This window comes from Leguminivora glycinivorella, chromosome 21 (genome assembly GCF_023078275.1).
Source record: "Leguminivora glycinivorella isolate SPB_JAAS2020 chromosome 21, LegGlyc_1.1, whole genome shotgun sequence".
Taxonomy (NCBI): domain Eukaryota; kingdom Metazoa; phylum Arthropoda; class Insecta; order Lepidoptera; family Tortricidae; genus Leguminivora; species Leguminivora glycinivorella.
Window position 1 is genome coordinate 3,909,292 of NC_062991.1, and position 113,641 is coordinate 4,022,932.

Sequence of the window (113,641 nt, forward strand, 5' to 3'; positions counted from 1 at the left end):
AAAGCTAGTGATGATATATTATGATCAACATCTTTTAAATTGTTGCTTTTTCCTTAGTAACGGAAATTGCTTGATTTATAGTTTATGGGCATTTACAGAATTTGGGACCCCCAATTAGCGTAAGTTTTGACGACAATTAAACATAAAATCTGCCTATAAAGTTACTTTTTTCATATTCTGAATGTAGATTATGTAATTACTTAACACAAAAAAAAAATATTTTTATAGAAATTTCATGCTTAATGATCGTCATAAAACTGACTAAGTTAATCTTATACTTTTAAACGAGCAATTTTTGTATATTTATTTATTTATTATACCGACGATCTCAGAAACCGCTCTAACGATTTCGCTGAAATTTGTTATGTGGGCGTTTTCGGGAGTGAAAAATCGATCTAGCGTAGCCTTAGATCCCGGAAAACGCGAATTTTCGAGTTTTCATGAGTTTTTCTTTCGCGTTAGTAAACGTAAAATATGGTCTTTAATTTCGGCGCGCGCGCATCGATTCCGCTTAGCTTCAGTCGTACGAGGTCGGTCTAATGTACGCAGATAGATCAAAGGTTTCAGGGTTTCGAATCCCGGCCAGAAATTAAGTTTTTGTTTTTTGTCTTTTTTTTTGTTTTTGTATTTATAAGAGTTTTTTTTTATCTAAAGACGTAACGCTGATTTGGGGGTCCCAAATTCTGAAAATGCCCTTATATACCTATTTTACAAGGCTTTGAGTGAGTTGTGATAACTAATTAAAATGATGATTTTTAATTAGCAATCACAGCTGACCAATTGAGATGTAACCCATCCCCAAAGAGGATCGAGTATTATAGAGAGTTACTGTCAAAGTAAAATGTGTAATCACAGTGCAAAGACAGCCATCTCTCGACACAAGCTCAAAACTTTTGAACCTCGGTTTTGACAATTTGGCTCATATTCTTAGCTTGATATGTGTTAGCGCCATCTAGGCGAGCGTTCCCCAAAGGTGTATCGCCATCTAGGTCACCGTATTTTTTTCTGTATGGTTTTGAGGTACGTTTTTTTCTTAGACTTTATCTGTCTACACGGAGTTACATTTGTCTTTTCCCATCCCTAAATACGTGAAGTGCAACGAAAGGTGAAAGGCGGCCAAGGTTGTGTTACAAGATACTGCGATTTAAAACGTCTTAGTTGTAATTAGTGGCGCCAAAACATTACGATACAAGAGCGTAAAAAAGGAAGTTCGAAACGAGTGGCGATAAATTAAAACACGACCGAAAGGAGTGTTTTAAATCGACACGAGTTACGAATTTCCTTTTCGCACGTGTATCGTACGACGTTTTTCAGTACAGATGGCCCTCCGAAGTTTCGACCTGACATATAATGAACCACTTCTCGCACTAGTGCGTAAAAAAAACACCATCTGTACTGAAATAGTATATTTACGATACAAGTGCGTAAAAAAGGAAGTTCGAAACGAGTGGCGATAAATTAAAACACGACCGAAGGGAGTGTTTTAAATCGACACGAGTTACGAATTTTCTTTTCGCTCGTGTACACGTGTATCGTACGACGTTTTTCAGTACAGATGAGCCTCCGAAGTTTCGAGCTGGCATATAATGAACCACTTCTCGCACTAGTGCGTAAAAAAAACACCATCTGTACTGAAAATTATTTATTTTTATCTTATGAATGAATGTAAAACTTTTTTTTTCTTGAAAAAAATTTGAGACTAACGAGACAGCATATTCGTTTCTGAGGCCCAATGACAGAGTATTTGTATACTAATGCACCTTATAGGTAATTGTTATTTAGGGGAGATACTCGATTTTTATTAGTTCTAGTGTCGGATAATTATGCAAAATGTACGCTATTGAAGTTTTGAAAATAAAATGACATCACCGTTAGGTGAAAATTTTAATGTTTGGGCAAAAACATTGATATTTTTTTTTGTTAGCCATTGTTATGTTTCTGTCATTTAATTTAAATAAAATTTGAGGGCTATTGCTATAGTAGTATCTAAGTGACATTTTTGAAGACACAAAGAAACAAAATTAATTGTTGATGACTTCAATTTAGCCATTCTAGATGACAGCGATTTTGACTGGCCCTTTGTTACAAATGTCATTTAAAAACATCTAACGTCTATGAAACTATAACGTTAATTTAACCCTAACACAATTTTAACCAACCAACCAACTTAGGCCTTGTTTGCTCTTAAGCTTAGTATTTGCAAACTTAGCTCGTTTTGATTCTATCGATAGTTCTATCGAGTCAATAATTTCATCGACACAGACATCCCTAGCAACCTGTCTCTCGTAGTAGCGTATACTGCGGCCCGCCGACCGGACTAGCCCCGGTACAGTTTTTTTTAATTCTATTTTTTAAGCGCGAGTTCAATAGCTTGTGTATAGACGCTAAAAAGCCGGTTTTCAGAGAACATAGTTTTAGTGAAAGGTTATGTGATGAAGTTGAACAGTTTTCATTTTTAATGAGGTGAGTTTTTTTAATTACTAGCTTTTTCCCGCGGCTTCGGCTAAAATTCGAAAATTGCGGAATAGGTACTCCATACAATTTTCCACCCCCCATTTCAGGGAAGATGGGGGTTAGAAAGAAATAAAAAGTAGCCTATGTCACTCTCTTCGTTTTGCCAAACGTCGTTTCGGACAAATAAACAGACACACACACTTTCCCATTTATAATATTAGTATTGATACATTTTGAGATTCTGTTTTTACTTCGAAACTAATGATATGAAATGCCCTGCCTACGATACCGTTTTTTTTTTATTTATTAAAATTAATTTTAAGTATAGAAAGCGCTCAGTATCGGAAAACCTTAGAACTTGTAACCTACCGGAAATCTAACGAAAAAACCCAAAAAAACTGTCGTAACTTTTGGCCCTTGAATATTAAAAATTAATGGAAATAATCTTTCATCAAACTTTGTCTTAAATTAATGTATGTAGGTATTTATGACTAGATAGGATTAGCACTTCACACTATGGTTGCCAATTCAAAACAGCATTTTCGTTTTTGGCATAAAAACCGTAACGCATAAAGTTTGGTTTTATACTTATCTCAAAATTTTTGAACCTTGTTTTGCAAGTCTTAAAAATTTATTCATTTACTTTAAAGAGTAAACTCAAAAAAATATATATTTTGGAGTTTACACCTTACACTATAATATTTATCTTATAAGTGCTGTTACCATATTTCTATTTGCTTGGCACATTTCAATTGGCATTTGGCACATTTCAAACGCTCGGCTGTTTACACAGGCAATGTTCTTAGAAATAATACAGTGTGTATCTCTTAAAACCTCGGGAATCTCTTAACGGTGGTTAGTATTGGAAATAAGAAATATACATAATTAGATATACTTAGAATTAAAATAAAATTTTAATGCATACAAAATAATTCGGCCGTTAACGCTCGTTGATAAGTACTTTTTCCCCTCACTACCTCGGAAACACGTGTTTTGTCCTGTAATACCCGCGTGTAAAAACGCATTTTATCCACTAGTGGGTAAAGTAATTAAACCTTGAATAAAGTCAAATTAACTGCTTTAAAATTGATAAAAGTATGTGAATCTGGTAATAAAGATGATTTACCACCTGTGGAACTACTGGAAGCAGTGATAAACGCATTTTTGGGGTTGTAGTTTCCTCGCTATAGTGAAGGGAAAAGTTTTGTGTTACACTCGGGTGCAAATGTATTTTACTTCTCGTGTGTTAAAAAATTCGCAAGTTCAGTATTCTATTCCTAATCCTAATCCTTTCGCTTGCTCGTTTTTCAATTCCACACTCGGCGTTAAAATACAACTTTGCCCCCTTGTATAACAAATAACTATTAAAAGCTCATATCGCAGCGTATGTCAAGTCATTAAATCTACTGTCATCGCATCCATGTTCAGAGTACATTACTGCTGAAAAATATAATTAAGGTGCGAAAATTTACACTAACTGAAAAACACCTCTTAATTAATGATAACACAAATTTTTATATCTGGTTTAATTTATTGCTCGTATAAAGATTACACACTGTATTAAAACCGGTTTAAGAATTAACGGTAAACAAATCATGGGAAAATATTTTCTACATTAAAATTCAGAAATATTAGCATACTCGTCGTGTTTAGCTAGTTACTTAAAGTTACTTAAAGTCTCATATTATATAGTTTAGACAAAGAGGATCGAGTTCTATAGTTAGTAGTATAGTTACTGTCGAAGTAAAATGTGTAATCACAGTGCTTAGACTGCCAACTCTTGACTAAGGCTTAAAACTTTTGAACCTCAATTTTGACAATTTGGTCCATATTGAGTTAGCTTGGTATGTAAAATGTCAAATATTAATATAAGCGACATCTAGCTGAACGTACCCGAATATGTAATGCCATCTAGGCCACCGTACCTTTTTCCTGTATGGTACTGAAGTACGTTTTTTTCTTAGACTTTATCTGTCTATACGGAGTCATATATGTCTTTGGTTTAGATAAGGGTAGGCAGACCACATGAAACTGCTCAGGCCCTAGCCGAATGGCATTTCTGTGACGCGAAACGCCACCGAAACGCCGCAGAAATGTAGTCTGGCTCTGTCGCGCCAATACGCAAGAGCGATAGAGATAGATAGTTACGAAAGAGATATTATCGTGAGCGTTTCGTGAGCGATTGTGCATTTGGCTACGCACACAGGTTGCCACCAGTGCCACTTTTAGCAATAACAATTTACTACATTTACTTATATATTGGTTTATACAGGATAGGGCCTGTAAAAAGCAAAAAATTAAACTGTAGGCTATATTCCTTAAGTATACTGGCTAAGTTTTGTTTAGCGACTTTTTAAAATGTTGTCTTTTAAAATTAAATACAAAAAGTACATTTTAAATTTGTAGAAATCTGTTCAGTAGATCACTTGCTAGTGCCAATGCCATTATTGCCTTATACAGGGTGTAAACCTAATAAGGGCGAACCTCTTAACGGTGGTGAGTATAGGACGAATAAAATGTAATTAGATAACTTTTACTTAAAATTGGAATATTTTTTCCATACAAATTATCCATACAAATTTAATTTGACAGGTCCATCGTAACCAACGTACATTGCAAATTTTTCACACTCCCACCTTAAACGCTTATACGTTGACAGTTGAATGGCATTGATTCTGTCATCGTAACCGATAGAGATAGATATCTACTAGCGCTTCGTTTCGTGAGCGTTTCGTGAGCGATTGTGCCATTCGGCTAGCCACCCTGGTTTCATTTATCGCCCTTATTACGTTTACGCGCTGTATAATTTTCGCTCCATGCAACCAGTAAGTAAACTCTAATTAGTCTCTGACATAGGTTATATTAAAAAAATAAATTAATTTACCGTGTTTTTTCTCTATGGTCCAGCTGGGATGCCCGCTCGCGCTTGGCTGAAGCGAGCTGTCATCCTGACGGTTGACGTCTGTCACTTCATAGCGTCTTCAACAGCATGGCCCTTGCCGAGACGTTATGTGTTTGTTTAGTACATAATACATGTTTTGTTGGAATGCAAAACATTCCTATTATGTACCTTGCCAAACACATAACGTCTCTTTAATGAAGACGTGTCTGATATCTGCTGGTTGAAAGAAAGAAACACCCATACGCTATGTGAATTCTCTATTAATATAAATGAGATGTACATAATACAAACAAAATAGATAAGCCTCTGTAATAGACCTATTAAGGCACCTGCCCATTAATAATTAACTGAGATCAATAATCAACTTAGGTAGTATTCGAGATCAGTAACATACATTAGCATCATAATTCTGTTTAATTATTGTGATGCTGTTAGCAATATGAATCTATATTACTATAAAAACAAATTTATAAAAAGCAAAATAAAACTTTCTTCTGACTTTTAACAACATAAGTAATAATGTATGTTTCTAACAAACATAAGAATGATTAACTATAATCAATTAAAAGATTCATGTACTTGTGAAGTTATTATGAAGCATATCAGTACCAGAATTATTTTCAGGCACTTGTGCAGATCTATAGTAATGATTTTTAAAAGTTTTGAAAGATCTCCAGTTGCCTCTTTCCAGGATCTCATCAACTGGTCTATTATCTAACCAACCCTTAGAGGCAACTGCAGATCTTACACTTCCAGGTGGTGCATCAATGCCAGCCTCCTTGAATATGGATCTGATCTAGCCTGCTATGTTAGTTTTATAGGACTGCTTAATGGTGCCAGTTACAGTTATAAATAACTCACAGGGATTATTAATGTGGATGATATAATGGAATGTCTCATCTCTCATAAAGTCAACAGTAGATTAATATGTCTAACCGGACAAATATTTTTCTTCGGGGTGCTTTGATAGGCACCAACCCGATTGTCTTTGGGTTGCTGTATCTGTCTTTGATTCAAACACTGGCCATAATACTATGCTATTATCTGATTCTATAAGGCTCTCATTTGACATTCTTAGCAAGGTTTATCATGAATCCTGCCAGATGCTAACAATAATATTAATGCAGTTCTTCTTGCTATGTCACATAATGAGAATTTTGCTCCTGTAGTCAATAACCGGTCATACAATAATTTTGTATCCCATATCGGTGATCTTTGAGTTATTGGTTTAGCAGAAAAAGTGGCCTTAAAATCTATTTAATTAGGAAACTCTTGGACAGCATTTCTGTTTTGGCACAATAGGTAGCAATAGTTATGTAATAAAATTGTATTGTAAGCTAAGCTAAGTTCTGGTCCATATGTAAGCCGGCTAGGAACCTAGCTACCTCATCTCCACTTGGGGATTTACATTTCACCTTGTCTTTACTACACCACTCCTTCCGTCTTCTCATTGCTGATTGCTGGAGCGTAAGTATTGAAGTATTCAAGGTGGATGATCTCAAATTCATACCACCCCCAATCCTCCAAGTCTGTATTTCCAGAAGCTCTATTTGAGGTGGGTGATACTGATATCCTGTGGTCCTGTCCAGTAGAACCCTGTGCAGGTTCGGTACCAAATAGGGTTTTTTCAGTGCTCGTGCCTGAAGATCTGGCATCCAATAACACTGAGTCCAAATTGGAGCTACTAGTATTAACATACCTTTAGTTTAGATGACAAAGCACCTGTGGAATTGAATTGGGATATGGAGAAATTCAAGCTAGTTGGAATTTCCAGGTACAACTGAATGCATTGCAGAACTCCGCTTGCTGATTTGAGTCTAGAGTTACATACCTTGGCACTATCTCTGTCTCTGCCGATGTACACACCACGATTTCTGGCACTCCCCGCTTCTTGAATATGGCTTCCGTAGCCTGTGGAAGTAAACGTCACTCCAGAAGTGGATTTGCACTTGATAATCGGTCTGCAATATTGTTGTACCTCCCGGGAGGTAACAAGCCGACAGTGAAACTTTCAGCTGGTCGGTCAGTGTCAGCAGTCTGGTTGTAAGAGTCAGTAGTGCTAGGGACCTCGTGCCCCCTTTTTTCTGATATAAGCAACGAGAGTCTGATAGTCTGTCTGGACTAATCTGTGAGCACCTCCGAGGTGGTCCATCTGACTCATCTGACTCCGTATTGCAGCACATACTGCATACATCTCCTTTACAAATAAGTGCCATAACTTCTGTTTCTTGTTCCACGTTCCTGACAGATGAATCCCATTTAACTGGGCTCCCCATCCCGCGTCCGCCGCGTCGTGGTTTAGAAATGAGTTATGTCCTTGCTCCGTAGGGGCATTGAAGCATAGTGCAGTGCAAAGCATCCTTTCACTAACGAAAGCTCGGCTAGGACACCTGTCGGGATTATTTCCTTTCGTCGAGGTCTGTTCTGACAGAACAGTCTGAGGTATCTCTGCATCCTTCTGCATTTCAGCTAACCCCTGTGCATAACTATTGGCAAAATTCAAATGGCCGAGAAGTCTGTTTTCTTGAAGACAACATCTGCCTCGCTTCACCAGACAAGCTCTCTTGTCCTGAATCTTTTGTACCTCTTTTTTTGTGATAAGGACTTTGTACTTTCTAGAATGTTCCAACACAAGGCCAATTAGACTTTGAGTAATTTATTTTCCAGCTGAGATGCTCGAGAAGAGTCACAACCTCCGTGGCTGGAGACTTCAACTCTGAACAGCTCTAGTTTGCTAACAGGTAGTCGTTGAGATATACTAGAACTCGAAGGCCTTTGCCCGCAAGACTTCCGCTGTCCAGCTTGAAAGGCTGCTAAGGATCGAAGTGCTGAGGAGAGGCCGAAGGCTAGTGAAGTTAGTTGAAGCAGTTCCCCGTTGTAAAATTTCTGCCACTAAAGCCTGAGATATCAGTCTGAGAACTCATTGGTTGAGATATACTGGTTCAGACCTCTCAGGTTAAAGATTGGTTGAACCCCACTGTCTGTCTTTTTTACCAAAGAACATCTTTGAGATGAAACCGGGGTTCTTGAAGGGTGGGCGTTCCAAAATCTTCAAACTTTTTACCTCCTCTATCACCTCGGTCATCTCTGGGGATACTCTTGTTGAGAATCATCACTGTTGATTTAGTATTGGAACTATTGGATATGTAAGTAGGGCTTTTGATTTGGAAGGAATCCTTCATCCCGCTATTGTTTTTAAAATAAATTGGTTTCCTCCATTATGCCTCCAATTGTCCTCAAACAATTTTAGACAACTATCTTGAAACAATTGATTGTTACTTCTTCTTGTTAGAATGAATGGTTTTATTGTGTCTGTAGCTCTGTTTTTTGTGTTTTCTGTCATGTTTGTTATTGTTATGTGTCTGAGAGCTTTGAGTTTCTGATTGGGTCCGCTGCTTCACATCTGAACTATTGTCATATTCTTTCACTTTTTCTGGTTGTTTATTTGTGTTAGCTGATGGTATCTTCTTTTCCTTAATATAATTTGGAGTATTTAGCCATACTTGTGTCCCTCCGAGAGACTGTATCAGCGGTGCCATTGCTTCTCTACTAAACAGATGTTCATTACTTGGCGGGAGATTCTTTAAGCTAGCTTTCAGGTTTGGATTTGTAACTTCATTCAGTATTCGGTTCCGCCTAATTTCTATACATTCTGTTCGTTTCCCAGCAATTATTTGTAATGTTGTTTCATAATTTTTGTATATCTCTGAACCTGATCCGAAAATTGAGGACACCTTTTCATACAAGGTTTCTGAATTTAGTTCTTGGCTGTTGGTACTCCAGTCAGCCAACTCCTGTAAGCTTCGTTTTAAGATACATCTATTGGTTAACTAACACCGCATTTGATAGTCCTGCTAGGACATTTTCTGTAGATGCCAAATAATCCTTGCCTTTATTAAAATGCATCAATTCTTCATTGATTCCTAGCTCCACAAATCCGGGTTTAGCTAACATCGTCTTTAAAGAATTCTTATATCGAACTGCCTGCCAGGCCGGAGAGTTGAACTTTTGCAATTTTTCTAAAGCTTTTAAGTTAACTGGATCTGCTGTCTGAACCACAGTCCCTTCTTTAATCTCCGTACTTATCTCTCCTATATCAATCGTTCTTTTGTTGAGGCGTGGCGGTACTAAAGACGATGAATCTTCGTCCCGTGATGGAACCTCGCCATCGACGCCATCAGTAGTCTGCGATTGTATTAGGTAGTTCGAAATGTAACTCACCTGACTAGTAAGCGTGTCGACCCTTGGGTCGTACATGACCTGTGGGAACTCTCCGCGAGTTTTCCGAGGTCGCTTGTTCGGAGGCGGCGTCTCACCCTCCGAGGATGAGGACGATCCGTCCGAGGATTCTGAGCTCAGGGAACAACGTTTGCCGTTCTGCGGGTCGGGTTCCGCACCCTTCCCGTCGTCTTTGGAGCTCATTTTCAGCTTTTTCGTTCACTTTTCTTGTTTTCACGGAAAAACGTGACTTACACTTTGGAGGGAAAACATACGCTATGAAGTGACAGACGTCAACCGTCAGGATGACAGCTCGCTTCAGCCAAGCGCGAGCGGGCATCCCAGCTGGACCATAGAGAAAAAACACGGTAACCATAGAGAAAGAGGTATGTTTTAAGTATTTTAAGGGATATAACATATGCGTTCTTCATTAAAGAGACGTTATGTGTTTGGCAAGGTACATAATGCTCAATGTTAATGTAATAGTAGGTCATACAGGGTGTAACATTAATGCCGGTGATCCATTTAAGAGCATAACCGGTATCGAATAGCGGTTACGAATACCACTTCCTTTTTTTAAAATAAACACCATGAAAATTAAAGGTACTATAGAAGGTAATGTATAAGCCGTAGGATTTATCTTCGGCAATTATGTTACATAGTGTATATCTAGTTTTAATATTTATAATCTCTTTCCAGATCTCGTAAGTTTAATTTTTGTTATAAATATGTACTGACGCGATCGCTTGGACAGGTCTCCACGGAAGACCAGCGGCAAGTTACCTGGTAGGTAACTTGACAAAATGCTGAGGGGAGACCTTTTCAGTGACGTTAATGTAATGCCTATTAATGTGCATCATAGACGTAAGGAATATTGTTAACGTCCTGAATAAAAATATTTTCTTTCTTTCTTTTCTTTCAAAAATAACTTGTATTTTGATTTTTATCACTCTTCAAAGTTTTTCCTAAGAGGTAATGTATTGCGAATTCTGTTAAGAGCCCGTCACGATGGGTAAAAATTCAGTATCTGTCAAATTACCCCATTTACACACACTAACGCACGTCACACTCACCAACATACTTTTCGCACACTACCGCAATTTACTGGAAGAGGTCAGTGACCTCAGTGAGAGGAACTTAAGACAGGTCTATAGTTTCACTGAAGATCAGTAATTGTAACGTTAAAATCCCATCAAAACCAAAAAAGGGAAATATGAGCCAAGTTCAATATTATATATGCCTTGGTTGTTGGCGTCAACGACAAAAGCAGTGAGATCTAAACGGGTGCCAAGTTCAATGGCAGTCCTCAAAATGTTTTATGACAATTGATGACATAAAATATCATTTCTTATAACTTTTATAATAGAATAGAATAGAATATAATTAATTTATTCGTTAACACACACACAAAATAAACGTTACAAATAATAAGACATAAACAAGAAGGAGATCCAACGAAATGGTCTAATCTTCCGATCAGACCATCCGGTGAAACAAATCAATCACGACAGGCACATAATATGTATGTCACAAATATCAATATAAGAGCCAAATTTAAGACGTTTATGTGAAATAGTTTTTGTTGTGAGGACGCCCATAGAGGCTCCAAATAGTTCGTGTAATATTACACACGATGTTGTCTGCCAGTTCGGTTACTTGAACTTGGCTTGACACGCTGCCGCGTGTTTAGATTGCGGATAGTGTCAATTTAGTGTTACCATCTCACACGAATTGACTCCGATTATTTTTCAAAATAAATTTGTGCAAACACCATATAAAATCAAAACAACTCTGGTGTAAAAACAGTGCTTCGTTTATTCTAATTATAAATGGTTAAACCCTTTTCCGAATGAATTAAAATAATTCACTGTTCCTGATCGGTTTAGCCATTATAACATCCGTTATAAATGCACTGAGACAAAGGTTGAGGTTATGTATGAACAGAGTTTGACAGTCAGTTTACATGTAAAATTGTTGCCATATATAGAATTCTTCATTAAAATAATAATTTTCAAAATTTAGTTAAAGTTGTCTGAATCTAAGGTTACGTGCCCCGTGTGCAAACACCATTTAAAAATTATATTGAACGTAAGAAGGTAAGTCATACAGAACAATTTTGTGATAGGATAATATATTATTACAATTAATAATTTCGCCATTTACGTAAATAATCGTTTATAGAATATAATTATAATGATTAGTTCTGTTAGTTTTTTCATACGCCACACTGAATGTCTCTTCGCGAAACAGAATGTTACACACACTGACACACTAAATAATGTGACCAGTATAATGAAAATAAAGTCCAACGAGTTAAAATTAATTTTAAAACTTTCATTTTAATAAAGTTTAGAAGACATAAAATACCTATATTTCTTATCATTGTATTAAAGTTAGATATATTTTTTTATTTTTCAACAATAATAAGTAGTAAACAACACAAAAAAAAACGATTTTAAACTGAGACTCTTTTAGACGTGACGATATTTATTTACCTTATTACTTTTGAATACATTCATAGCACTGGCAATCTTTTTATATCCGTATGTGATTTCCAGTGTCAAAAACAAATGTCATTGGAGCAAATTTGGCGACACGTCCGCTCCGAACGAGCCCGATCGGGCGTCTGACTCAATAGAATCTGTTCGCAGTTTTGACGTTTGTATGGAAAATTTACGAAAGTTTATATTCAACATTGATTTTATTCGTTCTCTTTGTAAGGAAAAATATGAAAAGGTAATAATTCTGTAGTCCAGTTATCTAGCTTATGAAATAACATTATTTTAAAACTAAAACACGGTCGTACATATTCAAATTTATGAAGATGCCGACAGGGGCCGACCGCATTTTAGTTACAACTTTAAGTAAGTATGTATCTAAAATTGGAAGTGTTTCCTGATTTGTATTACACACTATTTTGCATACACATACTTAAAGTTTATAATTATCAAGAAAGCCTTTTGTTTGCCTAAAAGGTTTTCGAAGTAATTGCCATTTGATTCGAAGTATTTTTAGACAAATATTGATGTCGTTTAACTTCCATTTACTGTATTTTAGTAGCATGATAACACACATGTAAACTACTGAATTTTTAGTTTAGGATATAAGTAATGCGACAGCATCAATTTTAGCAGCCTAAAGTATACAAAATTGAGCTCAGCTCACTCAGACGTGAGCACTATTTGCGGGTTTTCTTAAACTAGCGTCAGGAAAAAAATCATAATTAATTCAGGGAGTAACTTTTCCTTGATGTTAACTACTGATTTTGTAGATAAGAATACGCGCTGTTTAAAACAAGTGCTTTTCTTATCAATAAGTATATACTGAAACTAAAACCGGACGTAGAAAACTACCAATTTTACGATTTTCTACTTTTTGATATTGACGGCCTCTTAACACGTTCCCTGTGTAACCGACAACCAGCAATTGACTCCTCACGTGCATTTTTATTTTTTTGTAAATTAACTCGGAACTGTATTATATTGTTATATTTATACACAAATACATCTTTTATGACGACCGTTTTCCCTATTTTCCCATTTTTCCGAGTGACCCACATGTGATGCACACACGTATAGGCTTCTAAACTAGTGCCCACAATGTGATGCATGCACGTACTATCTCATTGCTGAGTGCATCACTCCTATATTTATATACATATTTTTAAGTAATTTGACGTTCTTTTTGTTTCTATATATGTGGCCTACGTTTGTTTAAGCCATTTTTTTGAAGGAAGAAAGTTTCACAAAAGTTTGATTGGTATATGAATATGCCTAGTCAATTGTCAGAAGTGTTTGGTAAGACGGATGATAATCATGAAATACTCTTCAAAACTAAATGCGATTAGTAATTTTTTTCCATATACCTACTTATGAATAAATATAGATAATTTTAGAGGGAGTGATAGAAAAGAACATGGACGATTGGGAGCAAATTGATGGTTCTAACATTTCTGGTGATAGGGCCTGTATCGTCCTTGGACTATTGATGACATAAAATACTTTATTAATCGTGATTATCTTGAAGATTCCAGAATGGAACAATTGGAGATTACGTGGCTTTGCAAAAACTTACTAAGACATAGCCTGAACCAGGTTTGCCGCCTCTAGTTCAAAATGCAAAATGTGTACTGCCAGTACCAAATTTGACGTCTGACAACCGACAATCTGGAGCTTTATATAGTTGAATCCTTGCATCACAGTTTACGAATTTATTTGATTAGTCTTTTGTTTTCAATATAACGTGACATTTATGCAAATAATTAATATTGTTTAGTTATTTAAAATAAAAAGATATTTTTTTATAAACAGCCATCACCTGGCAACATTATGAAAATGTCCTCCGGACGCACGTGTTTTCTGTCAAAGTTTTCGTACCCAATATGTGCACGCAAATAAAAAACATCTAGCTCACACGTGCAATTTTTGGCGATGCCTTATGTTCACGAGGGGTCGTGCATCACCCATGATGCATGCACGTATCATGTACACCCTAAAATGCTACACATATGATACATGCACAGGGAACGTGTTAAGTCTAAAGCGTGACAGATAACATCAATGACAACAATAATGGCGTGCATTGAAGCTAATATTTATTTTTTATGAAAAATTAAATAATTAAAGACTTCATAATTTTTAAAAGTCGCTGGACTAATGTTGGTCGGTTTATGGAGTATCAGCCTACAGTTAAATTTTTTTTTAATTCACAAAAAAAACTTATACCTACTTAATTAACAGTTTACAGGAATCCTCGCCAAACTGTAACGTTTGATGGCGAGAGGCGCTCATTGGTCTAAACATAGGTACTTAAATACAGTTTTGATATAAAACAAAAAAAAACCGGCCAAGAGCGTGTCGGGCCACGCTCAGTGTAGGGTTCCGTAGTTTTCCGTATTTTTCTCAAAAACTACTGAACCTATCAAGTTCAAAACAATTTTCCTAGAAAGTCTTTATAAAGTTCTACTTTTGTGATTTTTTTCATATTTTTTAAACATATGGTTCAAAAGTTAGACGGGGGGGACGCACTTTTTTTTCCTTTAGGAGCGATTATTTCCGAAAATATAAAATATTAATATTATCAAAAAACGATCTTAGTAAACCCTTCTTCATTTTTAAATACCTATCCAACAATATATCACACGTTGGGGTTAGAATGAAAAAAAATATCAGCCCCCACTTTACATGTAGGGGGGGTACCCTAATAAAACATTTTTTTCCATTTTTTATTTTTGCACTTAGTTGGCGTGATTGATATACTTATTGGTACCAAATTTCAGCTTTCTAGTGCTAACGCTTACTGAGATTATCCGCGGACGGACGGACGGACGGACGGACGGACGGACGGACGGACAGACAGACATGGCGAAACTATAAGGGTTCCTAGTTGACTACGGAACCTAAAAACGTAACTTAATACTAATTTAAACTCTTTTTTTTTAATTTGACTATCTTATCTTATCTTATCTTAAATCTGCGGGGGCCCTTACGGATACACTTCGACCCATCGGGATCTTTTGTGCAATTACCCCCTACGATCCTAAGATCCTTCAGCTATTCAGGAGCTTCTCGACCATTTCCACGTATCGGATGATGAGGCTCATGGGTAGCTCTCTGAAGTCCTTCGGTGCCAGGTAGCCTGCTCCGAAGTTGTTCATTCTTTGTCTGGCGAGGGCGTGACATTCACACATTAAATGTCTGACGGTCTCTTCCTTTTCGCCACACATGCGACAATCAGTGTTGTCGGCGTGTCCCGTCTTGGCCAAAATTCCTTTGACCCCGTAATGGCCTGTGAACACCCCCGTTATAATTTGGAGGTGTCTTTTGCCTAGCTTCCCTAGCTTTTTGCTCCATCCAGAGTCTACCCTCTGCATAAAGAGCTTTGAGTGCTTCAGACCAACCAGGGCATCCCACTCTTTTTGGTGACTAGCCTTTGTTTGGTCTTTCATAGCCGTTCTAATGGTTCCTTGTGAAAGGCCCACATAAGGTTCCGGACCTATGAAGTTGTCTTCAGATCCGGCCTTGGCAAGTTCATCAGCGTTTTCATTGCCAATGAAGCCTTCGTGCCCCGGTATCCATACCAGTTGCACCTTTTTTGCCTTCCAAGCTTGTTAAGAGCTTGGATGCCGTTTAATACCAGTCTAGAGGTAACTCTAGGCGATGCGAAGGCTTTGAGTGCCGCTTGACTGTCGCTGAGTATATAGATAGTCTTACCTTGGATTTGTCTAACTATATTCTCATGTACACAGGCAATTATTGCATATGTCTCGGCTTGGAAGACCGTGGCATAATTGCCCATGCTGATACTACCACTGTAGTCATTTGCATAAATGCCTGCGCCCGTACCAGATGCCATCTTGGACCCGTCTGTATACCAGATGATGGTGTTGTCATCAGGGGTGTGTGTCTCCAGACCCTCCTTCCATTCGGCTCTAGTATGGACTTTAGTTTTGAAGTTTTTGTGGAAGATGAATTTCGGTTGCATTTTGTCGCAGCCCATACTCATCACTAAATTATCTTAACTCCTGGTTGTCCTCTAATAGATAGGACTTACGTTTAGTTTTTAACATTGTTTTTGACATTTTTGGAGCCTGTCTTAAAATATAAATTTTATTATAAATTCTTGGCACTATACAGCGCTTAAACGTAATAAGGGCGATAAATGAAACCAGGCATATAATTCAATATTGTTATCATTAATTAAGAGGTGTTTTTGAGTTACTCTTAATTTTCACCCCATGGAGAATTTTTGAAAATTTTCCCAGCAGCAATGTACTGTAAACGTGGTTGCGATTACAATCAATGACAACTGTCAACGAGCGTTTAACGCGAGTGTGTTTTTGCATTACATTGCGGGCCGAATTAATTTGTAAGTATGGATAAAAAAATATTTCAATTTTAAGTAAAACTTATCTAATTCCATTTTTTATGTCCTATACTCACCACCGTTAAGACGTTCGCCCGTATTAGGTTTACATCCTGTATATGAGGACGTTCTTTCACCATACAAGTTTTTTTGTATTAATCGCTTCTCTTTTACACTTCCGATATTATACATATTTTTAACAGTTAATTTATACATATCTTTGTAGTAATACTCAATGGCTATTAGGTACTTTACCAGTTTGTCTATCGGTAATAACGTATTTTCTATTTGGTGTTATTTGCTTTTGTTATAGGCCCCATCCTGTATTTATACGGTTTAGTTTACGAATAATAGAGTCTCTCTACTTAGACACTACAAATTAAAGTATTTTCTGTGAAATATTTATCATAAAAAAAAACTTGTTAGAAAAAACAGCCTAATCACTTAATGCTAGTTAATCATCTATACTTTATTACAATGGTCAACGAAAATTATTAGATAATCGAGAAATGGTGTCAAGAACATCTGATTGTGTTCAGTGTTTGTCTTGTTAAGCGTGAGAATCTAGGTAGGTAGTCTGATAAGGCCTGAGTGGATGCTTGAAGCGGGGCGTTACGGCTCCGCTCAGCCACGACATTGGTCTAAGCGCGACAGCTGTGAGCGGCGGCCATACATTGGAGCGAGACACAGCGATGATTTCATTCGTACGTATGGCCGCCGCTCACCGCTGTCGCGCTGTCGTGGCTGAGCCGTTACCAATGTCGTGGCTGGGCCGTTAGGCGAGACGCGCAGCGGGGTGGGCGAGCGTGCGTCCATCCTACGCAGTGTACTCAGGACACTTGTATGAGGCATGAGCTAGGCTTGTGTCGTTCACAAACTATGAACTGTTAGGAATAAAATCCCATCAATGACCGAAATGAACTGAATCTTTCCGTGCCTGGGTCTTTGTTGTCTCATTTAGTTCAGTATAGGATCGGCGAACGCGAGCGGTTTGGAACGAGAACGAGTGTGTGACAGCGCCGAGCGAGAGCGAGAGCTACTTAGCAGAGCAACACAAAAACGTCAAGTTTTCATATTAAGCTTCGGTTACTTACAACCTTTCGGCCCGGAATGTCATTATCTGTGGACTATTCGTATCATTTTGACACTATTCGTACCCATTCGGTCTGATCTTTCCGACCGCAGTGGTCGCTGGTCTGGCTGAACTAAATGTGCAAAAGACCTAAAAGAGCGAACTAGTTCGTGGGAGCGATTGAACGAGATCGGAGCGCTCCGATCAACGAACGAAACGGCACAAGCCTAATGAGCTTCACTTTGTTTGAAATGGACGCCGCACGCTCTGTAGTCATTTCCTTATGCTATTAAATTCCGTTAGTAAACACTCAATTACTGGCATTTCGACGCCATTGACATTGTGCCAACTTTTAGTCCCACAATTCACCAAGCCAACCAACATACTCATATATCATTATGTAATCAACGGTCTATACAAACTGGTTATACAGTTCTAGAAGAAATAACAATGAAATATGCGGAAGATCTTTATATACATATCGATGATGTGTAGTCAAAGATCAAGTTGAACTGGTTAGTTTTGGGGCATTATGTTTAGGAGAGAATGATTTAGAACTATTCGCAGATGTTGGTCGTAGAGTTCCGGGGCGTACGTAGAGAATAGATAGATTGAAAACAATACGGAGTTTTGTAGAAGATAAATTGTGAGTAACTAACTAATAATTATAATATTAATGCACTCATTTCGCTCTCATCTTCACGTTCATCCTGTACACTCTCCAATGCATTTGAGTGCACTGAGAGAAATTTGCATTGTGAATTTAACAAGTTCGACTTGTTGCGGTTTATCCGTTTGAATCAGCCAAACGTATGTTTAAAACTAGACGTGTGCGCCGATTAAAAAATGATCGGCGGCGGCGTTTGCTAAAAAATCGGCGGCGGCGGCGTATTTTCGGCGTGAATTCGGCGTGACCTTGATTTCATGTTTCTTATATAAAAATCATTTATTTGTTATTATTCTTGAAAATTTGATCAATACAGGTATACTACGTACGTATACTTTTATATAAAATTTGAGTGAACACGGGATAGAAAAAATTCTTTCAAATATACCCAAATAGTTTTGCTGGCACAAAACCTTTTTTGATCAATGTTGGCTTCCATCAAAGGATTCCTTCTCTAAGTGATCATGAATCTACAACCATCTCTTTCTTTATGATGAGCTTAGTGATGATAATGAAATTAAAGAAGAACTTTGTGCCAAACGCGATCGTCGGCTATAGCTGCTGTATCAAACTCATTTGGAAATGCCTTTTGCTTATTTGGCCACCCTTTGACTTGCCCGCCGGTGCTCAAAGATGTGCCATGTAAACTAATTAACTAGAAATCGCTTGACATCCGTTGGCTCACTGGGTGGACGACATCCGGAAAATTGCGGGTCATAACTGGATAAGAATAGCTCAGGATCGGGACAAGTAGCGTACTAGAAAAGAGGCCTGTATTCAGCAGTGGGCGAAAAAAGGCTGATATGATGATGATGATGATAACGGACTTGTTTGTAGATCGGGTCACGCCAAAGCTGATTTTTATGAGGTTTTGGGTCTACGCCAGGGTAAGAAAGCTGAATTTACATCGGTGTCCTCTCAAAAGCATACAACTTCAGCAAAATTCCAATGATACCGTCGTTACCTGTGTCGAGGAAAAAAAGAGCTTTACACACTGAACTATACTGGAAACGAACGTCCGGCATATAGGTCTCGGCATTTTGAGTTGGACGCAGACAGTTTATTAGGAAATGCGGTTCTGTTTTTTGCGTTTTGTAACCACTGAATAATTTTCCATGTGCTATACGATACGTGTAGGACATGTTTGCACCTGATCGGTGGGCCAAAGTAGCAGCTGAATGGTTACCACAGCTTCGCCGGGGCAAAGGCAGACCAAAAATAGAGATATCACTCGGACGGCGGGAGCAGGCATCAAAACCGTGATGAGTGGACGAAGGAAGAGGAGGCATTTACCCAGCAGTGGGACGCATATTAGGCTACTTAAAAAAACGATTCTATCAAATGAAGTTTGACACTTGCCAGTGATTGGAACCACAGAGAATGGAATGAAAAGCTTCATTTCCTGCAGAACCAGATCAGCAACGAAATTAGGATCATGCAAATTAAAGCAAACCTGGGTTACCTGGGGGAGTAAGGCGCAAAAAACAATCGCCTCCTATTCAATCTGCTGATTTACAGTCTTACACACAGTGGCTATAAGCAATATGCCGACGCGGTGGGCACGTGGGTATTTTGGAACGGGCAATATTTTGAGGAGCCATGAAATCTAGAATGGATTACATGGTGATCGAGATGAAAAGATAACAGAAGATCCAACAGGGAAAGTTCCTGGCTCTCCAGATGTGGTAATCTCGTAGGTGCTGTAAACAATTATGTCAAGTCGTATGCCAGGTCAAAGTCGTCACGATCATAGGTCGTTTTTCGCATTTTTCTTAGTGTAAATACAGAATATTTTAATAAAAGTAAATTATATGTATTGGAAATAGTATAAAAAGTCCAAAAATTTAATCAAATACTAAGTTTGAGCAATTTACTAACCACCAAGGTCACGCCGATTTCACGCCGATTAATAATCGGCGGCGGCGGCGTGGCCAAAATTGCCGGCGGCGGCGGCGCGCCGGCGCGGCGCACACGTCTATTTAAAACAATATGTGTCAGGTTGTTTTTATAAAATCGACTTGTTGATTCAAATATATTGCCGATTCAAATGACAAGTAGCTTGTTGTTTGAACTAAAGAGCACGTAAGGTAACGGACCCAATCATGGACAGTTTAAGAAAAATTTTCGCCTCTTTTCGATATTTCACTGATAAATGTAAAAATTCTACCGCTAAGCGTGTTAAATCTTGAATGTCCTGTCCTTCTTTTACATTTCAAGCGTATTGCACAATAGATACTCCGATTGGTTTCTTCATAGTTAACAAATTAAAAATAGGTGTTTTTTCTCCAATTATGGACGGCAGTTCTCCAGTAATGGATCCCCCATTATGGACAGTGAAATAAGTTTAAAATTTTACTTTTAAAGCCAACTGATACTCAATGAGTCAATATTATATACCATAAATACAATTAGTTTGAGTTATTTTAACATAGGATTGTTTCTTGTAAATTTTGGTTTTGTAAATTGTTCCTTGTCCATCATAGGAGGTAGGTAGTTTTTCGGTTCCAGTAATGGACACTCGCAAAATAACGCCATTTCTTTATATCTTTGGAGCAACAAACTAGTATGTTTTATACCTTATCTCATGCTTAATGCAGTAAGTAAAACACATTCAAGTTTACACCTAGTATTATTTTTTTATTATTTTATACATGAACTCAACTCTCTTAGCAACATTACTAAGAATTCGTCTTGATATTTTTTTCAGTAACCTGATGAATTTTATCTTGTCGCCAAATCCTTCAGAAATAACCGAATTAATTGAAACTTCAAAATGAAACAGCTCTACAACTCTAGTTTATGGTACATAGCTGTCAGTTTTTAGAAACTAATTTTAGATACTTATTTTTAAGGATTTGTGTTTTTTTGTCCATAATGGCATCACCGTCCATTATGGGGTATTTCACCTTAGGCGCTATTTTAACCAAAAAACTTGTTGAACGAACATGAAAACTGGTTGTATTTTCTCTCAGTGTGAGTGTGTAACGTTACGCTAGTTGACGCGTGATTGTCGCTAGATGTCACTTAACTATGCCTATACAAATAACCCGCATTTACTGATGTATGGAGCTATGGAATTACAACTCTCCCCTTACTTATTGCTCAATGCTCATACCAACAAGAGGTTTTTGATCGTCGCAAGCCGAATCGGCGTCGATACGTTTGGGGAGGCCTTAACTGTGTAGACGCCGACAGAAATGCAGTTTAGCTCTGTCGCGCTAATACACAAGAGCGATAGAGATAGGTAGTCAGGAAACAGGTTCCGGTAGCCGAATGGCATTTCTGCGACGCGAAACGAAACGCCGCGAAAGGCAGCCTGGCTCTGTCGCGCCAATACGCACGAGAGATAGAGATAGATATCTACAAGCGTGTCGTTTCGTGTGCGTTTGTGCAATTCGCCGGTTAAGTACCCTTGTGGACGATGCGGTCACATCCACAGGAGCGTCTTCGATAACTCAATTAAGTTTGTAAGCTATGTAAAGAAAACAGATCGTTCGGAAAATATATATCTCTATTTAAGTTCAGGTTCACAATTTAGATCAAAATTACACTTTTATTCGCGTTCTGGCTCTAGGTCCGTCCACAATTTTAACTGGATCTTGGTTCTGATCTGGTTCACTTAACTGATAAACTGGTAAACTGATTGCTGGTAAACTGATTGCTGGTAAACTGATTGCTGGTAAACTGATGCAAATTTTCTAAATGTATGGGCTTTTATATGATCGCCACGCACAGTTTTAGCCAATCACAGGTCAAAGTAGCGTATAATCGCGGCTCTCGTTATGGTAAGACCTTGTGAGTCGAGCTGTTAAACCCTTGTCACAGTAACTATCGCGGTGGACTCGAGCGCTGTGATTGGCTAATATTATTTCGTAAAAATGCACGAGCTTCGATTACGTTTGTACTTTGATTAGATTTTAATCTAGGTTTCCTACTTCAGGCTAAGTCGTGCGGCTATATAACCATATGTTTTTAGGTGTATCTAGACACGCTCTATACGCTTGCAATAGTTCAAGCAAGTGCATGATTACGGTTTAGCTACAAAGTCTAGATTAATGAGCTAGATCTATCCAAAATGATAATGTGCTAGGCAAATTATCTCATCCTGCGGTTCGAGGAGAAGTGTGAGAGCTTAGATCTTACCTAAGTCATAACCATTACCTTTTTCCACAATGACACTCGTATGTACTTTCAGCCGCAGATCTAGGCTCGAAGTAGGTACGAGGGTCAAAGTTTTTCCCCAATTTATTTTGGAGAGAAATTTACCATGCGTTTACCTGTCTGGCTCACACACTTTCTCTCGCTCTAGCACGTAAATATAGACGAGCTGTAGGCAAGATCGCGCATCACTATTTGACATTCTGGCTACCGCAGCGGTCCGGTGAGGTCGTGCTTCCTGTGCGCTCTCGCTTGATTGTTGTTGTAGTTCTGAATTCTCTCAGATTTATTCTGAACTCGCGCTTTCTGCTCCCCCGAGTGGTAATTTATCGTAAATTACCGCTAGGATAGCACCGGTGTGTTAGTTCAGACTTTCACAAGTCCCCAGTAGACCCGCGCGTCTCGAGCCCCTCTGGAAATCCACGCTCGTAGTGGTCGCTCAGTTGAGATTCGTCAAAACTGAGTGGGCTTGACCCCGATTGCAACTACGGTTTCACCGGCTGTAATTGGGCCGATACCCGATAGTTAAGACTTTCGCAAGTCAGACCCGCGCGTCTCTGCCCGTTGAAAAGACCACGCTCGCAGTGGCCGTTTGTGGTGGATACTATAACAGTGCCAAACGAAGCCGCAAACGGGGTGGATACCACCACGAAGCCCGATCTAGCCAACCCAGTCCGACTCTCGTTCGTGTAGGCACACACATAAGATGACTGACACGGCGGACTCGCGGACCAACCCGACAACGACCGCAGGATCACAGTCCGGTTCCCCGGTAGGCTTAGTTTTAAGCAACCACGGCGACAATAGCACGGGTGTGCCTATTGAGATCGCAGAGATGAGGGCGCAGATGGCCGAGCTAAGGGCAAGCCTCGACCGGCAAGCGGCCGAGATAAGTACCCTGCGGTCCGAGAACGATCGCTTGCGTACGGCTCTCGGCAAGGTTGTCGACGGGACAAGCCCGGGCAAGGCCAAACGCCCCCCAACCTCTGCGGCCAAAATAGCGCCCACCCAGGCCCCTATGGCCACACCGGCAGGTACTTTGCCTGCCCCGGCCCCTCCGGCCCCCATGGACTCGTCTCTGCCGCCGCCGGCACGGACGGCTGCCATGCTGCCCCCCAAATCCCCGGCCCCTAAGGCCATCGCCCCAGCTCCCGCTGGCGCAGCTAGGAAACCCAGTAAGAAGGCAGCCGCGCCTGCCCCCAGCTCACCTCCGGCCCCTAAGGCCCAACCCTCCACGGTATCTAGCGCGAGGAAATCCCGTTCGCGCTCGCCGAAAGCGCGCGACGAGCGGGACTCCAAGCGCGACCGTGGCTTCTCCCGCTCCCCCTACACACCTGACCACGTACTGTCTGACCAGGAGACGATGGACCTCCTCTACTCTGCTGACGAAGACACGGACAACAACACTGACATGGAGTGGAGGGTACAACGCAGCCGGAAGGGAAAACGTGCGCGGCCAAAGTCTCCAGCGGATTCGTCACCGCGGTCGAAGACGCCCAGGACTCCCTCCGTCACAGCACCTTCTGTGCAGGCACCTTCTGTGCAGGCCCATCAGGCCCGTAGTGCCACTAAGGCAAATGGCGGAGGGTCTTTGGCCCCAGAGTTAGGTGCGGCGACCCCGTCGACTCCCGCCACCAAGGCGCCATCTGCGCCGGCCCCTCAGGCCCGTAGTGCCACTTCGGCAACAGGGGGCGGGTCTTCGGCACCAGGGGTCAGCCATAATAGGCTCGACTCCATGATTTTAGTGGATGTCCACAAATGGACCACTGCGCGTGCTCTGCACCTTCAGCGGGGCATTCCCGTGGATCACACTGAAATCATGACCGAGCCCTACTATGGTCTCAAGATTTGGATACAGGGATCCGACAACTACCGCGCCATGGCCACTCTCCTCGAAGAAATTGGCGCCGTATTCAATCGGCGTCAATACGACGAGGAGAAAGACCACAGGGCAATCATCAGGAATGTCCCAAAAAGCATCCCTGTTGATGAGGTCAAGACGGAGCTCCTCAGTAAGGGAATCAAAGTGAGGGAGGTGTGTCGCCTCCATCATAAGACTAGGGGCACATACGATATCGTATTGGTGAAAACCGACAATGACGCAGAATCCCGTAGGGCACTTCTTGCCATAAAAACAGTGTTAGGTATAACCGTTAGGATAGAACCTCCTAACAAGAGGAACTACGTCTCGCAGTGTCACAACTGCCAGAGGTACGGCCACAGCGCCCGTGGCTGTAACTCTCCCCCCCGGTGCGTTAAATGTGCCGGCGAACATCCGTCCCGCGAGTGCAAGCGCCCAAAAGGCTGCAAGGATAAGGAGGGTAGGCGGTGTTGCAACTGTTTGGAACGGAAGCTCCCCCATGGGCATACTGCCAACTTTGGGGGCTGCCCCTGCCGCCCAAAACGGAGCAACCCGCCTAATCAATCCGTCTCCAAGCAGTCAAAAGGTCGTAAGCATGGAGCAGGGCAGATGTCCCCCCGACCCACTAACACACAAGCCCAACAAGCCCCTCAGGCCGTAGGATTAGGCGTCCCACAAACTAGGCCACCGCCGCCTTCAGCGGCCGCAGGTTCTCGCCCGGTGCCCTCAGCGCCCTGGTCCCCAAGGGACCCCCGCCTTGCCAGGGGTAATCCCGCCAGTCAGGCAGCAGGCCGGTCTGCCATAGCACCCCTTCAGGTGTCGATCCGCGCATAGCGGCCCTCTCTCCCACGGAGATGAGGGATTTCTATGAGCGTATGGACTACACGTTAAACTACATTCTCGCCACTAGGTCTGGCAGTCAATTCGGTACTCACCAATATGAGTAGTACGGCCCTTAAGCTTAAACCGAATTCGCTTACCATTGGTATTTTTAATGCCAATGGACTAAGCCGAATGAAGGATGAGGTTACAAACTTCCTTCGCGATCATTCCGTCGATATTTTCTTAGTACAGGAGACTTTTTACAAACCGTTCATGAGAAGTTTTCGAGTCCCTGGTTTCACTCAGATTAGGAACGATAGGGTGGATAGGCCATTCGGGGGCACTTGCATTTTCTATAAACGTAGTTTACATTGCATAAGTCTCGACCCACCACCACTGACTAATATGGAAGTGTCGGTCTGCCGCATATCGATGGAAGGTCATCCCCCAATATCGATTGCGTCAACCTACCTTTCACCACAACGTGACTTACTCCAGACTGACCTTGATAGCCTCGCCTCCTTAGGTCCTTCGGTCATCGTGGCCGGAGACCTAAACTGTAAGCATATTGAATGGGGATGCGTAGCATCCAACCCCAACGGCACTCGACTTAACCGCCTTCTGATTGAAAGCCTCCCTTTCGATCTCCTCACTCCCCTTGAGCCTACTCACTTCCCCGGTAACGTAGAGCATCGACCAGACATACTCGACATAGCACTCCTAAAGAACGTAGGGCTGACCCTGCGTTCTATAGAAGTGATACACGAACTGACATCCGACCACAGGCCGGTCCTTTTGAGACTTGGGCCTCATCCCAATCATGCACCTCCTACCAGAACAGTAGTGGACTGGGATCAGGTAGCACAAGGTCTCCTCCAGACAGACTCCCCCATACTAGCTTCAATCCCTGACAACATAACAACAACCCAACAGACAGACGAAGCGATCGACCTATTCACCAACTACCTCAACGCCGTAAAAAGCGAAGCCTCAAGGGAGGTATCGGCTGAGGAAATCCAACGCCGGCCCCTGCCAAGAGAACTGAGAGAGTTGTTGACTAGGAAAAATCGTGCTCTCAAAACCTATTCGATGTGGCCTTCCCCCGAAAACCGTCAAATCCTGAGGGACTTGTCCAACGAGTCCAAACAGCGAATTGCCGAGTTTCGGGAGAACTCGTTCAGGGATCTGATGGGTGAGATCAAACCAGGGCACCAGGCATACTGGAAACTGGCGAGATCTCTCAAATCAGATGCTGTTTGGTCTACTCCCCCCTTGGATCGCCCGGATCACCCGACCCCTGCGTTCGAGGACGACGAGAAAGCCGAATGCCTTGCGAGTAGCTTAGAATCCCAATGTACGCCCAGCCTCCTGCCTGCCGATGAAGCTTTTGTCGAGAGGGTTAATTCTGAGGTAGACAGGAGATCGCGTCTCCCCGTAATTTCACCTTTCGTTCCGGTGTCGGTTGAGGAAGTCAGCACCCGCGTGAGGTATCTGCGCATACATAAGTCTCCGGGTGCGGATGGTATATCCAATCGCATGCTTAGATTGATGCCTGCGCACTTACTGCTCGTTTTGGTTGGCATCTTCAATGCCTGCCTGACCAACTGTCATTTTCCTGCCGCGTGGAAAAGGGCGACGGTCATCGGTATCGCGAAACCGGGTAAGCCCCGGACATCCGCGTCCTCCTACAGGCCGATTAGCTTACTTAGCTCCTTAGGGAAACTATATGAGCGAATCATCCTCACTAGAATCCTTAACTTCACGGGCACGAATTCAATCGTCATTGACGAACAGTTCGGGTTCCGGTCAGGGCATTCTTGTGTTCAGCAGGTGCACCGCCTCACGGAGCACGTCTTAGACGGTTTTTCACGGCTAAATGGGGTGAAGACTGGGGCGATCTTTCTGGACGTAGCAAAAGCCTTCGACAAAGTCTGGCACAACGGGCTAATATACAAGTTATACGAGCTCGGAATGCCAGATAGACTCGTACTCATAATACGAGATTTCCTTACGGACAGAAGCTTTTGCTACAGAATGGAGGGAACGCTCTCAGCCCCGCATCCCATTAGGGCAGGAGTCCCGCAAGGCTCCGTCCTCTCTCCGACGCTCTACTCGTTGTTCACTAACGACATCCCAAGGCACCCGATGGTGCAACTTGGTTTGTTTGCGGACGACACCGCGCTTTTCACGTCTCACGTTCGCTACGACCTTATCCAGAGATACCTCCAAGAGGCAATCTTCAACCTCGGTCGATGGTTTCGTCTTTGGCGTATCGAAGTCAATCCGGATAAGAGCGCAGCGATCATCTTCCATCCGACTAATACCGCCCCGATATCTAGGGTGCAAGAGGTACGGTTATTTGACCAGCCCATTCCGTGGGTGAACGAGGTCAAATACCTAGGCGTCACTCTCGATCGTAAGCTGACTTTCCGAAACCACATCCGTAGGGTACGGAACAGAGCGCTGTTCATATTAGGAAGGCTCGGGCCGATGCTAAACAAGTTCAGTAAAATGTCACTTAGAAATAAGCTGACCCTTTACAAGACTTGTGTGCGTCCAGTCATGACATACTCAAGTGTGGTGTTCTCACACGTGGGTATGCCAAGTCTCAAGCCGCTTCAGGTTATCCAAAATCGTTTCCTCCGCAGGGCGACTGGTGCCCCGTGGTACCAGACGAACCTCAGTTTGCACCGAGATGCGGGGCTTCCTCCCTTAGCGGTTACTTTAAGCAGACTTCGCGGCGTTATTTTGATAACGCTCCCCACCATAGCAATCCGTTAGTTAGGAAGGCTGCGGACTACGCTCCCACTCCTCCGCCCCCCCCCTCTGAAGTAACCCGTAACACATTTGTTAGGGGACGCTCGGTCCGTCGTCCCAGACACACAATCACGGATCCGGACGACGCAATCTCAGCGGACTTCGAAAGAAGGGCCGCTGAGCGTGCAGCGTCCGCCGCGGACACAACGCGTACACAAAGGCTTGCCCGCCGGCGGGGACGCCCACCACGCGACCACATCGACACATTCAGTCCCCTATCGACCCGGTACCGCCGTGTACCGGATAGCATCACTCCGGCTGCGGCCGGGCCTAGCTGAGTCTCTTACTGGAGTCTACTCAGCTGGGCTAGATAGAGAACCAGTATCAAAACTCACATTAGTACGATTCCCTCTACACACTCAGATTAAGTTGAGACCGCTCAACTGATCTGCGCTGGGGCGCATAACTCTTTAGGAGTATTCCAGCGTAGCAAAAAACATCGAGTGTGCGGCGGAAGGGTCCTGGATTTTCCCCCGGCTACCTTCCCCACACACGGCCCGACAGCTCCTACGGACAGCCAAGGAGCCCAAGTCAGGTTCAAAAAAAAAAAAAAAAAAAAAAAAAAAGCAAGATCGCGCTCATTTCTATTATGGCAGGGATATGGGAAGGTTCGTAAGGCTTATTTTCAATGAATGCTTCGATCGAGTATTAAAGTAAGTTACATCTTAAACCTAATACATAGTCTACCTAGATCTTAGGCTACCTACGTTGATCAAGATCTTTATTTTTAGCTATTACAACTTAAGTAAGGAATTAAATAGGATAACTTAGGGTCATCTAATGTTCGATCGTTAGGTACGTTCGGCCGGTGGGTCGGCTGTCGCCCACAACCCTGGTGCCGGAGCCGAATGGCATTTCTGCAACGTGAAACAAAAACGAAACGCCGCAAAAGGAAGTCTGGCTCTGTCGCGCCACTACCCACGAGCAATAGAGATAGATATCTACAAGCGTTTCGTTCCGTGAGCGTTCTGTGAGCGTTTGTGCCATTCCGCTACGCACACTGAACGCGACTGGTACCTACAGACTCTAGTGTACGGATTGTCGCACATAGAGTTCAGTTTTTATGGAATTATGAGTATATTTTTTATTTCACTACGTGCCCGTGGCCTACCATTGTATGTCACTACCGAAGCTTAGTTGATATCGTTTTTATATTATTAAAAAAATCTTGAATTTGTCCTTGATAAGGTAGGAAAATATTTGTGAGTGTGTTTAGTAAACCGTAGTCCCACTTTGTCGCTGACCATAAAGACGAGATTTTCTTGTGTCGTGTATCTTTATACGAATACTTAAACTGACAACGCGGCTTTATAAGTAGCAATCAACAAAGTGGGACGTTTTACTAAAAACATTCACATTTTAAGAGCTTACCAACGATAGTACATTACGATACACGTGCGGATAGAAAGAAGTTGGAAACGAGTGGTAAAGGGAGTGTTTTAAATCGACACGAGTTATAAATTTCCTCTTTATTTATTTATTTAAACTTTATTGCACAGTAAAAAAAATGTACAAAAGGCGAACTTAATGCCAGAAGGCATTCTCTACCAGCTAACCTTTGGGCCAAACAGAGATCTATAAGAGCTTAATAGGTGCAGGAAATGTCGCAATGACGAGAAATGGAATACCTACTAAATAACCATAAATGATTATATATATCATACAGCTTACTATTATATATATTAAAAAAATATACATACTTAAAATAATATAGATATCTACTTACAAATACACATAAATATACATACGTATACATATAACATAATATATACATAAATTAATATATATATCTGCCTTATAATTATTACGACTCTTAGTTATGAGACTCTTTGCACGTGTATCGTACGTTTTTCAGTACAGATGGCCCGCTAAAGTTTCGACCTGGGTGGCTAGCCGAATGGCACAATCGCTCACGAAACGCTCACGAAACGAAGCGCTAGTAGATATCTATCTCTATCGCGCTTGCGTATTGGCGCGACAGAGCCAGCGGCGTATCGCTTTCGTTTGGCGTCGGAGAAATGCCATTCGGCTACGGGGCCTGACAAGAAATGAACCACTTCGTACACTACTGCGGGCAAAAAGCACTACCTGTACTGGAAAAGTTTTTATTTAAACAATAATGACACGTCTGGCAGTGACATAGCTATCCGATATCCGATGCATATCGTGTTTAGAGCTAACTTGTGACGTGTATATTAATTGCATGTGACGTATATTGAATCAGACCGACAATATTTTTACAATCAATCAAATTGTGTGACCAAATTGAAGAATGTCTATCTATTTATTACAAGAAGCGTGTAAGTAGTTGTAATTAATCTTTATTAGAGGCGGGACTTTATAATTATTATTATGGTCAGAATAGCAAGCAACACTGGTATGTTACTATAGTTGTTGCTCTTACTTCATCATCATCCTCCTTGATCCATTCCGGCATTTGCCGCGGCTTATGGGAGCCCGGGGTCCGCTTTGACAACTAATCCCAAGATTTGGCGTAGGCACTAGTTTTACGAAAGCGACTGCCATCTGGCCCCGTAGCCGAATGGCATTTCTCCGACGCCAAACGAAAGCGATACGCCGCTGGCTCTGTCGCGCCAATACGCAAGCGCGATAGAGATAGATATCTACTAGCGCTTCGTTTCGTGAGCGTTTCGTGAGCGATTGTGCCATTCGGCTAGCCACCCTGACCTTCCAACCTAGGCCTTATTGGAATTATTCCGGTTTCCGCACGGTGTTGTCCTACGCCGAAAAGCGACTGGCAAGTTTAGTATCAAATGACATTTCGCACTTAAGTTCCGAAAAACATTGGTACGAGCCGGGGTTCGAACCCGCGACCTCCGGATTGAAAGTCGTACGCTCTTACCGCTAGGCCACTAGCGCTTTTGCGCGTTGTTGCTCTTACATAAATAAATAAAACAATTAATTATTCTTATCAGTGTGCGTAGTAGAATGCACGAACACTCACGAAACGCTCACGATAATATTTCTTTCGTAGCTATCTATCTCTATCGCTCTTGCGTATTGGCGCGACAGAGCCAGACTACACTTCTGCGGCGTTTCGGTGGCGTTTCGCGTCGCAGAAATGCCATTCGGCTATAAGGAGCCTGAGCAGATTTTTATTTAGTAAGTTCTTTTCCGTAAATTTCTCTAAATTTAGGTGAACTTTGGCGTACCATTACCACCATTTAAATTTAATTTAGTACCATTGAAATGGAATTCCTAAATGTAATGAAACAAAACACAATCAAAACACAAAACGGAATTCCACAGCGCATGTTTTTCTCGTAACTCGTAATTGCGTAGCCAAAATGATAATAGTTTACGCTAGGCGCCGATCAAAACGCAGTGTCTCTCCGTCCCTCTAATACGGAAGAGCGATAGAAATAGCTACCTATGTCGGCGGCCGATCGTAAAATCCGCCAAATCACGAGATTCCTAGGCATATCGTGAAACGGCGCCAAATCATGAAATGTCTAAAAGTTGCCCAGGGATATCATGATGTGCCTGATAAACAACACGGCAGATCGATTAAAGAAACGCATTCGTCGATATTCCTAGCTCTATATCGGGCACTTCGTAGAATAGTTTTTTTCTTGGCCTTTGGTGGCGCTAAGTATACAGCGAAAGGCTCCGTTCCAGAGCTCCTCCTCCTCTTGACTTGCGTTTCACCTGTGACAGATGTGGCAAAAGGTGTCGTGTTGCCATCGGACTACTGCCACCAAAGACGATGTACCGGCACCACACAATAAAATCACTCCAACAATCATCTGCTAAGATGTCGTGACCAATGATGTATGGAATTCACTCGCTGTATAGCTAAGTGCGTTTTCACATTATCCCATCCGATATCGGAGTCGGAACGATTTCAAAGGAAAAAATCAAAACACGGCTTCAATGTATGGGATATCGGTCCTACATCCGATATCGGATCGGATGATGTGAAAACGCACTAATGCTATTGTAAGCGTTAGTTCCTTTGGCTACGTACGCACTGTTATTGTTACATCATGTCACTTTCGTCGGTGAAAATATGGCCGCGGGCCAAACAGCAAACTTGACCTTATGTTATGACGGTCATTCGCCTTCACGGTTATCAAACACACTGAAGATACGGCCCGGATGTAGAATATAATAGAATATAACCTAACCAAAAAAAAATTGAAAAAACACAGTAGACCGATTTTCATGAAACATGGCTAAGAACACTCCAGCTTTCAGACAAAAAAAAAACTAAATCTAAATCGGTTCATCCTTTCGGGAGTTACGATGCCACAGACAGACACACACACAGACAGACAGAACAGACAGACAGACAGACTGACAGACAGACACATACAGACACAGACAGACAGACAGACAGACAGACAAACAAACAGACAGACCGACACGTCAGACTTTACCCCGTCCTTTTTGCGTCGGGGGTTAATATATTTTTTTTTAATACTACGTCGGTGGCAAACAAGTATACGGTCCGCTTGATGTAAAGCGGTCACCGTAACCTATGGACGCCTGCAACTCAAACAGTGTCACATGCGCGTTGCCACCCCATTAGAAACTTGTACACTCCCTTTTGCTGTGTTAAGTACAAAAGGAGTGTACAAGTTCCAAGGAGGGTTCGGGTTGCCGACGACTCAAAGGACAATAGACGGAACAAGTTAGTTCCGTAAGTCCTCCCGTCATCAGCACACCGCACCCTCGTTGAGCTCTAGCAGCCTTACTCACCGGCAGGAACACAACACTATGAGTAGGGTCTAGTGCTATTTGGCTGCGGTCTTCTGTAAGGCGGAGGTACTACCCCAGTTGGGCTCTGCTCTAGATTCGAGCGAGACGATATCCGCTGTGCTGTGCCCTACCACACAAAGTGGAATATCATTCGCTATGCCCTACCTCCTATTGGAATAGAATAAATAAATAAATATGTAATAAATAAATAAGTAAATATTATTGGACATTCTTACACAAATTGACTAAGTCCTACGGTAAGCTCAGGAAGTCTTGTGTTGCAGTGGCATTAGTCGTCGCACATAGCGAATTGGATATAAAAATAATAAATAAAATAAAAATATTTTTATTGCCATAACTACCAACACAAATACATGAGAAAAAATAGAAACAAATAGAAACAAAATGGATAAAACTTGAACAATGTAGCAAGAAATAAGAATAATAAAAAAAAAACCTAAAATTAACATTAACTACATCTTAAACTATATTTACAGTTATACATTTGGTAGGCTTAGGCAATGGGTACCCGTCTCAGCTTGTTGCCAGATATATACGTACATACACCCAGCGCTGGTTTTCAGATGGGCCCCTTTTCCTACGGGTCGGTCGTTCAGTATCGGGATGCATAGGACAGAACCCCGTATCTTCCCCGTCTATTGTGCGTGTGTGTGCGTACGTGCGTGCGTGCGTGCGTGCGTGCGTGCGTGTGTGTGTGTGTGTGTGTGTGTGTGTGTGTGTGTGTGTGTGTGTGTGTGTGTGTGTGTGTGTGTGTGTGTGTGTGTGTGTGTGTGTGTGTGTGTGTGTGTGTGTGTGTGTGTGTGTGTGCGCGCGTGTGTTTGCGAGCGTGCGTGCATGTGTGTGTATAAATATAGATATATTATGTATGTGTGTGTAAAGTAAAAATGGCATGTAAAGTTGGTACATATATAAATTGCGTATAGGTATATATAAATGTATAGGTATATATTACTTACTTAGTTCTTTAAGGGAGATTTCCTTTCTGTAATTTAAGTAAATGTGCTCTAACCAACTTCTTGAATTGCAGCAACGGCATAGGATTTCTTATTGGTGGTGGTAGATCATTCCATATTTTCGTTGCTGCGTATTTGAAACCTCCCCTAAAGAACTTTGTTTTGTGCTTAGGGATAAGCAAAGCGTACTGTCTGTGACTTCTTACTGGCTTGTTTGCATCGTTTACCCACTTCAGTTTCTCATAAAGATAAAGCGGTTTCCCCAACTCTAAGATTTTATGTAATGTACACGACAAATGGAGGTATCGTCTATTTTCCATCTTTAGGATGTTTTTGACATTTAAATATGGTGTAATATGTGCTCTCTTAGGGATATCGTAACAAAAACGTGTACAAGCGTTCTGAACTCTTTGTATGGACTTTTTTGTTTTTGCTAATAACCTAGGACCATAGACAGTGTCTGTATAGTTAAATGGGGATAGTACTAGAGATTCCACAAGGATTTCTCTTACTTTCTCGGACAGGTATTTCCTACAGCTGTATAAAGTTTTTAGACGAAAGAATGCATTCCGTATCTTGATATCAACATGATGTTCGAATCTTAATTCTCCATCCATAATAATAATATTGTTATTATTCTGTTAAATATTATTATTGTTATTCTGGGACACGTACTGAGAATCTTGACACGCGTTAGGTATCGTATAAATGTTTACAAATATGACCTTTATGAAACCGATTGATATACTTTAAGATGTATCAATTGTTTGTTGAATAACACATTTATCTAAACATTGACATGAGTAATCTGTTTGCGTTCGCACTTCCTATCTTTGTGTCACATGACGGCGGCTGTTCAAAAAGCGTGCACAAATCGTTTTCGCACGAGTTAGAAAGGGACAAAAGTAGCCTATATCACTCTCCATCCCTTCAACCATCTCCACTTAAAAAATCACGTCAATTCGTCGCTCCGTTTGGCCGTGAAAGACGGACAAACAAACAGATACACCAATTTATAATGATAAAGTATGGATTGTTTTTGTGTTAATTACATAAACTTTGATCGATACGACATTCAGAATACGATAAAAGTAAAAAATGGTCTGAAATGCTTCGAGAAAAGGATGGTACGGCCGTGCCTCTTTTTGCTCGACTTGGCGGGGGCACTGCCGTGCCCCCAGATTTTTAGACAGATTTTATGCTTAATGGTCGTCACAAAACTGACAGCAAGTTAATTTTTTTAGCAATTTACGCTAATCCCAAATTCTGAAAATGCCTTATTAGGCTCTCTATTGAGAGGCACTAAGCGTTTCGTTGTCATAGCGTAAGAAATCGTCACTACGGCTATGCCAGCTCTTTTTTGTGATATTTAAAACGGAAGAATTGATTTGACATCGTTACATTACTACTTAACTTGTGCAATTGTTTATTTACATGAACATGTTTACCTACATAATAACATAAAATTATAAATAGTTATTTGTTATACAAGGGGGCAAAGTTGTATTTTAACGCCGAGTATGGAATTGAAAAACGAGCAAGTGAAAGGATTCTATAGTTGAACCACGAGCGAAGCGAGTGGTTCGAGAATAGAATCCTGAACTTGCGAGTTTTTTAACATACGAGAAGTAAAATACATTTGCACCCGAGTGTAACACAAAACTTTTCCCCTCACTATAGCGAGGAAACTACAACGCAAAAAAATGCGTTTATCACTGCTTCCAGTAGTCCTACAGGTGGTAAATCATCTTTATTACTAGATTCACCTACTTTTATCAATTTTAAAGCAGTTAATTTGATTATATTCAAGGTCAAATTACTTTACCCACTAGTGGATAAAATGCGTTTTTACCCGCTGGTATTAAAGGACAAAACACGTGTTTCCGAGCTAGTGAGGGGAAAATACTATAAGATAACTAATAGAAATAGGTACATACAATAAAGAAAATACATTAACTAAACTAAACTATGTATTGTCTTAACTTGTGTTGAGATTTTGAGATTTGAAATTTAAAAAACTTATTTTACTTACTTAGGTACTTACTTTATTACTAAGCGCTGGTGGCCTAGCGGTAAGAGCGTGCGACTTTCGATCCGGGGTCGCTGGTTCGAACCCCGGCTCGTACCAATGGGTTTTTCGGAACTTATGTGCGAAATGTCATTTGATTTTACTTTTCGGTGAAGGAAAACATCGTGACTAATTCCAATAAGGCCTAGTTACACTGAGAGAAAATACAACCAGTTTTCATGTTCGTTCAACAAGTTTTTTGGTTAAAATAGCGCCTACGTGCTCTTTGGTCCAAACAACAAGCTACTTGTCATTTGAATCGGCAATATATTTGAATCAACAAGTCGATTTTATAAAAACAACCTGACACATATTGTTTTAAACATACGTTTGGCTGATTCAAACGGATAAACCGCAACAAGTCGAACTTGTTAAATTCACAATGCAAATTTCTCTCAGTGTACCTATCCGGTTGGAAGGTGAGATGGCAGTCGCTTTCGTAAAAACTAGCGCCTACGCCAGATCTTGGGATAAGTTGTCAAAGCGGGCCCCAGACTCCCATGAGCCGTGGCAAATGCCGGGATACCTCAAGGAGAATGGAGAAAGAGTTCAAAGTAGTCTGGTCATAAATTTACAGTCGTGTAGATAATATAATCTGAATATGTGGCCTGATTTCTCTCTCGTATCGTATATTCACTTTATTTGGTACAGTTGTTGAATAAAACGTGAACAAAAGAAACTAGAATGACCTTAATTACATAACTAATAATCATAGAAAAATATGTATAACTTACTTTTCTATGCTATAATACCTATACTATCGGTAAGATCGCTGCTGTGGCCCGTTTCTCGAAAGGTACAAGCCTTGTATTACAAGTGTGTTTCCATGACAACCCATACGATTTGACAGTTCGCGCACTTGTAATACAAGGCATGTACCTTTCGAGAAAATGCGTTTATCACTGCTTCCAGTAGTCCTACAGGTGGTAAATCATCTTTATTACTAGATTCACCTACTTTTATCAATTTTAAAGCAGTTAATTTGATTATATTCAAGGTCAAATTACTTTACCCACTAGTGGATAAAATGCGTTTTTACCCGCTGGTATTAAAGGACAAAACACGTGTTTCCGAGATAGTGAGGGGAAAATACTATAAGATAACTAATAGAAATACATACAATAAAGAAAATACATTAACTAAACTAAACTATGTATTGTCTTAACTTGTGTTGAGATTTTGAGATTTGAAATTTAAAAAACTTATTTTACTTACTTAGGTACTTACTTTATTACTAAGCGCTGGTGGCCTAGCGGTAAGAGCGTGCGACTTTCGATCCGGGGGTCGCTGGTTCGAACCCCGGCTCGTACCAATGGGTTTTTCGCAACTTATGTGCGAAATGTCATTTGATATTTGCCTGTCGCTTTTCGGTAAAGGAAAACATCGTGAGGAAACCGTACTAATTCCATTAAGGCCTACCGTTTGGGTTGGAAGGTCAGATGGCAGTAGCTTTTGTAAAACTAGTGCCTAAGCCAAATCTTGGGATTAGTTGTCACAGGGACCCCAGGTTAGCCGTGGCAAATGCCGGGATAACTCAAGAAGTCATGCATGATGATGCTATACAACCGATTGTGCTGAAACTTTGCACACATATGTAAATCATTTGACGATGCAATGTTGTGGTATCATGGAGTTGTTCTGATGATGGAGCAGAAAGGTGGTCATAGGAACTCTGTAATAAAATGTCATATCCCCATCAAGTAAGGGGTTTTTAGAAACGTCTCGGAGAGCAGTAGATGACTGTCGAAAGAAAAGTACAGTCGGCGATAAAAGCTTGTGCCAACAATGATTTTTTTTGCAAAAAAACTTATTATTCATTTACGGTAACGATAAACAGAGCGTGCGACTTTCGATCCGGAGGTCGCTGGTTCGAACCCGGCTCGTACCAATCAGTTTTTCTAAACTTACGTGCGAAATGTCACTTGATATTTGCCAGTCGCTTTTCGGTAAAGGAAAACATCGTGAGGAAACCGTACTATTAATTTCATTAAGGCCTAGTTACCGTTTGGGTTGGAAGGTCAGATTGCATTCGCTTTTGCAAAACTAGTGCCTAAGCCAAATCTTGGGATTAGTTGTCACAGGGACCCCAGGTTAGCCGTGGCAAATGCCGGGGTAACGCAAGGAGGATGATGATGATGAAAGATATACACTGTCACTTTTTTGTACATTAAGTGGTCAATAGTTCTAATACTACGTGTTCGCAATGCGGAAATAACAGATTTTGATTGACTGTTCGATAATATGTCATATTCATTTGAAATAAGATTGAAGTTTTAAACAATGAAATATTAGTAACATAATAACGCATTCACAATATACATTTTATAACAGACCTTTAGTCATTGACTTTTAAACTTTATATTACTAGTATCAAAGTCTTTTTTGCATAGTTTTTTATTCGCAAAGAACATTTTTTTGTACCCGGAATCTTTGTGCGTTTTTTGTTATATATTTAATCGATAATTCTGTTACATCATATAATTCGATTTATTTGACTGTTGCATAAAACAACCGGTTAATATTGTGATTGATTTAAGTAACAAAGATTTTTTAAATACGAACGGCATCATATTTATTAGGTGTATTTTTAACCCCCGACGCAAAAACGACAGGGTGTTATTATTTTGACGTGTCTGTCTGTCTGTTTGTCTGTCTGTGAGTGTGTGTCTGTCTGTGGCATCGTAGCTCCCGAACGGACGAACCGATTTAGATTTAGTTTTTTTATCTGAAAGCTGAGTTAGTCGATAGTGTTCTTAGCCACGTTTTATGAAAATCGGTCTACTACGTCGCGGTCGCGGGTTTTTTCAAAATTTTAATTTTGTGGTTAGGTTATGTTCAGATTTATACAATGTCAAATCGTGTGGTGATGGGCTAAGAATTTCATTTTTTAATCACCCTTTTAACCCCCGACGCAAAAACGACGTTGTGTTATACTATACGTTTGACACGTAAAATGGAGTGATACCTACAAATCTAGGGTGAACACTGAACAGGCATCATTCTCCGACGCCAAACGGCCAGTCGCGCTAATACGCACGCGATAGAGATAGATATCTACATCGTAGTGAGCCAACTTTGCCCCCAGGCATTTCTGGCTTCCATCTGGCCAACTTTGCCCTTGGCTTCTCTGTGGCCAAGAATAAGCCCATTTATAATAATAAAAAAAAAATTGTACCGTATTCGAAATATCAATTGTCTAACGTGTGTCAAAACCACATCAAATTCGTATCAAAATGTTGTTTTAGGATCCATTTATTGCCACTTTTTTTGTTATTTTTAGTCTCTTGGCTAGTTGCGATTAGCGGTCATAAGCTTAAACAAAAGCGCATAGGTACCTACTGATAATTGAAAGTTGTTATTGTTCCCTGACTAAAGTAAGTTGCCTAATACAGGCAAGATATTAATAAGACTTAATAAGAGTAAAATGACTATAATGTCACGTTCGTTCCATTCTGATTTCCATAATAGGTAAGTTTGTTGAGGTACCAGCAGCGAGTGATCCATACAAGCCGATTCCCACAGGCTTGCCTAAAATTGATTGATCCGATGTCGGATGTTGGACCGATAGACACATTACAGACGCCATCTTGGATTTTTTCTATTGAAATCCTATCGACGTCCGATATCGGATCGGATAATATGAAAACGGACTAAAGTACCTAATGTAAATGTAGGTTTCTTTTCGCTGCCTTTTGTTGCCTAGCAGAAATTTTCACCAGCCGCCACTGTTAGTACTACTGGTAGTACACTACAGTAGCGTAAGTGTAAATGAGAATGTACCCATGTAAAGCCTGACCAGCGCCATGTCGCGGAATTTCATTAGAACTCATCATCATCATCATATCAGCCCTTTATCGCCCACTGCTAAGCATAGGCCTCTAGTACGCCACTTCTCCCGGTCCTGGGCTAATCTCATCCAGTTGTGACCCGCAGTTTTTCGCATGTCGTCGACCCAACGAGCCAACGGATGCCAGGCACTTATTACATTTGTTAGTGGTCACCATTCCGTTAACATTTTGGTCCACCTGCCATCACTCTGCCTAGCAACATGAACTTCATACTATACTGAACTGTCAATACATCAGAATAACAGCGTTGCGAGTCAGGCTGTAAATAGCATTTTTTGTACACAATTACGACAATAAATGAATGACGTGATTTAAACCAATAGACAACTAGATTAGAGTTTTTTTTAAACATTAATACAACATACATAATTATACAAATTGACTTAATAAATAATATTCCACATAAGATACCTAAGGTGATAAACAAAACCATCTAGACTAAAGATAATTATTTAAATTAGAATTAAGCTTTATTTACACAGACGATGAATATACATGTTTTAGGGTTAAGTAGGTAGGTATCGGAAGTATAAAACGGCAGGCATTGAGGGAAGGCATGGATAAATTCGCGCACATCCAGCAGGCCTCCGTGGAGCAGTTGGAAGCGCAATGGCCCCGGCAAGGCCAGAGGTCGCAGGTTCGAGTGCTGCCGGAGGTGTGAATTTTTCCATTTTTCCTTTAATTTGAAAAAATATATAAAACGGCAATTACCGTCCGTCTGTCACCTGCTGTATCTCATGAATCGTGAATTAGACATTTGAAATGTTCACAGATTTCAGTCGCCGCCGTAATAACAGGAAATACTAAAACAGAGTAAAATAAATATTTAAGTGGGGCTCCCATATAACATACCCGATTGTTTTAGATAATAAATAGTACGAAATCTTTCAAGTTCGACTCGCACTTGACCGTTTTTAATTACTCAATTCATTTAACTACACCAGACGCACTACTCATCTCGCTATATTATTGCTATCTACCTATGATCTATAGATCAAGCAGTGCCCGCTCGATCGCCGCCGCTTGCGCCCGCGCGCCACAGACAAGTGTCGGTCTAACTGTTGACAGTGTTTGTGTAAACGAATAATAAAAAGGTATAGCATATTTTTTTAAGCTGTGGCTTTTGTGGAGAAATGTGATAAGGACAAGCTTAGCTTGATGAGATTATTGAGATTTTGTATTTTGTGTTTGTATATTTTTTTGACTAATGATAAATGTATTTTAATTAAGGTAAGGTAGTTAAAAAGTTTTAGCGATAAATGCTTTTAAAAGTTATTATTACCTAAATAAATACAAATGAAAATTTAGAACACATATTATTTAGGGGCCAGATATGGCAAATAAAATTGTCCATCTATAAAAAAAAATGTAAATAATTAATTAATAGATATTGATAACATCAGACATATTAGAATAACCCCAAATTATTGCATAGATTGTATTACGCGATGATAAAATATATTTACATACATGACAACATGTATTTAATATTTAGGTAATACTTAAAAAAATATATTGGTTCTGACTTTCTGAGAACAAGATTTTCAAGTCCATATAAAGCAAATTTCCGTGGGAAAATGAAATAATATTGAGGCGCTCATTTTTTTACAGACAGTTTGCACCTATACCAATCTGTTGAATATACAGTCATGCCCCTAAGGGTTTTAGTTTGTTTTATATATTTTTTTAAAACCCATGTTCTTATAATTGCCACGACGCGTCCAAACGCTCTCCCAGTTTAGAATTTTGTCCGTGACTTCAAAATTTACTGATTTTTGCTATTTCGAATCATGATTTCTCATGAATAAAGATATTATACACAACATATAAAATATACAACCAAATATAATATACTTTCTTCAACAAAACCATCGATAACAGTTTTGTCCGGCCGATAAGTATAATTGCCGCGATTGTTAACAATCGAGCTCGTAGAACCCTAACTTGGGCTATGCACATCACTATGGCACGGGCTGTGAGCCGTTAGGCCGGCAACAGACAGTCTTAAAAATTCATAATCTTAAAAAAAAATTGTATGCAAACTGACAGTTCAAACTGACACTGACAGATCTGTCAGTGTCGGAGTTTGCATAGAACAAATCTTTTCTAAGATTATGAATTTTTCGCGCAAGACGGCGATGCGACGCATACGAAATCAAACCTTATCGTATGGAAGTATGAGACCTGCGGCGACTATGTCTTGCCCATGTGCTCGGCCAGTGTGCACGTCCGTAGTGTCAATTAACATAGGGGAAGTCCACGGAAGTATCTAATTGCCTTGACTTTGGTTTTTGATTTTTCTAATTCATGTCACCTCGCTTATTAATTTGCCTATTTTAATTAGCTTTATTCTGTATATTGTCACGAAAGCATAATGCTAGAATTAAACATATAAGAAATGTATTTATTAAATCGCATTTTTTCTCAAAAAATACCTTTTTCTCTAAGAGCCACGACTTTAATTGCAGGGACTGTTCTAATTGCCATCGTATGATACGCTTGTTATGATTCCGTGCTTATCATTTACTTTTTGTCAGTTGACTCTATCTTTAAAAAAACATAAGGACTGCGAGTGAACATACTCGTACTAAGTATTATTTAGTAGATTAGAGTCTATTTGATATACAGAGTGGGGCCTGTAATAAAGGCGAAGAATTGAACTGTAGGCTATTCTCCTTATACTGATCAACATTTGTTCAGTGACTTATAAAAATTATGAAGTCTTTAAATTTTTGATTTTTCATACAAAATAAATATTAGCTTCAATGTACGCCATTATTGTTGTCATTGACGTTGTCTGTCACACTTTAGACTTAACAGAATTCGCAATACATTACCTCTTAGAAAAAACTTTCAAGGGCGATAAAAGTCAAAATACAAGTTATTTTTAAAAGTCGCCGAAAAAATGTTGATCAGTATAAGGAGAGTAGCCTAGAGTTCAATTCTTCGCCTTTGTTACAGGCCCCACTCTGTATAACATAACAAAAAAAAAACTTAAAAAGGATTTATCTAATCGCCGAAACAATGTTCTAATTACGACGACTATAAAGTATGTTTAGTTTAAAAAAGTAGATTTGTGGATGTTCTATCGCACTGTCATAATGATTATTTTTATCAGTTACTTTTATTTTTCTCCTTTTTAATTGCATTGTTTCATAATAAGCAGGAAATTAAAAGGGTTGCGGAAATTTTTCTAATTAAAAAAAGTAGACCTATTACGCTAAACAATAATACTAATCCGATTAAGTTTTGTATCAACAGAAGGTTACCACACTACATTGCAAGTCATCTAAAATCTCGCAAGTGCTCACCTGGCTCGCCATCAAATTGTCATAAAGTTTGGCGAAAAGAATGTGAACAGTACACATCATGCGCGTGCTCTGGCGTCATCCATATATTACGTCACAGTGTAAGGGGGGGGGGTCATACTAAATGTGACAATCCCTGTTAAAGGGATACAAAAAGCGTGACATAGGGGGGGGGGGGAGGGGTCCAAACCTGAAATTTGGTGTGACGTAATATGTGGATGATCCCTTGTCCCGATTGTAGCATTTTGAGTAGGTACCTAAATAACTACCATTCCATAACAGCTAACAATAACCTAACCACAAAATTAAAATTTTGAAAAAAACCCCGACATAGTGGACTGATTTTCATGAAGATGGCTAAGAACACTCCCGATTAATTAAGCTTCCAAACAAAAAAAAAACTAAATCTTAATCGGTTCATCCGCTTGGGAGCTACGATGCCTCAGACAGACACACACACAGACAGACAATCAGATAGATATACAGACACGTAAAACAACCCCGTCGTTTTTGCAACGGGCTGCTTAAAAAAGGAAAACCTACATACGTAATGTGAATTAAAATAACAAATCCAGACTAATTGCCATTTTAGCGCGACGCATTGGCTCATGGCGTAAATTTATAATTCACACTTTGACGACTTTTTAAATTACTCACACTGCATTTATCGCGGTATGTTGGTTTTCGTTGCTACGAAAGAAAATGCATCTAATTTGCATTCACATGAGAGAAAATACAACCAGTTTTCATGTTCGTTCAACAAGTTTTTTGGTTAAAATAGCGCCTACGTGCTCTTTGGTTTAAACAACAAGCTACTTATCATTTAAATCAGCAATATATTTGAATCAACAAGTCGATTTTATAAAAACAACCTGACACATATTGTTTTAAACATACGTTTGGCTGATTCAAACGGATAAACCGCAACAAGTCGAACTTGTTAAATTCACAATGCAAATTTCTCTCATGCACTTTTAAAATTACATCGACGCACCTCATATCTATACTAATGTTATTAATGGGAAAGTGAGTGTGTCTGTTTGTTTGTCCGTCTTTCACGGCAAAACGGATTGAAGGGATGGAGAGTGACATAGGCTACTTTTTGTCTCTTTCTAACGCGAACGAAGCCGAGGGCAAAAGCTAGTTATAAATAAAATTATGGTTTGCACACTGACAAGAAAAATATTATAAACATAGTTATCCCTTTCCAACCGTAACTATTTGAACCAAATATTATTATTATTTATTATTTATTTATTAGTAAAAACATGTTTACCATTACAGTTGCGTCCAACCGTAACTATTTGAACCAAATCTAATATTCGTTCTAAATAACAAAGAGTTTTTATTAATATAAAAAAAAATTACAATATACCTACTAAAGTACACTCATCATTAAAAAATAAAATAATTTAATTGTGGCGTAGGCGAGAGGCTGGCAGCCTGTCACTGCAATGTCACAATTTGGATTTCTTTCAACCCCTTTTTGCCAAGAGTGGCACTGAATCTTAGTAGTTCATGTGCTCTGCCTACGCCTTTATGGGATACAGGCGTGATTATATGTATGTATGTATGTACACTCTCCATTGAACCTAAAACCTCGATTCACTCGATTGATAAACGAACCAGAACCACTAACTAGAACCCAACAGGAAAAATGACTCACGTGAATCATGTACTAGTTTATTTACATTTAATGTATAACAATCAATGCATTATTCGATTACTATGCAACTACAATTATCAATGACATCGATGATAAGTCATAATAAAATATGTAATTTGTTTTACAAGGGGGCAAAGTTGTTTGACCGCACGTGCCATTGACTATCTTATACCTGAAATTCATCACCCTCATCCTCCTTGCGTTATCCCAGCTTACGGCTCATGGGAGCCTGGAGTCCGCTTTGACAACTAATCCCAAGGTTTGGCGTAGGCACTAGTTTTACGAAAGCCAACCCGAAGGGTAACCTTCCAACCCGAAGGGTAACTAGACTAGGCCTTATTGGAATTAGTCCGGTTTCCTCACATCTTCCTTCACCGAAAAGCGACTGGCAAATATCAAATGACATGACATTTCGCACATAAGTTCTGAAAAACTCATTGGTACGAGCCGGGGTTCGAACCCGCGACCTCCGGATCGAAAGTCGCACGTGTTTACCGCTAGGCCTTATACCTGAAATTAATCTTTATTTTATAGTCCTTTAACCCTCTTCTGGACGTGTCTACATTAAAGACGTATACTTAGTTTTGACTTTGACCTCCGTGTAAAATTACGTAGTTTTGAGTTTGACCCACGTTTAAATAAATAAATATTGGGGACACCTTACACATACCAATGAGGATCGAGTATTATAGAGAGTTACTGTCAGTAAAATCGTCACTACTTTTAAAAAATCTCGTATCTACGCTGTCAGTAAGTATATGCATTCCATACATACTTACTACAATTTTCTTTTCATTGACAGACGAAGATACAAGTTTTTTTAAAAGTAGTGACGAAATGTATAATCACAGTGCATAGACTGCCATCTATCGACACAGGCTTGAAACTTTTGAACCTCAGTTTTGACAATTTGGCCCATATTGTTAGCTTGATATGTGTTAAAATGTCAAAATATTAATATTAGTGCCATTTAGCCGAGCGTTTCCCAAAGGTGTAACGCCATTTAGGCCACCGTAACTTTTTCTCTAGGGCTTTGAGGTACGTTTTTTTCTTAGACTTTATCTTAGCCGTTATTTATATAAGAGTTACATATATCTTTGCACAGACTTAACCCCAAAGCAAAGCTTGTACTATGGTGCTAAGCAACGATATACATTAGGTACATAAATAGATAAATAAATACATAAATATGCTTACATAGAAAACATCCATGACTCAGGAACAAATATCTGTGCTCATCACACAAACAAATGTCCTTACCTGGGATTCGAACCCTGGACCGCGGCTTAGCAGGCAGGGTCACTACCGACTGAGCCAGACCGGTCGTAAATGACTTAGTTTTGAGTTAGACCAACGTTTAAAATGAATTAGTTTTGAGTTTGACCCATGTTTATCCTACACGTAAAGTAGGTAGATGTGTTGTAAATAGGAATATGTACTGTCAGTGACTCATTAAATATCTAAATAATAAACATAAACTCATTATATAAACGTTTTTGTTATCATAAGCGCGTATTACATCAGCATTCGTTTATAAAAACTTAAATATCTTAAAGTCATATTTTTTAGCTCTCAAATACAATATGACATGTGATTGATAATGTCAATATGTAAGAGTGAGATGACTTTCACCTCTCACTTTCACGATTACTACATGCAATAATGTTATGGGTTACTTATTCAATTAATAGTAGGTAGGTACCTAAGATAAAATTTTATGTCAAAATGTCACGCTCAAATGAACAGACCGACAACATTTTGAAGATTGGTCCGGTCTGGCCAAGCGGGTGTCTGACGAGTGATCCTGCCTGTTAAGCCGCGGTCCTGAGTTCTAATCCCAGTAAGGGCATCTATTTGTGTGATGAGAGTCGACTTCTATAGTTATAGAAGTCGACTCTCATCTCAAAAAAATCTTGTACCAATAAGTATCTACATTTTTGGCATAACGTTACTTTAAAACCCGTGCGGTGACAGGTTAAGAATTTCACTACCCCTTTCCTTCCAAGATAATTATCTTAAGAATTTCACTACCCCGTTCCTTCCAAGATAATTATCTTGGAAGGAACGGGGTAGTGAAATTCTTAACTTGTCACCGCACGGGTTTTAAAGTAACGTTATGCCAAAAATGTAAATATTGGTACAAGATTTTTTTGCTCTGTACTTTTCTTGCCACAGACAATTTAATACTCATGCAGAAAATCCATACTAATATTATAAATGGGAAAGTGTGTGTGTCTTTTTGTTTGTTCATCTTTCACGGCAAAACGGAGCGACGAATTGACGTGATTTTTTATGTGGAGATAGTTGAAGGGATGGAGAGTATTGGAGAGTGACATAGGCTACTTTTTGTCTCTTTCTAACGCGAGCGAAGCCGCGGGCAAAAGATAGTAGTATATAAACCCTCAATATAATTATGTTTCGTTGTTTCATCACAGAGTTCCCATGGCCCTCTCGTCTTCATCATGAGAACATAATCATAATATGTTTATCATAATAATTGGTTCAATATTGTATCACATCATTAAAAGATCATTTAATTTGTATTGTAGGTATATGCAAAATTTGATCTCAATCAGATAATTGGTCAAATTTAACCTTTGCCTTTTGACCTAAGTTACTTAGTTTATATTTGACCATTTTTAGGGTTCCGTAGCCAAAATGGCAAAAACGGAACCCTTATAGTTTCGTCATGTCCGTCTGTCCGTCTGTCCGTCTGTCCGTCTGTCCGTCTGTCACAGCCGATTTACTCGGAAACTATAAGTACTACAGTGATGAAATTTGATGGGAATATGTGTTGTATGAACCGCTACAAAATTATGACACTAAATAGTAAAAAAAAGAATTGGGGGTGGGGCCCCCCATACATGTAACTGAGGGATGAAAATTTTTTTTTCGATGTACATACCCGTGTGGGGTATCAATGGAAAGGTCTTTTAAAATGATATAAAGTTTTCTAAAAAACATTTTTCTTAAAGTGAACGGTTTTTGAGATATCAGCTCTCAAAGTCGTAAAAAGTATGTCCCCCCCCCTCTATTTTTATAACTACGGGGTATAAAATTCTAAAAAAAATAGAGGTGATGCATGCTAATTAACTCTTTCAACGATTTTTGGTTTGATCAAAGTATCTCTTATAGTTTTTGAGATAGGTTGATTTAACTGTAATTTTGGTTTGCTGCTACGGAACCCTTTGTGCGCGAGCCCGACTCGCACTTGGCCGGTTTTTGATTAATTTACAACTGCAAGGCAAGTTAAGAAAAAGCTTATAGAATTCTCATTTATAATCCCAACTAAGTCCGTTTTCACATTATCCGATCCGATATTGAATGTCGGGAGGAGTTCAATAGAAAAAATCCAAGATAGGGCCTGAAATGTATGGGATATCGGTCCGACATCCGATATTGGATCGGGTAATGTGAAAACGCAGTAAAGATGACCCAGTGGAAAGGACGATAGTCACGTAACGTAATAGTTCGATTCCCGGCTCGGCTGCCGGTGGAAATTCACTTGTTTTTCATCAAAAAAAGTTTATACCGAAGAAGCTGTGAAATTTATAGTATCAAAGTCATCATTTTTTTTTTTGCAATTAAGTCTCATGAAAATCGGGGAGGTATAATATTGCAAACTCGAGTCTGTAAATGACTGGCAAGCCGTCGCGATTTAACTATAACACTCTGGTTCGCAATATTTAACTTACGAGTCATATATCGTATCTGTTTCAAGTTTATTTAGTCATCATGCTATATTTTCATGTATTTTATCATCATCGCGGAGATGATAATGACGACCCAAAAGTCGAATATCATTCGACGCATATTTATGGAGTTTTGATACCCTACATAAGTTTATCATGTCCAAGTTATCTAAACTATATTTTTGCATGATTACAGTTAATATTGCAATATTTTAACCTATTTCATCATGATACAAAACTATATCAAGTGTACTGCGTAGGTACAGTCGGCATTAAACGTACGGAACAAACAACGCATTAGAAGTAACCATTCTGTCTCTAATAATTTGTTTAACTTCCTTGCCTTGAAACCTTCGCAACGCTTAAGATTTCACTTTTCGAACCACTCGCTATGCTCGCAGTTCAATAATAGAATTCGCTTGCTCGGGGATCAGTATTGGCACGTGCGGATAAACAACTTTGCCTTTGTATTAACTATTATCATATTAATTTATATTACATGAAAAAGTAATTAGTGATTTCTCATGACTGCTTATTTTTTTCTAGGTTATACATCGTGTTTTTATTGAATTACGTTAACTTCGGCATTTACAGTTAAGTCCAATATAGGAAACCGATTAGCATAGGTACCTATTAGTTAGTTTTTTTAATTCGTAACTTTTTTCTGAAAAACACCTTACACCCGCGATAGATGTTACATCAGTTGCTGGGTACGTAGCCGAATGGCACAAACGCTCACGAAACGCTCACGAAACGTAACGCTCGTAGATATCTATCTCTATCGCTCTTGCGTATTGGCGTGACAGAGCCAGACTACCTTTCGCGGCGTTTCGTTTTCGTTTCGCGTCGCAGAAATGCCATTCGGCTACGGCACCTGTTCAGAAACGGGCTTTGTGTTTTTGATATGCGATTGACATGTCATAGTTTTGACACTTACTTAGTGTGAGTTTATTGTAAAGCTCGTTTCTCAACAGCAATAGGCTAGTTTCCTATACTTAAAATATAATATTTTATGCAGTTCACGAAATAAAGCACCATATAATTAGAAGAAATATATGGACAGTAGTTATGTTTAAACATAATTTCTATTTGATAAGTCAAAGAGAAAGAAATAAAGTAAATGAATTGGCCGTGACGTCACTCCTCAGTATTTCATAGTATTTCCATATTAGCAAATCGTTTTGACAGTTCTTAAAAAGAAGCTGATTTGACTAGTAGGAAACTAGCCTATTGAAGTAACATCTATCGCAGGTGTATGGTTTAAAAAAATACGAATTTAAGGAAACTAACTATGCCATTCTGTTTCCTAATAATGGACCTAACTATATACGAAGTTAACGGAATTCAATAAAAACACGGTGTATAATTTCTTAGTTTGTACTAAAATGTAATTAAATGTAACTGTTTCTTAGTTTATTAGTTTGTTATAAATGAGTTCCACTGAAATCTAACACTGAGATTGTTCTCAGTGTTAGATTTCAGCGGAACTCATTTATTTCATAAAGAAGTAACACATACTAGACAATTTATCTTGTCAATAAGACATGATATATCTAAATCTAGATTATATGACACTGTCCGTGACAAGAAATAAACATAATCCATCTTTTTCATTGATTATGATCTGATTTCTCTTTATTATCAAAGCCTTGAATTTTTTACTTGCAAAAAATAAGGCACTGGCTTTGATAAGACTTGCTTTGAGGCTTGAGTCCTTCAGATCTAGTATCAAGACTATCAAGCATAGTGATGTGCAAGTTGCGGAAACTTTCCAAAAAAATCTTAAATTTCATGAAAAATTCACGAAAGTTTCACGAAAAATAAAGGGAATTTAAATTTATGAAATGGAAAGTTTCCATCCATACAATTGTCCATACAAAGAATGGAAAGTTTCCGAAGTTTTCCTATGTGAAAATTTCAGAAATTTGGAAACTTTCCGTCGGCACATCAGTAATCAAGCAAGACAATTTCTCCACATTCTCAAGAGTAAGCCCATTTATAATAAAAAAAAAAAAAAAATTATTCTTATCATTATTAATATCATCTTTCGCAGATGTTCCTGACTGATTGCTTAGATTCTATGTAAAATACCTATGCAAAATTATCCCAATTCTTCCGTATTTTTTTTTAATTGATAATCCTATGTGTGACATATCGTCACTACATTTAAAAAATCTCTTATCTCACGCTGTTCCTCAAAGTTAAAACGCAGTAAGTCTATATGCATTCCATACATACTTACTACAATTTTCTTTTCATTGACAGACGAAGATATAAATTTTCTTAAAAGTAGTGACGATATTAAAATTACTTCCATAAAGCAAACATAAAGCAGCAAACGCAAATAAAATACATAAAAGTATTTCGGGTATTGGTAGTCTATTCTTTAGTATGGCTTGATTATTTGGGGAAATGCAATAGGTCAGTTAGTATAGGGTAAATGTAGTTTTATCTCATATTCATACAGAAAATAAAAAGGTGTCGATATAAATACAGCTACAGCCTATAATTAAATCTACACTGAGAGAAAATGGGTGAATCAACTTTTTCTTGCCTGTTATTGCCATGGTTACAGTGCCCTGAGTCACGCTGGTTTTATGCAAAATTATGCTGCTTAAACTATGCAAACATGCATTTTTCTGGTGTTAACAAGCGCTTTCGTTAATTTGCCAGCAATAAACACGGTCTACATGTATGCTTGCATAATTTCAGTAGCATAATTTTGCATTAAACTAGCGTGACTCAGGGGACCGTAACCATGGCAATAACAGGCAAGAAAAAGTTGATTCACCCAAATACAACCAGTTTTCATGTTCGTTCAACAAGTTTTTTGGTTAAAATAGCGCCTACGTGCTCTTTGGTTCAAACAACAAGCTACTTGTTATTTGAATCGGCAATATATTTGAATCAACAAGTCGATTTCATAAAAACAACCTGACACATAAATTGTTTTAAACATACGTTTGGCTGATTCAAACGGATAAACCGCAACAAGTCGAACTTGTTAATAAATTCACAATGCAAATTTCTCTCAGTGTACGCTATATTATAACAATGTTGACCATTACGATGTTGTCATAGTTAACCCATTAAAATTAATGCATGCCTGAATAAAAACTAGACGAAACGACGTCAGAAAACGTCAACACAAAGCACATAAGCCTTCATAGCCTTCATTGTTGTAAAAAGCGTATCAATCTACAAAAAGGTTTATTTTTTCATAAAAGCGGCGGTCTTATGGTGTTTCGTAATAAGAAGTGTATAAGGGACAAGTGCAGTGAGAAAATGTAAACACTGGAACAATAGGTGCGTGAGAATAGTACGTTGAGTTTTGCGTTAAGACGCTGACAGCACCCAATGGCCTTGACGCTAGCGTACACTGTCTAATCGTATGGGAGTAAGTGAGAGCACGATGTCACTAAAAAGAGGGCGGATAGGTACGAAAAGTGCGGAAAAATATTAAAATAAAATAGAAAGATGCATTATTTGTGCAAAATGTTTCGTTAGTGTTTTAGATATGTATATATGTGTTATTATAATATTAACTAAAGACAACTAAGTGAATAATTGAACGACACACAACCGTTTAATGACGAACTCGAGACCAATCTTTGCAATTTTTTTCTATCGAGCCGATTTCATTAAATCGTGTATCGAGTACGGCTATGTTCTATGAAATATAATGAATATTAACATAATTATAATTTACTTGCCTTACTAAGACTAATAGTTTGTCTTAAAAACTGCGCAAGTAACATCAATTTTACGCAATTGGGTGTTGTCAGCCCCTTAATTCATACATTGACGGAATCTTCCAGACATGGCTAGCATTTATGATTAGCGCGACAATGATCATACGTTTTTTTCTAAGTATTACTTTTTTTTACAAAGCTAGGGGAAAATTTTAATTCCAATTACCGATTGTACATAATATTAACTTAAATAAAGTAAAATTAAACTAAGTAAATCTAAAATTAAACTTAAAATAGAAATGAAACTAAATCAATCTAAAAATAAATCTAAAAGGCACGTATTTAACCGGGCGACTAAATAACCATAAAAATGGGTATCAAATATAATAGTTTGGCGACTAAAATGGGGCCTCAAATTATTTCAATATGAGGTAGCATTTTAATGTCATTACGGCTACGGTTTATTCAGACGCGAGTACCAACTATTTATTTGGCAACTGAATTATTATACTTATTGGAAACAATTTAAGAGAGACAGTTTAATAGGAAAACGGCTATCTATTAATATAAAATATACAGTTCTTTTAAAATATTTATATAGCAAATTAACATAAAAAGTACATTTAAAATTTATACATCGGCACTCATCACCTGAGCTGTCATTTTAATAAAAAAAGGATTCTTATAAAATATAATGGTCGACAAAATATTGTACTTATGGGTAAGAAATTAGGTGTTTGGGAGTGCTGGCAACTTCGTCTCTATACAATGAATTTAACTTTTCATGACGTTTACTCTATCGAATCTAAGGCCGGTCTTAGGTAGTCTTAACGTCACTCTGAAAGATTCATTTTTTGGCAGGAAAACCTTACTCAGAATATGCCTTGGCATAAATCGTTCCGCAGATTTTATAATATCCAATCGTATGCTGGCATAATGTTAATGAGCAAAATAATCTTTTAAATTAAGAGTACTTCCGTAGATTTTTGTTTGCATAATATTTAGGCAGTAAAAAGTTGTCCATCTTCTTCCTATTTCTGTTTTGATAGCGAGTCTTGTGTGTTGGGGATGCAAGATACCTAACACTCCTCCTCGCTTCGCTCGTCGTCGTACCTAACGGGACTGTATTTCATTTCCTTTTTGCTATCGTTGTTTTGTTCATACAAAGTACCTAAGAATTATGCCATAGCAAATTTGGTAGGACTTATATTCTACTAAAAAAATAACCTAACACTAACCCACTTTTGTGCTAGCAGAAAATAATTCTGCTCCTATACCTCTAATATTATACTATACGATTAACACGGTACTTTTTTTTAAATGCCATGTCGGTGGTAAACAAGCATACGATCGGCCTGATGGAAAGTGGTCACCGTAACCTATGGACGCCTGCTACTCAAGGGGTATCATATGCGCGTTACCGACCCATTAGAAGCTTATACACTCCTTTTTGCTGTGTATTTATTATAAAATGATTTGGTACGCGTTCCCTTATAGAGATATTTAAATACTACTCGTGGTTTACGGGTCGCAAATACGATGTTTGAATAGAATAAGTAGAATAGAATAGAATAAATATTTATTCGTGAACACAGGCAAGACAAAATACACATAATAACAACAAGACGGAAAGGAATGAAGTGCCACGAAATGGCCTCATCTCAGCGTGTTGCTGGTGACTTCCAGCGTTGATTTTCCGATGGGACCATCGTTTCCATAAAGAAACGATTTTATATGTTTTTTAAAAAAAAACCTACTAACCCAGTAATTTTTTTAGTTGCCTCCGCAATTTAAATACTACTTTAAACGATGAGCTAAGTATAATTATTTAGGTGCTAACATCTATATGACTACAAATATTAAAAATCTTACGCTTTACAATACTAGGTGCCAATTATTATTTTAGTCGCCAAAGTATTGTTTAATGTTCCTCGGCAATATTTTTGTCGCTTGAAATTTGCTGCCGTTTTTTCAATAATAATGATGCTTAATATTTGAGGCTCATATATTTTTTTTGTCGCCACAATATTAAAACACAGCCAAATTATATTATTGTATGCCCGACTTAACTTCCCGTTTAATATTTTAGTTGCCCGGTTAATTATATGCCAATCTAAAAACGGCCACTATGGCATAGTACTGAAGACGCTGACAGCATTTCCTCGCTGTCAAGCTAATACGCTGAGCGAGGAATGTTTTAAGTATTAATTACTTTTTAATATTTTTAGTTTACTTAGGTATTTATTTTTAGATTAAGGTTTACTTTATGATTAGTATTATTGTTTTTATTTTAAAAGTGTTGTTGTCAAATAAAATTTAGGTCCCTCTTTTACAGTATTAATGACATGTGGACGAGGAGTCCATCTCGCGGCGATTCGATCAATTTATTAAAAAAAAATTTTCGATTCAAAATAATCATTTAAGAGGTCAATTCTACCAGTCAGCTTCGGGCATAAAGTTTTTGTATGAAATTACTTTGCACTCTTGTGGATAAAATGCTACCGTTTTCGAAGAATCAAGGGAGTCTTTACCAGTAGGTGTAAAAATATTAAAATGCAAATTATCATTGGTTGGCCATGTTTTCTTGTCCGTCAGTATCAATAGAACGTTTATATATTTACGCCCACTATCGACGTCACGAAATGACAACAATTACCTAATACTTTATGAAAAAAAAGAAGTAGGCAAAAACATCATTTACTCGCTTAAGAATTAAGTTTTTATAGATTATGGTAGAAGGAAGAAAAACTCTCAGTAGACCCATTCGATATATTGGTAAAAAAAATCTCACTGCATCCATCAACCTAAAATTGGATCTAACGAATAAAAAAATACTCACTAGATCCACATTGGATCTACTGGTTGGATCTATAGCCAGTTAGAAAACTTAGTTACCAAACGGTCCCTAAACCAAACTCTGGCCCCATGCGTAACCTACAAAATCAGACGGCTATCAAACGGTACTAAACCGATTCAGCCGTATCTTTACGCGTCATACATGAAAAAAGAGCTCAATCATTTTGTATTAAAAACCGGCCAAGAGCGTGTCGGGCCACGCTCAGTGTAGGATTCCGTAGTTTTCCGTATTTTTCTCAAAAACTACTGAACCTATCAAGTTCAAAACAATTTTCCTAGAAAGTATTTATAAAGTTCTACTTTCGTGATTTTTTCCATATTTTTTAAACATATGGTTCAAAAGTTAGAGGGGGGGGACGCACTTTTTTTTCCTTTAGGAGCGATTATTTCCGAAAATATTAATATTATCAAAAAACGATCTTAGCAAACCCTTATTCATTTTTAAATACCTATCCAACAATATATCACACGTTGGGGTTGGAATAAAAAAAAATATCAGCCCCCACTTTTCATGTAGGGGGGGTACCCTAATAAATCATTTTTTTCCATTTTTTATTTTTGCACTTTGTTGGCGTGATTAATATACATATTGGTACCAAATTTCAGCTTTCTAGTGCTAACGGTTACTGAGATTATCCACGGACGGACGGCCGGACGGACGGACGGACGGACGGACGGACGGACGGACGGACGGACGGACGGACGGACGGACGGACGGACGGACGGACGGACGGACGGACGGACGGACAGACAGACATGGCGAAACTATAAGGGTTCCTAGTTGACTACGGAACCCTAAAAAGAGCTCAATCATTTTGTATTAAAAAGACTTTATAGTGCAATTAAAACACGCCAAAGTGATGATTTTGAAAAATATTTCGTTTTTCAAAGTGACTTCTGTCAAATAACAAACACTTCTGAGTAAAAATCTTATACTTTTAAACGAGCAATTCTTGTATATTTATTTATTTATTTATTTATATATATATTTATTTACACTGACGATCTCGGAAACCGCTCTAACGATTTCGCAGAAATTTGTTATGTGGGGGTTTATAGGGGTGAAAAATCGGTCTAACTTATACTTAGGTCCCGGAAAACGCGAATTTTCGAGTTTTCATGCGTTTTTCTTCGCGCGCCATCTCGTGTGCAGTAGTTGTACTGTTAAGACAGAATTCTTTCGGTCGATGTAAGTACTATTTATTGCAAACACTAGATGGCGACACAGGTCAAGGTTAAAACGAATAGAAAATACACTATTTGAGTTTTTGTGGCGAAATGCGCGCCATCTCGTGTGCAGTAGTTGTGTTGTTAAGGCTGAGAATTCTTTCGCTCGATGTAGGTACTATTTATTTTTGAACTAGATGGCGACACATGTCAAGGATACGAAACAGAACCGAGCGAAGCTCGGTTGCCCAGATATTGAGATTTTAAGTTACATTTTTTTTAAGGCTTGGGCCATTGGGAAAAAATGTCAGAAAAAATTGATTATCATAATTCATAATATACACGGTGTTTCCGGTATCACTCAAAACCTCAGACACCCCAACTGATTTTTATTTTTTTAAACTCATCTAGAGTATTCATCTTTTAATCTGATCGTTACTTTTTTTTTAATTGAATTTTTAATTTTCTGTACAGCTCTACTTGAATTTTAGCTCTACACTCAATAAAATAATTGCTAACTACCATCATAAACCATAAGACTATTTATTTGTGTACGTTACTGCAACGACATAAGGTTTACCAATAGACAGCTAAGATGTCACTGTAAAACACTTTAAAGCTTTGTCACAGTAAACTTCAAATTGGACAGGTAATCGCAGTAAGCAAATAAACTCAATATTCAAAATGACAAGGTTGTAATTAGGTAAGAGTTCAATTTGTTATTACTTATGATAAACATTAAGATTAAACTGACAAACAACGTCAAACTAGTAGCGGAAAAAATAATCGTCCAAGTAACCGGCCAGTATTAATACCCTTAAATACTGAAAAAAGGTAAACAACCTCTAGCAATGCGATATACACAATGTTGTATTACGAGTACAATAGAATGGGCACGTAAAAAATAACTAATAATACTAATTTAAATAAAAATATTACCCCCATCAAGATATAGCTCAATCGATTCTACTCTCGATTCTGAACAAACTGTTTTCAGGTTTTTAGTGTTAAGTGAAACACGGTGTATATATAAGAGCAATGACCTACTTAGAGTACTTAGAGAGTAAGATATCTACATTTATTTGATAAGATATCACTGAAAATCTCTGTTTAACTTGATTGCATTATTGCAAATGATAATAGTTTCTTCTACAAACAATAACTGGCATTAATTATGTGCAAGTTGCGGAAACTTTCCAAAAATATCTTAAATTTCTTGAAAAATTCACGAAACATTCACGAAAAATAAAGGGAATTTAAATTTATGAAATGGAAAGTTTCCATCCATACAATTGTCCATACAAAGTTTGAAAAGTTTCCGAAGTTTTCCTATGTGAAAATTTCAGAATTTTGGAAACTTTCCGTCGGCACATCAGTAACTGGCATTTAAGTTTTCTCTTTAATACTTATAAATACAATCATTTATTCAGCATATTGTGGTGTAGGCGAGAGGCTGGCAACCTTTCACTGCAATGCCACAGTTTCGTTTTCTTCTAACCCCTTATTTGCCAAGAGTGGCCCTGAAGCTTTAGTGGTTTCATGTGCTCTGCCTACCCCTTTACGGGATACAGGCGTGATTGTATGTATGTATGTATTATTCAGCAAATAGGCCACAATGGCACTTTTACACGTCAATGTTACCTGATGTTACGCAGAAATATTAATAATAACAAGGATGATTTATATAGGACTAGCGACCCGCCCCGGCTTCGCACGGGTACTATACCTACATGTAAACCTTCCTCTACAATCACTCTATCTATTAAAATAAATTTATAGTTTAAAAAAACTAGAAAAACACGCTTTTATAAACGCACGTAAAAGCCAAAAATAAATTATGGATCGTTCAAGTTGTCTCTATTTCTGAGATGAAGAGTAAACTATGTGCTTTTAATTATATTATTTGATTGTAAAAGCGTGGGGCGCTGCAGTCGTGCTGTAAGTCCAGTTAGCGCGCCAATCTGTGTAAACTGCTTCTCGTAACCACAACATAGCTTAACTTGATTTCTCAGCAAGTTATACAAAAAGTTTTTCCTGTTACAGCGCCCCACGCTTTTACAATCAAATATTATAATTAAAAGCACATAGTTTACTCTTCATCTCAGAAATAGAGACAACTTGAACGATCCATAATTTATTTTTGGCTTTTACGTGCGTTTATAAAAGCGTGTTTTTCTAGTTTTTTTAAACTATAAATTTATTTTATACTTTTTAGCCGTTAATAATGAAATATCTTTAAAATTTAAACACAATTTTATTTCAAGTAGGCGAATTTCGCAAGCCATTTGTGGCTAACACGTATTGCTACTTAATAACAATTAATACCAACTGATGTATAGGTACTAAGTTTATCGCAATAAAGTCGTTCATTACAAATACAAATACAAATACAAATAATTTATTAATAAAAACATAATTGTACAGTGATTGTTCTTAAAGGCTAAGAATTGTTATACATATAAGAGATGTTTTATACAAATGCCTGAGCTAGGATAGTTCCTGTGTTTCAGGCAGAGGAAGGACTAAATTAGTGATTTATTTTTAATTATTCACTAAAATAAAACTTATAAGAAAATAAACACAAGACTTATTTTCGTAGATTCCGAACTATTACATTAGGTACATATATATTCATTGTATATTCAATAGGTAATTATTTTACAACCATAAGTAACTTTTCTGTATCATCGTACGTCATATTTTGCAGGCCTCGTCGTAGAGCACTTTTACAACAAACATAGCTAAGTGGATATAAGTCTAATTTTGCATTTAACCTGTTGTACAGAAATGGCCCCAGAAAGACGAAAAATCTAGATGAGAAAACGTGTTTTCTATGTACGGTTTGAATACAAACGATATCTTTCCGCCTTTTGTTATTATAATCATTGATTCATTGAATTCTTACTTTTATTTCAATTTATATTTTATTCAGCCCACATTCTCTCCATCTCCGCCAGTGTGTCTGTATTGCATAGTGTTTTACCTGTCAGCTTAGAACAATCTAGGTCTTCTATCTGAAGAGCACTAAGTGATTTTACTCTACTCAGGGCCACATGCGCCTGTCCATCAACCGCAAAAGTACGGGACCCTAAGTACACCACTGCGTAGTGCCTTGCATCTTGTGCACGGTAGATGCCCAACTTGAAATCACTAGGAGCCAGTGCCGGCCTGTGCAATTGATTAGGGTTGTGTGGGTTGGTTGAGCGAATTTGAGTTTCGGCAGGTTTGGGAAGAAATTCTAGCATGTAGGGAAAAAACCGCGAGCGTAGCGAGCGCGAAATTTTTTTTATAGTGGTGCGCTAATTTGACGATGAATACAATAGAGAACTTAAGGATTTCATCTTACAGAGTGCGAAAGAGACAAAGGGTTGAATTTTCTCAGTCACACATCTATCTTTTATGCGGGGTAAATAAAGGGGTTTATTTGCTCTTAAGGGTCAAAAGAAAACCCTAACCCAAATTTAAATACTACTACGTTGATCTTTCTTTTATGCGCGGGGCTTTGCCCCCGAGCCCCCTTTATTTGCTCTTCAGGGTCACAAGAAAACCATAACCCAACTTATTTTAAATATTACGATGATCTTTCTTTTATGCGGGGGGCTTTGCCCCCCGAGCCCCTCTTACTTTTGCTCTGGGTCACAAGAAAACCCTAACCCAACATATTTTAAATACTACGTTGATCTTTCTTTCATGCGGGGGCTTCGCCCCCGAGCCCCCTTACTTTTGCTGTGGGTCACAAGAAAACCCTAACCCAACTTATTATAAATATTACGTTGATCTCTCTTTTATGCGGGGGGCTTCGCCCCCCGAGCCCCCCTTACTTTTGCTCTGGGTCACAAGAAAACCCTAACCCAACTTATTTTAAATACTACGTTGATCTTTCTTTCATGCGGGGGCTTCGCCCCCCGAGCCCCCCTTTGCTTGCTCTTAAAGGTCACAAGAAAACCCTAACCCAACTTATTTTAAATACTACGTTGATCTTTCTTTTATGCGGGGGGCTTCACCCCTCGAGCCCCCCTTTGTTTGCTCTTAAAGGTTACAAAAAAACGCTAACCCAACTTATTTTAAATACTACGTTAATCTTTCTTTTATGCGGGGGGCTTCGCCCCCCGAGCCCCCCTTCTCGTTACTCTTAAGGGTAAGAAAACCCTAACCCAACTTATTTTAAATACAACGTTTATCTTTCTGTTATGCGGGGGGCTTCGCCCCCCGAGCCCCCCTTTGTTTGCTCTTAAAGGTCACAAGAAAACGCTAACCCAACTTATCTTAAATACTACGTTGATCTTTCTTTCATGCGGGGGCTTTGCCCCGAGCCCCCTTTGTTTGCTCTTAAAGGTCACAAGAAAACGCTAACCCAACTTATTTTAAATACTACGTTGATCTTTATTTTATGCGGGAGGCTTCGCCCCCGAGCCCCCTTTTCGTTACTCTTAAGGGTCACAAGAAAACCCTAACCCAACTTATTTTAAATACTACGTTGATCTTTCTTTTATGCGGGGGGCTTCGCCCCCGAGCCCCCCTTTTCTTTACTCTTAAGGGTCACAAGAAAACCCTAAACCGCGAGCCACCCCTTTGTTTGCTCTTAAAGGTCACAAGAAAACGCTAACCCAACTTATTTTAAATACAACGTTGATTTTTCTTTTATGCGGGGGCTTCGCCCCCCGAGCCCCCTTTGTTTGCTCTTAAAGGTCACAAGAAAACGCTAACCCAACTTATTTTAAATACAACGTTGATCTTTCTTTTATGCGGGGGGCTTCGCCCCCCGAGCCCCCCTTTGTTTGCTCTTAAAGGTCACAAGAAAACGCTAACCCAACTTATTCTAAATACTACGTTGATCTTTCTTTCATGCGGGGGGCTTTGCCCCCCGAGCCCCCCTTTTCTTGACTCTTAAGGATCACAAGAAAACCTTAACCCAACTTATTTTAAATACAACGTTGATCTTTCTTTTATGCGGGGGCTTCGCCCCCGAGCCCCCTTTGTTTGCTCTGAAAGGTCACAAGAAAACGCTAACCCAACTTATTTTAAATACTACGTTGATCTTTCTTTCATGCTTCCCCGCTCGAGCCCCCCCCCCTTTTTCTGTTCTTATCTTCCGGCACCATCATCAGGCCTTGAAACCTAATCGTAGTCATAGTTCATTACAAGACTTTTCTAAGAAGCCCAAAAACAGCTATGATACGATGTTCCATCATGTAGTTCCAGTTCATATCTTCCGGCTCCATCATCAGACCTTGAAACCTAATCGTAGTCAAAGTTCATTACAAGACTTTTCTAAGAAGCCCAAAAACAGCTATGATACGATGTTCCATCATGTAGTTCCAGCTCATATCTTCCGGCTCCATAATCAGACCTTGAAACCTAATTGTAGTCAAAGTTCATTACAAGACTTTCCTAAGAAGCCCAAAAACAGCTATGATACGATGTTCCATCATGTAGTTCCAGTTCATATCTTCCGGCTCCATCATCAGACCTTGAAACCTAATCGTAGTCAAAGTTCATTACAAGACTTTCCTAAGAAGCCCAAAAACAGCTATGATACGATGTTCCATCATGTAGTTCCAGTTCATATCTTCCGGCTCCATCATCAGACCTTGAAACCTAATCGTAGTCAAAGTTCATTACAAGACTTTTCTAAGAAACCCAAAAACAGCTATGATACGATGTTCCATCATGTAGTTCCAGTTCATATCTTCCGACTCCATCATCAGATCAGCTCAACAGTACCATATTATTGTATTGTCATCGGAACTACATATAGCTGCCAATTTTCATTACGCTACGACTCCTGGAAGATGGTTAAATTAGCTTCCTTAGATTCCATTACATACATAGTTACATACACGACGACCTAATAAAAGCGTGTTAAAAAAACCGCATCAAAATCCGTTGCGTAGTTTTATAGTATTTTATGCAACAGGCGTTTAAAGGAGGTCAAAAAAGACGAGTGGTGTTGGGTAACAATTTGAGGCGAAGCCGAAAATTGTTATAGAGACGCCACGAGTATTTTTTGACTCAGTTAAACACCGTTGCATACAATACTTTTTCTACGACTATGCACTAGTTTTTAATAGTTTTCTTGAATAACTTTCGTGAAATTCACACTGTTTCCTCTATTTTGACTCAAAGGTTTGCACTGTCAGCTCGGCTGCCCAAAGCCTTCCCGCGCACGCCCGCAGTGTCGTTATAAGGCGTTGCCATGGTTACAGAGCCAAACAATGCGTTTTCAGTTTTTTCGATACTGCGCGCATGCGCGGAAAGCCGGCGGACGGTAACGGCCTAGCCACGACAATGGTCTAAGGCGTTTTGCGGCAGCGGCAAGCGGTAAGTCACAAAAACAAAAACGCAGCGCGCGCGAGGCATGCCACGACTCGCGCCGCTGTTCGAAATCGCGCGCGGGTTTCACGGGCCTACCCGCGGCAGCGGCGCGCGGGGCGGCGCGCGACTCGAACAACTGTAGCGCGCCGCGCCCGCACCGCCACGACATTACAGCGGCGCGACCGGCCTAGGCGGCTAGATGGGGCTAGCGATTCCGCGCGAAACAAAACATTTTGTTTTTATTATGAGCGTCTTGAACCCGAAACCTTTATTTAATGAAAATTGAATTGTACTTTCGCGTATGTAGTATGTAATAATGTTTTCAAACATATTTTTGTATAGTATTTATTCGTATTTACTCTTAATTTTTTTTTAGAGCTAAGTGTTTATTTATATTAAGTATCATTTAACTAGCCATAAAATAAATTCCATGTACTTAGTCATCACACATATTCTCTTGTACAAGACGTAATTGACTAATTAAAGCATTCTATGCACTTTAGAGTCATATTCGACAGTAAAAAACATGTTTTTAAATATGAAAACGTTCTGGCCGCTCCTAGGCCCTGCCGCCGCTTCTAAAAGTACGTGGCATGGCTAGCGCCCGCGCGCGTTTCCCGCGCAGCCCAGCCGCCCCGCTCGCCGCCTTAGACCATTGTCGTGGCTAGGCCGTAAGTAGGTAATTAATTAAAGCTATATAATCGTTATTTATGTGACTGCTGCATAATGAGAGTATTTAATGACTAATTGTGTACAGCTGCATGCATAATTTCATCTTCATCCAAATAATCAGTTTTTTACAATATGTAGGTACAAATATAGCCTAAATTCAGGTAAGACTAGTGTTTGACTGTTAGTTCATTTATAACGTTCGAACTTGTACTATTATATATTCTGTGCGTTCGATATTTGAAAGGAAACAAATGACTGATCGTAGAAATCGCAAATATGATTCTTTCTTCTGAACTGAGTGCGTAGCCGAATGGCACAAACGCTCACGAAACGAAACGCTCGTAGATATCTGTCTCTATCGCTCGTGCGTATTGGCGCGACAGAGCCAGACTGCCTTTCGCGGCGTTTCGTTTTCGTTTCGCGTCGCAGAAATGCCATTCGGCTACGGCACCAGGGGCCCATTTCTCGAAAGGTACAAGTCTTGTATTACAAGTGTGTTTCCATGGAAACCCATACGATTTGACAGTTCGCGCACTTGTAATACAAGACTTGTGACCTTTCGAGAAATGGGCCCCAGAACGTTATTTATTATTAATTTCAATGTTAATAATTATCAGCTGACGATATCGTAAAATAAAAATTACAATGCCCTAGGAGATACAGCTTTCTTAATTGAGCAAATAAATCTCACTTAATATCTTAGGTATATAAATTCTCTTATTAATATTAAATAAATGAAATAAATAAATATTGGGGAATGGGGACACTTTATTACATAGATCAACTTAGGCCCAAACTAATCAAAGCTTGTACTACTCGTATGAGTGTTAAGCGACGATATACATACTTAAATAGATAAATACATACTTATATACATAGAAACCATCCATGTCTCAGGAACAAGTATCTGTGCTCATCACACAAATAAATGCCCTTACCGGAATTCGAACCCAGGACCGCGGCTAATATGAGGAATATTAAAAAAGCACAAAGACATACAAAGTAAAAATAATCTAAAATAACCTTAGAAAAGATAATAACATAATTATACTTACCTAGTCAATATTTACCTACTTTGCCTTGTGTTAAAAGATTAGGCTGAAAAATACTACGTATTGTCATGAAAGCCTTGAGGTACAATATTTTTCAGAGTCCCATATATTATGATATATTCATACATATACATTCATTATATGTGAGTGTGCACGGGAAAACATCCCACTTTGTCGATTGCTATAAAGCGGCTTTGTCAGTTTATTCATATAAAGATACAAGTACCTAAATCTAGCATGTGCATCCTAGGCACACGCCACTGCTTCAAGGCCATCACCCGATGGCTCGGCTTTGACGACGGTGCTGCCCTCCCACATATAGACTAGATATTATAAACAAATATTTTATAGATATGTTATATAAGTTTCTGTGTAACTTGGTCCTATAATAAATTATGGTTTCACCTAAGTAAATCTCGCCTTAATGGTAACCGACAAAGTAGGACGTTTTATTAAACACACTCACATATTTCTTTACATTCGTTCGTATAAAGTCAATAACTTGTTTTTTGTAACCTAACCACTTGAGAGTAATTATAGAGGAATTAATATTTACTATTAAATAAACGTGACAATAGTTTACACTAGACGCAAACATGTGTGCATTTATATCAAATGATATGTTAGTTTAAGTATACTTTAGATAATTTATATTATATTTACTAATACAATTTATTGCAATGTCTACCCAGTTTACACAAAGAATCTATTTGTTTTGATTTTAGGACTTATGAACCAAGAATATAGAAGTAAGACTAATAATAATACCTACAACGGTAAATACAAAAAAAAAGTATTTAACATTAATTTTAGTTTTAAGTTCCATTTATCTATCTGAATAATAATAACATTATGTTTTCAGAATAACCGATGGCGCTAAAGAGGGAAGACATCGCAGAAGATCAAGAAACAACAAAAGAAGACACACTAAATAACGACACAGGCACAGCAAAGAATGAAACAGAAAATAGTGATAAAGATAAAGTTGTAGAAGAAAATAATCCTGACAAAGAAAGAGACACTCCCGAAACTGAAAAATACGAACAAAAAGAAACTAATAAAGTACCTGATTCAGAAATGGTTGGAAAACTAGCAAATTATTACCAGAATCTAAAGCACGATTCAGCAACAGGACTAGCGCTAGATAATAAGAATGTTACCACAAAGGAAGAACAACTGCTAGAGGATTCCAGGACAGTTGTGCGGTTTTCACCAGTTTGGAAACAGGTAAATAATAAAGATAACTGGACAGTTGAAGATTAACATTCACAAGGAAACAAAGTTAACAAACCTATACATACTGAGCCGGATCTTTATGATTATAATTATTACTTCAAATATGTACATTTGTGCATCGTCTATTTAATTTAGAAACGAACTCAGTATTACTTAAGAGCTTTGCTTAGATGTCATTTTGAAATTTAAAAGAACTGACAAACCTATTTCGTGCTTATAATACACCAACGCTCGCATATGCAACTGTAAAAAATTACATTATCTTCTGGAGAAACGTACATTTTTGACTCAGACAGATCCAATCGTATCTACCTAGAGATACTCGTAGCACTAGACCCTAACTCATAGTGTTGTGTTCCTGCCGGTGAGTAAGGCTGCCAGAGCTAAACGAGGGTGCGGTGTGCTGGTGATGGAAGGACCTACGGAACTTAATTTGTTCCGTCTATTGTCCTTTGAGTCGTCGGCAACCCGAACCCTCCTTGGAACTTGTACACTCCTTTTTGCTGTGTATAAGTACGTAACACAGCAAAAGGGAGTGTTCAAGTTTCTAATGGGTTGGCAACGCGCATGTGACACTTCTTACGGTGACCGCTTTCCATCAGGCGGACCGTATGCTTGTTTGCCACCGACGTAGTATAAAAAAATACGATGAAAATTTTCTTGTATAATTTCAGACGATAGCAGCATCGGCCTCAATCCTCATCACTTTCATCTCCGGTCTTACATCAGGATACTCCGCAATCTTGCTGCCTCAGCTTAAAGCAGAGGATGGAGCTATCCCTTGGGATCCTACCACACAATCCTGGATAGGTTAGTATACAAATCAGGCATCACAGACAAAATATTTCATGGCCGCCTCAAGGACCTGTCATCACAAAGCGGTGTTGCTGCAATCGTAAAAATATTGAAAGTATAAGTCACTTTGTATTGTGGGTCCGATCATCTGGACCTAGTTAAAGGACAAACCGGAGCTGGGTACTTTTTTATTATTATTATTATAAATGGGCTTACTCTTGACCACAGACTAGCCAAAGGCAAAGACGTGGCCTACGATGGAGTGAGCTCGCCCAGAAGATGCCTGTTCACTCTTGATTTGAAGGTTGCCGGGTTATATGAGCTCGGAAATATAGCCGCCGGCAAGGAATTCCACTCCTTGGCAGTGCGCATAAGAAAAGAAGAAGCAAAGCGCTTCGTGCGGATTCGTGGAATATCCACCAAGTAAGGATGGAGACCGGCCGTGCGTCTAAGAATACATATCCAAATGCAAGAACGCTTACGATAATATCGTAATCGCAGCCAGCTATCTCTATCACTCTTCCGTATTGGCGTGACAGAGCCAGACTGCGTCTCGATCGGCGTCTAGCTTTTTTTTTTTGAAACCTGACTTGGACTCTTTGGCTTTTTGGGCCGTAAGAGCAAACGGACCGTGTGTGGGGAAGGTAGCCGGGGGAAATCCAGGACCCTTCCGCCGCGCACTGGCGTCTAGCGTCAACAATTGTCACTTGTATAAAAACGACCCTTAGCTTTGTCGTGGTGCCCTGCTCACGCAACACGCCATGATGTGACGTAAAGTACGTATATTCATGAGGATTATTTTTATGTCAACGACGTTGAACGTCATCTGGTGCCGTAGCCGAATGACATTTCTGCGACGCGAAACGAAAACAAAACGCCGCGAAAGGTAGTGTGGCTCGTTACGCCAATACGCACGAGCGATAGAGATAGATATCTACGAGCGTTTCGTTTCGTGAGCGTTTGTGCCATTCGGTTACGCACCCTGGCCCTGCCTGCTTAGCTGATATGGGCATTTAATTCAACTGTAATGATAGTTCCTGTTATGGAGGTTTTCTAAGTATATAAGTATGTATATGTATATTATATATGAGAGTGTGTTTAGTAAAACGTCCCACTTTGTCGGTTACCATTAAGGCGAGATTTACTTGTATCTTTGTATGAATAAATTGACAAAGCGGCTTTATATGTATCGACAAAGTGGGACGTTTTCCCGTGCAAACTCACATATTTCATTGTTTTAGTAACTACAACACAAGCCTTCTTGAGCTTATCACGGGACTGTCAATTTGTGTAGAAACGTCCTATGATATTTATTTTATTATTTATTATGTTTAGTAAACATGAGTTTCTGATATGTGTCATTGAACGTCAAATACCTACTGTCCTATACAAATGACTAACTATGACAGGGTGATGACAGGGTTGCTTGGTAGAAACAGTTACTTACTTGAACCGAAGTTTGTATATTGTATATCGAAAAATACCAAACGAAAAGCACTTTAAAAGTAATTGTAAGAATTGTGAGCACTTATTTGAGAAGTGTCAAATTTTTTAATAATCTAAAGCCAACGTCAATTGAAATGGTTACACAAAACCACAAGTATATTTAAACACATTACCAGGAAGTCATTCTTCATTGTTTAACGAAAAGATAAACTGTCTCGCTCTTATCATTTATACGATTGCGAAGTATCTTGTCCAGTCGGTGTAGTATTTTGTTCATCTTCATTTTACAAGCCAGTTTAATGAGATAAAACCGGCCAAGTGCGAGTCGGGCTCGCGCACAAAGGGTTCCGTAGCAGCAAATATAATAAACCAATAACTTAACCAAAATTACAGTTAAATCAACCTATCTCAAAAACTATAAGAGATACTTTGATCAAACCAAAAATCGTTGAAAGAGTTAATTAGCATGCATCACCTCTATTTTTTTTAGAATTTTATACCCCGTAGTTATAAAAATAGAGGGGGGGACATACTTTTTACGACTTTGAGAGCTGATATCTCAAAAACCGTTCACTTTAAGAAAAATGTTTTTTAGAAAACTTTATATCATTTTAAAAGACCTTTCCATTGATACCCCACACGGGTATGTACATCGAAAAAAAAAATTTTCATCCCTCAGTTACATGTATGGGGGGCCCCACCCCCAATTCTTTTTTTTTTACTATTTAGTGTCATAATTTTGTAGCGGTTCATACAACACATATTCCCATCAAATTTCATCACTGTAGTACTTATAGTTTCCGAGTAAATCGGCTGTGACAGACGGACAGACGGACAGACGGACAGACGGACAGACGGACATGACGAAACTATAAGGGTTCCGTTTTTGCCATTTTGGCTACGGAACCCTAAAAACCGTAAAACTCTAATAGTTATTTGTTATACAAGGGGGCAAAGTTGTATTTTAACGCCGAGTGTGGAATTGAAAAACGAGCAAGTGAAAGGATTCTATAGTTGAACCACGAGCGAAGCGAGTGGTTCGAGAATAGAATCCTGAACTTGCGAGTTTTTTAACACACGAGAAGTTAAATACATTTGCACCCGAGTGTAACATAAAACTTTTCCCCTCACTATAGCGAGGAAACTACAACGCAAAATATGCGTTTATCACTGCTTCCAGTAGTTCCACAGGTGGTAAATCATTTTATTACTAGATTCACCTAGTTTTATCAACTTTAAAGCAGTTAATTTGACTTTATTCAAGGTCAAATTACTTTACCCACTAGTGGATAAAATGCGTTTTTACCCGCTGGTGTTAAAGGACAAAACACGTGTTTCCGAGCTAGTGAGGGGAAAAATCCTTTAAGGTTCGATCTGGGATGACGTATCAGGGTTGCATTTTTGTCACACCGCTTGCGTCACTTTCACACTTGCATACCTAACTTGTTAGAGATGTACTGACAAATGATTGACAGCCATTCATCCAAGATCTGCGACCAGCATTTTTTTAACTGTATAAAAAAGTCACTATTATAATGCACTCGCCTAGAAAGCGAGTCGCAGACCCTTGGCCGGAGTGGACGCTTGGAGTGGAGCGTTCGTTGGCGAGAGTACGTCCACCCTTTGCAGCGTCGACTCAGGACACTTGTATGAGATGAGCTGCAATTGTTTGACATACACCACGCTCGCCCCCCCGCTGCACCTCCAATATGAGCGTGACCTCAGGCCTTACGCTTATAGATTATCAGACGTAGATGTCCTTTTTTAGTAGCCTTTACAGCGTCATTGACATTGAAATGCCAAGGTCCTTATTAAATACCCTACATCTGGAAAAACCACTTTGCAGACATAGGTCCTCTTTTTAGTCTAGAAACTTATTTTAACACTTAGACAGGCTTGCAAAAGGAAACAGATCTACAACTTAATGGTAATGATTTCTTTCAACTCTTTAGGCCTTCAACTTGAAATAAAGTTCGTTTACATTGAAATGAACACCCACTTAATTTATGTAATTACGTAGCTATTTAAATTAATTACGTACTTTACAATTTTACTTAGCTTTTTTTCAGTGATTCAAGACAGATTATTTTTTTAAACGACTTCTTTTTAAGAATACTTACTTGTAATGAGAACGGATACAATTTGCTTCAGAATCTAAATTTTCCACAAACAGAAAACTTTGTAATATAGTTAAAATCAACCGGGGTATTTGCGTCTGGTGGCTTAGATGCGTCTTTTGGAGATATCTTCTAAACGGAACATTCTAAAAGAACTATTGCAAGCATCTAATAAGCATATTATAGTCCTAATATATTCCGTTCAGTAGGCCTAGCACATGATTGCCGCGGGAGTATGTCGCCGCGAGATAGATCACACGTCTCCTTCTAACTGTATTAATGACATAAGGACGGGTAGTCTATCTCGCGGCGACATACTCCCGCGGCAATCATGTGCTAGGCCTACTGAAATATCTTCAAAAGACCCATTTACTCCACCAGACGCAAATAACCCGGTTGACTTTACTTCTCACTACGTAACTAACCATACCAGACTACCTTTCTTTTTAAAATATTTCAAGATATCAATTACCATATACTTACTAAAATTTTCTTTCCTTATTTCAGCTGCAATGGCCGCACTCCCAATGGCGCCCGGCTGTCTAATCTCAGGCTGGATGATGGAGAAATTCGGCCGTCGCACCTCCCAGTACATCATCTGCGGCCCTCTCCTCCTCGGCTGGATCCTCATCGCCTCGGCCTCCAACCTCTCTCTCCTGTTAGCTGGAAGATTCCTCACTGGAATTTGTGTTGGACTCTGCGGCCCACTCAGCCCTGTCTACATAGGAGAAACTACTGAACCTAAATACAGAGGCTTTTTCCTTGCTGGTGTCTCCCTTGCCATTGCTGTTGGATTGATAGCGGCACATGTCTTAGGAACTTTCCTGACTTGGCAATGGACAGCTAACATATGCTGCTTATTCCCTATCCTGGCAGTTCTACTTCTAACTTTAATCCCCGAGAGCCCTACATGGCTGATCTCTAAGGGAAGAATAGAAGAGGGTGTGAAGGCTTATGGTTGGCTTAGAGGTCATAGTGAAGAAGCCAATGCTGAACTTAGAGGGATTTTAGAGAAACAAAAAGCAGCGGATTCAGAGCCAGCTATGAATTGGAAAGAGAAGCTAATAGCGCTGAAAAGCCCGGAGCTGTTGAAGCCATTGTTCATAATGGTGTTTTTCTTCATAGTTTGTCAATTGTCCGGGGTTAACGCCGTTGCGTTCTATTCTATAGATATTATGGAGAAAGCAGTTGGTTCTGGCATGGATCATTATGTTGCTATGCTGGTGATAGATATAGTTAGAGTAATCATGTCTGTGATCGCCTGCGTGGCTTGCCGCCGCTTCGGCAGACGGCCATTGTGTTTTATCAGTGGTATACTGACCGCTATATCAATGATCGGTTTATCTATGTACTTATTTGCGACTGAAGGTTCGGAGACCAAGATGTCTTGGATTCCTTTATCTTGTCTGATGATTTATATCTGTGCGATATCTATCGGCTTGGTACCTTTACCATGGATTATGTGTGGGGAGGTGTTCCCTACTAAAGTTCGAGGTTTGGGATCTGGGATTAGTTCAGCGACAACTTTCACCGCTTTCTTCGCTGTGGTGAAGACTGCTCCAGGAATGATGCACAATTTAGGAGAAGTTATTACTTTCTTATGCTATGGTGCTGTAGCATTAGTCGGCACTGGAGTTCTTTACTTTATTCTCCCGGAAACAAAAGGGAAGAGTTTGCAAGAAATTGAAGAAGAATTCAAATATGGCAAGAAAAGTGTTCACAAAATATGAATTAGGTAATAGTAATATAAGACTCTTTATAATACTTTTACGCTAAAAGCGACAGTGTTTATCTGTGATACTTAAGTAGTCAATATTAAAATTATGATATTTTTAATTGTTTGTTTTTCCTCTATTAATTAATCATTAAGGTTAAGAAATATGTTTTCTGAGTAGTTATAAAACACTTATAAAACTACAAGGAAAATAACTTGAATAAATGTCTAAAGGATATAATAAAGTGATAGTGGTGGCGGTACTGAGCAATATTATCAGTGTAAACTTTTTTTATATATATATGTTATGGACCAAGTGATTAATAAGGGCATTATGTATAATGCCCGGGCATTATGAATAATGCCTAGCTGTATTGGGCAAAGTGATTAATCATTGTCTAGACGCCATTTTTTATCACATTGCCCGGTCATTATGATAATGCTACGTGATCGTTGGGCAAATTGATAATAAGTTTAACAAGTTTGCATGAACGCCATTTTTTATCACATTGCCCGGGCATTATGATACTGCTACGTAATCGTTGGGCAATTTGATAATAAGTTTAACAGGTTTTTCTGAACGCCATTTTTTATCACATTGCCCGGGCATTATGATACTGCTACGTGATTGTTGGGCAATCTGATAATAAGTTTAACTAGTTTGCATGAACGCCATTTTTATCACATTGCCCGGACATTATGGTACTGCTACGTGATTGTTGGGCAATTTGATAATAAGTTTAATAAGTATACTGGGTGTTTCCTAACAAATAATGAAATGTAAATTGCGCTTTCTTGAATAAGCATACTTTTTAACCGCCGCCCTTAAAACTCAAGGAAGGTGGTTCTCAACTTGTTTTTTTTTTTTTATATTTGTTCCACGATATCTCCGCCGTTACTGGACCGATTTAGACATTTTTTTTATTGAATGTATATGCATACAGATTGGTCTCATTTCTGATGATGGATCCTGGAGAAATCGAGGGAACTCCTCAAATCTGAAAGGCATACATATAGTGATTTTTATGTTTTTAAAGGAACAGCATGCATTTACGTACGCATTCTGCAGAGCTAGTTCATCATCTAAGTTTATTAACAATTGCTTTTTGACACCTAAAGTGCTATTTATCCCTCTCCTAGCGAAAAAGGGACACTTGGTCATACCTACTAAACAAACTAGGCGTTTCACTATCTTTGCCATGCGTGAAAGGACACTTATGATAGCGCTTACCAGTAGCTCTGCCTTATGGCTCTCGCCCTCCCCCGACATCATATATGTCTCACTAAGGCTCGAAGCGAGCTCTGATCTGCGGCCTATGTCGGACTTGTCGTTTAACTCTAAATCATTGATTATAAGTCCTATCTTAGCCATCCTTGACATCGAGAGGTCCTACGGCATTGCAGGCGGCTCGCGACGGTGTCCTTTGTAGTTTGATATGAAACTGCATACGGTCTCTTGAACAGATCGGCACGAAAGTCTGCTGAAGCTGCGCCAATCCATCTATTAGCTTTGCTACATGTTTTATTATTACTCTGCCCAACAGAGGACGGGCATTATGTATAATTCCCGGGCGAAATTGAGCTATTCGGTATGTTATTATCACTTTGCCCAACAGAGGATCGGCATTATGTATAATGCCCGGGCAAAATTCAGCTATTCGGTGTGTCTTTTGCATATCTCTGGATCGTGGACATGCGTGGACCTTTGGGAGGCATGCGTGGGGGCCAAAGCCAACAGCACAGAGGCCTTTTAAGACATTTTAATCTAAAGGCAAGGGATACACGTAGCGGATACCACCCCGAGTGCACAATATGATATGATACAACCGTAGATGGTCCCCGCCAGGTGCAAAGACTATTGCAGTGCAGCACTTTTGTGCTACAATGGGAGCTAAAGTCATGGGTTATTGTTTTATAAGTTGGATGAACTGGATAGAGGGCTATGGGAGGAAACTATCGGGCACCTGACAATAAAGTCTCACCATTGTAAAAGACAGGCGGTGACTTGCCAACTCATTGAGTGGGCCCTGCAAAACGGCCGCACACACGGTGCGACAACAGTGCAACACTTAAAAGAGTGGCTGAAAGGTTGTCGAGAGGTGAGACTGCGGTAGCCAGATTCCGGTGATCCGTTCAGCAGGCCGCCGACGTTATGACACTTTCCCATTTATAATATTAGTATGGATTCTCATATTGTGTAATTTTCTTTGTGTAAATAAAATAAAAAATCTCTATTCTTGGGCAAAATTCAGTTATTTGGTGTGTTATTATTACTTTGCCCAACAGAGGATGGGCACTATGTATAATGCCCGGGCAAAATTCAGCTATTCGGTACGTTATTATCACTTTGCCCAACAGAGGATGGGCATTATGTATAATGCCCGGGCAAAATTCAGCTATTCGGTGTGGTATTATTACTTTGCCCAACAGAGGATGGGCATTATGTATAATGCCCGGGCAAAATTCAGCTATTCGATATGTTATTATCACTTTGCCCAACAGAGGATGGGCATTATGTATAATGCCCGGGAAAAATTCAGCTATTCGATGTGTTATTATTACTTTGCCCAACAGAAGATGGGCATTATGTATAATGCCCGGGCAATTTAATTATTTGAATAGTTATTATCAAACTGCCCACTCACAATGGGCATTATTCATAATGCCCGGGCATTATGTATAGTGCCCGATTTATCACTTGGTCCATAACATATATACTCCAAAGAAGACTGGCCATGATCCCATGATAACGAGACACTGACATTTTTGACGTACCTAATGACAGTAAGTAGTATTTATATTTAGTAGATAATAAATTTATTACCGCGTAGGAAATAAGTAACTTGTCTACAATATCATTTTGCATTTTGCATTTTGAATGCCATGTCACAGTATAATAAAGAGTACTATCGTACAGTATGGCCACTCCCGCTCCCCGCTGAAAGTGCCGCCCACCCCCTGTCGGTTACCTGACAGTTACCGCCTGTCAAAAACGCGAACAATCGACCTGTCATATCTCACTCATACAAGCATGGTACGCGTTCACCTACACAAGTTTAGAATGTGTGCTAGGAACGCGCCTCTTTCATATATTTGATCGCCAGTGTCCGAGATGTGGCCATGTGATGTGACCATGTGAAAATAATGTACTTAATCCGCTTTATCTAACAAGTATAATGCATGAGTCTGTGAATGAATATTGGATACCGCTGATATTTGGACCTCATTTTGACGAGGATGATCTAAATCTTATCATGTGCTCCTGTTGTAGATTAGATGATGATTAAGTAGTTATGTGAGTAAGTATTTTTTTAACCCTATGACCGCCAAGAATGCCTTAAGACGCTGACAGCACCCAATGGCCTTGACGCTAGTGTACACTGTCTAATCGTATGGGAGTAAGTGAGAGCGCGATGTCACTAAAAAAGGGCGGATAGGTACGAAAAGTGCGGAAAAATATTAAAATAAAATAGAAAGATGCATTATTTGTACAAAATGTTTCGATAGTGTTTTAGATATGTATATACTTGTTATTATAATATTAACTAAAGACAACTAAGTGAATAATTGAACGACACACAACCGTTTAATGACGAACTCGATACCAATCTTTGCAATTTTTTTCTATCGAGTCGATTTCATTAAATCGTGTATCGAGTACGGTTTTTTTTTTTAATATAATGAATAATAACATATAATTTACTTGCCTTACTAAGACTAATAGTTTGTCTTAAAAAACTGCGCAAGTAACATCAATTTTACGCAATTGGGTGTTGTCAGCCCCTTAAGGCGTCGTGTGCTGTTGTGCCCACGACGCCAGCACAATATAATAAAGAGCACCTACTATCGTACAGTATGGCCACTCCCGCTCCCCGTTAAAAGTGCCCCCCACTCGCTCTCGGTTACCTCACAGTTAGTGGAGTAAAAGTAAGGTACCCTGGACATAATTCAATAACTCGTCCTTTTTGATATTTTATTGGGTATTATTATTAAGCATCAAATAGTAATTATGTACATAGATAAAAAAAAAGACGATCGTATTCATATCTTATAAAAATCATGAGATAAAGTACATTATCCCACTTTTCGCTAACAGCAAAATAGTTAACCGAAAACTTTGTTAGATTAACTTTGTGGTGCACTCAGATGCGATCAGTTATTAGCGATATTACACAGAAAATAAATCTGATTGTGTACTTTTTTTTACCGTTTTCATTTAATGTGAATATCTAGGTAGGTAAAAATGGTGACCATGATATATATATCAATTTGCATTGTATTAAGTATATATAGACATTTAACACCGATCTTAAACATATATTTTTAACGCTTAAATAAACATGAATTTCTCAGTAGGTATAAATTGTAACTGAGATTTTTTTGCTTAAGACCAGGTTTTTGTGTACTATAATCATGATTTTATCAAAATTAATACTGTTTAGGTCGCGCTTAAGAAACTGTAAATGTCAGTAATTTAAAAGGGTGCAAAGTTGTCGTAGAGCGGCTGTCGCGGGGCGGGGGGAGCGCGCGGGGCGCGGGCCTGGGAGAGCGCGCCGCGCACCGGCCGCGTCACCGCGGCGGATCGGTTAATAGGTTAGGGACGTAAGGTACCGGCCACACCAGAGCGTCGCGTGTCTCGGGGCGCGGACGGACGTCCGCGCCACATCTCGGGGTTATACCCGTTCGATTAAAAAAATAATTTGAAAATCGGTCCACGATTCTCGGAGATATCGAGTAACAAAAAAACCGGCCAAGAGCGTGTCGGTCCACGCTCAGTGTAGGGTTCCGTAGTTTATCGTATTTTTCTCAAAACAATTTTCCTAGAAAGTCTTTATAAAGTTCTACTTTTTTGATCTTTTTTCATATTTTTTTAAACATAAGGTTCAAAATATAGAGGGGGGGGACGACGCACTTTTTTTTCCTTTAGGAGCGATTATTTCCGAAAATATTAATATGATCAAAAACCGGCCAAGAGCGTGTCGGGCCACGCTCAGTGTAGGGTTCCGTAGTTTTCAGTATTTTTCTCAAAAACTACTGAACCTATCAAGTTCAAAACAATTTTCCTAGAAAGTCTTTATAAAGTTCTACTTTTGTGATTTTTTTCATATTTTTTAAACATATGGTTCAAAAGTTAGAGGGGGGGGACGCACTTTTTTTTTTCTTTAGGAGCGATTATTTCCGAAAATATTAATATTATCAAAAAACGATCTTAGTAAACCCTTATTCATTTTTAAATACCTATCCAACAATATATCACATGTTGGGGTTAGAATGAAAAAAAATATCAGCCCCCACTTTGCATGTAGGGGGGGTACCCTAGTAAAACATTTTTTTCCATTTTTTATTTTTGCACTTTGTGGGCGTGATTGATATACATATTGGTACTAAATTTCAGCTTTCTAGTGCTAACGGTTACTGAGATTATCCGCGGACGGACGGACGGACGGACGGACAGACAGACATGGCGAAACTATAAGGGTTCCTAGTTGACTACGGAACCCTAAAAACGATCTTAGTAAAAGTAAACCCTTATTCATTTTTAGGGTTCCGTAGTCAACTAGGAACCCTTATAGTTTCGCCATGTCTGTCTGTCCGTCCGTCCGTCCGTCCGTCCGTCCGTCCGTCCGTCCGTCCGTCCGTCCGTCCGTCCGTCCGTCCGTCCGTCCGTCCGTCCGTCCGTCCGTCCGTCCGCGGATAATCTCAGTAACCGTTAGCACTAGAAAGCTGAAATTTGGTACCAATATGTATATCAATCACGCCGACAAAGTGCAAAAATAAAAAATGGAAAAAAATGTTTTATTAGGGTACCCCCCCTACATGTAAAGTGGGGGCTGATATTTTTTTTCATTCCAACCCCAACGTGTGATATATTGTTGGATAGGTATTTAAAAATGAATAAGGGTTTACTAAGATCATTTTTTGATAATATTAATATTTTCGGAAATAATCGCTCCTAAAGGAAAAAAAAGTGCGTCCCCCCTCTAACTTTTGAACCATATGTTTAAAAAATATGAAAAAAATCACAAAAGTAGAACTTTATAAAGACTTTCTAGGAAAATTGTTTTGAACTTGATAGGTTCCGTAATTTTTGAGAAAAATACGGACAACTACGGAACCCTACACTGAGCGTGGCCCGTCACGCTCTTGGCCGGTTTTTTTTAAATACCTATCCAACAATATATCATACGTTGGGGTTGGAATGAAAAAAAAAAAATCAGCCCCCACTTTACATGTAGGGGGGGTACCCTAATAAAACATTTTTTTCCATTTTTTATTTTTGCACTTTGTTGGCGTGATTGATACATTGGTACCAAATTTCAGCTTTCTAGTGCTTACGGTTACTGAGATTATCCGCGGACGGACGGACAGACAGACAGACAGGGGGAAACTATAAGGATTCCTAGTTGACTACGGAACCCTAAAAAACATTCAGTCGAATTGAGAACCTCCTACTTTTTTTGAAGTCGGTTAAAAAAACAACCTTTATTGCCGGCCGGCAAACGGCTAACCGATTGAAACAGAAACATAAATGAAAAGAGAGGGCGAACGGCGACACCTGTGTGTCGGCGATTTCAAAGGTAAGCGCACGTGCACCCGATCTCGCTACCTACGCCCAGGTGCGGGCGCGGCTTTCGACCTTCGCGCCGTGCAATAGAATTTAATGTCGGCTGCTCGTGTGCGGTCTGTTTGTTTTATAGAGTGGCGGCATTTTCAACATCAAAGGGTGAGCCTATTTTGTGCAAAATTCTGTTATATCAATAACTTCTCACGTCACTAGATTACAGTGGCGGGGCGTGAAAATTTTCGTTGGTAAAGCCGGAGGGGTTTTTGGCATCTGTTTTGTATGGACTTCTACAGATACTAGAGAATTTTAGGGAACCCGTTGGGAATCGAGTTGTATCGACGCTCCGCCACTGCTAGATTATCGACTTTGAATGTCGAGTATATTTATAGTATCATCACTTTATTACAGTGTACGAATTTCGTATGTGTTAAAAATCATTGTTCTAGCTTCATAAACCAGGGAGGAAATAATGGAGAGCGTTTATATGTCTTGTTTTGCCTTAATTCAATATCATCACATATTTTTGTTGCTGATAAAATAATACATCCTATATATCAAGGCCTTGTAGCTCGGCGAAAGAATCGTGATCGCGGAGTGCGCCGGCACTGATTATAATTATTTTGTCCAGTTATTATAATAACCTATACAAAAAGTACCGATAGAATAGGTATTCTAATCTATATCTGCATAGAACTATTTAAAACAAACCACAAAAGTTCATAGTTGATCGTTATTGGTACAGTCAGCAACTCAGCTGTGAATACAGATAAAGTGCCAAATATATGTATACACATACCTTAATGTACCAAGTACCAACACTTGTACAGGAAATAAAATACTCTATACATATTTTTGGCACTTTGTCTTGCCAGCTGTGTTGTTGACTGTACACGATCTAAAAAGGAGCCGAACGGTTATTATAATTACGCGGCGACTTGCGTAGTCGGCGGCCGCGCGATACATAGTGCTGTCTCTGTTCAGGCCCCGTAGCCGAATGCTATTTCTCCGACGCGAAACGAAAACGAAACGCAGTCTGGCTCTGTCGCGCCAATACGCAAGAGCGATAGAGATAGATATCTACTAGCGTTTCGTTTCGTGAGCGTTTGTGCCATTCGGCTACGCACCCTGTTCTCACTACCACGAATTTGAAGAACAATATTGCTGTCTCTCTCAATCTTTAGGCGTCATTCATATATTACGTCATACTAAATGTGACAATCCATGTTAAAGGATTAAAAAAGCGTGACATTGGGGGGTCCAAATAGTAGTCCATAAACCACGTCTTTGACCAACGTGAGTGATATCTCTGTCACTCTTTACGTCTTTCTAACAGAAATTTAAATAACAATAGTGCTATCTCTGTCACTCTTTACTAACAGAAATTTAAATAACAAAAATGCTATCTCTGTCACTCTTTACTACCAGGAACTTAAATTATTATAGTACTATCTCTATTCTCTGTCACTCTTTACTATCAGGAACTTAAATTGTTATAGTGCTATCTCTGTCACTCTTTACTACCAGGACCTTAAATTATTATAGTGCTATCTCTGTCACTCTTTACTGTGTGCGGGAAGTGCACATACCACGAGTTTGACTAACATGAGTGCTATCTCTATCACTCTTTACTACCAGGAACTTTAATTATGATAGTGCTATCTCTGTCACTCTTTACTACCAGGAACATAAATTTTATTATTACAGTGCTATCTCTGTCACTCTTTACTACCAGGAACTTAAATGATTATAGTGCTATCTCTGTCACTCTTTACTTCTAGGAACTTAAATATTTTTTTCGGTTTCGGTTTTGGTCTTGGTTTCGGTGTCGGTTTTGGTGTAGGTTTCGGTGTCGGTTTCGGTTTCGATTTCGGTTTTCGTTTCCATTCCCGTTTCGGTTTCCGTTTTCGTTTTCAGTTTTGTTTTTGTTTAAACTAACAGAACTAAAACTAAAACCAAAACCAAACCAGAAACGGGAAACCGAACACGGGAAACCGGATATCGGATACCGTATATCGGATGCTGGTTACCGGTTACTGTCTACCGTTTACCGGATACCGGTTACCGTCTACCGGTTACCGGTCACCGTTTACCGGATACCGGTTAACGGTCATTGGTTACTGGTTACCGGTTACCGGTCACCGAATACCGGAGACCCGTCACCGGTTACCGGTTACCGGTTACCGGTTACCGGATACCGGTTACCGGATACCGGTTACCGGATACCGGATACCGGTTACCGGTTACCGGATACCGGTTACCGGATACCGGATACCGGTTACCGGATACCGGATACCGGTTACCGGATACCGGTTACCGGATACCGGATACAGGATACAGGATACCGGATACCGGTTACCGGTTACCGGTTACCGGTTACCGGGTACTAGATACCAGAAACCAGGTTTTGATTTCTGGTTTCTCATGTTACAACGTGTATAGATTAGTCGATACCAAGTCGGACACTTCCGATTAGGCGATTTCGGCTCGCATTGTTACGCAGCATTCGAGTGTTGAGTTTCTCACACATGAGGCCCCCTAATAAAATTTGTACCACTCATATTATTGATTTGACTCTCGCAACACAAACACCTCATGCCCACACAAATACACACAAAATAAAATCATTCACAAACTTCAAATCATTCAAAAACTCAACAGTCACACGCGCTCCTCGCGGTCCTCTAAGAACTCCCTCGCGAGAGTCGACACTTCAAAATGAAGCGACATCGCATCGGCTCATCATCCACAAATCCGAAAAGATCCACCGATAAATTTGTACCGGAAAGACCTCACCGCGACAATGTCATATTACCCAAATTACTTCAAAAATCCTCTGAAAGTGAAACAGTTCATTAGGTTTACCGTAAGAGTGAGTGAGACAGACACGCACTGTGCTTCAAATTTGCCTCGCCAAAATACGTTACACACGACTCGAAAGAATACAGTCTTAAGCGCCGCAAGCTTTCATACATATTACGTTGTTGTGATCCAAGCATCTCGTCAAGCTCGATAGGTACTATTATTGAGCTAACGACTTGACCAGTTTAACGTGACCTATCGGACTAATTGATTTGTATGACTTTTGTCACTTGTAATAAGGGAGCTCTCTTATACTGGACGGTGAAATATTTGTTATCGAAGCGTTTTGAAAACGCGGCGCCCTTGATATGAAACACGTGTTGACGACTCGCCGCCCGTTCCCGCTACTACTATACTAGCTATACCTACTCTGTGCACGACCTTATTCTGCAGGTAATAACGTTCATATTAAAGCGCAAGTAAGAAAAATATCAATTAAGTAATGAATCTTACATATTTGTTGTTTAATTGATTTCGTATAGTACTAAGAATATATTAACGGCAAAATTTACCATCTTTCAATTTAGTTAGGTATTTTTCCTTTCCTAAAATTATCAATATTTAAGATTTTGAACAAGCGCCAAAAGTATTGGTATAAGTTTTAATAATTTATCAACACACGTAATATTATATTCATAATAAATTGCAGGATTACGGTTAACAATATTTTCTAGTGAAATACGCCTGAAAATGTGTAACTTACTAAACCTTCTTTATAAATGATAGTTCTGTATGAATTATTTATAAAAATTAGATGTTTTTATATGAAATGCAGGTGTCACAACATAATACAAGCACTTTTTCCGGATTACATTTAATACTTTAGTTATAAAATCAAAAAATATTCAAAGTTCGTTTTTATTTTTTTTTAATTTGAATCAGAACCCTAATTTGATTAATAATTTGTATTTTAACTATCACTAATGATACTTTATACGACAGAAAAAGAAAATTACGGTTATCGAATTATGTCCAGGTCAAGCTATTTTTCCTGGTCTAAGTTACCGCCTGTCAAAAACGCGACGATTTTGACCTGTCATATCTCACTTATACAAGCACGGTACGCGTTCACCTACACGCGCTTAGACTGTGTGTTTGGGAACGCGCCTCTTTCATATATTTGATCGCTAGTGTCCGAGGTGACGCCAGTAACGTCTAAAGTTGCTATGGCGATGGCGGACGCTGTCAAAGCAATTGTCCTGTTGACAGATAAGGTTTATTTTCGTTATTTGTACTAGCTGAGGTATTGGCGTGTAGGCCACATTTTGACGCAATAGGTAAAATGTTCATAAGGTTAAAAATATTGTTCTTTTGTTATACTTTGCGGTAGCTAGATTGTCAGGCGCAATTCATAAATGAACTACTTATTTATAATGATATACTTAATGAACGATTCTTATTTTTACGTATTGAGGGTGTATAGTGTATACATATTTTTTACGAACTCCAGGGTGGCTAGCCGAATGGCACAATCGCTCACGAAACGCTCACGAAACGAAGCGCTAGTAGATATCTATCTCTATCGCGCTTGCGTATTGGCGCGACAGAGCCAGCGGCGTATCGCTTTCGTTTGGCGTCGGAGAAATGCCATTCGGCTACGGGGCCTGGTCTAAAAGGGGTATAATCAAAAGAAAAAAAAATGCGAATTTGTTATACAATTTATTAACAAAATAATATAGCTATTAAGTAACGTCAATGGCACATTAGTGAGTATTAAATCTATATCTGAAATGCAGATTGGTAAGACCTGGGTACCTAGCCAACGCCACAAACCACAATTGCTTACGCTTGGTATTGCAGCCAGCTCTCTCTATCGCTCTTCTGAAGTAGTGCGACAGAACTAGACTGCGTTTCGATTTGCCACAAAGCGTCAACAATTGCCACTTCGGCTAGATAGCCACGAAAAATCTGGTAAATGTATCTTTAAAAAAAGCGCCTACTATTTTTGTATAGCAAAAGCCAGTCTTCTGTTCTTGATTGTGTTGTGTTGTGTTTTGCAGAGTTTGTTGTTAAATCGTCTGTGTGTTGTGTTGTATTTACAATTAGTGCGATTACGTTTTAGTTGTTATTTCCGTGTTGTCCCAGATCTTCATAAGCTGTAATAATACATTTACAGTTAGTAAATAAGAGACTATGAAAGAAAACAATGATGATGATGAAAACCTTAATAGCGTAGGTAAGTTATTGTAAATCTTTAGAGATCTTGAGACAAGTGTTTAGTCTTTGTGAATTTTGTGATGTCTTGATGAAAGTGTCGCGATGAATATGATAATGAATGAATTTCTTGATGAAAATCGAGGCAAGACGTCACCGAATACCATTTAAAACATGATCCAAAAATTACACAGATTCGAGAACTATAAGCTTGGATTTGTTTATAAAAATATTCAACATTTTTGAACACAGATTTTGGAAATGTGTCGTCGGTAAATGTCTTGCCCCTGGTGATCTGGTATGTGTTGCCTCTTTTGGATAAATTTTTGGATCTTGGTTTCAAGAGGCGGGAAAAAACTTTAACCACAGATCTTGGAAAGTTATACCACAGTTGGGTATAGTTGGTATTTTCACTAGATGATCACGTTACTTAGTGGTTTAAAGAGGCAGGAAAAACTTCAAAAACAGATTTTGGAAAGTTTTGCCTCAGTTGGTAGAATTGGTATTTTGCCCTGGATGATCAGGTCACTAGGTTTAAAGAGTTGCCTCTTTAAACCTAGTGACCTTTTGAAACTTAAACATAAATCTTAGAATTTTTTCCCTAATTAGCGGACACAGATTTAAAGGGTGGGGAAAAACTTTAAACATGGATCTTGGAAAATTTTGCCCCAGTTGGTCTGGTTGGTGTTTTGCCCTTTGCCCCAGATGATCAGGTTACTTAGTGGACCTGGGTTTGACGAGCCGGGAGGCGGGGGGGTTGAACTTGGTGAAGCCAGCCTGATCGAAGACTGGGAGTAGATCACGGACTCGGGCCGAGACGGTTCCTCCTGTTACCCTGAAATATTAGAAAACATGTGAAAAGGATAATAAAAATAGAAGCAGCAGAAAGACTGCGGACTGATAATTTTCCGAAATTAAAGCAGAATCAAAGAATGTCAATGGGACTAATTGATTTTATTGGATATCTTGAAAAATTTGGTATTTTGGGTGGGCAGCTGTGATCGCTTACCTTCAAGCGACCTGTCTGCTCATTTGACTCTATCGCATATAAAAAACTGAGACTTTCCGGAGCCATGTATTGGTATTTTCTGAGATACAGACTTTATTATGTCTCAAACTATAGATGCTAAGAAAAATAATAGGACCCTGCCTATAATACAGATTCTAAATATACCTGCTAGGTTTAATGAGTTTAGCCGCCTGTGCTGGAGTAGCCAACTCTGTGGGGAAGTAGGTGGCGCCGTAGAAGTCCAGGCCGTTTTGCAGTAAGATATTGGCTTCTTCAATGTTGGCCAGCGTCACACGAAGCACGCTTGTTGCTTCCTGAAATTTACCAAAAAACGAGAACTTTAGATCATATTTTTACCAAAGTAACATTTGGTCTGCAGTAGAGTTTGGGTTGAAGAGAAACAAAATGAGGTTAAAGATATTTTTATTACAAAAATACCTAAACTATACCTTGTCAGCTTCATTCAAGGTTTCCGAAAAAAAAATCCCTGAACCCCATGAGATTAAAATGTTATAGTTGTTTTTGAGTATGAGCTTCTATATTATTAGTAGGTAAATTAGAATTTTCACACTAGACTTTACATAATGAGTTTGACATTTCATATGTAGAGTTATGAAATAATCGCAAATAATTACTTTCTGAATACAAAATGAGGAATCTCCTGTAATTTTTGAGCTCATTGGTAAATGCCTCAAACATACCTTGGGCACCATGCTGCTGACGAGTTCACCATCGATGGTGGTTAGCGCCCGCGAAGGCTTATCGTGAGGCTTGGGAGTTGAGGTGCCTGGAGCAATGTAATAGCAACGATTTATATTTAAACATAAGTGTTTTAGTTTTATGGGATATGGGTTAAATTGTGGCGTAGGCGAGAGGCTGGCAACCTGTCACTGCAATGTCACAGTTTTGGATTTATTTCAACCCCTTTTTGCCAAGAGTGGCACTGAAACTTAATCGTTTAGGTGCTCTGCCTACCCCTTTATGGGATACAGGCGTGATTATAATAATATGTTATGTTATGTTATGTTATCTTAGTTTTTTTGTTGGGTATTCTCAAAATCACAATAGCAAAAACTTACAAATAAACACTTATACTAATCTAAGTTGAAGTGTAAGAAATGGAAGGAGGTCTCTAAGACTGAGTCGAGAGAGTGACTGTGAAAACTGCTGAAAACATAAAAATTACCGACTTTTGCATTGCTGTTGATTTAGTATCTGATTTTGAATAAAATCTGGCAAGTTTCAAGACCATTATGTTATGTGCAGAATGAACATTAACAACCCGATTCGCACTATAAAATAGAATATTTAGCTAATACTGCAACCATAATCTCAGTGATATCTTAAAAACAATTGTTCGAATACAGCAGTAAATTTATATCATCATATTTTGAGATTAAAACTATGTTGAGCTACAGAAATTCCAAGTTATCGCAACCGCTTTATAAAATATGGACCTCTTTTAAAATTAGAAATATTTGGAAATATGTATGAGGCAAAAAGTACAAGAAAATAAAAATGTCTTGCCTAAAAGCAGACGATTTTGGTTTTCTGCGTATAACATTCTTTTGCCGTTGGCGCGGGGCCAAATTGTCAACTCTGACATCAGTCTGTCAGTATTATGCGCACTTACATTTTGATGACGATACTGCTGTGGGATTATTAAAATTCTTCGCGATTTCACAAAGAAGCATGCACGTGTTTTATGTCCAAGGCTATTTCAAATATATGTAGTTACACTGTTATATGTGCTGCCTGTGTGGTGACGGGTTAAGAATTTCACCACCCCCTGTCTTCCCGTGGGTGTCGTAGAAGTCGACTGTGGGATTTGGGTTACAATTGTGGCGTAGGCGAGAGGCTGGCAACCTGTCACTGCAATGTCACAATTTTCGTTTTCTTTTAACCCCTTGATTGCCAAGAGTGGCACTGAGACTTTAGTAGTTTCATGTGCTCTGCCTACCCCTTTATGGGATACAGGCGTGATTGTATGTATGTATGTAGTTACATTTAAGGAAACCGTCTAGATCGTGATCGTCTTCTGTATGTGCAACCTCAGCAACTTCGGTACGTAGGTAGATCACCATCGTCTGCAAGGTACCTCAATGACAGATGTAAACTTGTACAGCGCATGGCGAACGTCTTCTTCTGGCACTTCATCTACTCTTACACATTGATACACTGCGATTGTGATGGTCTTAAGGAGATATGAGGATAGAGAGACTAGAGAGTTTAGCCATCTACCTTCTTGAATAAACTATTTAGACAGGAGATCTAAACAGGCACAGCATCTCAGGACAAGTTACCTTCTCTTGATGGAGATCTGGAGAAGTGCTCCCTCAGAACTTCAATGACAGATGTAAACTTGTACAATGCATGGCGAACATCTTTTTCTGGCACTAATGCACACACATTATGACATTAATAAACAGGGATTGTGAATGTCTTCAGGAGATCTCAGGGTAGACGGTTTAGTCATTTACCTTCTCGATAAACTATTTAGGCAGGAGACCATTTAGTCATCAAAGCTGAGATGGGCCATTTTTTTTCTAAGTTGTCCACCCCACTTTTTTTGTAAAATAGGAATTTTTACGCGATTCATTTTCAGAATCACGAACTCTTTCGATCCTGATGGCAGAAAAAAATGTCCCAAGATTTCCATACATTTTTCATACCTTCCATTCTGTTACCGCCATACGAAATGTATGAAAAAATGGTAACGGAATGGTATAAAAACCTTAGGACTCTTTTTTCTCCTATTAGGATTGAAAGAGCTCGCGATTCTGATTTGAATGGAAACCACATAAAAAAATCCGCAAAAAGTGGCGTGGACAATTTTGAAAAAAAAAATGGCCCAGATGATACGGGCATAGTATCTCAGGGTAGATTTAGTTACCTTCTCTTGGAGATCCAGAGAAGTGTAGTCTCAGAACTTCAACGACAGATGTAAACTTGTAGAGCGCGTGGCGAACATCTTCTTCTGGGACCTCGTCTGGTATGTCGTAGACGTAGATCGTGAACGTCTTTTGAGGACGGCAGGGGATCGCGATCTGAGGGTAGAATTAAGTTTTGGTAAGAATAATTGCGGTAAGAGTAAATTTTTATTTGAAATTACGTCGATTCTAAGTTAAACCAATAATTTTCAACTGGGAGACTTACCTAGATCTTAAACTAGCAGGAGGAGGATTCAGTGACTTACATGAAGTTAGGTTAAGATAAACGCTAGAACATGACTAACACTTGTAGGTAATCCTCATTCTGTCATCTTTCCCCGAGCAAAATCAAATATGACAGTCTCATTCCATTTTATCCCATCGTACTCGTACCTTACAAAAACATTTTTCTCAAACATGGTATGAAATATTGATGTTATGTGCCTTATAATTGGCAGCGAAGTATGACGTTGCAGGTGCGGCTAGGACGATTGATAGATAATGGAATTTCATACAAACCTTGCAGGCCAAGGCCGGCAAAGTCTTCTTTTTTAATTTCCAAACACAGATAATTGTGACATAACATCCAGGTATTTAGCCAATTAAAAAAACTATAAGGGGCTTTATAGACGTGCCGACTGCAACTGGTACGGGCCCTAGACAATATTTGATTTTGGGGTGCGTTTTCATACAAAAAAAAATTTTTTCGTTTTTTTTTTAATTTTTTGTTTTTTTATAGGCGTATACGAGGTATTAAAGGGGAACGAAAATTCGATTATTTTTGCGCTACGACGCACCGTTTAGGAGATACAGCCATCCAAAGTTACTATTTTCAGTAGACTTTATTTATTTCATACCATGTTTGAGAAAAGCACTATACATACCTCGGCGGGAAATGGGGTTGCCCGCCTCAGACCTATCCTCATATCTATATGTCTTCGGCCGGCAACCCCATTTGTCCCGGCCTCTGTAGTAATGTACTATTAACACTACAATGAAAGTTGGTCATATTATTCCTACCCAACATGCCAATGAAATAGCCAATTACCTTCCTATAGAACCGGGACCCGGTGACCTTATGGAATCCCTTCTTAAAGACCATCTGGTAGTCGTCCACATGAGAGAATTTGAACAGGATGCCGGTAGCCGTCTTGGTCAGTGAGAAGCAGCCTTTAAACTCCATCTTCTCACAGATTGTGGACGCCTGTACATTTTAAAATTTAGCGTTTTGAACATGTATGACGTCTAAGGGTCCCCCCACATCTAGCGTCTCGCGAGCGTAGCGTCGGGCCAACTGTATGAAAAAAGACGCCGCGTCGGCGCGTCAGGCTTTGCCATACAGTTGGCCCGACGCTACGATCGCGAGACGCTAGATGTGGGGGGACCCTTATAGGTAAAGGTATCTGTGGCGGTTGACGCTTATGCTATTAATAATGAAATGACATTCCAAATTATCAATACTGTATATCGCTATGTTGTTGTCGACCCGACCGCCTAAGAACGGCTTCGCATTACGTACGATTCGAAACCGTGAAAATAAGATCCGTCATAGCCGTAGAACCATAAATTGGGCCATTCTTTTTCTAAGTTGTCCACCCCACTTTTTTTGGATTTGGAAATTTTTATGTGGTTTCCACTCAAAATCGCGAGCTCTTTCAATTCTAATAGGAGAAAAAAAGTGTCCCAAGGTGTTTTTACCATTTTTTCATACGGCGGTAACGGAATGGAAGGTTTGAAAAATGTATGGAAATCTTGGGACATTTTTTTTTCTCCTATCAGGACTTCGCGATTCTGAGTATGAATCGTGTAAAAATACCCATATTACAAAAAAAGTGGGGTGGACAATTTTGAAAGAGATTGTCTGTTTGTCTGTTGTTTGTCTGTCTGTGTTGTGTGTATCTGTCTGTGGCATCGTAGCTCCCGAACGGATGATCCGATTTAAATTTAGTTTTATTTTGTCTGAAAGCTGAGTAGTCGGGAGTGTTCTTAGCCATGCTTCATGAAAATCGGTCTACTATGTCGCAGTCGGGGGTTTCTTCAAAATTTTAATTTTGTGGTTAGGTTATATTTACACGGGAGCGATCTTTTGTTCATTGATAGCTCATCGGGTACTCGCGTTTGTTGGGACCAGTGCCTGTGGCACACAAAACGATATTTTTTTCACTTTTAATTGTATTGTTGTAACTTTAAGGGTAAGGGTTAGGGTACCAAACCTATCAACGTGGAATCGGTTTTAGCAGACCAAAAGTTAGTATGAAGACGCTTACGCGTCGTCATCGCTGAACGCATGTTCATACTGACGTAGATTAAATATAGGAATATCGTACCATCCCATACCTACATTAAAATGCGACCGCCTAAGAAGGCGCATACACTACACATAGATGGCGCCACAAAAAGTGCCTTGTTGCTATCGATTATTTGTAGATTGGCGTTAAGTGTCACAAGAACAAAAGTTCACTTACAATGATTCTCTTAATATTTATAGTTTTATCCAGCTAGTCTTTGATACTTAATACACATTGTCACTGATATATTTTTTCAATATATTGATTTAAACTAACACGATCTTCACTCATATTATTAAATTAAAACGGGACTTAATCGCGTAAAACTTACGTTTTATATTTAACCCGACGTTTCGGACATGACATTACGTCCGTGGTCACGAACGAACTACCCGCACTTGATTCAAGTGCGGGTAGTTCGAAAAACTCGTACAGCTAGAAGATGTTGATACAACTCCCAGCCAGTCTACCCGTGACCACGGACGTAATGTCATGTCCGAAACGTCGGGTTAAATATAAAACGTAAGTTTTACGCGATTAAGTCCCGTTTTAATTTAATAATATTTTTTCAACTTGGCTTTAAACAATTTTAATGATTTGCTGTCTCTCACTTCACTGGGTCTTCACAAATCTATGTCAAAAGTGACACGTAACGCCATCTACAAGTATAATCGAAAGCTACAAGACATTTTTTTTGTGGCGCCATCTATGTGTTGTGTAGTGTATGCGCGTTCTTAGGCGGTCGCATTTTAATGTATGGGATGATATATGATCTTATATTTAATCCATGATACTAACGAGCGATTCTCGGTCGGCGAAAGGTTTGGAGAGATCCTAAGCTTACATTAGTTATATTATAAACGTTAAACTTTCGTGAGACATATTTATTATAGTGCACGGAGTTAAGCCGCCGCGTGAACTCCTATATGCCTGAAGAGGGGCCTCCAAAATTGACCCGAAACATGTCGTAGCAGTAGCGATATATTATGTAATAACGTCAGTACAATCGTGGTTTTATTTAATATTAGTTATATTTTTCTCACACGTGTATTATTTACAACAAAATGAGCTAAGTGATTACCTTTTCCATGCTGAGTCCGTGTGAGGGAGTGAGAAGGAACGCTCCCTTCGTGAGGAAATTCTCTGAGTCCGATATATCGGACTCGCTCTCTCCGCCCTTCATTAAAGTGTGGATCTGCTCTTTCCACATGAACGAGTCGGACATCTGGGGAATAAAGTTTATTGGTTAGAGTTATACACATGTACCTAGTCATAAGGCATCTTCTGGGCGAGCTCAGTCCATTGTAGGTCACGTCTTTGCCTTTGGCTAGTCTGTGGCCTAGTAAAGTAAGCCCCCTTGTAATAAAAAATAAAAAAAACGCTGGTGGCGTAACTGTAAGAGCGTGCGACTTTCAATCCGGAGGTTGTGGGTTCGATCCCCAGCTTGTAGCCAATGAGTTTTTCGAAAATGTGTGAAATAGCCCTTGATATTTGCCTCGAACTGCCTTAAAATACTCGAACCTTAAAATAATCTAATGATCAACGACGTAAATCAGCATTCATTCAAAGGATAAACAAATCAATGAGCAATGATCTGAAAGCGAATACAATGGTGGGCGCAGCGCAACGCGTGGCTGCGTACGCGCAAGCCACAGTTTATATAGAGAACAGTAGGATGACTTCATTTTATATACAGCTAAATGTAATACAAGAGATAAATAAAACTGGCAAAGAATTCATTAGTTCTATCATTGATTGAGAGGTGTTTTTGAGTTACTCTTAATTTTCACCCCATAATGATTTTTTGACAAAGTGTGTGAAGAAAGTGGTTTGTCAGGATCGTAGTAAATGGAAATACGTGACCTCTGCCTACCCCTCTGGGAAACAGGCGTGATTGTATGTATGTATGTAATTAATTTTTGAAAAATTTCCCAACAGCAATGTACTGTAAACGTGGTTGCGATGACAGTCAGTGACAACCTATCAACGAGCGTTCAACGTGAGTTGTGTTTGCATTAAATTGCGGGCCGAATTGTTTTGTATGAATTAAAAAATATTTCAATTTTAACTAAAAGTTATCTAATTATATTTCTTATTATATTCATCACCGTTAAGATATTCGCCCGTATTAGCTTTACACCCTTTAGTTACTGCAAAGTTTTTAATTTACGTTTATTTAATGTATTTTCAAAAATTCAGGTTAAGTTCACGATTTTGATCAGAGAATTAAATTTCGATAGAAGAAAAAAGTTCATCTATTTGTATGGCGGCCGAGCGTGTCAGATTTTGTACAGAAGTTGTTACTTGCCTGTGATTTTAAATATGTCTCAGGCCCTTGAGTGTTTATAATTTCTGTTTTGTTGCAATTAGATACACACAACGAACGAGGCATTTTTAATGTTTTTGTTTACTTCAACTTACAAAAATTGACGCCCGAAAGCTGCAAGCTCCGTTTAAAGATGGACAACTCAGTGGATTTTACTGAGTTCATTTGACACGTTAAGTAGATACGTTTGCTTGATCTATGGTATATATGACATCTGTGGCTTTGACTTGTATAAATGGCGAAAAAAAGAGTCTTAAAGTTGTTATTCTGTTTTAAATAATTATTTTGTGAACGCGATGTTAACTACGCATCTTGACCTAAGTTGATCGCTTCCGGATATTGCATGCGTTAATATGTCAATATTGATTGATACATATCAGGGGCGGCTCACTCCGCGATTCTATCGCCGCGCTACAAGTACATGCTGGCGGCCGCGAACTCGCGGCCTAATCAGGGGTGCCGCGCGTTCTCACGGAACGCACGTTCGTACTTTCCGTTGTTACTTTACGTCGCAAATACTTTTTAACACGCTTTTATTAGGTCGTCGTGTATGTAACTAACTATGTAATGGAATCTGCGGAGGCTAATTTAACCATCTTCCAAGGATCGTAGCGTAATGAAAATTGGCAGCTATATGTAGTTCCGATGACAATACAATAATATGGTACTGTTGAGCTGATCTGATGATGGAGTCGGAAGATATGAACTGGAACTACATGATGGAACATCGTATCATAGCCGTTTTTGGGTTTCTTAGAAAAGTCTTGTAATGAACTTTGACTACAATTAGGTTTCAAGGTCTGATGATGGAGCCGGAAGATATGAACTGGAACTACATGATGGAACATCGTATCATAGCTGTTTTTGGGCTTCTTAGAAAAGTCTTGTAATGAACTTTGACTACGATTAGGTTTCAAGGTCTGATGATGGAGCCGGAAGATATGAACTGGAACTACATGATGGAACATCGTATCATAGCTGTTTTTGGGCTTCTTAGGAAAGTCTTGTAATGAACTTTGACTACAATTAGGTTTCAAGGTCTGATGATGGAGCCGGAAGATATGAGCTGGAACTACATGATGGAACATCGTGTCATAGCTGTTTTTGGGCTTCTTAGAAAAGTCTTGTAATGAACTTTGACTACGATTAGGTTTCAAGGTCTGATGATGGAGCCGGAAGATATGAACTGGAACTACATGATGGAACATCGTATCATAGCTGTTTTTGGGCTTCTTAGAAAAGTCTTGTAATGAACTTTGACTACGATTAGGTTTCAAGGTCTGATGATGGAGCCGGAAGATATGAACTGGAACTACATGAAGGAACATCGTATCATAGCTGTTTTTGGGCTTCTTAGAAAAGTCTTGTAATGAACTATGACTACGATTAGGTTTCAAGGCCTGATGATGGTGCCGGAAGATAAGAACAGAAAAAGGAGGGGGGGGCTCGAGGGGGGAAGCATGAAAGAAAGATAAACGTTGTATTTTAAATAAGTTGGGTTAAGGTTTTCTTGTGATCCTTAAGAGCAAAGAAAAGGGGGGCTCGGGGGGCGAAGCCCCCGCATAAAAGAAAGATCAACGTAGTATTTAAGATAAGTTGGGTTAGCGTTTTATTGTGACCTTTAAGAGCAAACAAAGGGGGGCTCGGGGGGCGAAGCCCCCCGCATGAAAGAAAGATCAACGTAGTATTTAAGATAAGTTGGGTTAGCGTTTTCTTGTGATCCTTAAGAGCAAAGAAAAGGGGGGCTCGGGGGCGAAGCCCCCGCAAAGAATAAACATTAACGTAGTATTTAAGATAAGTTGGGTTAGCGTTTTCTTGTGACCTTTAAGAGCAAACAAAGGGGGCTCGGGGGCGAAGCCCCCGCATAAAAAAAGATCAACGTAGTATTTAAGATAAGTTGGGTTAGCGTTTTCTTCTGACCTTTAAGAGCAAACAAAGGGGGGCTCTGTGGGCGAAGCCCCCCGCATAAAAGAAAGATCAACGTAGTATTTAAAATAAGTTGTGATAGCGTTTTCTTGTGACCTTTAAGAGCAAACAAAGGGGGGCTCGGGGGGCGAAGCCCCCGCATGAAAGAAAGATCAACGTAGTATTTAAGATAAGTTGGGTTAGCGTTTTCTTCTGACCTTTAAGAGCAAACAAACGGGGGCTCGGGGGGCTTCGCCCCCCGCATAAAAGAAAGATTAACGTAGTATTTAAAATAAGTTGGGATAGCGTTTTCTTGTGACCTTTCAGAGCAAACAAAGGGGGGCTCGGGGGGCGAAGCCCCCGCATGAAAGAAAGATCAACGTAGTATTTAAGATAAGTTGAGTTAGCGTTTTCTTCTGACCTTTAAGAGCAAACAAAGGGGGGCTCTGTGGGCGAAGCCCCCCGCATAAAAGAAAGATCAACGTAGTATTTAAAATAAGTTGTGATAGCGTTTTCTTGTGACCTTTAAGAGCAAACAAAGGGGGGCTCGGGGGGCGAAGCCCCCCGCATGAAAGAAAGATCAACGTAGTATTTAAGATAAGTGGGGTTAGCGTTTTCTTCTGACCTTTAAGAGCAAAAAAACGGGGGCTCGGGGGGCGAAGCCCCCCGCATAAAAGAAAGATTAACGTAGTATTTAAAATAAGTTGGGATAGCGTTTTCTTGTGACCTTTCAGAGCAAACAAAGGGGGGCTCGGGGGGCGAAGCCCCCGCATGAAAGAAAGATCAACGTAGTATTTAAGATAAGTTGGGTTAGCGTTTTCTTCTGACCTTTAAGAGCAAACAAACGGGGGCTCGGGGGGCGAAGCCCCCCGCATAAAAGAAAGATTAACGTAGTATTTAAAATAAGTTGGGATAGCGTTTTCTTGTGACCTTTAAGAGCAAACAAAGGGGGCTCGGGGGGCGAAGCCCCCGCATGAAAGAAAGATCAACGTAGTATTTAAGATAAGTTGGGTTAGCGTTTTCTTCTGACCTTGACATGAAAGAAAGATCAACGTAGTATTTAAGATAAGTTAGCGTTTTCTTGTGACCTTTAAGAGCAAACAAAGGGGAAGGTTTTCATGAAAGAAAGATTAACGTAGTATTTAAGATAAGTTGGGTTAGCGTTTTCTTGTGATCCTTAAGAGCAAAGAAAGGGGGGCTCGGGGGCGAAGCCCCCCGCAAAAAAGAAAGATTAACGTAGTATTTAAGATAAGTTGGGTTAGCGTTTTCTTGTGACCTTTAAGAGCAAACAAAGGGGGCTCGGGGGCGAAGCCCCCGCATGAAAGAAAGATCAACGTAGTATTTAAGATAAGTTGGGTTAGCGTTTTCTTGTGATCCTTAAGAGCAAAGAAAAGGGGGGCTCGGGGGGCGAAGCCCCCCGCAAAGAATAAACATTAACGTAGTATTTAAGATAAGTTGGGTTAGCGTTTTCTTGTGACCTTTAAGAGCAAACAAAGGGGGGCTCGGGGGGCGAAGCCCCCGCATAAAAGAAAGATTAACGTAGTATTTAAAATAAGTTGGGTTAGCGTTTTCTTGTGACATTTCAGAGCAAACAAAGGGGGGCTCGGGCGAAGCCCCCCACATAAAATAAAGATCAACGTTGTATTTAAAATAAGTTGGGTTAAGGTTTTCTTGTGACCTTTAAGAGCAAACAAAGGGGGCTCGGGGGCGAAGCCCCCGCATGAAAGAAAGATCAACGTAGTATTTAGAATAAATTAATTTAGCGTTTTCTTGTGACCTTTAAGAGCAAACAAAGGGGGGCTCGGGGGCGAAGCCCCCTCATGAAAGAAAGATCAACGTAGTATTTAAGATAAGTTGGGTTAGCGTTTTCTTCTGACCTTTAAGAGCAAACAAAGGGGGCTCTGTGGGCGAAGCCCCCCGCATAAAAGAAAGATCAACGTAGTATTTAAAATAAGTTGTGATAGCGTTTTCTTGTGACCTTTAAGAGCAAACAAAGGGGGGCTCGGGGGGCGAAGCCCCCCGCATGAAAGAAAGATCAACGTAGTATTTAAGATAAGTTGGGTTAGCGTTTTCTTCTGACCTTTAAGAGCAAACAAACGGGGGCTCGGGGGGCGAAGCCCCCCGCATAAAAGAAAGATTAACGTAGTATTTAAAATAAGTTGGGATAGCGTTTTCTTGTGACCTTTAAGAGCAAACAAAGGGGCTCGGGGCGAAGCCCCCGCATAAAAGAAAGATCAACGTAGTATTTAAAATAAGTTGTGATAGCGTTTTCTTGTGACCTTTAAGAGCAAACAAAGGGGGCTCGGGGGCGAAGCCCCCGCATGAAAGAAAGATCAACGTAGTATTTAAGATAAGTTGGGTTAGCGTTTTCTTCTGACCTTTAAGAGCAAACAAAGGGGGCTCGGGGGCGAAGCCCCCGCATAAAAGAAAGATCAACGTAGTATTTAAAATAAGTTGGGATAGCGTTTTCTTGTGACCTTTCAGAGCAAACAAAGGGGGCTCGGGGGCGAAGCCCCCGCATGAAAGAATGATCAACGTAGTATTTAAGATAAGTTGGGTTAGCGTTTTCTTGTGATCCTTAAGAGCAAAGAAAAGGGGGCTCGGGGGCGAAGCCCCCGCAAAAAAGAAAGATTAACGTAGTATTTAAGATAAGTTGGGTTAGCGTTTTCTTGTGACCTTTAAGAGCAAACAAAGGGGGGCTCGGGGGCCAAGCCCCCCGCATGAAAGAAAGATCAACGTAGTATTTAAGATAAGTTGGGTTAGCGTTTTCTTGTGATCCTTAAGAGCAAAGAAAAGGGGGCTCGGGGGGCGAAGCCCCCCGCAAAAAAGAAACATTAACGTAGTATTTAAGATAAGTTGGGTTAGCGTTTTCTTGTGACCTTTAAGAGCAAACAAAGGGGGGCTCGGGGGGCGAAGCCCCCGCATAAAAGAAAGATTAACGTAGTATTTAAAATAAGTTGGGTTAGCGTTTTCTTGTGACATTTCAGAGCAAACAAAGGGGGCTCGGGCGAAGCCCCGCGCATAAAAGAAAGATCAACGTTGTATTTAAAATAAGTTGGGTTAAGGTTTTCTTGTGACCTTTAAGAGCAAACAAAGGGGGGCTCGGGGGCGAAGCCCCCCGCATGAAAGAAAGATCAACGTAGTATTTAGAATAAATTGGTTTAGCGTTTTCTTGTGACCTTTAAGAGCAAACAAAGGGGGGTGGGGGGGCGAAGCCCCCCGCATGAAAGAAAGATCAACGTAGTATTTAAGATAAGTTGGGTTAGCGTTTTCTTGTGAACTTTAAGAGCAAACAAAGGGGGCTCGGGGGCGAAGCCCCCGCATGAAAGAAAGATCAACGTAGTATTTAAGATAAGTTGGGTTAGCGTTTTCTTCTGACCTTTAAGAGCAAACAAAGGGGGCTCGGGGCGAAGCCCCCGCATAAAAGAAAGATCAACGTAGTATTTAAAATAAGTTGGGATAGCGTTTTCTTGTGACCTTTAAGAGCAAACAAAGGGGGGCTCGGGGGGCGAAGCCCCCCGCATGAAAGAAAGATCAACGTAGTATTTAAGATAAGTTGGCTTAGCGTTTTCTTCTGACCTTTAAGAGCAAATAAAGGGGGGCTCGGGGGGCGAAGCCCCCGCATAAAAGAAAGATTAACGTAGTATTTAAAATAAGTTGGGATAGCGTTTTCTTGTGACCTTTCAGAGCAAACAAAGGGGGGCTCGGGGGGCGAAGCCCCCGCATGAAAGAAAGATCAACGTAGTATTTAAGATAAGTTGGGTTAGCGTTTTCTTGTGACCTTTAAGAGCAAACAAAGGGGGGCTCGGGGGGCGAAGCCCCCGCATGAAAGAAAGATCAACGTAGTATTTAAGATAAGTTGGGTTAGCGTTTTCTTGTGATCCTTAAGAGCAAAGAAAGGGGGCTCGGGGGCGAAGCCCCCGCAAAAAAGAAAGATTAACGTAGTATTTAAAATAAGTTGGGTTAGCGTTTTCTTGTGACATTTCAGAGCAAACAAAGGGGGGCTCGGGGGCGAAGCCCCCCGCATAAAAGAAAGATCAACGTTGTATTTAAAATAAGTTGGGTTAAGGTTTTGTTGTGACCTTTAAGAGCAAACAAAGGGGGGCTCGGGGGGCGAAGCCCCCCGCATGAAAGAAAGATCAACGTAGTATTTAGAATAAATTGGTTTAGCGTTTTCTTGTGACCTTTAAGAGCAAACAAAGGGGGGCTCGGGGGGCGAAGCCCCCGCATGAAAGAAAGATCAACGTAGTAGTTAAGATAAGTTGGGTTAGCGTTTTCTTGTGACCTTTAAGAGCAAACAAAGGGGTCTGGGGGGGCGAAGCCCCCCGCATGAAAGAAAGATCAACGTAGTATTTAAGATAAGTTGGGTTAGCGTTTTCTTCTGACCTTTAAGAGCAAACAAAGGGGGGCTCGGGGGGCGAAGCCTCCCGCATAAAAGAAAGATCAACGTAGTATTTAAAATAAGTTGGGATAGCGTTTTCTTGTGACCTTTAAGAGCAAACAAAGAGCGGCTCGCGGGGCGAAGCCCCCCGCATGAAAGAAAGATCAACGTAGTATTTAAGATAAGTTGGGTTAGCGTTTTCTTCTGACCTTTAAGAGCAAATAAAAGTATTTAGGATAAGTTGGGTTAGCGTTTTCTTGTGACCTTTAAGAGCAAACAAAGGGGGGCTCGGGGGGCGAAGCCCCCCGCATAAAAGAAAGATAAACGTTGTATTTAAAATAAGTTGGGTTAGGGTTTTCTTGTTACCCTTAAGAGTAACGAAAAGGGGGGCTCGGGGGGCGAAGCCCCCGCATAAAAGAAAGATCAACGCTGTATTTAAAATAAGTTGGGTAATGGTTTTCCTGTGACCCTTAAGAGCAAATAAAGGGGGGCTCGGCAAAAAAGAAATACTTAAATTTTGTTTGAATTAGTTGAAATGTGACAATATTTTCTAATCGAGTCAAACAAAATTCCACTAGCTGAGAGCTTCAAAACAATGTATGGCGAAAGTATGTCTCTCTAATGTCTTCAAAAAGTCCGCGATGGCGATAGCACATGTCTATATTGTCTATCTTTTACGGATAACTTACTAGGTATAAACATTTTTATGATAATACCGTAATAAGAAGGTAGCCGCTATTATTAAGTATCAATTAGCAATAAGTACACGTTAAGCCACAAATGGCATGTAAAATCCGCCTACTTGAAATAAATTTATGTATAAATGTTAAAAGTATTTCATTATTAATGACTAAAAAGTATAAAATAAATTAATAGTTTAAAAAACACTATAAAACACGCTTTTATAAATGCACGTAAAAGCCAAAAATAAATTATGGATCGTTCAAGTTGTCTCTATTTGTGAGCTGAAGTTTAAAAACTATGTGCTTTTAATTATAATATTTGATTGTAAAAGCGTGGGGCGCTGGAACAGGAAAGACTTTCTTGTAAACAAATACTAATCCGAACTTCCTGGCGAATGAAGTTGCATAAGAACATAACGTTTACATATGCCGCCTAAGGGTTACCAAAAAGAACCAAAGATATCTCGTCCACGAACAAGAACTCTGCATCCTGTCACTGTAGACACTTTCCCCTTTTGTACTTTGATTACCGGAAAAAAGCGGCGTTCTAAGTGTCGGTGACTGTCGACTCTCCTCGCTACTAGCGCATATTTTGTCTGAGTTCGACAAACTGGTACCTACTTTGAACACTGACTTTTAATTGATTTGACTGTTTAATGTAGAACCCAGTTAGCGCGTCAATCTGTGTAACCTCCTTCCCGTAACATAGCATAATTTGATTTATCAGCAAGTTATACAAAAAGTCTTTCCTGTTCCAGCGCCCCACGCTTTTACAATCAAATATTATAATTAAAAGCACATAGTTTTTAAACTTCAGCTCACAAATAGAGACAACTTGAACGATCCATAATTTATTTTTGGCTTTTACGTGCATTTATAAAAGCGTGTTTTATAGTGTTTTTTAAACTATTAATTTACGGGAAGAAAGGGGGTGGTGAAATTCTTAACCCGTCACCACACAGGCATTGATTGATACTTATTATAATATTTTATTTTGTAGTTTAAATTTACTTTTGGGTGAATAGGGATAGGATTCGGAATGAGTATACATCATGTTTTTATTGAATTCCGTTAACTTTAAGGGATGATTGTCTAGATCAAATACAATTAATTTCTCTAAGAAACTAGCGTCTTAACTCTTACGGTTATCGAGGTATAAAAAAATTAAAAAAATTACTGAACACGTGTGTGATAGCCTTTACCACTTCCCAATGTTATTTGTTTTGACATGTACCGTCAATCACTTGAATATACCCACACTAACTTGAATATTATTTTTAAGGGTCTCTCACACTAATTAATTCATTTATTATGTATGAAACCGATGAAAAAATTTTTTTGCGAATTTAACTAAAAGTGATATACAGGGTGGTTCCTGATAACGAACCTAAGGACGTCGAATTTAACGGAAAACAAAAATAACACGGTGTATAAGGGGAAGCCTGAGAGTAGCGCCAGTGACAGAGAAGGCGAGAGGAAGCAGATTAGCATGGGCATGTAATGCGGAGGGATGAAAGCAATGTTATAAAACGAGTGGTATATATGATACAATGGTAGTGGAAGGCCTAAGAAAAGATGGATGGAATGTGTGAACAATGATATGAGAGTGAAAAGTGTTAGTATGGAACTGACGGCTGATAGAGAGGAATGGAGGAGGAAAATCTACTGCGCCGACCCCAAATAATGGGGATAGGACAAGAGAATGATGATGATGATGATTGATCTGCGATTTGTCTGTCCCTCCCGGACAGTTTTCCTCATAAAACAAATAAGTATTAACCACGTTTAAAAATAAGAATTTAATACTATAAAAAGTAGATAGACGCCTCGTGACTACTAACCCCTGAAACAACCATACCTAGTCTCCTCTACAGAAATAACAAATATAATTACAATACCCTAACTATGCTGAATCATACCGGTTCTCAAAAATTCATAACCTTATTTTGGCTTCTCGGAAATATTTTGTAGAACAGAAACATCTCTAAAAACGATAGTTATAAAACATTAATTGCCATGTTACCAATCAGAACTGAACCAATTAAAACAATTCAATCGTCCCACAATTTACCAACTGGATAATTGCCCGTAGGTGGACACGCTAATGGCCATCGTTATTGCTATCAATTGCCATCGCCTTATTACCCGTATAAGGATATTGATATTACACTATTGTGAGAACGTTTTTGGAGGGTACGGTGCGTACTCGTTGACTTTACAAACTTTTTAAATAAATATAATAGGACATTCTTACACAGATCGACTGAGTCCCACGGTAAGCTCAAGAAGGCTTGTGTTGTGGGTACTCAGACAACGATATATTTAATATACAAATACTTATAAACATAGAAAACATCCATGACTCAGGAACAAATATCTGTGCTCATCACACAAATAAATGTCCATACCGGGATTCGAACCCGGAACCGCGGCTTAGCAGGCAGAGAAATAGACGGCGACGGTCGATTTCTACGACACCCATATGAGAGGAAAGGCGGTGAGGAAATTCTCAACCTGTCACCACATTGCGCCTACTTATACTTTACAACTTTGCTATTCGGTGAAGGAGGTAGGGCATAGCGAATAATATTCCGCTTTGTGTGGTAGGGCACAGCACAGCGGATATCATCTCGTTCGAATCTAGAGCAGAGCCCAACTGGGAAAATACCTCCGCCTTACAGAAGACCGCAGCCAAATAAGAGTCATAGTGTTGTGTTCCTGCCGGGGTGAGTAAGGCTGCCAGAGCTCAACGAGGGTGCGGTGTGCTGGGTACGGAAGGATCTACGGAACTAATTTGTTCCGTTTATTGTCCTTTGAGTCGTCGGAATCCGAACTCTCCTCGGAACTTGTACACTCCTTTTTGCTGTGTACTGAACACTTTTTGCTGTGTACTAGTTCCTAATGGGTTGGCGGCGCGCATGTAACATTCCTTGAGTTGCTGGCGTCGATAGGTTACGGTGACCGCTTTCTATCAGGCGGACCGTTTGCTTGTTTGCCACCGACGTAGTATTAAAAAAAAAAGGGAAACATCATGAGGAAACCGGACTAATTCCAATAAGGCCTATAGTTACCCTTCGTAAAAACTGGGGCCTACACGAAATCTTGGGATTAGTTGTCAAAGCGGACCCCAGGCTCCCATGAGCCGCGGCAAATGGGATAACGCAAGAAGGATGAGGATGAAAACATTGAAGTCTAACTAGCTCTTACTAAAACAAGTCAAATCCACACGCTACCAAAGTCGAGACTGAAATCGACCTTTTCGCCCGTATTATGTATAATCCGACCACCATAAAAGGCAGTGTATAAATTGACTAAATTGGATAATAAGTTACCGTAGCAAGGACACGATAGTTTTTGGTAAAGATTATTTGTCTCGACATTTTTGGCGTTGTGGTCGTAGCAAATTGTTTTATGTTTGCGTGGGTGACACTGTGGAGAATGAGATCAATTTGTAAGGTCAATGTGAGAAAGTCTGTACCATTTGGAATACAGTTTCGTGTCCAATTAAAGAAAAAAATTAAATTCCGTTTTGGTGGAACTAAAGAAAAAAAGTTCTATAATCAAAAGTTTATAAGCTTATAACCAAGGATTATTTATATAGGATTTATAATCATACTAAGAATCGTACCTCCATTTTAGCGCCATCTATTAAATACTATCATAACTACACTGATGATACCTACAATCTTTTTAATATGTTTTGTCATGATATCATAATATACAAATAAATAAGCAGATGTCATTTGTTCTTAGAAAAATAAAAACACGCAAAAATATGTGGGGGACATATGATTTTGGTCACTTCCATCTAGTTTTAAGCCTAAGTGCGTTTTCACATTATCCGATCCGATATCGGATGTAGAACCGATATCCCATACATTTAAGCCGCCATCTTGAATTTTTGCCTTAGAAATCCTTCCGACATCCGATATCGGATCGGATAGTGTGAAAACGCACTAAGAGGCCCATACATTTCAGGGGTACACTTTTTATTAACACGCTTTTATTAGGTCGTCGTGTATGTAACTATGTATGTAATGGAATCTAAGGAAGCTAATTTAACCATCTTCCAGGAGTCGTAGCGTAATGAAAATTGGCAGCTATATGTAGTTCCGATGACAATACAATAATATGGTACTGTTGAGCTGATCTGATGATGGAGTCGGAAGATATGAACTGGAACTACATGATGGAACATCGTATCATAGCCGTTTTTGGGTTTCTTAGAAAAGTCTTGTAATGAACTTTGACTACAATTAGGTTTCAAGGTCTGATGATGGAGCCGGAAGATATGAACTGGAACTACATGATGGAACATCGTATCATAGCTGTTTTTGGGCTTCTTAGAAAAGTCTTGTAATGAACTTTGACTACGATTAGGTTTCAAGGTCTGATGATGGAGCCGGAAGATATGAACTGGAACTACATGATGGAACATCGTATCATAGCTGTTTTTGGGCTTCTTAGAAAAGTCTTGTAATGAACTATGACTACGATTAGGTTTCAAGGCCTGATGATGGTGCCGGAAGATAAGAACAGAAAAAGGGGGGGGCTCGAGGGGGAAGCATGAAAGAAAGATCAACGTAGTATTTAAAATAAGTTGGGTTAGCGTTTTCTTGTGACCTTTCGGAGCAAACAAAGGGGGGCTCGGGGGGCGAAGCCCCCCGCATGAATGAAAGATCAACGTAGTATTTAAGATAAGTTGGGTTAGCGTTTTCTTGTGACCTTTAAGTGCAAACAAAGAGGGGCTCGGGGGGCGAAGCCCCCCGCATAGAAGAAAGATAAACGTTGTATTTAGAATAAGTTGGGTTAGGGTTTTGAGATGTGGTGTTGGCGTAAGATGTTGGCTATCCCATGGACGGCGCGCCGCACCAATGTGTCGATCCTGGCGGAACTTAAAATTCACGTCCGCTTGTCTGTCATATGCCTCCAGCGAATCCTGTACTACTTTGGACACGTGGCCAGACGGGAGCCGGAAAACCTAGAGAAACGCATTATGGTTGGCATGGTGGATGGAGGACGGGGAAGTGGCCATCCACCGACCCGCTGGGTGGACAGCGTTAAGAAGGCCTGCCAGGGTTTAACACAGGCGCCTATTATGAGGACTGCAGAAGACCGTGCGGAGTGGAGAGCTTTGGTGCGAAAAATAACGACCTCATGTGGTCGCGACCCTCAGCCATGAGGAACCGAGGAAGAAGAGAAGAGAAGGGTTTACTTGTTACCCTTAAGAGTAACGAAAAGGGGGGCTCGGGGGGCGAAGCCCCCCCCCATAAAAGAAAGATTAACGTAGTATATAAAATAAGTTGGGTTAGCGTTTTCTTGTGACCTTTCAGAGCAAACAAAGGGGGGCTCGGGGGGCGAAGTCCCCCGCATGAAAGAAAGATCAACGTAGTATTTAGAATAAGTTGGGTTAGCGTTTTCTTGTGACCTTTAAGAGCAAACAAAGGGGGGCTCGGGGGGCGAAGCCCCCGCATGAAAGAAAGATCAATGTAGTATTTAAGATAAGTTGGGTTAGCGTTTTCTTGTGACCTTTAAGAGCAAACAAAGGGGAGCTCCGGGGGCGAAGCCCCCCGCATAAAAGAAAGATAAACGTTGTATTTAAAATAAGTTGGGTTAGGGTTTTCTTGTTTCCCTTAAGAGTAACGAAAAGGGGGGCTCGGGGGGCGAAGCCCCCCGCATAAAAGAAAGAATAACGTAGTATTTAAAATAAGTTGGGTTAGCGTTTTCTTGTGACCTTTCAGAGCAAACAAAGGGGGGCTTGGGGGGCGAAGCCCCCCGCATAAAAGAAAGATCAACGTTGTATTTAAAATAAGTTGGGTTAAGGTTTTCTTGTGATCCTTAAGAGTAAAGAAAAGGGAGGCTCGGGGGGCGAAGCCCCCTGCATGAAAGAAAGATCAACGTAGTATTTAGAATAAGTTGGGTTAGCGTTTTCTTGTGACCTTTAAGAGCAAAAAAAAGTATTTAAGATAAGTTGGGTTAGCGTTTTCTTGTGACCTTTAAGAGCAAACAAAGGGGGGCTCGGGGGCCGAAGCCCCTCGCATAAAAGAAAGATAAACATTGTATTTAAAATAAGTTGGTTTAGAGTTTTCTTGTGACCCTTAAGAGTAACGAAAAGGGGGGCTCGGGGGGCGAAGCCCCCGCATAAAAAAAAAGATCAATGTAGTATTTAAAATAAGTTGGGATAGGGTTTTCTTGTGACCCTTAAGAGTAACAAAAAGGGGGGCTCGGGGGGCGAAGCCCCCCCGCATAAAAGAAAGATCAACGTAGTATTTAAAATAAGTTGGGTTAGCGTTTTCTTGTGACCTTTAAGAGCAAACAAAGGGGGGCTCGGGGGGCGAAGCCCCCCGCATGAAAGAAAGATCAACGTTGTATTTAAGATAAGTTGGGTTAGCGTTTTCTTGTGACCTTTAAGATTCAGATTCACATTCAGATTTTTTATTGATAAAATATGATATTTTACACGTCATTTTTTATAAGTAAGTTTGCTTTCCTGTTCCAGCGCCCCACGCTTTTACAATCAAATATTATAATTAAAAGCACATAGTTTTTAAACTTCAGCTCACAAATAGAGACAACTTGAACGATCCATAATTTATTTTTGGCTTTTACGTGCATTTATAAAAGCGTGTTTTATAGTGTTTTTTAAACTATTAATTTATTTGTATGGGCTTTGTCTGCCCCGTATTATATGGTCCTTGAAATGAAATGAAATTTATTTGTTAATAACAATTGTTACAAGTATTATAAGTGATCTTTGTTATAAGTATTATATCGACAGAGGAAAGGCGATCTAATGTGAATTTAGTTCAGGAGAGCGTTTAAAGTTTTATTTATGGGGGAAAAATGGTTTATTGTTGCTGTTGTATTATTGTAGAGATATTGTCTATGCACGTAGATATTATGTAAAATTTTGATAAATTACAAAATAGTCGCTCATGTTAAATTGGCCTAAAAATCTGGAAGGTCTGGAAAGACCCTTTAAGCGACGCTCCAATTACATTGCCAACAAAAGGGTTAAATTTTTCTGCCATATGGTTCGTCGTCAAACATTTGTTCGGCTTTGGGGTAATGTTGATCTAGTATACCTACGTAAACAATATTAATTCATTAGGTACATAACTAAGTTGACAAATGCAGCTTGATTCTTTTAAACTTCGGATATTTTTTTTTAAATAGCTTCAGTCCATTATTGAGACTATTTCGCCAGTGTCAAGGTGATATGAGCTAATATTCATTAGTGATTTTGGTACGGCAAGTACGACAGTGTACGCGGTGAGTTAGCACTTGTAAATTAATAGCTAGATTTCACAAGAGCACGGTGGACTACCGGCCGTTGACGACAACAAAGAGGCTAAACGCGTTTCGAGATTAATTCTTCATCAGCTTCTCACTACATTAGTTTACTGCATAATAAGCTATCGATATTACACTTTAACAACATTAATGAGCAAAAGAAAAATAAATTATTCAAGACACGAGACCGTTAAGATGGCATTTGAACCGAAAGTCCACTTCAGATGTTAATAACTCTAGATATGATATAGATCGGATATGTCACAGTGACAGTTTCTTAAAAAAAAACCTCACTTTTGACACAGACATATCGTGTACAGAGCTAATATCTGGCGTATTAAAGTTTGGATTGGGCCCTTTGTGCTTTAATTTGTATCGTTTTGGTTTTTAAGTCTTGAATAAGTTTTAAATATCCTGAAGCTGAATGCAAGAAAACTGCAATTACCAAATTTTGTCTAGACAAGTCATAATAAAGGCTACATAAATTCTAACATTGATAATAGGTACCTAAAAAGTGATTGAAATATTTAAAAACTCCCGAAAAAAAGGTATATTTGAAATCCTGTTATATTTAAGTCACCCCGTGTGATGACGGGTTAAGAATTTCACCACCCCTTTCTTCCCGTGGGTGTCGTAGAAGTAGACTGTGGGATATGGGTTAAATTGTGGCGTAGGCGAGAGGCTGGCACCCTGTCACTGCAATGTCACAATTTCGTTTTCTTTCTACCCCTTGATCGCCAAGAGTGGCACTGAAACTTGAGTAGTTCATGTGCTCTGCCTACTACTCTATGGGAATGCAGGCGTGATTATATGTAGGTATGTATGTGTTATAACTCAAAAAATGTATAAGGTGATTTTTATCCCCCTATTAACCGATTATGGAAAAATACATCGTTTTATATTTTCACATAAAAAGGTAGGGTTACCACAGTTACCACATTATTACACAAAAGTTAAAGTGCATTTAAAGCCTTATTGAGTTATTAAAGTAGATCAAAAGAGAATTCCTTACCATTTTATAAAACAAAGCCGCCATTTCCCTGATAACTTCCTCCTTATATCGTTTACCCATCTTCAAACTTAGCATAGTATCAAAACACTGTATTATGTATAAAATCCAAAAAAAAATTGTTAAAACGAAATACTTTCAAATTTTTAGGCTGAACTAGCTAGAACTAGAATTTTTAGCTATCACATCTGCCAAAAAACTTATCACAAACCCCCACAATCTCTAAACAATCCTCAAAATAAAATAAATAGTAATTCAACTGCTGACGGCCTGTTTTATAATCTCCAGTTAAAGCGACCTAAAAAAATAACACTGTTTCTTTCTTTCACCTGCGAGAAGAAAGAGAGCTTATTGTTTTTTTTATCTGACAACTTTAACTGGAGATTCTGAAACAGGCCCTTTATCAATAAAAAAAAAATAAAATCACTTATAAAGTACACCCCAAAAACTTTGTCACGAATATATCTTAAAACACCAATGATATCCCGAAAAGTTTAACAAGAAAATTTTAAAATTATCAAAAACCCCCATAACATATCCAGAATCCGTACCTACAATTTAAAATAAACAAAAATCCGGAAACTTGTCATGAACCCGTACCTACAATTTAAATATATCTAAAACCCGTAAACTTATCAGGAACCCGTACGAACAATTTAAAATGATCAAAGACCCGAAACTTATCAAAGACCCGTACCTGCCCGCGTCTAACCTCCTTCCTGCCGTTCTTTTCTTCAGTCTGCTCAGTCCTGTCTGTGTCTGACACGCCTTCTGCTAAGGACATGGTCTCGCGACTGCGGGGCACGACGTGAAGCGACGGGTTTTGGTTCGGAACTGATGCGGTCAGCCGTGGCAGCCGCTCCTTGGACGAAGATGCGTGGAGACGCGTTGTGTTAAAGTTTTTTGTGCTTAAGTAAGCTTGCGGAGGCGGCTAGTAAATTTAGTTTTTAACTCTTGGACCATTGAATGTTTATAAAAGTGGAGCAGTTGTAACTTAGACAAAATGTCATTCTTATACCTAACATGTTATCCAGCGCTGTCCCCTTAGTTCATACCGAGGGCTGCTAGAAGACTTGCAGCATCTCACACCCGACGCAGCTAATTGGCTAAGCTGCCTGGATATTGACTTTTACAATTGTAATGTAGAAATAACCTATTTTTAAATTATTAAATAAATAACTACCCTCAAAAACTTATCGCACACAAAACATAGACATATCGTTCTTGCGTATTTTGCGTAGTCTTTGTGAATATCTGATGTCATCATCCTCCTTGCCTTATCCCGGCATTGGCCACGGCTCATGACAGTCTGGGGTCCGCTTTGACAACCAATCCCAGTATTTGGCGTAGGCACTAGCTTTTACGAAAGCGACTGCCACCTGATTTACTGCTGTAACTAGGCCTTGTTGGGATTCCGGTTTGCTGACGATGTTTTCCTTCACCGAAAACCGACTGGCAAATATAAAATGACATTTCGTACGTAAGTTCCTAAAAACTCATTGGTACGTATTAAGTCAAAAAATTACACAGGATCTTTACGATTAGGCAAATTTCATGATCAGCTGACATCAACGAAGTTCTGTATTTTGGTCGCGCTTATCTCGAATCGAATCGACTGGCATAATACAACTCTCTTCACGTTCTGATATTTTATGATATGGATTGACAGTGGCTGTTATCATGTCTTGATAATTTGTATCAGCAGGCTTAGGCGGGTGAATTTCTCAGCGTGATTTTTTTGTGGCGGAGCTGAAATTCATTGTGTGGGCTAATTGTTTCCGGGTTTTTATTTTTTTTATGAAAACCAATCCTAAAATACTACCTTCGGCAACATTGCAAATTGTTACAAGTGTTATGTATATTTATTTAAAAATAATTTTCCATCGAAATTCTAATTTTGGTGTAGCGTCCAGAGCCTGTTTTTAGCGGATTATTGCTATGGTAAATCCAGTAAATCCGCAGCTATAAAGATAACTTGCCATAACTTCATTCTTTATTACATTAAGTATATTTTAAGATGACATAAGTCAAAATTATTATACAATTTGACACTTATAACTGAGCACCAAAAGTTGTCCGGGGGAAAGAACCAATTTTGGTGGTAAGTATTGAAATCATTTTTATGGTTAAACGAGACGCAGCAAGACGAACAAACGTGTCGTAACATGACCATTCAGGTTCGTTCCTGCATTTAGACATGACACAAGTGTCATACTTTGCTGGATTGGTCCGCCCCACACAAAAATATCTAATTTTGGTGGGTCGTAATACTTTTTCCACCAAAATTGCATAAATTTTGGTGGTGAACAAATTGAGGGCAATAACGTTTTTGTTTCTATTTGAAAAGTATTTAATACATGTTAAAAGTTTATTATTTCAAGTAGAAAATAATAGAAAAATGAATAAAAGGCTTTATTTTTGTTTTTATTTTTTATTTTTGTGGGTAGACCAATTTTGGTGGCGACCATGTCATTGAAATCGTAATTTCTCTAAAACTACTTATCATAATGAAAGGTCATTGATACATAACATTGCTAATAATTAGTTATGTAACATCAGTACATAATTTCAGCAAAAATTACAAAACTAAAAAAATCCACCAAAATTAGGCAAATTTCGAGTATGTTGAAATTCACCCAGGCGTCGGTAGATTATACTAGGTAGACCCTTTATTTTCCCACACAAAAAAGATCATGGCAGTTGGATCAGAAAGAATGCCGAAATGGAACAACTAGTAACGGAGTCAAATATAAATAATACCTACTGGTGAAACCAAAGTACATCGTCTCCGTTGGCTTAGCCACCTCGAAAGAGTGGTTGAAAATCGGGCAGTCAAAGCCCTACTTAAGTCGACCAAACGGAAGCCGTCCTGCTGATCACTCGAAATATCGTTATACAGATAGAGAGTCGATGAAAGCTGGCCCGATACCGGTCAAGAGCGAGCAGTGTAAGCTCTCAATTGTATTAGAGAACTTGGTGACCAAATTAAAGTTCATATTGGTAATCGCGCCAGGAAGTAATGAAAAAATGAAAAAAGTGTTTTTTGACTCCACCACATAGTAAGTTGTTTTCTAAATGTGTTGATTGAATAGGCATGAGTAGTCTACTTCGCAGTAACAAGTTTATCAACACAACAGTGTGCTCCTCTACCAACCCTTAAGATAACGTAGATTATTTAAGTATCTCTGTTTAAGGGCCAGTTGTTTCCAATTTTAAACGTACATATAGATGTAGTGCAAAAAAATTCCTTCGTATTGTTACGGAAACGTACGAACGTGTCATGCTATTTAGTCTCAGTACAAGAGGTACTGACACTGAAACTGTCCGAATGGTGGCCGCTATCGGATGTAAGAAGCGCCTGGCATCCGTTGGCTCGTTGGGTGGACGACATTCGGAAAACTGCGGGGCACTTCTGGATGAGATTAGCCCAGGACCGGGATAAGTGGCGTACACGAAGGGAGGCCTATCCTCAGCAGTGGGCGATTAATGGCTGAAATGATGATAATGACACTGTCTGAGCTCGCATGACTAATACGAACGTTTCCGTAAAAATACGAAGGAAAAGCTTTTCTCACTACATCTGTAGATGATTTTTTTTTTCTAATAACACTACAAAGATGCTTACTGCTATACTTTCGCCAAACCAAAGTTTAACGGCGAGGTTATGCACTCTTATATTAAGAACTTATAACTATTCATTAACATGCACCATCAGTTATACAAAACACTGCACTGGTGCACTGCACCTTGTCTTGTCTTGTCTTGTGCACTGGTGCTGGGCATTGCAGATACGGCTATGGAATATTTCATATTTCCCGTATGGTCTGAAGTCTTTACTCACTGTCACAAGTGTTTTTGCGACTTCATTTTCAATTCCTCACTTTTAGTGAAGGCCAGACACACTTCTCCGTATCTTCCTCCGTTTTCCATACTTATCCGTAATATCCGTATTGATGTCATTGAAAAATAAAGTCAATTTATTTAGAAAAAATAGCTTCTCAAGGAAATACAAGGAAAGACTCACAATCCATGAGAATGAACTTGCTAGAGACCTACTAAATGAAAACAGTAACAACACAAGACTCAAAAGGTGGAAGATCTTGGAACTAGACCAGAGAGAATAACGCCCCCCTCTCTCCACATAAAAGGAATGGTGGTTAATGGACCACCACCGGGAAAATGTTATTAATAGTACCATACAATCTGATTATGGCTAAGAAAGCCGATGGCAGATGAAACTTCAAAAAAAAAAAAATTAAGACATTTCACTAACCTCACCGTCGTCATTTTTATTCCGGGATATCTCCGCAATATCACGCCTTGGTATTATCACAGTTACCGACATTTTGCACCACTTTACACTGCAACACGAGAAATATTAGTCTAAAACACTACCTTACTATAACACAAATCACACTCTTTAAAACACCCAAACAGACAGACAGACACGTGTGTGTCACATGTTTAGTAATGCTTGTTGTTATATCATAGATATTAAAATTACAATTACATTGCATCAATTTACCAGAACAATTAGAAAGATTACAGAACTAAAATAAAAACAGTATCCCTAAAATCAAAGAAATTATAAATTTAATGTATATAAAGAAAACAAACAAATAATTAAAAGAGAACATTGGATTGAATTTGGTTCAAAAATTTCCAGTATTCAAGCTATGTTTCAACCCTGAGCTGAACTATGTATAAAATCTAAGTAGTTAAAATTTGAAAATAGAACTGTCATTTTAATATCTAAATTATAACAAAGCTTAGGTAACACTGAAAGTTTTTGGAACTAGAACTTTTATCACATACGCCCTACCCCGTACCAACCCACAAACTGATCGACCATAGCACGAAAATACCACAATTCTGATTCTTGGCAATGAAAAAGAAAGGAGTTGACAGATTAAGGATGGTTGTAAACTAATATTACGACTACAATAGGGTACGTGGGTAAAAACACAAACGATTGCGATAATATCATTATCGTAGCTAGGTATCTCTATCGCTCTTACGTATTGGCGTGACAGAGCCAGACTGCGTTTCGATTGGCGTCTTCAACGGTTGTCATTTCGGCTAGGTCGACAGGAAATGTTATGTTATGTGTTACGAAATTTTTTTACAACTCGACTCCATGGTTTTTTAGTTTTTATTGCAGGAACTTTGAGACGGCCTTTTAATCAATGGTGGTAGGTATAAAAATTATAGATCGAAATAAGGATTTGTTCACATTTTTTTGTTTTTCAATGTTGGTATATTGATACCTAAATGACATGTATTAAAAATTTTAGAATGACAATCAATAATTTTGAAAGCTGGTCGTTTATAATTGACTTAAAGTAAAATGGTACATACCATATTGCATCACTTAACATGCCACAGGAGTGTTTCGATCGTCCACATAAATGTACTCGACTGTTTCGTCCTTGGTTTTTGAAGTTCAATGATTTATTTAACACGGATAGATATAAAATTATTAAGGCCCACTTGCACCAACCACTTAACTCAGGGTTAGTGGGCTGTCATCTGTCAAATTCCATACACAATGGTGGGTTAACACTAGGGTTAACCCTTCATTTTCGTTGGTGCAAGTGACCTTTAGAGATTTTTCAAATTTGGTCTCATCCTTTAAATAGATTGTAAATGTTGACTTTTTTATGAAAATTTCCTTTATTTATGGGGAGCAAAGTGGACAAAACTCACGGTATTTCACAGAGTTTTTTTTTACATTTCATGCAAAACTACCACTTAAAATTTTTCAAGATACCTCAGTGGACTGGTTACTTAAATACATATATAATATATCATAAACAAAATTATGTTTCTAAAGAGAGTTTAACGAAAACAATTTTTTTATGGAATAGGAGGCAAACGAGCAGACAGGTCGCCTGATGGTAAGCGATCACTGCCGCCCATGGACACCCGAAACACCAGAGGTGTTGTAGGTGCGTTGCCGGCCTTTAAGATGGGTGTACGCTCTTTTCTTGAAGATTTGAAGGTCGTATCGGTCCGGAAATACTGACAACGTTTCAAAATTTTCAATGTCCCTAAATCGAAAACCATTTCGAGATATACGCTTGTAGATCACATAAATAAATTTTAGATTTTTTTTTCCGCATTTTTAGTATAAAAAATCTTAAAAATAGTTTAAAGGGGAAGTGACGTCAAATAGCTGATTTAGAGCTGCCACTATAACAAAAAAAATCTTCCAGTTGGGATGTCACTTGAGTTTGACAGTGACACTTATCACAGTTCGTAGCAAAGATATTAAAAATTTCATGGCTTAGTCTATGGTTCGTAGTCATTCACAATTGGTTGACAGTAACACTTGACAGTCAGACATAGTGACTGTTTAAGCTGACTGTTAAAACTTTTTTTTAGGAATGATTTTGTCGTTTTCTTAGGTGTATGAAACAACACATGTGACGTCATAAAGCTGTGTCTTGACGTTTGTAACTTACGCTCTTTCTGCTCGAAGTAGTAATAAGAAGGGAATTTCTCATTAAAAGAGCAGTTTTTGGAAAAATAAAAAAATACGTGTATCTTTTATTATTGAGTTCTTTCGAACCAAACAATAAAAAGTAGTACTCAAAAATATGAAATGTTGTCAATTCATTCCACAGTTTAGCTGTGCGGGGCAGAAAGTTCGTTTCTTAATTACATCAGGCGCCAGTTGATCTATTTCATACCGGACGCGCTCTCAATTAAATTACCTTAATTAAAATAGTAATTAATTTTTAAACTGACCGATCATACTGAGACAATACATTTAGAATTTTAGAGTAAAACTAATTATTCTAATTATCCTTATGACCTATTTTGTATCAGACATGATCTAAATTAAATTAGCTTAATTAAAATAGTAATATACCTTCGATCGCATACCGATCATTCTCAAACAATACATTTGAAGTAATTTCTAATAATCATTTTCCTCTAAGAACTATATTTGAATTAGTCGCCATACAAATAAGTAGGAAACTATTGAAATTAATATTGTCTAGACAAGAAATTACAAGTTTTGTATGTGATTCGATTTTTATAGGCTTTGTTGAAAGATT

At 39.2% G+C, this 113,641-nt stretch overlaps 2 protein-coding genes across 6 annotated transcripts; one reads left to right on the forward strand and one right to left on the reverse strand.

The window, feature by feature from the left end:
* The first annotated feature begins 2,332 nt into the window (after positions 1-2,332).
* On the forward strand, positions 2,333-71,295 carry LOC125237571 (facilitated trehalose transporter Tret1-2 homolog). 2 transcript variants are annotated; one of them, XM_048144699.1, is made up of 4 exons: positions 2,333-2,463; positions 64,730-65,094; positions 65,778-65,913; positions 69,969-71,295. In XM_048144699.1, exons 2-4 carry the CDS (start codon positions 64,738-64,740, stop codon positions 71,189-71,191), a joined length of 1,716 nt encoding a protein of 571 aa, XP_048000656.1. In that variant the 5' UTR covers positions 2,333-2,463; positions 64,730-64,737; the 3' UTR covers positions 71,192-71,295. The 2 variants fall into 2 exon arrangements, with proteins under 2 accessions (XP_048000656.1, XP_048000657.1); XM_048144700.1 differs by lacking the exon at positions 2,333-2,463 and adding an exon at positions 40,417-40,541.
* A 10,944-nt stretch (positions 71,296-82,239) lies between these two features.
* Positions 82,240-111,399, reverse strand: LOC125237430. Of its 4 annotated transcripts, none has more exons than XM_048144496.1 (8): positions 111,393-111,399; positions 110,851-110,938; positions 90,062-90,205; positions 87,741-87,896; positions 86,656-86,809; positions 84,464-84,549; positions 83,928-84,076; positions 82,240-83,588 (listed from the first exon to the last, which is right to left on the reverse strand). In XM_048144496.1, exons 2-8 carry the CDS (start codon positions 110,920-110,922, stop codon positions 83,468-83,470), a joined length of 882 nt encoding a protein of 293 aa, XP_048000453.1. In that variant the 5' UTR covers positions 110,923-110,938; positions 111,393-111,399; the 3' UTR covers positions 82,240-83,467. The 4 variants fall into 4 exon arrangements, with proteins under 4 accessions (XP_048000453.1, XP_048000451.1, XP_048000452.1 ...); XM_048144494.1 differs by lacking the exons at positions 110,851-110,938; positions 111,393-111,399 and adding an exon at positions 107,275-107,421 and having other exon boundaries at positions 82,240-82,695; positions 83,481-83,588; XM_048144495.1 differs by lacking the exon at positions 111,393-111,399 and having other exon boundaries at positions 110,851-111,004.
* Between the last annotated feature and the right edge of the window lie 2,242 nt (positions 111,400-113,641).

What these genes read in the sequence shown, in the direction of transcription:
- LOC125237430 (XM_048144493.1), bottom strand. Translation starts at nt 107,361, where the DNA reads ATGTCCTTAGCAGAAGGCGTGTCAGACACAGACAGGACTGAGCAGACT. An exon ending in AGGAGGTTAGACGCGGGCAG is followed by an intron (nt 90,206 to 107,274) that starts GTACGGGTCTTT and finishes TTTATTCCCCAG; the next exon opens with ATGTCCGACTCGTTCATGTG. An exon ending in GGTCCCGGTTCTATAGGAAG is followed by an intron (nt 86,810 to 87,740) that starts GTAATTGGCTAT and finishes TTCTACCCTCAG; the next exon opens with ATCGCGATCCCCTGCCGTCC.
- LOC125237571 (XM_048144699.1), top strand. Translation starts at nt 64,738, where the DNA reads ATGGCGCTAAAGAGGGAAGACATCGCAGAAGATCAAGAAACAACAAAA. An exon ending in TTTCACCAGTTTGGAAACAG is followed by an intron (nt 65,095 to 65,777) that starts GTAAATAATAAA and finishes GTATAATTTCAG; the next exon opens with ACGATAGCAGCATCGGCCTC. An exon ending in TACCACACAATCCTGGATAG is followed by an intron (nt 65,914 to 69,968) that starts GTTAGTATACAA and finishes TCCTTATTTCAG; the next exon opens with CTGCAATGGCCGCACTCCCA.